Genomic DNA, 144,179 nt, shown 5'->3' with positions numbered 1-144,179 from the left:
CGGCTTGAACTTATTCGTTCTGAAGATATCCATTCCTTTCACCCTCTCCTTGGAGAAACTGTGCTTCCTCACATAGTGGCTCATGAGGGCGCTGCTGGTCACGCTTTTAAACCCGCAGCCTTTGACCTCACAAGCATAAGGCTTGGTGGAGGGTTGAACCAAGAAGCTGGATATCTGGTGATCCATCTGGAGAGGCATGTCCAGAGGCAGAGATGGGGTTTGCAATGACTCAGCTGTTGACATTGTTTTTTCACTGCTGCCAACACTGGGCTGGGATTTTGATGCAGCCTTCTTCCGCATTGTTTTTGGAGTAGAGTTGGCACTCATGGTGGGGGGGCAAGACACCTGTGAAATGGAAGACCCTGAGATAGGATAGCAAGGATCACAAAATGAGTTTCTGGGGCTGGAGGGCTTTAAGCTCAACTGGCTCAGGCCCATCAAGATGTCCCTTAGGGGGTCTTCAATCCCTGGGCTTACAGGGGGTGACACATAAGGGTCAAGGGAATCTACTGCAGGAGAACAGGACCTCTCCTGGTTCGATCCTTGGGTAGGCAAACAACTGGAATGCCCCTGTGTGCTCTTGTCTGCACCACTCTGCTCTACTTTAATATCCTTAGTCTTTGTGCTCTTCTCCTTGTTGAGCTTTCTCTGTCCCTTTTTCTCTGACTTAAACTGTCCTGGGTGGACACACTTGAGATGTCTCTGGATCTCTCTAGCTTGGGTGAAAGTCCTGCCACAGCTCTCAAAGCCACAAGTGAACTTTTTGCCATCAAAGCACACGGCGACACAAGTCAGTGTGCCCTTAGGCTCCTTGCTGCCTGACTGTTGGAAGGAAGATGAAGTCCCAGCTGGGGAAAACCCAGCTGCATCATTTTTCACATCATTTAAAAGCTCTTCCATGATGGGCTTTTTAGCACTGCTAGAATCTTCCATGAAAGGATCTGCAGGCTTCCGCTTCCTGTTCCTCTGGGCAATAAAGTCCTCCTCAGAGAATGAGATGCCATGAGTGGCCAAGTGTTTGAGGAAGTCTTTTTTGGAGTAGTAAAACTTCTTGCACCCAGGGTTTGTGCAGCTGTAGGCTGCATCCCGGAAGTGTTGGGCCTCGTGATGGTACAGTTGCCCGAGGTCGCAGAAGGAGAGGCTACATCCTTTGAGCTCACAGCGATAGCTGAGCCGGAAACCGTGGCTTTGCTTGTGAGCAATCAGCTCATTGGTTGTGTTGAAGCGAGCACCACAGCCACTGACCACACACATGTAAGGCTGGTCTCCATAGTGCACCCGTCGGTGCTTGCGGTGGTGGTAGGCTGTCATGAAGTGTCGGCGGCAGAAGGTGCACTTCTCCCGACGGTCCTTCATCTCCAGGTAGTGCTTAACATTGTCATCCCCATTGTCATGCTCTGCCTTCAGGTGCACACTCAGGTACTTGAAATGTTTGAAGTTTTTGGTGCAGTTTGTGGCAGGGCAAGGGTACACCTCCCGATCCTGTAGCTGGAAGTGGGTGTCGATGTATTCAAAAGTGATGTAATCATCCTCTGCAGGCTTCTGAGGCATGGTGGCAGCCTGCTCCAGCAAGTGCTCTAGGACATCTGGGTCCTGGGTGGTCTGGTAGTACATTAGCAGGGAAGGGTCCAAGGTGATCTCACCAGGCTCCAGGTCATCCAGGTCATCGTCTTCCATCTCCTTCCGCAGGTCTATCTTCTTTTTCACTTTCTTCTTCTTTTGAGGCAGAGGCCTCCGTGCAGGCATCTGGATATGCTCGCTGGTGTGTGGGACAAACTCCTGCCGGCCGTGGAACTTCTGCAGGCAGACAGGGCAGGTGTAAACACCATTCTCCACATGCTTCCTCGAGTGGTGGAGAATCCGCGCCTCAATCACTTCCCTCTGACAAATCAAGCAGAAGAATTTGTATTTCTGCCACCTCAGGTACCTCTCAGAGGTGCCTGGTGCTTTCTTCTTGGAGGGTGCTGCTTTTTGTGTGGCTGGTGCCTCTTTGTCCTGCCCTTCCAAGTGCTTTACCTCAGGTTCATTGCCACTGCCCCCTGACCCACCTGGCTCCTCCATCCCCATCCCAATGCCTCCGTGTGAGCTTTCCTGCTTGTCATTCTCTACCTCCCGCTCATGGCTAATTTCTTCCTCTTCTTCCTCCTCCTCAGCCTCAGGTTCGAGCCCTAAGAGCTGGATGCAGTGGCGCTTGAGAGTCTTCCAGTCCCAGAATTCAGGGTCAAAGGGCCAGTAGGCTTTAAGGGCCAGGAGCAGCTCACAGCGCAGGGAGTTTGGGATTATAGCATTCTCCTCATCATATTTTTGATCAGGACGCAGATATAGCTCCTCTAGGGAGTCGTACGCTCCCTTCGAAAGGCTCAGGAGGAACTCAGTCAATTGGCAGGCCCGCTGCACCTCCAAATCATCCAGAAGGAGGCAGGCCACTGTCTTGCAGACAGAGGTCTTTGTCTCTGTGTCCTCTTCCCTCGGAAGCTGGAGCGCTCTGACGCACAGTTCCACTGATGCTGCCAGGCCCAGCTGCTCTGCCTGCAGAGAAGAATAAATGGTGGTGAGAACCAGACATTTCAAACAATACTTAATATTCAGTAAATAAATTGAGTATGCATATTTAATAAAGACTGTCAATTTTTGTTGCCGTCATTTATATTTATTGTTAGCTGGAGTGCATCAATACATTAGTCAGACATCGATCAATGTGAGACTGTATAGTGTGGGGTAATGGTAAAGCAGGGCTTATGACCCTAACGTTGCTGGTTTTATTCCCAGGCCAGTCATTGCTGTGGTCCTCTGGGCAGTATTTAACTCGAATTACATCAGAAAATATCTGGCTGTATAAAGGAGTAAAACGGAAAAATTGTGCTCTTAGTGTAAGTCACCCTGCATAAGAGCATCTGCAAAATAAAAATAAAACTAATGCTATGTTACTAACTGAACCAGGTAAAACTGCAAGAGACTTATCTTAGGTGACTTTGTTGCTCTGTAGAGAGCATGAAGCAAATGTTTGCCACGAGGGAATGTAAACTTTCCAAACATACAAAAAAAATATCAGTGGTATCAAAAAGTGACATAAAAAACCAGTACCCTATCACAATCAGAAAATAACACCAGGGGAATATGGTAAACTTGCTTAGGATCAGTGCACCCCTTACTATGGATTATTTTCATTTGGTGGGTGAAATTTGTGTGTATTTTCTTCAGTAAATACTGCAATCACTCAAACAGAGGAATATAACTGCACTTTGTCTTGCATATAGCCATGAAGAGAGAGATAGAGATGTATTAAAATGAAGACAAACTAAAATGAACAGAATCCCTGTACATGCCCCTTTTCCCTACAGTGTACACTTAAACTAGAAGTACAAAATCAATTAAAAACCCACATTACTGCAGGTGTTAACCGCCACACAGATTAATTTCCTGAAAAGACACCAGTCAAAAGGCATAACTAAATTATGCAATGAGCTCGGCACATGCAAAAAGGAGAAGCAGAGCAAAAACTGTAGGAGCATTAAACAGACATTTCCCCAGTCTAGTCCAGGGGCACTTCCCATTTCCTCTTCACCTGTTATTTTTGCACAAAAGTATTTTTATCCACATGGAGTTATTAATGCATGGTATAGCTAACCAGGACTTCTAGCAGAAGCAGAGACCAACCATTGAGCTGCCCAAGTCCGGACTTGTCACAGTGCTAGATACATGGACAACAGGTAAAATTTTGAGCTGAGAAGGATGGAACAGCTCACTCTCGTCATAAAACATTCATACATTTTAATTTTTCAACAGTATAGAGGTGCTAGCTTCCTTATTTGCCAATTTCATCAGGAAAACATATTTCATTATTTAAGCAGGTTGAAGATTATAGGTAGCTTTGTCTTTGCTCTAAGTGCCATGTAATTAAGAGCAGTATTAAATAAAAATAAAAACTCAAACAAACGGGAATTAGCTCCTGGGGTCAAGAACAAAAAGTAAAGGCAGGACTTTCCCCACCTCTGTCTGGATAACTCGAACCAGGAAGAGCAGATGGTAGACAGTCTTGGCAATGGCACCTAGCTGCAGGCAGTGCTCCAAGAAAGACTCCAGAGATGGGTCGATCCTCCGCTGCAGCTTACTCCAGAACAGAGTCAGCTCCCTAACAGAGACACGTGAGAATGAGAAAGAGAGTGAGTGTAAGAGCAGGGAGGGCGGGAGAGAGAGCCAGAGTGTGAGAAAATGAGAAAGAGAGAGTGTAAGAAAGAGCAGGAGAGAGGGGGAGAAAGACAAAATGTGTGAGAGAGTAAGAGAGTGAGTGTGAGAAAGAGAGAGGGAAAAGGGAGAGAGAGGGAACATGTGAGAGAAAGTGAAAACAAGTCAAATTGTTAGAAAAAGACAGTTATAAAGACAAAAAAAAGAGTGGGACAGCATATGTGTGAAAGAAACAGAGAAGGGAGGAGTGTAATAAAGAGAGACTCAGAATGAGTGTTCCTACGCCACACCTCCATTCACAGCTAAACTATACAGCAATGGCCTGAAGGTCTTCCAGGTCCAGTTCCCAGGAGGGCTACTGCTGTTGTTCCATGAGCATGCTGATTAACCCAAACTGTCTTAGTAAACATCCAGCCATACAAATGGATAACCCTCCTGTACAAGCTGGGCCTCACCAGGAGCAGTATAATCTCTCATGCTGTAGCTGCTGGGTCAGGTAGGTCGTGCAGAGGATGAAAGCCATATTCTCCTGGCCCTCCGTCTCCAGGTTACAGATGATTTCCAGCACCTCCTTTCCGTCCACTCGGGCGATCTAAGGTGAAAACACACCGCAGAAAAGATCAGCACAGGTAACAAGGGAGAGCCAGGTCTGACAGAGAAATGCTCAAAACCACCCACGTCAAGTTCCTTATTTGTGCTACAACTAGGGTGGCCTCCTTGAACAAAGCCATTGGGAAAACTCAAATCAAGATACAGACCCAAGTAAGCATGTGTTACATAGAACAAATGAGGCACAGCACTGATGGATGCAGATGTTCTGCCTAGACTCCCACACAGTAAAATCTGCCTGCAAGTTTATTACTCCTACATCAAGTGCTGCCCCTGCTGATGGACCCTGTATCGTGAGCCCCAGCTGAGCTACAGAACTGGCGCGACTGATGATGTCACATCACTTACCTCCATGATGGCCTCGTCGCTGGGCAGCATGTCGCAGAGGTGGGAGACGTAGGTCTGGCGGAATGCCATGCAGTTGGAGATGCTGCTGCAGTCAGCGCAGGCCTTGGCCAGGATCATGGCCTTGGCCACGTCCCCGACCTTCACTAAGTGCTTGATGCGCATCTCCATGAAGCCGTCCCCCTCCAGGGCGATGTAGCTGTCCACTGCGGGGCAGAAAGGGCAAGCAGAACAGTGATGTGACCCAGGTGAACTGCTTGATCAGTGGGCGTGGAGTTCAAGGGTCAAATGTAAAATTCCCCATTAAGATACCCTTTCAAAACCCTCGTCATCCGCCCTGCTTTATCACATGCTTCTTTTTGAATAATGTCGATGTGCAGATCCACAGGACACAGGCACTGCACTCCCTCCTGGCACTTTATGTTGATGTTATCTAACAGTAACATATCTAACAAGTACTATTTCATTTCTCCCCACTCAAGTTTTCATCTACAGCTAAAGTGTAGCTTCATAATGAATTCTGAGAGAGTGAAGTGGCTGTCCATTGACCCCATTAAAAAGGTTTCAATATTTGAGAAAGTTAAAATAATTTAAAAAGCTCAAAATGCAAAGTGTAATGTACGGTGGCTTGTTAAGGTCCCCATAAAATAATATCTGGAGGTTCAACATCTTGTGATGAGTACCTCAGTGCCAAAGTATCAGGTTTTTTTTATTCTAAATATATTATTTTACAATGACCTCAACATGCTCCCATGATCATTTTAAAGCTTCCTTGGGTTTATCTTTCTGGTTATACTAACCCTCCTCTTGGTTTGTGGGTTGGCCGGTAAGCAGCGCGATAAGGACAGGGTTGCTCCATGCACCCCCTTCTCCTGTTATCTGAACCAAGGCCTGCAGGTCTGTGCTCCCGTACTCCAGCAAGGCATTATGGGCCGCCTGCAATACAGAAACACACCACATGGGGGCGTTCAGAGGGACATGGTCACTGAAGCATCATCATCATGCTTTGGTTCACTCCCATTTACAGCAGCAGCAAATTCTTTGACTATATTCGAGAGTCAAGACACCATGAGACTGCCAAGCCTGACAACACAGAGAGGATGGACATATTTAGAGGCAATCATAGGAACACATTTTTATGAGATCTACAATTATGTCAATTATTATGCACCAATCTACCCCATTCAAAACTCACTGACCTCACATAGTAACATAGTAAACTCTGCCAACAACAAGCAAACAAGAATTTTAGTTATTTTAAGAAAATGTTTATATTGTTGCAAAGGGCAAAATCTCACCTGTTTAATCTTACTGACTTGCAAGTGTACATGTGTGTGTGTCTGTGTTAAAAAATATAGGGTCTGGCACTGCCATTGTTTGCCAATAGTAAAAAAAACTCATGAAAATAACTGTTCACTGGGTGAACTTGCTCTTTTAAGCCAACACCTTGTTTCTACATGTTTGTTCATGCCTTATATAGACATAATTACACATCAGGTTCCTCTCCCACACTTTCAATTTTTAAGTGTGTAAAACCACCAACAGCTCTTCAGAACATGTCAGCAGTGCATCTGGAGTTATGGCTGTTTTAAGGCCCAGCCCAAACTCCCTTCTGTAGCTCCAGACACACCCACATCAGCGGTGACAGAACACAGGAAGCAGGGTGCACAAAAAACTACAGCTGTAACTGCATTTGTACTTCAAATTTGTTTTTCCTTACTGTTCCTTACTATCATTAATACACACACTGAAAAGCTCTCTTTCTTTCCTTCTTTCTTGTTTTATTAACTGAGAACATGAGTGCATCTGAAATCCTTTCATGCTTCCTAAACTCCTCCAAACCATATAACCCTTAAAATTCCAAAATCCTCTGAGGACTGTACCAAATTACATTAGTGAATTGTTTCATTGTTCTTTTAAATGTTTTCGATCACTTAAACATGTATAGATTTAAAACTGTATCAAGTCTAATCTTTGTACATCAGCTGCTTTGAATCTTACTGTGTAGTATTTGCACATATATCATGTCTACTTTATGAAAACCTGAATCAACAATGTTTACAAAAATGCCACCATTTTATGGCAAGACAAGGTTACCACCCCCAAGAAGAAAAGTTATTTACAGTTACTCATCAACTGCCCAGTCATTGATCATGCAACAGAGAGGGACATCAAATGACATCAGAGCATGTCATAACTGTGAAAGAATATGAATGTTTCACTGCTGTGAAAAAAGGTCTTTGCTTTTCAATACAAATACCCAATAAACTGCCAGGCAATGAAGGAGGTATTAAATTTTTGATTTTCAATAAAGTGACCCTATTAAGAGTCTTATTCATATAATAAAAACTGTGCTGTTGAGAAATTCTGCACAGATATGCCTGTTTTTGGCTTTATGAGCACTAGCTTTTTGAGCTCATGTCATTTTGCATTACTTTAACAGCAGCCCAGCATTCAATCCATCATCAGAAAAAGAACTACTACCCCATGCTTACTCTTTCTCTCTTTTCTTTCTCTCACACCTGTAAACCAGCCCTTTCCTACCTGAACAGACCGGTGGAACTGCATCCAGGCTTCATAAGGGATTTCATTCTCAGGCACAGAAAGAAGCAGCTCAAAACAGCTCCTGGAGATGTGCAGATACACAGATACGTGCATGAACAAACACACAAACATACACACAGACACATGCGCACAAGGAGAGATCAGAAAGCTCCATCAGTCTATGGTCTATTGCAAGTAGGTCGTACTGTATGCCTTAATGTTACCAGGCTCACACAGTTATGAATGTTCTATGGAAATGTGGTAAGCTCTAAGACCACACTACGTGTGGGCACAGGAAAAGGGGCTTGTTGCCATGTTAACCAGACCTCTTCACCCTACAAAACGGAAGGGCGGGTGTCCTGTTAACATGCCATTTTCTGTTGAACCACAATGTGCGAGAGGCTGCAGACGTGATCACGATGTAGAGATTATCTGTTGTTTGTGTGGCACTCTGGATAACGTAAATGTTAATTATAACAGTGATGGCAGTAAATGCCTAGTAATAACATGAAGACGACCATGACGACGACCATGACGAACACCACCACCATCACTACTACTAGTACAGTTACCACTATTATCACTATCACTACTTTTACTTCTGTTATCACTTCTATTAGTGCTCATACTGCTACAGCTCATAGCACTAGTACCACAATCACTAGACCCACCACTACTCCTACATCCTTCAGAAACAAAAGTGCCTAAGCAGTGGGACTCACAGCGACAGCCTCTTCAGCACCAGGGCCACCTTGTCAGAGTCGGCAGTCAGGTGGGGTCTGGCCGCGGCGAAGCAGGTGATGGAAAGGCAGTAGACCTCCAGCAGGGGCAGGCCGTGCTCCATGGAGTTCCTGCTGCCGGCATAGTGCATCAGGGCCTGGAGAGACCAGGAGAGCAGGTTATGGGTTACACTCTTTCACTGCGGTACCGGACGATCCCAGTTACCAAGGAGGTAATTTGCGAGCTAGAGACCGCAATTAGTTTTGACTGGGATCCTCAGGGGCTGAAAAGTCAACTTAACCTTAAGATATACTGTGCTGATATAAAGTTTATCAGCAGTCTCACACAGTCTTATCACGTCAGCATACCTCTATACGAGCAGTCTCATACAATGGGGCAATTATTCCTCCATACCATATACATTATTTTGCATTGTTAGGTATACAGTGCTATTCATATTTATTCATACCGCTTTTTACCGCTAAGTTTCAATTTTATTAGTATCATTTCAATCTTAATAGTACTTCACAGAGCAAAGTCATTCTATTCCCAAATAATGAGGAGGGTCATGAATTCACACCCTTGTAGTCAGTGTTTTGTAAATCCTCCTCTGGCAAGGATTACACCGATAGGATTCCTGTAGTGTTTTATGAGGCTCTGGCACTTCTAACAGGGGATTTCTGACCATTCCTGCAGGCAGAATTGTTCTAGGTCCCCCTAGTTTTACGCATTTTTTCTGAAGTTACAGCACATATTTGCAAGAGAACTGTCACAAATCACAAAAACATGATGCACTTCTCTGAGGTTAATCAAAAAACCTGAAATCCCAGGGTCAACTAGGGACACTCTGCAGAAGTACTCCCTGAGGGTGGAAAAGTGGAAAGAGGCAGCCAAGAGACCAATGGAAAACAGTGGCACAGAATCCCAAAAAGGCTGGTAAATGAAAGCATCAGGTTCAGTGCTTAGTCCAGTGACTCTTACGTGCGTAGAGGGATGGCTTTTGGTAGGACCTGGCAGGCTATGGATGGTGGTCTCCAAGCGCACACAACAAACACCCAGGATCACTGAGCGCCATATGTACTCAACTGACTGCAGAGCTGTCTTGCTCAGTGCCGAAACACGCGTACACATAATCACTCATCTCTTGTCCACATGAACAGTGGTAGGTTTGGACAGCCAGCCAAACCCACGTTAGCATGAAACCCCTGTTGAGTGGAGCACTCTGCTCTGACCAGCTGTGTGACTTGTGTGTAGTGGCACGAAAAGTGGCAATTAATCTCAGAAAAATGGCTCTCAGGAATAACACACCTCTCCCTCTTGTAGTTCAGTTCATCCTCAATGGAACAGAAGACTGTTTCACTAGGATGAAATGTGCCATACATTCCGGTCTGATGCAATCTAGAGCAGGGATTCTCAAACCTTACAGACCGAGGACCAAATTAACGAAGGAATATATTACTAAGTACATTATACCATATACAAACAATTCTGGGGGGGGACTGCACAGTGAACACATGGAGAAGAGAGAAAAAACCCCAATACAACACCCAGGTGGTTCTGTTAATGTCTCTTGTTGACTTGTGACCGGAGGAAATAGTCTTTCTGATATTTTAACTCACTGGCTCCTTTAAACAGTACAATGTACAGTACATCCTTAACACCAAAAAGTCTTTCAGCTGAGTGTGTTCAGTCATTAATCTTCAGAGTTCAATAATTTCCAAGACTAATAATGTCATATTTCTACTTTTAAATCTGAGACAAATTTTAAATAAAAAATGAACACTAATAATAAATGTACAGTGAGTAATGAAGAATGAATCCTACTGCCAAGATGCCATGGCACTATCCACTGAGTGACATCACTCATGTCTCTTACAAGTCATGACCATGCTGACTCCTCAGGTCAAACAACCCTTTTGAAATGTTCTTTGACATAAGGTGTAAGCATGCTTAATGCATTTCCATTCATGCAGCAATGTGTTAGTGTAGGGGGATGTTTAAGCTTTGGTTAAGCTTGGACAAAATATCACCCATGCACAGGGAAAGAACCAATCCAAGTTTATTTATGTAAAAAGTATGCCTTCTAAGATGGTTTATTGTTTAACAAGTATAATATTTAATTATTTGTAACATTTATTAATGTGTAGTTAATGCTTCTTCTCAGGCAAGAACACATACACACAAAGTTCTGTAGAAGAAAATGGTTCAGTTTGTCCATCATAGTAACCCTCTCCTGGAAAACAACCCTTGCATATAGGAAGGGCTCCCTGTATTCATTTTAAAACCTTCACCTAGGCTACCCAGGCCTTCAATACAATACAGGAGGAACTGGTTACATAAAGGTAGGCTGGAGTCCTATGACATATGTGCTTGGGTAGGGTAAAGGAGGTAAAGCCTCATGGGGATGCTGAATAACAAGGGAGCAAAGGGAGAGAACTGAAGACTGAGGGTGTGCCCAGTCAGCTCAGTCAAGCACCTTTCTTTGTGTCTCGCTCACCTGTGGAGTCTCAGACAGGTGGCATCCCCAGGAGTCTAATCTCCGTCCCCAATGTGTGTGTTGGGGGGGCGATATATTTAACCCCATGTCTAAATTTGAGAGTCCTTCCCCACGGGGCCATGTGCAGCTCTGGAAACCAGACAGGGGTATTTTTAACTCCACACAAATTGCTTCCTGTTAATGTTCCAAAGTGCCTATCATTCTTTGGTGCCCATCTTAGCAGAAGGACATCCTTTTTTTTTTTCTCAAATTGACACATTTACGGAAATTTTTACACCTCATATGTAACAAAGACAATGGTTAAAGGCATGACAACCAAAACAGACTGTACATTTTTAGAGTTTTTTGTGGAATGAAGAACCAGGACAGGAAATGACATGCAGCAAGTCAATTATGAGTAGCCTAAACATAGCTTGCTTTTCCGGTTTCAATACTTTGACATGAGTTTCTCTCTGCTTACCCCCCTGCTTATTTGACAGCATTGTGACTGTGCAAGACAGTGTGGAGCAGATTCAACGTACTGCACTTCAGACTATAAAACCCTGTACAATGATTCGGCTATCAGGTGGAAAGCCCTTTAAAATAACTCCCTAGTTCAAAAGAACGTCCAGCACAGACACAGCATTCATGATGCACAGCAATCTGAGCCATTCCAGGTCAGAGTACTAGAAAACCATGTGATGGGAGCTTTTTGTAAAAAAAGTAAAAAAAATGGGCAAAACTTGCTGTACATAAAGAGTGTCATTTTCCTCTGTATACCATCTAGATAATGTGTTAGATATGACTGTGTAAATGCTGCAAAATGCAGACGCCTGTTTTTAGATAAGAATAGTCAGGCAGTTCATTCAGTTACAGCCCTGCAAATCTTACCAGTGCAGGGACAAAATTCAAATCCAACATGAAAATAGCATGCACATGTGCTGCAGTTTGAGCCTTGCCTGGTTTTGCTTGATTCACGTTAATGTAGTAGAGATGCAATCGCCTTTTTGATGGTTTCATTCTGAACACTTGCCTGCTTCTGGTAAGCCCTGAAATGTGTCAGACTGTACCAGTTATCACTGGACTATGTAAGTGGCTGATGCATGTCTGAACATGGTTAGCTGTGTCCTGTAAATGCAATCTTTCATGTCACTTTACCAGATGTGCTTTGGGTTTGTAAGTTAGTCTGGATAAGGGTCAAATGCCAAATGCCAAAATGCATACGTAGTTTTCCCAGTATCAGTCACTGCCAACATAAAAATGTGGGGTGATTCAGGGGTAATTTTAAAGTTTGGGATCCAAGTTTTAGGGTACTTTGCAGGAGGCTATGAAAGCTATGTTGCACCTAATATCAGAGCACTGTGCCACACCTCGCCCCCAGGGTGCACACTCTATCACATGCATCCTGTGCCACCCCAGGGCAGCCCTATTTGGGTGTGGCAGGCTGTCACACCAGGGGGGCTGCACACCGGCACAGAGGCCCTGCGCTGGAACCGTCAGGACCAACCCGGGCCATGCAGGATTCTGCCAGAGCTGTTGCCGTGGCAACTCCTTCGCCTGCCTTCAGGGGAGTCGCTGTGCATGCAGAGTTCTTTTTTTTTTTAAAAAGAAAAAAAAAGGAAAGGGGCCAGAGGGAATGGAGGAAAGGGGAGGAAGACAAGGGGGTGGTGGTGTTGGGGAGTCAAGAGGAGATGCGGGGACAGCACAGGTGCAAAGACGCATGGTCCCGACACCTTTCAAAATTTTTCACATGAAGTTCATATTGGAATCGTTGGTATGACATCACAAACCGTAAAATTCTACATGAATAGTAACTGGTCGTGCTGTGCATTTCGTTTTTCCCCCTCCCAAAGTCCTCTGACATAAATAACTATGAAGTTTCTACGTAAAACCCAAAAAGCACAGGAAAATGCTATTGTTCTTCTTTTACCTCAAGCATCAAAGATGCACTTTAGGGGTCCTGTTAGGATAGGAGGGGTTTCTCATTTGCATGGAAGCACAGGCAGTGGTTTGTATTTAATATCTGGATATATACTAAAAGTATGTGGACATCCCTCCTAATTATTGAGTTCAGATGTTTCAGCCACGCCGATTGTTAACAGGTGCATAAAATCAAGCACATAGCCATGCAATCTCCATAGACAAAGCTTGGAAGTAGAATGGGTTGTACGAGTGAGCTCAGTGACTTTAAACGTGGCACTGTCATAGGATGCCATCTTTGACCACAAGTCAGTTCGCGAAATTTCTGCCCTGCTAGATCTGCCCCAGTCAACTGTAAGTGCTATTATTGTCAAGTGGAAGTGTCTAGGAGCAACAACAGCTCAGCCACAAAGCGGTAGACCACGCAAACTTACAGATCTTCTGTTGAATCACTCCTTACAGAGTTCCAAACTGTCTCTGGCTGCAACATCAGCACAAGAACTGTGTGTCAGGAGATTCATGAAATGGGTTTCCATGGCCGAGCAGCTACACACAAGCCCAACATCACTATGCCCAATGCCAAGCAACGGCTGGAGTGGTGTAAAGCACGTCGCCACTGGACTCTGGAGCAGTGGAAACTCGTTTTCTGGAGTGAGGAATCACACTTCACTATCTGGCAGTCTGATGGACGAATCTGGGTTTGACGGATGCCAGGAGAGTGCTATCTACCGGAATGCACAGTGCCTACTGTAAAGTTTGGAGGAGGAGGGATAATGGTCTGGGGCCGTTTTTCAGAGTTTCGGCTAGGCCCCTTAGTTCCAGTGAAGGGTAACATTAATGCTACAGAATACAAAGACAATTTAGACAATTGTATGCTTGGAACTTTGTGGCAACAGTTTGGGAAAGGCCCTTTCCTGTTTCAGCATGACTGTACCCCTGTGCACAAAGCAACATCCATAAAGACATGGTTTGATGTGTTTGGTGTGGAGGAACTCCAGTGGCCTGTACAGAGCCCTGACCTCAACCACAGTGAACACCTTCGGGATGAATTAGAACACCGATTGCGAGCCAGGCCCTCTCATCCAACATCAGTGCCTGACCTCACAAATGCTCTTCTGGGTGAATGGGTACAAATTCCCGCAGACACACTCCAAAATCTTGTGGAAAGCCTTCCAAGAAGAGTGGAGGCTGTTATAGCTACAAGGTGGAGGGGGGCAACTCCATATTAATGCCGATGGTTTTGGAATGGGATGTCCAAAGAGCTCATATAGGTGTGATGGTCGGGTGTCCACATACTTTAGGTCATACAGTGTATGAGACTATTATCTATTCATATCTCAAGCCCTACTGCGGCCAAGGAGAATAACCTCACCTCCCTGAACAAACAGACTCTAACTCAAGGTCAATAGCTGGGCACAGACAACACAGCACTGTATGACATATGATCAAACATACATCACTTTTTAGGAGGCAGTCAAAAACTGACACATGACTCTATAAATAACAACCACTGAAAAACCTACACCCTAAGTCAAAGACTGTCAGAAAAGCTCAAGTGATGTAATAGGAACTGAACTTAATGATGGCATAGCTAACAGACCATATATCAGACACCAGATTGGGGCAACCTCTTATTGACCTGTACGCTGTCTGCTCAGAGACACAGGGCCTTGGAAAACTGCCACCTGATCACTGTAATTTCTCTAAATGCATTAATGCACCCCCCCCCCTTCATGATCGTTTCACACTGACCTCCCCCTGAGTCGTCTGCAAACAGGGAATCGAGCCAGGCCGTTCTGGGAAGACTGAACAATCACAAACAGGTACAAAAAAAAAAAACAGGTCTCAGTGGGGCCGTCTTTGGCCCAGGGTGTGCAAGCCGCCCCTCCACCAGCATCTCCCCTTTCCACACAGGGCGCACCCTGCCACAGACAGAGCTCAAAACACTCTACTGAAGTAACACAGAAATGATGATATCAAGTTAAACAGTTGCTCATCCTAATATCCTATGTGTGCGCCAGTTCATTATGATTATGAAAGAAGACTATGGTTAAGCATGATTTTGCATGATTACAGAAAGACAAGTCTAAATTTCACATAAACTGAGTGTTTCCACCCACAGTACTCATCTTTCTACACATAATACACCAGAATTCCTGTGAGGGTAAAGAATTAAACATGTGGCTAAGTGTGTCAGGCGTGAAGGCCACAGCCCTTCTGGCTTCTCTGCATCTGCATAATCTTCTACCATAATTCAACACCAAACAGACACAATGGCTCTCTCCCACCTAAGCTAGCCTGTCAAGCAGACAGATACATAGCGTAGCAAACTTATCTCACTCTGCAAGTCGTCACTATTTGGATTTGACATTGACACTGTAGATTAAAATATTCATTTTTCCAGCCACGGAGAGTTGCTGACCCATGACAGGATGACCTTTTGGAGCCACTGTCTAATCACAGCAGCTAAATTTCTTTTTTCTGCATTTCCCATACCCATCCCATATGGAGAGCATGACACTTTCCAGAGATGTCTTCATACATGACAGGCTAGAGCTGAGCAAAACAAAGCCCAAATCCAGCCAGTCACCTAGTACAACCTGATCAGTGTGCAACTTTCCAGTCATCTTAGCCAGACCAAATCAGTATGCAACTGCCCAAGCATTTTGGTATGTTCAAAGTGCAACTCTCCAGGCACTGTATCCAGGCTAATCATTGCATAAGATTCTGGCCATATGATCCAACCTATTTGGCATGTAACTATGGTCATTTTAGCCAGTATAAAGCTTCGTCTTGGAGTCAGTCTATTCTCCCAGCCATCCAAGCCACTACAGCTAAACGCCGTATTAATTTTAATGGTGAATTTACTGGAGTGCAGTCTTTTATATAGTAGAAGCCAGTAAATGCAGTCTCAGTAAAAATTCTGCATGCATAAGCCAACCTACGAGCCACAACCCTCCCGCACAATGATGCTTCGATTTCCCCCCATGTCAATCGGAACCTATCAGAGAGCAGTGCAAGGCCTCAACTTGGGGCCATCTGGATAAGGGCACTTGCTAAGCAAATTTAATGTAATGGATTTCAACAAGAATCATACAAACCCATAAGGACTACTGAAAAACAGGGGCTAAAATCTATGTTTGGAGCAGGCTTAGGCTTATTTAAAAACCAACACTTTCCAGTATGAAAGTCGTAATAACTAACATAACATTCTGCCATGTTAGCCATGTTTCATAATGCTCCACTAATGTTAATATTAGCTAGCTAACCAAGTTTGTTGGCTCCCAAGTTATCTAGTTAGTGCCTAGTACTGTAGCCTCCTCACTGAGTGTGATTTGGATGCTGGAAAGTCAGCTGTTCTGTGAAAAGGACAGACATTTCTTCAGAAAAAAAAAAAAAAAAAAAAAAAAAACATTTACACTAACCTAGGCAGCTCAGCAAAATTAATTTTTCATTTTAGCCAACAGAGCTAGCCTTTTAGCTAGCTAAACATGATGGTTAGTGATACTTACTGGCTACAACATTAACAGTCTTACATTACTGCTGCTAACTCATGTGCGGAAAAAAACTTTGTACAACTAACTCAACTAGTGATACTTACTGGCTACAACATTAACAGTCTTACATTACTGCTGCTAACTCATGTGCGGAAAAAACCTTTGTACAACTAACTCTGTTTAATTAGCCCTTGTTGCTTAATGATGTAATTTATATTAATGCTACCAGCTAAATGCTTTTAACTTCTTTAGCATCACTACTTGACAAGCTAAAGTCTAACTAAAATAATTTTGCCTATTTACATATGATGGACCACACTGCAATGTAGATGTACTGACCAGTTTAGACTGACTTTAAAGGCACATTATGCTAAGCACCACTGTGGTATCGACGCAATTACATGAATAAGCCTCTCATTATAAGACAGAACTGAATCATTGAATCACTGAATCGTTGAATTCAAGTTATTTGGTCAAAACCCTCACTTCTCTGCAATCACAGGTGGCTGCATGTAAAACAAGTTGTTCTAGAAAATACTCCTGCACACGCTAATCATCTCTTCAAAGGAAAACCATGGAATGGAAAAGAGAAAGCTCAATCTCTCCTAGAGTACCATCCGATAACCCACCACCCAGTAGCATTTCATGGTCCTTTTTATTCTGAGAAGTTTGGAGAAAAAAGTTTGTTGGTTTTACTGTCAACATGCACACTAGTGACTGAGCCAATTAATCAACAGATCGGTTACATCCTTATCGCAGCAGATGAGAAGACATCTCAATCTAGTCAATGTGGACTTTGAACGTAATGTGAACTATGCCGATACTCTTGAATGTTTCCATATCACCTAACACTGGGATTTTCCACCACCCCTTCTATCAAAATAACAATTTTAAAATAAAGTTCCAGTTTACATGTTATTCTCAATAATTAGAAAAACACATTTATCTATCGCTTGACTAGTTTTGGCAAATTGTTTACAGGGACATGCATGGTAAAACTGCCTAGGCACTGATGAACAGAAGCTGAAGACTCAAGAGGAAATAGTAGGCCTATCTCACTTGCACTTTAGTACTTATCTAAATTCTACAGGGTTTCCACACTTTAAGAAGGGAGTCTGCTATCACAAATAACCAAGAGAATCAAACAAGGCCACAATAGCGAGGCATTTCTCAAGTATCAAGCCAAAACACAAGGTCCTCCTATCACGTTTCAGAGACATAAATCCATGAGTGACACTCCATGCAAGATAAGACAGAGTGCAGCACACTTTTTTTCCTAGTTTGTCAGCAGAAGACTGAGAGAGAAGAAAGAACTTGTCCAGTTTCATCCAAGCTGTTGTAGTGAGTGAACCAAGTAATAACCGATCTGGGAAATGATAAAGACAAAAACATTATTCAGTAATTCAGTAATCACTCAACAACTGGGTTAGTCATGAAAGCTTACAATTTCTCCATTACATCCAATATCGCAAGCACTCTTTTGAGAGTATGCACTGCTTTTTTGAGAATCTTAGCTCTAAACCTTTCATTTCCACTGTAGTTAGACATAGCCTTGGGGGAAATTCAACCAACACTCAAACTGCCATCTTGAAGCTCTGATAGCTCTGAGCCAAAGGGGAGTACTTCACCTGCACCTGAATGTGGCCTGAGAAAACAACCCATCAGACATACCACCACCTGTGTCTATGCTCACCACAGCCATAATGTCCTTGAAGTTTTAACACAGCAATGAGTCTGGACACAAGATGCATTCAGCCAAGGAAAAGTTTTTGAAATTGATCAATGGGAAATAAGAACAGCTTGGACACATTTAAGAAAAACTGATTTCCCTGAAGCTGATATATTACACATTCTGTTATATATGGGAAACATAAAAGAGATAAAAACATTCAGCACTGCAAGCATGTAACACTCAACAGAGATGTAAACTCAGCTTTGATCAATGGTTCCAAACAGCATTTTCCTTCAACTGCTATAGCTGCCTTAAGATTCAGTTCCTCTTCTAAAGACTTGACGTAGTATACTTGTTGATGTCCCCACATTTGCCTCCACTGTATACCTGTGTTTGCAAGCAAATAATCTGTACTAAAGCCCTACACAGAAAATGTTTATACAAACAACAACATATTTAAACATGGTATTCAAGGTTGTCAAAAAATATCTTATCAAGGCGAGGCTACATCTTGTAAATGATAACAACCACGACATCTTTAGAACATGGCAAAAAACAAGCATCACCTGATAAGAAGCACTTGTGTCTCAGCAGCCTCTGGCAGGGCGAGAGTACCAACTGGGCCACATCCGTGCTGAAATTACCCATTAGGACCTTCTTCAGAGAAAGAGAGTGCCACGGGGCAGAGCACAACTTCAATCAGGCTGTGCACATCAGTTCAGATTACAAACTGATTCCATGTCATTTTGGCTGGAGTCTAACAGCACAGGGCATCTCAGCCGAGTAGCGGGAATCGCTCACTTGAGATCTACAAAATGCCTCAGGGTAGTTTCTCTCCCCACTTATGTAGTATTTTTTTTTTAACTAAATCTTAATCTATCAAGTGTAAATTATAAATTTAAATGGTGCATGACATTAATTTCAATGTCCTCTGTGACACTTCTATTTCCATTCTGTGGACTAATTTGATTAATTCTTTTGAAATAGCCAACCTCTTGCAGATGTACTGAAACACAAGCCTCTGGTAAGCTGCACAGGTTCACATGGAAAAGTAGTAAGCCATATTCCATTCTAAGGAAAAGCACACTGAGAAACCTAGGCTATGTTTTTTGGGGGCCCAGTAAAGGAAGGCACTTAGGTTCTCTGACTGTGGTGATGGCCACCTGGGAAATTCTGCACAGCTGACCACTGTTTTGGCCACTCATATCTTAAAGTAATTAAAACAGCCAATGAAAGAGAACGAAGACACAAAAAGTATCAAAGCTTAAAGAACAGCCTGTAGTTTTGACTATACTTCCAACACTTAAAAGCACACAAGTCTGTCCTTGAGCCATCTTGGCATGCACCCACAACTTACCACTTCAGACGCCAGAATCAAATGTACTTGAAGTGAACACTGCATAAGAGTGCTGAAAGAAAATTATCACGAATTCTACCTTCAAAAACAATTATGACAATTATTATGATTAACTACAAGGTACAAGTGCTGGATATTCAAATACTGTCAAATGTGTAAAATCATTCCTACATTTTTTATATATTAAAAAAATATACTTTAGGGTTTTTTTTTTTAGGCTTGATTAATCAGACATGCTTTTCTGATGAAATACTTGTGCCAGTCAAACATTTTGGATTCCTGATGTACATTTAATATATCCAGCTAATTAATTCATCTAATTAAGCAATGGGTTTTGAGGAAACCCAGCGCACACAAGTAGCCCTCTCTGACCTAATTTTGAGACCTCAGAGTCCTATTCCTTCACATAATTCCACCAGCTAAAATAGGAAAACATTATTATTTCACGTAAGAGCAGTTCTATTCATTGGTGTCTCTTCTGAAGTTAATGCTCCAAATTATGGCAAACACACAGCTAAAAACTATGCTTAAACTCACATGCTAGCTTCTATCTACCAGAGTCGAAGCCCACAACCATGACCAAACTACAGCTGATTCCAAAAGATAAAATGTTACATGTACTGCTAAACAAAGCCAACGATGATTTAAAAAAACTCCTTTCTTCAGACTGTCAACACCATTCAGAAGAATCTTCCTCCACTGAAATAAATAAATAGATAAATCAAACATACACAGGTCCGCATGGAACACGCCTGTTGGCCACACATGGCCAGCTTAGCCTTTGCGTTGGCGGGAACGGACTGAACACAAGAATGAATGATCTGTCAATCAACATCGGTGACAGGCACCGCAAACATGCGGGGTGCCAGTGGTTCTCGTGTATGATCAGTTAACCATGAACGCGAACATTCCAGCACAATGACAACAGGACACCAGACGCAGCACCTAGTTTTAGAGAGTTGTCTATCAAACTACTTAGGTTACACGTTACCATGCAAGTCTGATTGAGTTTATGGAGTAGTCCTGTCAGGTTAACTCGTTAACTGTGGCTTGTGTCAAGGTTTTCCCTAGAAGTTCAGCGCAAAAATGTGGTTTTAATGGGCCGTGAGACATGCATTAAAGCATTTCCCTCGTAGGGCGTATGTAGGTGGTTGGCGAGCTATTGACGTCCATTCTTTAATTAGAGAAAATATTACACGTTTAACCAGGTGTGATGGTTTTAGCTAATTAGCGGTTTCGATAGCTACGTCAGAAAAAGTAGCTATCTATTGATTCTTTGGTTGCTAGCTAAACAGTCTTGTTTCCTCTTATTCTATCACATTAGTGAAGGTTGAAAATCATCTCTCCTTGTTTCCGTCGTCAGTTCTAGCCTTAGCAACATTTTGTAATGTTTACTATTAGACAGCTAATAAGCATTGTTGCATGCTTGCAAGATCAACAAAAAGAGATCCCGCCCCGCCCCTACAATATAGCTAGCACAATAATATTTACAAATGTTAAGATGATTATTAGGTAGCTAGTTAACCATGCACTTCTTTATTGAGGTTGCAGCAAACTAGCTATACCGCAGAGAAAATGTGGTGATTTTCCATATTGCTCTGATTAGCGATCTAAGTGACCTAAACAGTTAGTCTAGTTAACTATGGTAAAGGCGTGCTAAGTACGAAAGGCTAGCTAACGTTAGCGAACTACTATCCAGCTATTACCATCTCAACAACATTGCAGGCTAAGAGCAAGTAGGCAGCAAGCTACATATTTTCACTGATTTTGCAAATGTTGCTTGGTATTTACCGAAACCTACAGTCAGCTAACGAAAACTAGCTATAGCCCGTTGCCTAATACTGCATGCTCCTCCTTACATACAAGACTGGACTGGTTGTCGCCAGACCCTATTGCCGTCGTCCACTGCAGCTCGCAGGTCGGCCCTGTCCTGGATGCAGTCCTTCACACGAGTGTAACTGCACGAAAACATTCTGCTAGCTACGAGCTCATAACGTTTGCAGAGCCAGCGATCTAAGTTAGCGATTTATTTAGCTAGCTAAGACAGCGTACAAACGTTGCTACCTGACAGAAACTGTTGCAGTACTCGCTGGACGAGGCTTCTGAAATTTCCTGCTGTCGCAGTTCGTCTTCCAGCCCTCGCAGAGTGGCCAGCAAGCTGTCCATGGCGACAGGCGAGTCCGCGGTTGTGTTTTGCGGCCGCTCTCCCCAGTCGAGCTTCGTTTCTCCCTCCCCGTCCGCCATCTTCACTCTCAGCCACGGCGCGTACGCACTTACGACGTCATGTGATTCGAAAAGGACTGCTTCAGGTAGTGAGGTGATGGAAGACTGAATTAAAGGGGACACGGGCCCGACGCCGCGAACATATCAGTTTGGGAAATACCATGAAACCTTCATTACAACTCTACAACTCAGTTGTCTTTTCCTCTGGCAATACGTTTCTGTTAAGCAGAAATGACTTTGTGACATCTGATGTAGCAAGCAAGAAAAGCATCTAGCTAGCTATCTTACTACGTGGTCGATTAAATGCCAGTCTAAATCAAGGGTGGCTATCCAGTTCGTAATAATAATAATAATAATGATAATAACATCTATGGAGCAGGTATTATTGATAAACATCGAAAAGGGTATTTTCTTTATGATAATGGTAGCTGCTCGCATGTGCCAAATGTTTCGTTGTCAAAGCGTGATTTAACATCTTCAGATCACCCAAAAGCTCCGCTAAGGGAGTGACAAAATGTAGCCGAACGCAGAAATTATTCTCATGTGCATCATCCTACCGAACCGGGACACAGCTTTCCCAAAGCATCTGTATGACATGATATCTAGCTGACTGATTTATTTATGAATCTCTAGCAATCGTGTAGGATTCTGCGCATGTTTTTAAGTATGTAATTTCCACGTTTTTCTAAGCTTGGCAAGTTATAATCGCGACACGTTTCGGTGGTGTGCATCAAGTTTTAATCACCCTGTATGCTTAACAGTTTATGTTTTGAAGTTGTTCTCTAGTACTCCTCCTACCGATGATTTTGTGTATAGCCATTTAAGTGTCACGGAGAGAACCAAAAATATTGACCCGGAAGTAATCACTGCACAGGTTGGTAGTAAACACGTGTTGGAGGTCTGAAGAAATTCTACTTTGAAATTTGGACTGAAATCCACAGGGTAGAAAGGTAAGACATGTCATGTTATGACATGAATCTGACTGAATTTGTGTGAATTCAATTCAACCAGATAACCAGAGGGCATAGGTATTCCCTAACGAGGACGCTGCCGAGGTAACGTTAAAGGTTAAAATAGCTAACTAGTTACCCAGCTAGCGACAATTTGAGTGACATTTTTCCGCAAGACTGTTGCTATCTAACTAGAGAGTCAGACAGTGGCTAAAAGGTTGTACTTACACGTTTTAAAATCTTGTCTACTCTTTGTGTAACGTATAAGGTGCTGCCAGTAGATTATGGATTTTTGGGCAGCGAGCTAGTTTGTCAGTATGACACGTTCTGTGCTGTTTAATGTATTCTCAGGAAACTTAGTAAAGTTAATTTGTATTTATACATAAACACACGTAAATAAGGTGTCATGTAAACAATAAGCTTAATTACGAAAATGATGAGTGTAAATTTCAATTTTCTACTTACCATAGGTCCCATATCACTAAATCAGTTTTAATTGACAAAGATTATTTCTAATCTGTATTAATAATGTGTTCAGGGGTGAAGGAACATAGAAGTAGAACGTTGTGGTTGAATCATTCTGTTAGCACAATATATGTTAAGTAATCCGTATTTTTCATGAGGGACTAACTCAGTTATCAGTTCAAGCAAAAGAAATAAAAGATATAAACTTTTTTTGCTTGTTTTTAATAGTCCTATGAAATTACAAAATATGTGATATGAATGAGAATGAGTATGCACATAGCAGGGCTGGTAAAGGAATTGGATATAAAGGTGTGTAACTCGCAAGCAGAATGCCACAAGGAGACACTAGCCATTTCACCAGAAAGTGTCAGGCCTTGCCTAAACAGACATGCAATGTTTGTGCAGTAGATTTTCCCAGGAAGTTTACAAATTGGTTCTTGGTATGTGAAGTTTTTTTCAGCTACTGGCACAGACGTAGTCTTGATACGTTAAAAGTCTCAAGTAAGAACAAAAACCACAATGCGCAACGGGTCCCCAAGACCTGGCTTTAGCAACACTGCAGCTAGTCTGTGTGGAGTCAGCTGCAGGCATGTGATCCTCTTACTTTAACAGGCAAAGCTGTTGTTTCAATTTCAAAGCTCTTGGCTTATAAAGTGATGCCACACATCTATTTTGACTTCAGACCTTACCTGAGGCCATGGGCAAGTCCAAGCAGACGGGCAACCACAAGAGTGATAAGAAGAAAAACATCGCAAAGACATGGAAAACGAAACGTCGGACCAAAGATCTTGATCAGATCCACAATGACATGAAACCAGGCAATGCAGCCAAGCTTCTAAGGCAGGAGGTGGATTATGATGTCACAGGCTGTGCACAACACTACTGTCTCCACTGCGCGTAAGTGCTTCCCTCACTAAACCAAACCTCAGTAGATTAGCACCAGAATATACAGGCTAGAGGAAAAAGTACAGGTGCTCAGAAGTCAAGGTTACTATAAATAAATACAGTAGCATACTCTGAATTGCAAAGAATGTACAATTATTGACTTTAAATATGCTGCAAAGGTCACAATTGCTTAAGGAGCTATGAAATAAAATCCTGACTATGCAGAACCTAGTGACTTGGCTTGTACCTGCTTGCTGGCTCATCTGGAAATGAGCGGAAAGCCTGAATGGTATTTTCTGTGTTTTTCACCACAGGCGATACTTTGTCGATCTGAAAACAATGAAGGAGCACTTCAAAACTAAAGTCCACAAGAAACGGTAATGTTTTCACCGCAGTTCATTCACACATGAAACCCTCTGAAAAACAACTGTTGTCATAAAACAACTCAATGATGGTCCTTTAAAAAATAATTCTGGGGCAAATTTCAAGTTGATTGTACTTAGTATTTCTTTAGCTTTCTCCTCTCCATCTAACTGAACACACTCATTACTGTCTTTCCAGAAGAATTTAAATAAATTTCAAACAGCATTTGGACATGTATATGAAATGATGAGGAAATTCTTCTTAGAAAAAACTGAGCTTGTGTGCTCTTACTTATACTTAAAAAATCTTGACTTGTGTCAAACGGAAATTGGATGTGATGAGCAGGGGTAGTGACTCACAGGGCTCTGGAACTCTGGTCCCTTCCATTGGAAGGCCAGTGGAAGCACGCAAATGCACCTCCTGCTCTTCTGACTATTGGATGCTCTGTGTTCTACCTACTGCAGGCTGAAGCAATTGAGAGAGGAACCCTATACCCAGGCTGAAGCTGAGAGAGCAGCAGGGATGGGCTCCTATATTCCCCCAAAGACCATAGAGGTTCAGACCCAGCCTGTGGAGGAAGACATGAGCTGATCATGAACTGCCTTGCCACAGATATTTTAACATTGCACATTCTGATCAGATATTCAGCTCCTTTGGTCCTGTGGGTTCTGGGTGGTTACAGGAGTTTCCAGTTTTGCTGAACTGTGGATATGCTGTCAACCATGCCTCAGAAGCTAGAAAACCAGAACATTTACAGCTTTAAGAATGGTAGAGACAGAGCTTTCTGTATGAAGCAGAGTGAGCTGACTGTCTGATTAATATATAGGAATGTGTGACATCCCCCCACACACCCCCAAGGCCTTACTTGTATGTGCTGGAAATACAGTTCTGTAAGGGTCTGAAGTGTTTTTTTCTTTTTGCCGAAAGGATACTTTGGGTGACATAATAATGCTGCTCTTACTTGTCTATACACATGTAAATATGTATTCTGGGTGTATGTTTGTATAAAATATTGTGTGGAGTGGTATAGACAATAAAGCATAAGCATGCTTTGAGTGTCTGAGTTTTTTGTGCAGGGCTTATTACCTGAGTTTTAAAAGCTAGAATTGACTGGCAGAGGCTAGTCAAAATCACAGGGACCCATTGACAGGTGACACACAGCTGACAGGAACTGTTTTTAAAAGCATTATACTTTTTTCTTTTGAAACCAACAGATGCCATGCATAGTTTCAGTGCAGCCTGTGTTTCAGTTCAATTTCAGAGATTTAGTTACAGTGTACAGGCCTGCTCTTGAAGGACAGGGCCATGTTGTTGCACACTTCTAAGATCACATTACCATTTTGTGCAGCTGTTGCTGCTTTATGGAAAAATCGCCAATGATATTTAATGGCAAAGGATTTACAAGGTTGGTGGGACAGTAGTAAAAAACAACAGTGGAAAAAAGAAGAGGTTGGTCTGATTAATACCTGTGTTTGTGTTAAAGTTGCTCCCCTAGTCCAAATGTTACTTTGCAGGATTTTTCTATATATTTTTTAGGTGTAGTTTGAGCTACATTTGCAAGTGGCCTGGGCACATGTAAGCAATGCTTCAACTTTTAAAAAATAAAAATGTTCACTTCTTCAATGAGAAGCAGGCATATTTATCCTGTAAAATATTAGTAATTTTAACAATGTTTACTCTTTGCTTGCAAGTATGGCCCTGCTAACATATCAACAGTAGTTCATGCAGGAACCTAAGCATTTTAATCCTGTTTGATGATAACTGCATCTGCATACATTCATACATCATCGTTCCATGTGACCTTTCCTTGCAACTGTCTCTAAAACAGGAATAACAAAAGCTGAAGCATCACAGCTTTCACCATAAACTATCAAGCAACTCAGAGCAGCAGCACTCATTTATTTATGAATAAAATACAAGTGTATGCAAGTAGTATCACAAAGTTAAACTCCAAGTCCGCATCATTTGAACATTGAGACTTGATGTGTTACAATGGTAGTCAATGGTGGTCACATCATGCCATTGCATACCATGCAGATTCTCCGCAGGTACCTCAGCCAAAGAATATTAACCTTGAATAAATGTCACAGTTACTCAGTTACTCACTCTGAATAAGTAAATACACTAAACACATTTTTCATAAGATTGCTTACTCTTTCTTTGTGATGCTTTTTTCCTACTTAATGCGCTGCCCTTTCTGACTTTTTTCATTGTCTATTGCCATTTTGAGAGGCCACCACAAAAAGACTGCATCAAGACTTCCTCAGTTAAAATGCAAACCACCACTCAGGACTGCCGTTGAATGGCCCATATTTAGATAATGAGAGTCTGTGAAAATTTGCCTGTCTATGCCCAAGATTCCAAAATACAGGACATCAAAGACCTAGTCACATCAAAGGCACAGACCCCAGTGAAAGAACATGGAACACTCCTCCTCAGAACTGGGACAGTGGTGGATGTTGAGAGAGATTCACTTCAACAACGCATGACATAACAATTTCAAATCCAAACCAAACAAACGATTTTGAATCTGGTCTGAGATGGGCTTCCTGTACCAGCTGAGCTTGTCAACAGAGCTACATTTCCGAGCTCTGAGTTCCAAGAGCAAACAGTGTCCAAAAGAGAAGAGTATGGAGGCCCATACAGTTACCTAGTAGGTGAAGACGGCAGGAAACAGTCTTCTAGACATATCGATTGGCAAACATATTTTCATCTGAGAGCTTAGAAGTATTTCACGTTTGTGTAAAATTTGAAACTAACAATGCCATCACTAATGAACGTGTAGTTGTATTGTGATACTGCTTATCATATAAGATTATGTTTCATCTTAATTGACTGCTTGGTAATCAATTTGCTGCGCATGATTAATTTGTCCTGTGATTCCACTGGGTACCATTACAATTTATCCTTTCCATTTACAATTCTGCTGCATATCCTGTGAACGGTGTGTTTAAAATGTCTCCTGTGTTTATTTATTGTGTGGTCTTACTATTCTAATACTTTTGATTGTAATAATAAATTATTTCAATACGAGCGAATACGAGCACAGAGTTATGCATCGTACACGAAAAGCACCAAAACAGACGAGTAGCAGAATTTAAAAAAAAAAACTGAATAAAAGAATGCAAGATTGGTACTGCAAACACGTAATAGTGGTTTACTGGTATGCAATGGTGGTAATTGAGAGGGGGGAGGAATGCCTGCGCTGGCCCTTTAAGACTTTTAAGGCTGACGAACCCCTCAGAGATCAAGTTGGATATGAGGAAAACGGGAGGGTTGCCGCCGCCACAGCGTTGCTGCGACTAGAAAGCGAGACGCGACGGCTTATTGGGCGGGCGTAAGTTGCTGGATATCATACAGTAACTCCACTGTACAGATCTGAATGAAGAGTACCTTTTGGAATTGTTAAGTACACGCGGACTGCTGAGAATTGCGTCAGAGAAGCATGTCCGTTTCTCCGCGGATGCACAGGAGAGTGTAGCCGAGGATGGCCGCGGACGTGAGGAAAAGAGGGAGTTCGGAGAACAGAGCTCCTGCCTCGGACGATGAACATGTGGAGAATACGTCCCAAGACAGTGGAGCCCAGTCTCCAAGGTCCATCCTTGCGCGGTTTTACGGAGCACTCCCTAAATTACTCATTATTGCAGCTGTTCCCATTGCTGCCTTTGGTTTCAGATATTACCAGCAGACGCAGCTTCTCAAACGGCATGTAAGTGACACTACAATGCATTGTTTCTGTTCCTAACAGTCTAGTACATCGTGATAATGTACAACAGGCAGGTAAATGTATGTTTATCAGCACTCAGTAATAACGGACCCATTTGAGCTTTTGTTCATGCGTGTTATTGTATTTCTTGTAACAGACATGAGTCATGTTAATTAAATTACTGTCAAGAGTGACCCTTTCTTGCCATGTTTTGACGGATGTGCAGTTTGCTTGTGCACGCATTCTATGAGAATATCGCTACTCGAGAATGTTTATTTAATTATGTGGATGATCAGTTGTTTGCGTGATCTTATCTTTAAGTTGTAAACGGCTGTGGATGTTCTTTAAAAGATTTCAGCACTTTTCTGAAGCGCCAGTGTTCGTGTGCCACGTAACGGCATCTTGTTGTTGAAAAAGAGCAAACAGTTATTAGCCCCTAACCCTGCCCGCCGTTCTCCCCTCAAGCTGTTTTATTAGGGGGCTGGAACTCCGCCACAGCTGGTAGCAAACTTACAACCCCCACTTAACTGTAATTGGTTCGCTACTCGAGCCTGCTTTGTGCAGCCCATCTTCCATTAGACCCAAGCCCCTACGCACGCACACAATTCTTCAATTGAGGACAATAAGTCTTCTTAAACTCTAAAGTAACAAAGACAGCGCTGACTGCTTTTGACTTAGAATATCTTTTCTATATAAATGTATGTATTTTCTCCTAGTGAGTTACTGCGATTTTATAATTCAGCCTAATTACCATGTTGTAGGTTAAACAAGTAGGCTATTTTAGAAACGGCGAGACTGAAATAAACGGGTGCCAATAATATGTAAGTAAAAGTTATTAGTAAATATGAAAAAATGAAACAACAATTTCTTCTTTGCTGCTCTTCACCTCTTGTTGTAGTCATTACAGAATAGTGGGACACGCACTGCTGCGTGTCACGCCCGGCTGTTCATGTCCTAACCCAGATTGAAAAGGACGCGCGCCATTGAATGTAGCTGGAGCATGAGGAATTTGCGGCAATTAGTAAAGGGCTTCCGGTATGCGTCTGTCTCTCCCTGCAGGAGTCGGGTCTGCGAACACTGGGCACGGAGGGGCTCTTCCTCTTCTCCTCCCTAGACACGGATCATGACCTGTACCTCAGCCCGGAGGAGTTCAAACCCATTGCAGAGAAACTCACAGGTCTCAGCCTGGCCCTGTCATTCAACCCTTGAAATGCCCCCCCCCCTTCCCCACCTCTAATAAGCTTGACCCCTGTCAGGTCTTCTGGTATAGTGTATGACCTTTCATCTGATTCTCCACAGGTATCTCCCCTCCGGCAGACTTTGAGGAGGAAGTGGCCCAGGACCCCAATGGCGAGACCCTGACAGTGGAGGCCAAACTGCAGCCTCTGCTCATGGAAACCATGACCAAGAGCAAGGATGGATTCCTGGGGGTGCGGAAGAGATGCTACATCAATGACATCATGCTTTGCTTGGCCCATGAGCCAGCACATAGTGATTAATGACAGTACATGTGAAAATCAGAATGTCTGATGCCACAAATTTATTTTAGCTTATTTTTGTAATGTTTCCATGTTGACACATGGGTCAAGCCGATATTTTTTTCCAAGTTTCTGAAAAAAAAATCTAAAAAAAAAAACAGATGAAAGAAAATAAAAAGTCCAGACAAGGAAGAGCACAAGAAAATAACTGTTTAAGTTGGATAGAAAGCAGAATTTAGAGTGGACCTGCGGGAGACTAAATAGAAAACAAACGTCTCATCGGCAGAGTCCTCATGAAGTGAAAACTAACCAAAGTGACCATTAATCAAGACAAACAAGACAACCACACTGTAATGCATTCTGACAGTGCACCGAAACAGGAAGTGCTCTGTATAAGCATTGGGTCAGTTAGGATGTCTGTTGAGTGTTGTAAACACAGGGGGTTATAGGTCCCAATCCCAGATGTGACAGAGCTGTTGGACTCTTAGTTTGAACCTCTTTGGTAAATAATGTGCTGTGTAAAAGGGCAGAGAGTGCTTGATTGTAAAGTAAATGGTGAGTGATGCCATTTACCTCACAAGTCATCCTGGGTCAGGGATCAGCTGAGCAGAAAAACTGCCATAAATCTGTTAATGGTGGATCTTTGTGTAAAGGTTACCCACAGTTCCCTGAGCGGGCTGCGCTCCTGGAAGAAGCCTGCTGTGCCCTCCTTGGTCTTCTCCGCCAGCCAGTTCAGGGCCTTTCTTCCTCCTAAGAACAAGCTGGAAGTGGGGGATCCATGGTGGATTGTGCCCAGCGAGCTCAACATCTTCACTGGGTACCTGCCCAACAACCGCTACCACCCTCCCACACCACGTGGCAAAGAGGTACTCTCTCAGAAAAATACAGGTCATGTAATTTAGAAGCTGTCATCATGAAATATATCTATCAAAGAGACCATTTTTTAAGCAAAAGCTACCATATCATTTGTTCAGCATTGCCATTTCCAGCTTTTCCAATTTGAGAATGCCGCAGAATGGCATGTTCAAATTGATCTGTGAGAGTAAGGTCAAAGAGTTAGAGGTGGGAATTGCAATCGACTGAATCTGTACAGGTGAGGTCAAGCCCACCATTGCTGGTATAGTGTCTGCTTTTCTCTTTTGATTGGTTGTTGTCCTTCCTCCTCCCTAGGTGATCATCCACTCCCTGCTGAGCATGTTTCACCCTCGCCCCTTCATCAAAACCCGCTTCGCCCCACAGGGGGCGGTGGCCTGCATCCGCGCTGTCAGCGACTACTACTATGACATCGTCTTCAGGTTAGTTTAACCATGGTGACTGCTTTAGGGCCAGTAAACACACACATTCAAAACACACATTCAGACAGGTTCACCTTGGCCTTGTTGATTTATGCTTTCTACACATTTTGCAGAACAAACATAGCCACATATAATCAGAATAAATATAAATAAAATCGAAAAATACTCAAAGTAATAAAAATATAGACCTGCCGCATCTTGTGGAAACCACCCAGAGTTTTGAAGACAGAGAAGATAATGCTTTGGTCAGGTCTTGATAAAGACTGAATATAGACTGAAACTGTAGCCTTTCTCACCAAATGAAATCTGTTTATCCCGTTATTGAAAATATCAGGTCATAAAAACACAAAATGGCAGATGTTAACTGGGATACACCCTAGGGACACATCTTTCCCTGTTGTCGTGTGTGCGTTTATGCCTTTGTTCTGTGGCCATGGCCTAGAGGGGCAGTCTGCTCTCTATCAGAGTTGTTCCCCTGCCTCTGCCTGATTGGCTGTTCTCGTCACCAGGATCCATGCAGAGTTCCAGCTCAATGACGTCCCTGACTTCCCCTTTTGGTTCACCCCTGGCCAGTTCACTGGCAACATTGTCCTGTCCCGGGACTCTTCCCATGTCCGCGAGTTCCGCCTCTACGTTCCCACTGATAGGTAGGGCAGAACTTGGGGCTGGAGCTAGCTTGCATCACTGTTGCTGAGCACCTGTGTTTCCCCACCAGAATACATGAATGCTTGTAGGAAACATACATACACACACACACACACACACACACACATATATATATATATATATATATATATAATATACATAATATGTGTGTGTGTATATATGTGTATATGTATATATGTGTATAGTATAGATCACTGTCCCTCTACTGGTTCCTCAGGTCCCTGAATGTGGACATGGAGTGGCTGTATGGGGCTAGCGAGAGTAGTAACATGGAGGTGGACATTGGCTTCCTGCCACAGGTAATGCCTTTCTCCATGCACAAACATTTCCCTTTAAAGTGCAGTTTTACTCTTTAAAGTTGAGTATGTGTTTATCTGTATGCTGCTAAAGCTGAGGATGTGTGCATTAGTAGCCAAATAAAGCTGAGCATGTGTGTATTAGTAGCTCAGTAAGGCTGAGGATGTGTGTATTAGTAGCTCAGTAAGACTGAGGATGTGTGTATTAGTAGCCTAGTTAAACTGAGAATGTATGTATTAGTAGATAAGCAAAGCTGAGGATGTGTGAATCTGTACTGTACTAAAGTTGAGGATGTTTGTGTTTGCACCCTAAGATGGAGCTGCAGGCCGCGGGACCCTCCATCCCTTCCTTCATTCAGGATGAGGAGGGGAACATCATAGACAGCCGGGGGGCTGGTGGGGACCCCGTGCAGTTTGTTTTTGAGGAGATCCACTGGAGGTCTGAGATTAGCCGCGAGGAAGCCGCCCGCCGCCTGGAGGTCATGCTGTACCCCTTTAAGAAGGTGTGTCTCCTCATACCTGATCACTTATCACTTTTGTCCAAGCATTGGCCCTGTCACCCTGCTCCCATTTCCCTGTAATTTAATTCTGTTCAGATTACAACCAAGGTAATGACAAAATCTCTGTCAGAGGGGAAAAAAACGTGAGTCATTTGAAAAATTAATTTTAAAAGGAATAGCAGAACACTGCTCTAGGGGAGTGTGCTGGTAGGTGTTATAGATGGATGCTACTCATTGTTGGTGGTTGGAGGGTCACCTCCCCTTTGCTGTGAAGTACTTTTAGATCCTTGAAATGTGTTTTATAAATGCAATCGACTGTTATGATTATTAGTATTATTATTATTGTCATTATTATTATTACAATAGATTATTGTCATTTATCAGACGCTCTTATTCAGAGCAATTTACATAGGTTACAGTTTTTGACATCCAGCTTTATAAATGGATAATATTTACTGAGGCAGTTGTTGTGGGTTAAGTACTTTGTCCAAGGGTACAACAGCAGTCCCCCAGCAAAGAATCAACCCAGCAACCTTTCGGTTACGACTTCTGCTGCTTACCCGCTATGCTACACTTGTTGTTATTATTTTTAGTATTATTATTGTTATTGTTGGTGTCCCACAGGTGGCATACTTGCCCTTCTCAGAGGCCTTCAATCGGGCCCAAGCAGAAAAGAAGCTGGTGCACTCCATCTTACTGTGGGGTGCACTGGACGACCAGTCCTGCTGAGGTGAGAGAGTTGGGGAGGGGTCATACCTCAAGAGATGATGACCCAGTCATATAGCAACACAAAATCCTGTCACAGGCACTTAAAGAAAAGAATGAGCACAGATCAGTATGAATCATGGATGACGGAAACTCTCTAACTGTAAGTGTGCAGAGTATGTAAGTGCTTCTTCTCCCCTTCCTCTTTGCCACAGGTTCGGGGCGGACTCTCCGGGAGACAGTCCTGGAAAGTTCGCCCGTCCTGGCTCTGCTCAACCAGAGCTTCATCAGCAGCTGGTCCTTAGTCAAGGAGCTTGAGGACTTGCAGGTGAGCGGGGCGGGGCATGGGCTTAGGGAAGGCAGAGGGACAACACCTGTCTTTAACTGTAGAGAGAATTCACTCCCACCCCATTTCCATCCCACACTGAAGAAGCAGGCTGTTTTTTGCAGTTACATTTTGTGTTTGGTTGTGTCTGGCAGGAAACGCTTAGTAATTGGTATTTTGTAATACAAAGTATGTCTTACTTAACATTGACTATGACAAAATATAAAACATTGCTCCCCACAAATGTTGGAAGGGTCTTTGTTAAGCAGATTCATCATGTTTGTGGAAGTGTCAGATCAGTACTGACACCCCCCCCCCCCTTGCCCCCCTGTGTCTGTTTCTTTCCCCAGGCTGATGTTAAAAATTCCACCTTGAGCCACATAGCTGGCCTCCACCTGGAGAAATACAATTTTCCAGTGGAAATGATGGTGGCACTGCCCAATGGCACTGTGGTAAGTCCTCCACCATCCCACAATGCAACCCTTTCACTGGCTGGGCTTCTGATAGCTGTTCTGAATGTCTCAGCCTCCACTAAAGTGAAGTATAGCTTTTTTGAAGGGGGTTCTGATGATGATGTGTCTAGGTTGCACCGTAAGGTGTATGTGTGTGTGTGTCTGTGTGTGTGTGTGTGTGTGTGTTAAACATGAACATCAGAAAGAGGCTGTAGGATTCTTTTTCATTAAAAAGCAACTGAAATATCCCTCCTCAATGTGTTGCCTTTTGTTTTCATTTCCTGCCCCTGGCAGATCCACCACATCAATGCCAACTATTTCCTGGACCAGACGGCCATGAGGCCAGAGGAGGAGGAGGGCACCATGTTCAACTTCTCGGGGGGGTTTGAAGACCCCTCCACTGCTACTTACATCCGTTTCCTTCAGGAAGGGCTGGAGAAAGCCAAAGAATACCTGGAGTAAAGACAAGAAGGGGGCAGAGAATGCTCGTGTGCGGGGGATTTGTGCAGTGACAGCTCATCATGTCACAAATACACCAGACAGAAGCACGAAATGTTTCCCTGCGACTCGGAAGGGTTCTGGGAGATTTTTGGTTTCCCATTATAGGCAGCTTATTTTTCACTCCTTATTAGTTTCACCTCTGCTCACTTTTAATTGGCCTCATGTGATTTTCCACAATGAATTTATACACACAGTTTTTGTTAGTGTTTTTCTGGCCAGAGTTTTTACACCAGCTGCTTTCTGTTCATGGCCTGTAGTGTGTTGTCTATACAAAAGAGTGAGGTTGATTCCCTTGCTGCAACATACAGCTCAGAAAGGTCTGGTTTTACTTCATTATATAGCATCTGTAAAGAGTGAAGCAGACTTGACCTGTTGTGTCGACAAAATGTTATAAGTAGCATTGCTGCAAGGTGTGTGTAATACATTTTAACCTTGTAAAAACTGGTAAATTAGCAAGGGTTTATAACTGTACCTATCTCCAGCTCAATAGTTCAGACCTTGTGCCATAGCAGTGTTGGTCTCAGTTGTTAACTAGACCAGTTGAAGTGATGGCTTTCCCAGATATATTTTTTTTTATTTTATTTTTTTTTTACAAACATCATAAGATTTATGCCAAAAAGCAAAGACTGCACTGCAAAATATTAATCTTTATATATTTTTTGTATTGTTGTATCGTGCAATACGTAAGAAAAGCTGCAATAATGCATTTTTTACATGCTGTTTTACATGTAAAATGCTGTTTTTTGTGAATAATTGTAGTTCTACAGCTTGTCCACTAGGGTCGGTTTTGAACGTTGCTTTCTGGGCCTCAGCAATTTGTGAAGGCCTGGTCTGAAAGCTCTCTGAGAGTGGGGCAAGGCCTGATGTCATTGCTGAATTTTCCAGAAAGAGGTTTTCTACTCTATTCCTAGTGGGAGGGGAGGAAGGGGGGCAGCAGCCCAAACAAATAAACAGTAGATGACAGCAGGGCTGGTTTTAAAGCACATAGTCTGGTGGTTTTTGTTGAATCCAAAAGCTGCAGAAAGATGTAATGTCTGTTTTCAACTTTCAGCTGTACCTTTTCTACAGCCTACTTCTACACAGGGTAACTGAAGTTCTCTAGGCCTTTTCATACACCAACTAGGAAGCTAATTGTACTGTCTGCCACTACATGCAAATTATGGAGATAAGCAATCACCTATCCATTGTGCTAGCAGCTGGCTCAATGTGGGTTCCATCCCATAAAGGCAGATTCTGAAGTGGTAGCTGGCATCCTCTCTTTTGCCTCTGAGTGGTCAGTAAGGAATATCAGAAATGTAGAAATGGTTCCATTTGGTGCCTCAAGACAGTTGTCTCCAAAACTACCTGTGTAGTACAGACATCCCAGTTCACTGCTGAGGATTTCTGGAATTCTTTGCATCACTTGCTCACCTTTGGAATAGATGCTGAGTAGAAGTGGGTTGCAACACAACAGCAAAGTGTCTGCCTAACCACAGGCCACAGGATAAAAGTGCCCTAAGTTCTGCCAAAAATAAAGCATTTCTTTTAAATGGTTTCTTCTGTTGCCCAGCCTTTTTCTTTTTCCTGATATTGGTGTTAATGATGTTCTCAATTACACTTAAGGCATTGAGTGCAATACACAATATGCTGAATAACCATATTTTAATATTGTATGAATGTAACTTTTATTAATATTATACAGTGTGAACATGAATGGTAGGTTTTGCTTGTGTTTTGAGTACAGGTAGACGGTTGTGTCATGGATACCATAGCAGTAATGAGCATAGTAGGTGTGGGGCACTGGGTGATTTAAAATACTAGTGATCTTTTTAAAAGGACAACATTAATAATTGTTAGGTTGCAGTCAGTGGTAATGGGAAAGTCTTTGTATTTTCGCTTTACTGACAACTCAATATTTTTTTTGCTATTAAAGCTGTGCACCAATCCACTTGCAATGAACGACACACGGATAATCTTCATCCATAAGGAGTTCTTTCTGTCTCTTTCTCTTCAAGTTGGCCGGGTCTAGCCATTACACGAGGAGGGGGCCAAGTGGCAGTCCAAGCAAAGCAGAAAACCAGGAATGACAGCACAAGCCTCATTTTATGAGGTTCAAGACCATGACCACTGCCATGAAAGTGAGGTCCGTTGAGGGGAAAAAGAACAACATTCAAGTGAAAATATCTACAGTACATTTCTCTCCTGTGCGAAACGCATCATCTCAGCTCCCGATTGCTCTCTCTCCCCTCACACCTCATTTAAGAGTGAATTTAATAATGTCCTAGTTTCCATTGAGGTCAGAGTTCACAGACTGCAGCGGTGGGCCCCTCATCTAGGAGAGCTAATCCCCTACATCAGGAGAGCGATTCCTCCTACCATTCACTCCATCCGCAGGAAAAAACACAAGGGTTCTCTTGGTGGGCTCAGTTTTGCCAAGGAAGGGGGGGGGGGTCTTCAGCAGAAGGTCCACACCTCCATTTCCATGACCCGGAAGTCGTCCGTCTCAGAGAGGCAGCAGTTGCTGAAGGTGTGGCAAGGGCTGGAACGGCCGAGGTACAGGGCTTCATCCAGCCACAGGCCGAAGTGACCACTGCAAAGGCAGAGAGTGAAGGGGAAGTGAGGCTTACATGGGGGTGTCAGATGTGTGAATGCGATGCTGGGCTAGACCTTCAAGATGAGGTCAGACAGGAAAGGTGGAAAACACAAAACAGTAAAACAGAGAAAGGCACAGCACTTAAAAATGCATAAAACACTACATCACACAAAACAGTACTGTGGTCAGAAATTTTAAAAGTATCTCATTTTATTATGTATTTTTGAAATTGTTCATTGCAGTGTGTGAAACCACCTTTTGTTAAACTGTTTCTGATATTTATGATTAACTCACCTAGGCTACAATCAGTTTGTACTAATGTTTAAAATAACTTGAAGTTTGTGGACATTTCATGTTCTGTGGTCCATATAAAATAACTATTTCATTCGGTTCTAAGATTTATGCATGCTATTAACATTATTATATTCAGTTAGTCATGTGTTGAACAGATGCCTCTGTCCAGATTAACATGGTGTGCTGTTATCATACATGGCTACATACATTCACTCTGTCACAGTGCACCTTAAGCAAAGTCAGAGCCTCGTCTATTGCATCTAATAATGTGTAAGAAACACAAGCCAAATTGAACAAGGGACTGGATAACTTTATAAAGATGCCAAAGGGAAAAATCTGTGGGAGTGTGTGGGCTGTGGTGGAATGTGTGGAATGTCTGTACCTTCCTCCACCAATGGCGAACGAGTCCAGGTCTCCCTTTATAAAGAAGGAGTTTTCACCAGTCCAGCGAAAACACTGGGGAAGGACAAAGTGGGAACACAGAAGATGTGAGCACAGGAATGTGATCAATGCTGCAACACCACTCGCACAAGACTTACCTTAGCCAGGTCCTAACCGAGTTACATCTTTCATTAACTAGGTATATCCTGAGTTGCACCTTATCTTCACCAGGCACAGCCTAAGATACTTAATTACATCTTACTCAGAGCCACCTCCAAAGCTATGCATAGAGTGCCCTCGATAAACTGTAGCTTAATGATGAGTTAAAAGAAAATAACAGTGCTAATCAGGATCGTCTGCATGAAAATATGTCGTATCCGATCAGTCATTTCTTAAACATGCACTCACCTGTAAAACCTATGCTGTTAATTGTGCAAAAAAATACTGAATGCATTTTTATTTCTTCTTTCAAACAGCTTCTGATGTGCATGAATAAATCAGTATTTGCACCTGCCCTGCATAACCAGCCAAAATATGATCAGTCTATCCTTTCGTGAACTTTGATACAGTTTAGCAGAGATCTTTCACTGTTGGTCACTTTACGGAAGGCAGAGTGATGCAGGCTAATGTTACTCTAGTGAATGATTGCTACCAGTGACAGTCTGGCACCATTACTAACCTTTCCACCAAAACTGGTTGTTAAATTGTCACTCATTGAATGTCTAAGGCCGTGTTTCCCAACCCTGCTCCTGGAGGCACACTGTCCTGCATATCTTCTATGTATCCTTCCTGCTTGACTAAATCAGGTGTGCTCAGCTAATCAAAAGTGCCACTGATGAGTTCAGTCAGGTAGGTAGAGCAGGGATAGATAGAAGATATGCAGGACGGTGTGCCTTCAGGAGCAGGGTTGGGAAACGCTGGTCTAAGGATTGCTGTCTTTCCATTTCCAGTCTTACAAACAACTGAGCTCACTGATAAATTCCATTTCATACAGGTTAATTGTTTAATTGTCAAGTGATAATCGTCTTCGTCCATGTGAACTGGCCTGTTGGTTAATGAGCCACACCTGCCTAATTAAAGGCCCATTAAATACAGATGTGTGGCTGGTGTCCCTTGTTGGTTTTTAAAATAAATTATTGTTTTTTTTTTAATGTCTGGTCTTTCTGTTCTTTTGTGAGAAGAGTCAGCCAGCTTCTCTAAACTTCCATACATCATACAGTTTACAGATGCTTTATGTTCAATCATGTATGATGGGAATTGCTGGGAGCTTTGTTTTTATCGTTATTTTTTGACACTTTTTCATTTTAATGGCATTTTACTGTAATGCTGGCCACCCTGCACCTATTTTATTGTGATATACGTTAAAAATACCATGCATTATTATCCTTGTTAGTCCTTCTGTATGACAGTGTCTGCTAAATGAATAAGTAATTCTTTGCAAGGGAGCTCTGGCTACATTGGAACAATCAGAGGACAAAGCTACAGTGAAGAGAGGGCCCACCAGCAGGGGTGTAGCAGCATTCATGGGGTCCCAATTCTAGCTCTCCGCATGCTGTCTTCCACTGCTGGCCATGTTTAACCACTACTCACCTTGAAGCGTGGGTGAAGCATGAACAGGAAGGTCTCACCAGTGCCGTAAAACGTCTCACTGGGTCTCAGTGGGTGCGAAAGGAAGCTTCCAAACACCTACAACAGTCAAATTCTTGAGGTCACTCATTCAGGGGTCAGAAAACATATGAAACATATGAGCGTGCTGATTCAGGGAGCACCAAACCCATGAGGTCTCTGATTCAGGGGGAACCAAAACCATGAGTTCACTGATTCTGGGGAATGTCAAATACACAAAGTGACTGATTCTAGGTGCTCCAAAATCACAAGGCTGGTGATTCATGGAGCACCAAAATCACAAGGTCACTGACTCTGGGACTGTATCACAAATTGCATCACTCACTGAGGGCTTGAAGTGGCTTCTGAATAGATGAGTACATTCTTGCCCTTAAGCCTTAAGAACCCAGTTTGCTTATTGTCAATTGCCAATTGTACATTAGGCTTGTCACACCACAGCAACCTCTGCAGTCATGCAGGACCACTGAGGCAAGACGTATGCCATCCTCTGATACACTCTTACTCAGGTCAATGACTCTTTTCTGCACTACAAGCCCCACAGTGCACTATAGTGAAGTGTGTGCCAATTGGAACATAGACGCTACTACACTGAGCAACTCACAGGTGTCTAAGAGCCAAGGAGACACTGGCCAAATTATCTACTCCTGTTCTCAACAGAACAAAGCCAATTGGCTCTGCCCATGTGTTCCAATTTTTTTCTTGCTGAATCAGCCGCCTGGGAGCCTACTCTTTTATTTTTTTACTCTCAAATGTTGTAAATATAACCACACATACATACAAGGTTTCACGTTTCTGAAGTAGGCTTAACCCTACCTGATGTCATTTGAAATCACCAAAGTAAAAGGTTCGCATCTTCACCATTTCTACATTCAGCTGATATCTCATACCTAAATGGCAAAATGGTAAATGGACTGCATTTATATAGCGCTTTTCTACTCATTTGAGTACTCAAAGCACTTTACAGTTATATGCCTCACATCTACCTACCAGTGGCAGAGGCTGCTATATAGGCTTACCAACTGGCCACTGGAAGCTGTTGGGGGTTCAGTGTCTTGCTCAAGGACACTTCGACACTCTGCCGGGATGAGCCAGATTCAAACCAGGGACCTTCCAATCCCCAGTCGACTGCTCTACCTCCTGAGCCACTGTCGCCCCCAGTATCTATCTATCTATCTATAAATAAAGAAAGCAAGTGAAGAAGCATTTGTGAAGGTGGAGAATCACCTGGCCTTGGGAGTCTTTGATGACAATCAGTACTGGAGACTCAGTGCCGGCCAGCTTCCTATAGAGGGACTTGAGGCTGGAGCCGTGCCGAGACGTGCTATAGGACAGGTGCCAGGCGTGACCCACAGTGCGGGGTGGCAGCTCACTGGAGATCTGCAGGCACAGAGAAAGGATGCAGTTTAACATTAAAACACACACACACACACACACACACACACACACACACATACACATATACATATACATACACACACACACACACACATACACATATACACACACACACACCCATTTGTAATGTATTGATTCAGGTAAAGCAACATTATGGTTACAACAATGCTATTCAAGGTAAACCAACAACCCACTGGGCCAGGGTAGGATCCACACTGGTCTGCATGAATGGGGGCTATTGTGCTAAAACTAAACTCAGTTTCAGTCCCACAGAAGAAATCCCGGGGTCTCGACATCTGGTCAGTAAGAGTAAGAGTAAGATCAGGGGGCTGAGATGCTGCATGCTCTCCTCGCCTCACTGCACGGGAGGTGTGTGCGTGGGTGTGGGCAGGGGCAGCGCTCGCGTGAAAGTGAGGGGCCCCTCCGAGGTCAACAGAGCAGAACAGACATAAAAGTTTGTTTCCTGTTCCAGCTTTAACAGTTTGTACCCAACCTGAGAAAATGTAGTTAGCAAACTTAAAACCACCACATTGTATCTCTGGATTTGCTTAAGAGGCTTACACTTGCACAATATGAGTGTGTGTATGTGCGAGTACATTTACTTTATTTTTTACAGTACATATAGGCATGCTTACCTCCCTGACGTGCTCTGCCTCCAGGATACGGCTCTGCTCCAGGATGTCACTCAGTCCTTCGGGATCTTTGTCCACGACCAAAGTCTTTCCTCCCTCATCCTCTACCGAGACCATCTGCCAGGAGAACAATCCTCAGTGCAGCGTCACTCTCAGTACGATCTTCACGCGCAGCATCGTAACATTAAATACAAATCTGTTTAGACAGTTTTCTGTTCAACACAATGGAACATGGAGGATGGGTGCTGAGAACTCTGCCATATATTATCACCACGCAGGTAATACTTGAAGTCCTGACTGGGACACAACTCGGGTAAGGTGTGCAAAGACACAGCGTCTCACCTCCCAGTCTTCTCCAGTTCGGCTGTCACTGTGTGGCACCCCCTCCCCCTCCTCCTGTTCTCGGTCATCCACCAGCACAAACTCTTCCTCCTCCCCCTCTCCCTCCTCTTCCTCGCCCCCCTCCAGGATGCAGAGGTCAGACCTCCAGTGGGTCAGGTAAGCGTACAGCTCGTCTGAACTGCAGACAAAAGGCAGGCAGGAAAGAGTTAATCGAAGTGCAGCTTGGATTGGTATTATTATCTTTGATCTTCCATTTGGCTAGAGCTCAATGATACTGCAGACAGGCGGGCAGGAGAGACTTAATGCAATTCAATGCAGCCTCGATTATGACTGCTATCGTTCATCTTCTGCTTGGCTAACAGGTAAAGTACAGAGAAAGCGATGTCAGCTCAAACCAGCCCCATTATTAAACCGCTTTGCTCCAAACCATTCTCAGCCCCTGAAAACATGAACAGATATCTTTCATCCTCTCTCACCACTTCATGTGCTAGACTGCCACTGAAAGGCACCACACACAATGACTTATAAATAACATCTTTTCCCTTTTCTTCAGGAAGTTTATCTTATTTTTAGTTGTTTTCACTCCTTCAGTAAATAGTGTAAAGTACCTTGTGACAATCTGATTGTATAGAATACTATATCAAATTGAAAATGTGACAAAGTGATTGACTTTAATAAATAGTTTCATATATTTAATGGGTCTTCAAGGGTGAAATTCTGGTACTTTTGCTCAATAGTGCAATGTAAGAGATTTGAAACCCACAGTTCTCTAATGAGACGTCCAGAAATCTATGGTGCACTAGCCCTGAGAAACAGTTTAAGATACAGAAATTTATGGTATACTAGCCCCGAGAAACAGCTGAAGATACTGACTGTGAAAACTATGAATGGGGTGCCCCCCTTAACAATGTACCTCTGTTGGGCGAGGGCAAACCAGGCATCCTTAGTGGGAGCAGTTTTGGACACACCAGGCTCAGGGAGAAATACACCCCTCTTCTTACTGGGTGGCAGCCGGAGGCGCAGCCGAACAAACATCAGAGATCCAGAGCTACCTGAGGACTGATGAGACAAGCCTAACGAGAGAGTGAAGGAGCAGGAGAAAGTTGGGGTTGGGTGTTGAAAGAAAGAATGGGGAGGTGAGAGAGGAACAGAAATGTTTGTCAAGATCTTGATTATGTCTGTTGTTTCGCTCCCAATTCCTTCTACCTGAAATTTGAAAAAATACATCAAGTATGTACAACTCTAGCCCTCCAGGCCATGTTATTTTTGTTCCAATTCAACGCTGAATTATATCTCTATTAAATGCAATCTGCTGTTTATCTGGAAGAGGACTCATCTCCTCCACACTGCATATGAGAAACTGGTGATATGAAAATCATGAATCTGGTAGCTTTGCGTTACCAGCCTAACTCTTTAGCTAAAATGCCACACAACAGATTCAATATGCTTTGCAGTTTGCAAATCCCTCCAAATAATTAAAGACCCCAATGGGTCGCCGTGCCCACCTGCTGGCCCTTTCCCAGGACCTTGCTGCTGTTCCATGCCATCCAGGTGCACCAGCTCCATGTTCACTTTGTCTCCTACATCTACGCCTCCACAGCAGAAGGTGGCAGCACTGCTCAGAACAGCCACCCCCAGCATTCCGGCTGACTGTGCAGCCAGCTCATCCACAGAGGCTCCCGTGGTCTCTTGCTGCTTCTCGGCCTCTGTCGTGTCCTGGCTCTCAGTGCTGTGCTCTTCGCTGGTCAGGCCACCCAGTGACGGATTGAGGTTTAAGGATGAGGCTGATCTCAGGTCAGCTGTAGCGGAAGACACAAGCGCAAGGACAGCCTTCCCTTTGTGGTCAGCAGCATGGCCATGCTTTGCTCCGTGGAACCGCCGCGCCAGATTCTTCATGGCTTTGGGGTTCGGGGCCCTCTTCCTGCCTTTCCACCTGCGAGTTCGAACACAGCGCTGTCAGTTATTTCCACGTCATTCATAAGATCAGACAAAGGGATTATGTGACGACTCGCGTACTGACCGCTGTGTGGAGGTGTTGAAGTGGACGTGGGAGATGTCAGAGTAGAAGGAAACAGAAATGATGCTGTCCACGCAGCAGGAGAGCAGGTACTCCTCACAGCCATTTTCCATCACAAGGGGATGAGACTTGTAGGGGTCAAAGAAGATCTTATTGGGCGTCACCAGCAACACTCCCGAGACCACACCCTGGTTTAAGGGAAGCTGGACATCAGGCCATCGAATGCCACTGCACGAAACTGCTAGTCATTTTCTAAAATGACAAAAATGCTCTCACCTTGCGGTCGGTGATGTAGCGACAGCCGAGTTTTAGGTAAGGCATGGAAGTAGGCCCCGCCCCCTCTGAACACTCAGCGGGTAGGGCCAACAAACACAGCTGTCCATCAAGCATTGGCACTGCCTCCACATCCTGACAAAGTAAAGAGCAGCGGATGCATCATTCAAACATTCCTATGCATTTTCAGTAACAGTAACAAGCTTCGATTTCTGTATTAATGAAGTGTAAAAGTGGACGCTGACATTTCTGCGGTTCACAAATAGTGCTGACACTGCACCTTCTGACAAGACAGCAGGGCCACTTCCTGTAAGCCCATCAATACAATTAGTCAGCCTTTAAGTGTAGTTTATCTAAACCGAAGCAATCAGCACTTTTGTTCTATTGAACTGGTCTGACTGGGCTGAAGTGGATGTAGAGGAAAGAGGTCAGACAGCAGCATTAAGAAGTCAGACAATGTGCAAGCACAGCAGCAAAAGGACCAAAGATACTTCCTTCTCCTATGAACGACACGCACCAGGAGCTTGTCATATTCGGCGTCGGGGGATGGGGAGAGGGGGCTGCAGGAGGGAGCGGGCGCTGGTGTGCTCGGCGGGTCCAGGTCTGGATCTGGGTCGGAGGACGCTGTCTGCAGCGGAGGGGTCGAGGCCATGCTCTCTGGAACAATCAGGCGCTGCACAGACACCGAAAAAGCTCTAAACGCCCACAAAAAGGACACACTCCTGTACTCAACCACTATGTCACTCCTCCTACTTCCCCTTTTCTCCTAGAACATCTGTCACAAGGAGGCTGCTGTGATCATCAGTGTCTGCTTGTGGGTCTTATTTTTAGCATGTAAATACAAGTTAAATGATAGAGTCATAGCATGTTAGTTTACCTTTTGCTTCATGAAGCGTGATGAGGCTGGTGAAATATGGCTGCATGAGGCTGAGGCAAAATAAACTGTTACACTGAGTGTACTGTACACTTGAAGTCATATCTCTCTAAAAACAGACAACAACCAAAGTTGGCACTTGAAAGTACAACTTTCCTGATTTTGGGTATTCTTTGCAGCCAGCATGGCATTGCTGTATATATAGTTTTCATACTTTTTATTGAATTTACATTCTTTTTATTGAAGCAAAATGTTTGCCTTTTGTTTCATTGAAACCCCCTTGACCACTGATCAGTACTGTCAGATTCAGCTCCATACACTTTGCAACCTCTCACTGGCCCCGACCGCCCAAGACAAGCAAAAGCTTCCCTCAGACAGCTTCCAGGAGACAGCCCCTGGCTGAATAGCCATAGGAACTGCAAACACTGCAATATCCTGTCAGACCTTTACCTTGATATAAAATCCCTCCACTGTAAAGAAAAATTGAAGCCAAATCCCCACCCAGCTCTTCCCAAAGTAGTTAAACATTGTATCATTGACCGCCACACATCCACGTATTAACATCGGGATCATCAGTAACAGGAGCGTTAGCAGTAGCACGATAACCAATGCTGTCATTCACGCCGTGGACTCTAGCTGAACCCTGTCGCTTGTTGGAAAAAGGAACCTATTCTCACAGGCCACTAGGTTACTATTTCATCTCAATTGAATTTCCCACTCTTTAAACTCTTCAAAACGACTTAAATTCAATGGAGGCAGTTACTACAGATTCAGATGTGGTCTGCTGTTGTCCCTTCTGTGGTGAGAGTTGCTCTAGATAAGTTCATGTAAATGTAACCAACTGAATGTAAATTTGAATGTATGGTGTCGGGCCAATACGTTCCTTAGTTTCCCATGCTGGCAGTGGTGGGGTACAGGGATCTGGGAACTGGGCAAAAGGTCAAAGTCTGAAATACAACAGTGCTATCATACCCCTGAGAAAAGTACTTAATTGTAACTGCTTCAGGAAGTATACTGCTTTATACATTTTTAATGTGCATTTTGTTGCAAATGGCCCATTACCTACATGTGTGTAGATTCAATCCACAGGAGACACACTGCCAGAGCTTCAGTGTTCAATTTGAATCAGACTTAGGGTAGCAGTCTTACCTGTCCTGGAATGAGGGTGTTGTTGGGAAGTTTGTTCAGGTGTACTAGCTGGGTGGGAGTGGTATGGAACTGGGATGCCACACTAAAAACCGTGTCATCAGGACGCACCTGCAAAAACAGTGTCGATAATTAACACCTCAGATGCATAGATCCAACAGCGATCACACACATACACACACTCATGAATACATACATACACACAAGCATTCATACATAGATGCACACATACATATATGCATACACGGACACACACACACACACATACAGTACATACATACACACATACCCATATGCACACACACCTACACACACACACCATGGGGTGGTCTGCACCAGTTGACTGTTGATTAGGTATAATTTGTTCTAATCCTAGCTAGCGGAGAACACAGATCATGCACTGTACTGCTGTCGCAGTTCTAGCTGCGTTAAGCTGAAACATTTAAAGCAGGCTACATGCCTGCACCCAGCACATTTCTCTTAACCCACACCCAGTTTATATCATGCATCTGTTGCGTCATTACAAACAGATTTTATGACCCTAAAACAATTTTCCCCTAGCTGTATCTATTCATAAAACAGGGATTTTAAAAGTAAAAAAGTCTCTCTCTCTCTCTCTCTCTCTCTCTCTCTCTCTCTCTAACTGACCTTGAAAAACAGGGATTTTAAAAGTAAAAAAGTCTCTGTCTCTCTCTCTCTAACTGACCTTGAGCCAGACTCAACACTGTTAAGTCGATGTCAGTTCATAATCTTCCCTCATTCCCTCCTATGCTGCTCTGGCAACCGAATCCCAACCCTCTACACTGACCCCCACTACCCCTCTCAAAGAGCATCTCTGACAGCCAAGAGCACTCTTACCAGCCCACACACACCCTCACGCATATATACACACACACGCTCACTCACATTCAGGCCCAGGTATTGACAGATGGGCCCAATGACCTAGATTAGGTCCCCGTAAACTGAGAGACTCCCCAATGTCCAATGTGTTTCACTGCACTGTGTTTAGCTACAGGCAGTCTGCCATCTTCTGCTCTCTCCCTCTGTGCATGTATGTGTGCTCATATGCGAATGCCTGGATCAATGGAACTGTTTAGTTCATTTACTACTGGCTTCGTTCTACAGAAAACATACATCTGTAATGTAACCTACATAACTATAATCATTCATCTGAGTTTAAATATCAAAACATTTTTCCTTCAGTAAATTCAACACTGTGTATGTTTTAATGTCTTTATATAAATGCCAGAAAGTGAAATTGGCACTTCATATGCAATGTGTCACCACAGACAGCCACAATTAACAGAACTGAAACTCTCAATTAACCATAAAAAGAAATGCTACACAGTTCGCTAAATGCAGCTGTTTAAAAAACCCCAATGTGGGTACAGTTGCAGTAAAAACACTAGCTCTTACAGCAATCCTATTCACAAGTCAGTTTAAAATTTTAAATGCCAAACAGAATGCACCACTCCTTGTCTCTGTTCTTTGACTCAGATTCAATCGAACATCAACTTAAAAGAGTATTCCTTGGACTCAGAAGGAGCCATTTAAGCAGTAATGTTTAACAGGTACCTTTGAATATGACTTCTTCCTGCGAGAATCATTGAAGAAATTCTGAATCAGGCACCGTAAATCCATTGAAGTATACAGCAAAAATTCACCAGACCATAATGGGCTTGCACAGGTACAGCATATCCATGACCTTTGATCATTGCTATCAGATCTATTCGATTCCATATGTTATGTAACAAACACTGGCAACCAAACCGTAGCAGCTGCACTTCTTTATCTCAGTATGTGTGTGCATGTGTGTGTGCGTGTGTGTGTGTGTGTGTGTGTGTGTGTGTGTGTGTGTGTCTGCATTTGTACTCACTGTGTACTCAACTCTTCCATTGGACGTTTCAACCTCCTCCGGTTTTGTCTTGGGGGCCTCTGGAAGCCATGTGGCCTCTAAAAAAGATAGATGCAGAAACATGGTTTTGGAAATAACATTCTCCTGCTCTCCACTTTCTCGCCTGTGTGTGCAGCTTTCAATCTCTCCGATTCCTCAGTGATTCTTCTGCTTGCTTCAGCAGCTCAGCACTGCCTTCCAACCAAATTGGCCCTGTTTTTGTTTATTAAAAAAAGCCATAAAAAAACAGACACGGACCTTCTTCTCAGGCACATGAAAGAGATTAGAGACGTTGGGAGGTTATTAAGGATCTGAGGGCTCTCTCTGAGCCTTGGTCCAGGAGCCACAGAAAAAGGCAGCAGTGTGGTGTGGGCTCAAACAAACACTGTGGGATTTGGATCCATGTCAAACATGCAATGTAGACAAATTTACAGCAAATTTACGTTATCAAGGTATAATGCATAAACTAGACAATTTTCCCTTTGATGCCACTATTGCTAAACAAGAGACAACCTTTTTGGTGAAAAAATCCAGACGTTTGTTTCATGTATCTCTGTAAGTAAACGCGATCTGTAAAGTGACAGCAGCTCCTTGTTTCAGGGAGGTTCCGGCTATGCGATGCCATGATGACAAGATCTGTATTTTACACACATGGACAGATTTTTCTTTGATCCAAAAAATATATGCCTCATGCCTAAAGAACTAACAACACTGCCTGAGACCTGCCTGGATCACGCCCTGGTTTCTGCAAACCAGTTTTTGTAAAGAAATTGAGATACATGTGTAGAACATATCTTCTTAAACGTGATCTGCTTAACACTGTCTTCTGTGAAGAGAATCCAGCTCCCTACTTCTGCAAGGACTCTTGTTCTAAGAGGCTTTGTTTTCAGATGGCCACAGCCTCTGTTTTACCTGCTTTCCTCTTTAAAGTGGATTTTATATCATGATAATAAATCTTCGCATACCACAAAAGATGGCAAATGAGGGTGACTGCATTTACTGGCATCTAGACATTTTACTGCACAGAAAAAATTGCAATTAAAAAATGTTACAAACTGCAAAATGATTTTTGTACAGGAGAGAGAAGAAACTGGAGGGGATGAACAGGATGTAGGCCACATCTAATCAAGATAATGACACGCTAACACAATTATCATGGGCTGAAATGCAGACTATTCATAATCACATACAAACCCACAAATTTCTACCACAAGGTTTTCATTAAAACATTGTTTTTTTTTTCTTAACATGGTTTAGACATGTTTACATGTGACTGCAGATAAAATGATGAAAAATTGCGTAACAGTGAATCTGGTGTGCATGTATTAAATATTCTTTCACAGGGTGATACAAGTGCATAAACACAGATTTGATCAAAAGATCGCATTAATAATTTGCCAGCCAAATAAAACAGCTATATAATGATGTGTTTGAGTACATTCTGTTTATTTATTTCATTATATGATTAATAATGTGTGGGAGTGTGTGTTTTTCTCCTATTTTCTTATGTGTCTTCTGTTGTTTTGAGCTTGCTTGGACTTTTTGTATTTTGCATCTGTTGTTATTGGGATTAAGATTTCTTGTTTTGAACACTTTTTGCTTTTCTGGATATCTGCCACCATTTCTGGGTCTGTTATGAATTTTATTGCTGTGTTTGAGAACGATAAGTACCGTGTTTTCGTGTTTGCTTCTAATAAACATTTAAAAGCAAATCCCTATGGTTTTCCCTAATTGCTGGTGTCTGTCTAGAACAGTGTTTTGCCAAACAATGCAAAGTTATACATTCACCTACTTTATAACTGCATTGCTGTCATTTCTCCTCAAGTGTTTGTGCTCAGGGCATTCTCCATACTGTCTAGTGCTGTCTCTCAGTGGAGTCAGCTATCTATGACACAGACATAGAGACATCTTATTCTGGAGAGGTTCCAGGTGTTTTACAGGTAAAGCTCAGCTGAGCTCTGGAAGATGTATATCTCTCTTCAGAAGCGAGTTTCTTCTTTCGATTCTTCAGTTTGCTCTCATGAATTAGAACCTCATTAACAGATTTAAAAGAAACACACTGACTGGCAATTCATCTCCAATTTACTTCTAATCCTGTGGTGATGTAATCCTTGTTTTACATAACACTAGCCTAAAACCAGTTTCAGAAGGGTCTTAATTGGTTTTCTGCACTCCCAACCCCATCTCTCTTTGACTTCCGTACAACAAAGTTTGGTGTCTCTCCGTACCTGCCCAGCAACACACAGGGAGGTCTAATTGTGATGAGTGTCACCTGACCTCTGAGATAGTACTCTCGCAGCTGCGGGTTCCGTATGTGGGGTACGTGGTGATGGGGGCGGGTCTCTTGGGGGTGTCCTGTGGTGCGGGTGCCTGGGGTGTCCCCGCCCTCCCTCTTGGTCCCGGGCCGGGCATCGCAGCATGGCGTTTCCCAGGCAATGAAACCCGGTGGCTGGCTGCTGGGAGGTAGCTTCGACCCCAGCCTGAGGATGTAACAGAACAGCTTTTCAGCACTGGGAGCAGGCTGGTAGGACATCAATAAAGAATACACACACACAAACACACACCATACATGACCCCAAAAGTGACAGTCCTCCATTGGCTATACCATGCTATAATTATCACCACAACCAAGATGGACTATCTGATGTGACCAATGAAGTGAAAGAGCAGTATTGACCATGATAAGCCACAGTCACAGTACTACATAAGTAGATTTTATAATGCCTTTGTTGACAGACTATAAATCACTGCTGAGGCTTATTAAAAAGAACTGTTACATTACATGTCTGGGGAGGGAAAGGTTACATTGGATGTTCCTGGCAAACACCTGCAGTCCACTTTCCCACACTCCATCCTGAACTGTCTGTGACCTCTCTGCCATTCTTTTCAAGAGGAAGAAACATGACACCCCAAAGAGCCTCTTCATGAAACGAGAAGCAACAAAAGAAGAGAGACACAAACACAAGGGCACTTCCCCAAAGTGTACTCAGGACTGACACAGAAGAAAGGGTTGTTCTTCCTTCTGACATAGTCCCCTGCTTGCTCTGTGCAGCTGGGTTCCCTATAAACAGAACCGACCCCTCCCCTTGAGAAGACAAATGCTACCTCAGAAAAGGTCAGGAAAGAAAGGAAAACACCTAAGTTATACGTAATCAGTCCGCTACAGCGCGCATAGGCCGATTTGCCAGAGGAATTCTAAGTACGGCACAGCAAACTTTTTTTTTCCACATTTCCTGCACAACAAGTCCTGCTGAGCCAGAAAATGTCTGACAGATTCCTTTAAAGGGCCTGACGCGGCCGTGCAGAGAGTAATGAGGGTGAACAAAGCAGGTCTGTCCTTAAAGGGAACTCATGCCAGGGCACCCTGTAGTGACCAGGAGCGGAGGAGGTGTGACACTTGGCCCCCCCCCACACGCTGATCAGTCACTGCCCACTGACACCCTCCAGGGCAGTGGGTTGTCTGAAAAAGGTATATTTAATTTTTTTTTTTTTCGGGGGGGGGGGGGGGGGGGGGGACAGGGCAGTTACCTGGTCTTTACGTTGCTGAAGTAGCTAGTCCTGGTTTTCTCCCCCCGTGGTTTCTGCTCCATGGCCCCTGGAGGAGGGGGAGTGGGGTGGCGCGGGGAATGGGGGTCTGTTCAGGGAGCAATGGGGCTCTGCTTCTGACGTCGGCAACAGCTACGACGATGAGGACGACGATGACGAAGGCTCGATCTCCTCAGCTGACATCCCTCTTCGTGTCTCTCCCCATCACGCATTTCACACACCTGTGGTTACAGGAAGCGACGTCTGTCAAAACGCTGCTACAGCAGACACAGCCCGTCCCCTTTAACCCGCATAAGAACTCAGTTCACTTTGCAAAGTGAATAGCATTATCTGGTTATAGGACATGATAAAATCAAACAAGCACTACCCTCTCTTAATATCTTCCTTCAGTCGCTACTCCTCTTAGTCTATGAAAGCTAATGCCATGTTGGGAAATTTCCAACAACAAGACAGTCATTTGTGTCAATGACGTGCCAGAATGGGAATATAAAAAAAAATAATACTAAAAAAAAACACAGTAATATAGCTTGATGTCAGGGAAGGCTTTTTAATCTCTTGCTAAATTAAAACCTACTGTTATCTGCTGTGTTCAAACCGCACGTGTTGATGCAGCACCGAGACATCGTTTCAGACAATTCACAATGCACGCTATTTCGGCACAAGTACTGTACTGTGAATGGCTTCTCTGTTCAAGAGCAAACTCCATTCTGCCAGTGAGTGAACAAAGAGGACATCAGCTGTCTAGTTCCATTTGGATTCGATAGTAAATTCACACCAGTGGCAACACTGGCCGTAATCACCAGGGTTCCACAGCAGAGTCCGGCACTGTCCTGGACTCAGTGCTCTTGCCCTGCGTACACTGGCCGTTTGTCTCAGTGGAGGTGCAGGCTGCAGGAGGCGAGGCTGAGGCCTACCGAGTCCTCCTCTTCAGTAGCGCAGCTGTGAAGGAGTGGAGAGCATGCCACATTAAGGACTGATCCCTGTCATACACAGGGGAGCCCTCGAAGCTGTAACGCCCATGAGGAGGGTGCTGAGCCAATGCCCCACCCCCCCAGCCGTGCTAAACTCAGGCAATCTTCAGGAGAAGGACACTCTGCTCATTGTCCATCCCCACACACAGCTGTGCCAAGCCCCCTGCCACACAGCCACTCTCCTCTCCATCAACAAAAAAGTGCCACCCAAGCAGAGACCGCAATGCCACCTCTGCAAAATAGGTCCACCGGCCCCAAGCCAGCCTGCTACCTCCTGACATTACTCCATGTAATCCCTGCACTGCTGTGATGATGGAACCTGGCATTCACTAGCAACGTTTTTATTAAGTATAGCTACCATGACAAATGGAAAACTATTTACTGAAATCCACTGAATACGTCCACAATATGTCCAGACATTGCTTCGTGTTTAGGATTCGTGTGAATACGCTCCATTGTATCATTCTGTAAATAGAACCATTTACAGAGGTTACTGTAACTTAGGTTTCAAAAGTTGCCAAACGCAGCCCGTATTGAAACAGCACAATACGTCAGACTGAATTCCTAACCAGATGCTTGCTGAGAAGATACGATTTTAGAACCTCAGAACATGAAAGGCATGAATGACAAATGCAAAAAACCGAATGTCTTCTTTAGCTGCACAGTGCATTGTATCTGTATGGCTCAGACAAAATATTGGTTATATGCGTTTTCCGTCCTAGATTTACCGTTAACGCACCATCCTGGATTTCGTTTTGAAAGCACACCAATTGTGTAAAAACGCGTTAGGCCCACGGGGAGAAGAAATAAAAACACTTTCCAGTTTTCTGTGTCGCATTTGTAATTTCTGTGGTGCAATTCATTCTATTTTTGTCTGCCGAAGATGCTGGAAAATATTTATAGCACAATATTTCTAAACCACGCCATTACTGAAACAAATATCAACTCTCTTCTCTGTAGCATAGTTTCTAAATGATTAAGTTCAGGGGGTTAATCTGAAAGTACACCTTTTAGTGGAGGAATGGCACTAATGTAGGCTATACTGCATTTTACACCCATTCCAAGTATGGTTGGTGTTCCCCGATCCACCCTTTAAAATTTCGGAGTTGAGGCTCATACTCGAAAATCTGAAGGTAGAAAACCACCTCTTTTATCCTCGTGTGACAGCGATACGACTGTGCAAACTGACCTGGCTCACAGAAATGATCCAAAACAGCGGCGGCGTTGCGGAAGCGATCGGCGCACTTCATGTTGCGGTGCTATGTTTTTGATATCACTGCAGACAACAGTAACAAGTTCGGCCTACGGTTCCGCCTCTTTCTCGCTCTTCTTAAAGGTACATACGCTCTGAATCTAGTCCTGAGGTCCCAATTGCAAATGTACAGAATAATTTCTTCTGGACCTGTTAGTTTGCTACGTACAGAATAGTCCCGTGTGTGTTGTAGATAACAAAATAACCATACTTTTTGGTCTGTGTTTTATTCGAAAATGTTTACATTTGAAGAGGTTGTTGGCTAGGTATTTACAAATCACATTTCTATTCTATGCTACATGTGTATCATTGTCAAACGCAAAATAATATTAGTAATACTAATACCAATACTAATTATATACACAGAGGTGCAGAATAAAGTAGAAAATAAAACACTAGTGACAAAGTGTCAAGCTGAATATAACTAGAACTATACATTTTAAAGTGTATGCTGTGCAGAATCCTCAAAGGGTACAGACAAGAAAGCATTAATTTCTCATTGATGAGGTGCCCAGCAATGAAACACAAGAAGAAAACATCCTTGCATTAAACTAACCCTACACAAAGTGCTTACCTACACAGAATCTAACTTCACTTTGGGTATACGTGGTTCTGTTAGGAGCCAAGCATAGCTTCCATCCTGTTTGTGTAGTCCAACATACAGTTTGAACCAGTGAGTTTCAAGTTGGCATTGGAACGAATGATTCTTCATTTATGATGATTATAGGTAGTTTAGTTCAGGGTTTATAACACCACAGGCCCCCACAGGTCATGTGAGTGATATAAAGAATGCACATAGGAACAGCCAGAGTTCAGGGCAGAGGTGGGTGCAAACAGGTGATGAAGGGTAGGGATTGCTGTGTCCAGAGGAGTGGCACCAGGGTTTTGAATCTGGTGGAAGTTGCCATTGCAGGAGGGCTAAAGGAGGTCGGACAGGCATATATTGGGGGCTGAACACAAGCTGATCTAAGGCAGTCTGTTGGCACAGTCAGGGAGGCCTGGTAGCAGGGAGTTACAGTCGTCACTGCCATTAAATTAAGTTAAGTCCATTAAGTTATATCTGAGTTATATCAAAGCATTGTAGCTATTTCTCCTATTTGTTTATTGTCTGGCCTATTAAAATTGACTCTGAAGTGCTAGTAAGAACTAAGCTATGTATGTGTACCAGCTATGTGCTTCCAAATAGTATTTCTTAAAATAGGCATTATGCCACTGTTGATATTTTACCTGCAAGATCAATAAAAATATATGTTTGGGTAGGGAAGGATAGGGTGCAACAATACTCTGAATTAGTTCGAAGAACAAATTACCAAATGTCAGCCTTTTAGGTTGAGTTAGGATTCTACAAATGTTGAGATTAGCGTTTACTAATACTGCGGTACTGTTTGTGTGACAAAGGGGGGCAGTGTTTCTGACGAATGCAACCTTTCCTCGGTGTGAAGGTCTTTCCCTACCCGCTTTAGCGGTACTGCGGCGTCCCCTGCTTTTTCTGCAATCCCATTGGCTCGTATCGTGTAGCGTGCAAGTGGATAGCCAATCAGAGGAACGAATATACAAAATGGTCTTTCCGGGCCTAGTGAAGCGACAATGCAAGTACTAATGTGAAAGGGGTTTGGCAAGACTGCTAGAGGAACGAATAATCTAAATTATAAATCTGTTACGTTAACATTTGTACTGCATCAAGACTGTGAGTTGCATGCCATTTTCTCCTGATAGACTGATAGCTAATTACGTTTTATTTTCAAGGTCTGTTGTAGTTAGACCGATGATAAACACCGCATGTGTGAAACTGAGGGTCAGCCAAAGTATTCCATAAATGGCTAGCTAGTCTAGCTAACGACAACTACTGCCGTGGAGCGGGCTGTGGCTACCTGTTTAGCTAGCTAAGGTTAATTAGCTGAACTAGTTAAGGGGAAAGGTTCTGAGCTACCTTGGTCGCCCTTTAGTAGGTCCGCAAAGCTTGGTAGCCAGTGCAGTTTGTTTGCTAGCTGCGTAGCTAGTTAGCCAGCTAGCAATTTTTGTGTATGCACTAGCTACCAAGCAACACTGTGTATGTAGCGTACTAGCTATGTAACTAGTCCTATATTCCGAGTGTGTTACCCCAGTAGCCAGTCTCGTCTGATGGGATAGCATGCTAGGTAGCTGGTTAAGAAGGTCAGTAACAATCCTTTTGGTAATCCTACGGTAGCTGACTGCAGCTAATGGCAAGATGGCTAGTCAGTGTGTTGAAACAAAGTGACTGTTTACTACTGAGATGATTTATTTGTATGAATGTAAATGACAACCTAGCTGCCTAGCTACATTACGAAAGCAGTGGGTTACATGATAGCCCCCAGCAAGCTGTAAGCTTTAAGTTAATGCTTATATTTGCAGTCATCAACCTAATGGATGAGTTAGCAGTTAATGCTAGAATAGTAGCCACACGAATCAAGTAAAATGCTAGCTGTGGCATCAGGTATACGGTCGCGCAAAAAGAGTTCATTTCTTGCTGCAACTTTTGAATAATTTCAGCAGCGCCGAAAGTGTTATTAAGGATCGTTAGTCTTCATTTTAAGGAAAGCCATCTTGTGCACTATATTCAATTAAATCTTTATCTGCTCAGTCAAGAATATACCAACTGTAACTAATCTAGCGGGGTCCTCAAGGCAGATGTTGTTTGTTGTTTGTTTTTTTCCCCTTTTTAGATGTTCTATGACCCCTCAGTAATCGACTGAAAGAACACCGACCGGTGCATCATGTCCTGTTCTCGCTGATCAAGCACCCCTATAATAAACCTAGAGTAAACACAGATTTGGAGTCTGTGTACAAACCCTGCTCTTCATCATGGAAACTGACACGGTAAAGGACTATGAGTCTCATTTTGCTGTGAGGGCAATAAATACTGACTAAATGACAGTCTCTTGAAGAAGCTAATGCTGTGATTTACAAACTGCATTGTACATACCAGATGGAGATATTATTTATTCATACGGCAGTGAGTTCAATCACAGTTTCTTGCCTTGCTTTCCATCAGGTAATCCCGATTTGGCAGAACAAGCCGCATGGATCGACACGTAGTGTGGTGAGAAGAATTGGCTCCACCCTGCCCCTCAAACCCTGCCAACGGGCATGTTTTCAAGTAAGACCCTGCCAGCCATACCCCACCCCACTTCCCCCTCGCAACATTACCTTTGAAATGCGAGAGGCATTGTGGCACCTGATTGCTTGGTTGAATGTATCCCAGTACAGACTTCTTTCTTTGCTTGAAATTTTTTTTTACAGGGTTATCATCTGAATGCTCTCAGGTTTAGACAAGTTGTAATATCAAGTGAGGAAACTTTTTGGGCTTATTCAGAATAAGGGTCTCTGGCTGTCAGCAGGCTGAGATTCTGCACCCTGTGATCTAGTGACTGTGATGTATGGTAGTGTGTGTAGTTGGCTTTCCTTAGTTTCTAGGCTATCTAGTATATGCTTAGCACAAGCTAAATTGTAGTAGGACTTGAATAGTGTTACACTAACACTTACTGCTCTGGTAGTGTTGTTATCCTGCTCTGCCATTGTTGCTAGTTCAACTAGAATGGATACACTTCTTTTCTTCTGTGCTAGAAGTTGCTCTGGGTAAGGGTGTTTAATAAATGTAATGTAATGGCGTGTGGCTATGTGAACACCCCTCAGATCTATTATGTCTGACCCTCAGTGCATCTGTCTGTTTTTCAGGCACTCCCAGGGCTGCCCCCACTGCGGCCCATGGATGGCCCCATGGTCCCCACGCTGGCAGACATCGCCTGGATAGCCGAGGACGAGGAGGAGACCTACGCCAGAGTGCGGTGAGCGGCTGCACCTTTCCACACCTGCTCATTCAGCAGTCCCTCAGCCTCCATCTTGTCCACCCTCTCCTTCACTCTCTCTCTCTCTCTCTCTCTCTCACTCTTCTTCTCCTCCTCCCCCCTCACTCTCTCTCTCTGCCTCCTCCCCCTATCAGGAGTGACACTCGTCCCCTGCGACACGAGTGGCGCCCCACGCCCTTGCTGGTGCTCCACAGGAACTCCTCCGTGCCGAACTTCCGGCGCGAGGGCAAGAAGGTGGAGGGGCTGAAGAAGCCGGGAGTGACAGCACTGAATCGCACAACTGCTCTGCAGGATGAGCTGAGTCGGCTGAGAGCACAGATCGCCAAGATCGTGGCTGCAGAGTCAGGTAGCACGCCGGGGGGGGGGGGGGGGGGGATCACCACCCGCTGTCTACCCCGCTGAGTCTGGTACACAGGTGTTCTCTTACTGATGCTCCTTACCCCTGGTGCAAGATCTGCTTTGTAAATAAGGAGCCGACTACAGATTTAACTGCTTTAGGGACTACAGGCTTTGGTTTGGTCCTTTGTAGCAGTTTCTACCTTGAATTGAGTGATGCCTTTGGAGTGCTTTGGCCTCATATTTGTGTTTTGGCTCATTAATTGGCCCTTCTTTAGTAACTCTTTCATGTGAAGATTTCTTATGTGGACACTAATGAAACAGATTGATATTGTGTGTATATATCACTGTGCAGTTATTATTGGTGAAAAGAGCTAATTCTTCAAATGTGGTGCAATGTTGTCTTGTGGTTCTGTTCAGTGGTGCCTGATTCTCCTGTTCCTTTGGGTCACAGGCTCCAACCCACTGACCCCTGACCTCCTCTCCCCGGATGACACCAGCATAAGCTTCTCAATGGCCCCATTCGAGGCTGCGCCCTACCAGCCCAGCGCCGCCTCTTTCGTCATCAGCGATGTGACAGAGGAGGAGGAGGTGGAAGAGGAGGAAGAGGAGGAGGACGAAGAGGGGGAGGTCTCTGAGCTGGTGCCCGACCCCCTCCCTCCTGTCTCCATGACAGCCTCAGCGACCTTCGACCTTGACCGACCTACTATGGAGTTTCGAGAGGCAGAAGAGGACACTGTGTCGCTGTCCAAGTCCACTAGCTTCGCTGATGTCATGGACATCCTGAAGGACATGAACCGCATGAAGATGAGCAAGGACAGGTATGGACTTGCAGGCCACTTCATTTTCACAAGATTTTTAATTCTCTCTTTAGAACTTTATTTTAAGATAAACCTTGACGTTGCTGTACAATAGATGTAGATGTACAATACTGTGCATTTTTGGATACCATGAGAAATGGACTCTGGACTAAAGTTCTGCAATAAAACGAAAAAAATAAGCATAAGTACAGTTTCAAAAATAAAAATAAATATAGAGAAGAAAGTGCCAAATATGAGACTGCATAGAGGAGTGAGGGTTCACGTGGTCATTTTCATTTTAAGTTATGGAGAAGTCGAGGAAGGTGATTGAATATCTCGCTGTCTTTGCAAAGTTGCAGTCATTTGTTCAAATCTAAAAACCTTTTCGTCATTGTGACCATCTGCCTTTCTAACTGTAACTAAAATATATTTTGCTATGTCCATGTGTTGATATTTTTAACAAATTGGCAAGGTCACTGGCTTGCTCAGTATGCCCTCTACTGAAAGTCATTGCTGACAGTGTCCACACAGATACAAAAATATTTCCAAAAGTGTGTCATAAAATTTTTGAGCTAAAATTGCTTAGGGAATTTGGCTTTTGTAGAATAATGTACTGCAGCAACTAATCCACGATCGTCTTGGCTAACTCACATTCTAAACCCAGCCATTTCTGGGCCAAAGACATACACTGATCCTGTGTCAGTATTTGGTGCATATTCTAGCTTTTCAAACATGTACAAGTAATACTAAGGGTGCAGAGGAGCATTATTTTAGGCTCTGACTAAGCAGCCCTAGAAACAGTTGTCTGAAACATGCTGTGATTGTCGCTACAGCTCACAGGTACAGGGACCTTGATCCCAGAGTCAGCTAGGTTGGACTTTTATGCCTGGTGATATGCGAGGAATGTTCAGTCACGTCTGTACCCTGGGCTTATTTGTTAAGGTACAATCGCGGCTGTACCTCCCTGAGGGATGAAGACTCTGCCTCCCTGATCTCCGAAGCACTGAGGAAGAAGTTCACTCTTAAGGACGAGGATGTTTCCCTGAAGGAGAAGTAACCTCCAGCCCCGCTCTTCATGTCCCCTCAGCTCCACCCCTCAAAGTAAGCTTAAACACTTGCTGAGCCTCTCCTTCCCAATTTTAGGATAATCTGAAACAACATTATTAATTTGTTTACTTGTTTGTTGCTTCATTTTTTGCTAAGTGGTAAGTGCCCTTATTTGATGCTGGAGTCTTGTTTGCTAGACTTGCCTTTGGTGAGAAAGAGGGATTTTTTTTTTTTTTGCTGTGCACGTGTTGATGTACAGTAACAAGTGACTTGACAGCTTGTTCCTACAGCTGTTCCCACTTTGACACTCTTCTGCCAAGTGCCATCACTTTAGCTGCCGTGGAGACGCACACACTCTCACTCTCATGCACGTGTTTGTTGGCTGCGCTCTCACCCGCCTCCTCTGTTGCTAGGCTTGTGCCTGTGGACCACGTTCCCATGGAGACTCCATCAGGACCCGACAGCACCGCATCCACAAAGCACGGCCATGCCCTGGCTTACAGGGCGCATGAACACAGTGTGCGCCCCTCGACTCTCCGGTCCGCCATGGCCACCCTTCCAGCTCCCACCTCCCGCTCCCACCTCCCGTCTGTCACGGGTCGCCTACGAAGAGGACTGCTCCACTTCCTGTTCTCATCCTCTGCCATGCTCACACTCGTTCTCATCAAACATGCTTCTGAAAGTAAAGAACAAATTGCGGCAGAGGATCCCATTCCACTCTCTCCTTAGTTCTCCTCGTCTCTTCCAAGATCCTCCATGGACTTCTGACACCCCCCCCCCCCCCCACCCCACCCCTCCAGCCTGTTGTGATTGACAGCTGTGATTGACAGGGTCAAACCAATCCCGGTGCTTCAGTGTTTCATGGTGGTGGTGGGAGGTTCCTTGACTGAGTAGATGATAATCTGTGTGTTTTTTGTCTGTAAAGCTTGAATGACAAGCTAGGGTGTATTGAGTGTGTTGGACTATCTATTATTTAAAGTTTTTTTTGGTTTTCCCCAGTCCTTGAATCTGCTGAACCCTGATGTACACTAATTTCTTTGTACAGAACTAAGGCCACACAGATACTTCAGTTAAAAATGGCTGTACAGTCTCACAACACACTCAAAACACCCTGCCTTTCAGATGTAGCTGTTTTACTCTTGTTGTGTGCTAGTATATTTTTGCATAACACGGATGACTGTCTCAGTATTGTAACTTGTTCTGGAGAAAATGGCATTGATGTTCCTTACCCCCACCTCCTGAGATATACAGAACAAAGAAATTTTTGTTGTCTTTTTATTTTTTATAAGCCCCGATTCTTCTATTAAAGGGTCACCCATTCTGGGTCTGTGAGTGTCACGCCATCAGATAATGCAAAAGAGATCATACAAAGCAGGCTTTAAATAATTGCAAGGCCTCCGCTGAGTGTTAATGATATTGCCAGCTGCATTATATACTGTGGAACATGCATGTTGTGTTTGCAGGTAATGAGATGTTCTGGGAAAGCATGCAGGGCCATTCATGAGGTGGTTGTCATATTTGCTGTAAATTTGACTGAAATCTTTTTTTCTTGTGAATGATGCTGCTGTGCTGTGGCTGCCTGATTAAATCGTGTCACCAAGGATAATACAGAGATCAGATTCCCCAGTGTTTCACATGCTGCTTGGAAAGTAGCACCTTTCACTTCCTGTGCAGAGAGGAAGGAATGTAGCACTGTGGGATTTCTATAATACGACTGCATATTCGGTACCTGTGTTCCTTTGGTCCTCTGTACGTCCTTGTCTAGGGGCTATACCTTTTCTGTGTTGCAGTACTAGCTGTGAATGCTCTGTTTGTGACCGTGCCCATTCAAGAAGGTTCATAACGAGCCAGCAAATCGGAACACTTATCTTCAACTAAGACAGAACTTTTGAGTATGAAGTGCACAGAGCTAACTTTATGGAGAATAAATGGAATATCTGTGGTAGTGCAGTGAGAGAGTGTGCATATGGCTTCCACGTGAGCCCTCCCCTGTTGATGCCTTAGTCTACACCTATTGCCTGCTATTACTTGCTCACTTTTTTGTACTTTTTTTGAGCAGACATTTTTTTCCGGCCTCACCCTCACACCACGTTGTCAGCTTTTACCCCAATGTGGTAATGTAAATACTGCCACCACCAATTCATATCTACCACCACAGACATTCAGAAATTTAGAATGGAGCCACGGCAGTGGACGGCCTCGTCAGCCAATCACGAGTCACTCTCTCACTCTGCAAGCCTAGTCTCCTCACATAGGTCAATTTGCTGCTCACCATCAGGGCCCATTTATTTTGAGCTCTGTTAATGTATCAGGATAGCGTGTTTGATATCGCTTTTATTCTTATTGCGTGTGAATAGCGTCTTAGCTAGCATATAGGATTATCTCATATGGTGATGTGTTTTCTTTGCTGTGAGAAAGAGTTGCATATGTTTTACTAACACTGGCATTATTAGCATTGCTGTGCCTGCCTGCAAACTCACTCGATCTGTTCTTGTGTGTTTGGCATCCTGCTGGGTTCAAGTTCATCCTCATGCACCTTCAGCTAGCACCATGCTCTCTCAGTGCTGTGGGTCCTCTGGGGCAATGCCTGTTTCTCACACTCCACATTCTTCTCAGCATAAGGTTAGAAAAAGCAAAAGCCAAACTAAAGATAAAGGGGATTAAGCTTGCCTAAAAACTTTTTTTTTTTCATTTGCATTGTCAGCTCAGCTTTGCCTGCTTGGGTTTTTTGAATATATACCCCCCGGAGAGACAAGATGTTAGATCAACCTCTTGGTTGGCTTTACCAGTACAGAGTCTTGTATTCCTTAAAAAGCAGAATAGATCCCCTTTAAGTTTAGAACTGCACCATTTGCTTTTCTGTGCTCCGCCTCTCTGCTGTCATTCCTGTCTGGGGTCTACAGGTCTAAATGACCACCAAAAGACCGCAGTCTCCATCCTAACCACAGGAAACTCAGTAGTTTGTACATTTGCTTGGTTTTGTTGAATGGAGAATGATCCCTTTGTAAAGTCTTGCATTTAAATGAAAATAAAAGTGGACTGGTGTTTTAAACTGGGTGCTCTGTCTGCCCTTTGTCCCAGGGTTTTAAAAGATGCTGATGAAGAAGGGTGTATGTCAGTACATTTGATTTAATATTCATAGATTCATGAGTACGTGATCAGTTATGGAATATTTAAGCAAACCTACACAAACAAAAATGAAAAGTCACCACAGCTAAAATGCATGAAATGTCTGCATAATTTTCTGATACTGCTTTGAAAACAAAAATGAAATCTGGAAAATGATAAAAGGATTAGTCTTACATGACATAATACAAATATGATACACCTCCTCACCGTTATAAGGTTTCCTGGCATACTGTATGTTGTTTTGCACATACATCTATAATCTATTAAGGAGCAACTGGAGCTATGTGGATTAAGTTTTCTGATGGATGGTGTTATGGTGGACAGGTGATGAGTCCCTGTTATTGACATGAATGTAACTGCACACCTGCCTGATTGACTGGGGTCAGTCTACTCTGTCGAGCACAGTGGTGTGTGGACTCCTGTTCAACTTAGGATGGAAAAATTACAGACATTTCATGCACAGAGGTAACTGAATTATTTTCACGTGACCCTCGTGGTTATTGCATGTAATGCCATTACTGTTGAGGTAACATGAATTAACTTGAATTATCAAGATATTAGTACTCTGGAATAATAATTTGAGGGTCATGGGTTTATATCCATTGAGCTACAGACCTTTCTAAGTGGCTACAGGTAAAAAATGGAAAGATAACAGCTGTACGAAGAGGCTTTATAAAGACATAAAAATGTAGTATAAATGCTATTAAATTATTTGTTTGCTTAGCAGATGCCCTTATCCAGAGGACAGCAGGTGTGCCTCATTTGGGAATCAAACCTGCAACTCCTGGAGCAGTTTCTTGCCACTACAAAACACCACTCCCCGTATGTGGCTAAGGATATTGCTAGATGAGCCATGTGCTGCAGTCACACACAGAGTGAGTGAACCCATGGGAATATCATTTACTCTGACAACACTAATGTCTGTGTCCTCTCATTGGACGTGCCATGAAGTTCCCCAGGTAACAGTGTCTCATTGGGAGGGGTGTGGCTACATTCACCTTAGCCTTGTGGGCATGGGTGAAATATTTAGAGGTTCATGGTGTTTGCCCTAAGGGGCTCCCATGGCAGTTGACATGCTGTGTCTTGAAAGACTTTGTAAAAACAGTGGAATGTTAAGACCTGTTTATGTATTTGTCTATCTTATTTTCGTTATTTTTTTATTTGAGTTTTGCTGAAAAACGTCAGTGCAAAATCCATTCAGCTTTTATAGCCTTGAGATGTTCTGCACTCAAAGTCTTTTTTTTTTTTTTTTTTGTAAAGAGCTGATTGTTGTAATGCATGTTAAATTGCATGTTTTGTATGAAACAATAAAAATATGCAAGATCATTCTGAAGGCACCATTTAGTTTTTTCCAGTGGACAATTACGTGTGTGTGATGAAGCATCATGACCACTGGATGGCAGTATAAACATGAATTTCTTCAAAAAAGTTGCTGCGATGATCATTGCTCACAAAATGCAAATATTGAATGTTGATTGTATGTTTGAATAATGTGTATAACTGTGTTTATCTGTGATGCAGTAACATGTTCAACTCCTTTGCTGGGGTTGCTGTGGGCTGTTTTGTTACTGTGATCAACTAGACTTCTTTTTGTATCAAGTAGCACAAATGATGGGATATTATAGAGACAGCTATGCTCTGTGACTGTAACAGTTAATGTGGAAATGTATTTGAAAACCCTGGTTTGTTTTGTCTGGAACAGGATACCATAATGTCAAGATGAATCCAAAGTTTAGTTTAGTTTAATCTCTCACTCCTTATGTTTATTTCTATAACCAGGACAGAGCCTAGATTCAGGTGACATGCATTCCTGCTGTCCTGGAAGGTAATTCAGAAGAGACATTGCTATTTGCACATACTTGTGGAGCAGTGTTTAAGGACATATATCCAGAGGGCTGTGTGTTGAAGTCCTTGCAAGGACACTGCTGTTGTATCCTTGAACAAGGTACTACTGACATGAATATCCAACTGAATAAAAAATGCTATCTGATATTCATATGCAAATCACCTGTCATGAGGTTGTCTGTTAAACAGTAACATGTATTGTAAAATATTGATTGTATTCAATGAGTTTTTTCGACAAACAACATGGTGTATCCTGCTGGAATCTTGTGCTGGATAATAGTCCCATTCCATTTTGGGACTATTTGTGACTTTATTTGTGACATTTTTTCATTTCACGTGTTACATGAGTAATTGGATATAGGGTAGGAATCATATGCAGAAATAACCAAAGAAAAGCTGGGGGGGGCTGTTAACCAGGCTGTTACTGATTTTCAATTACATTTAGGGCAAAGTCAGAAGGCAAGTGTGGATGATGCCTTAACAGGAGTGCTCACTGACCCACATTTCAAATAAAGCATAGACTGGGACATTATTGCATATGGATCACTTCACTCTTGGTTGCCCTCATGTTTTGCCATTACCTAAACCCACAACACAACACCCACAGCAAGTACTCGCAACTATCACACTAAAGTGAAGCCATATCTGACTCCCGCTGGCTGTGTTTGTAAGTTACAAGAAGTTAATTAAAAGGTAGTTCTGTAGCTGCGGAAGAGATCTGTTGGTGAAGCAACACAGGCTTTCTGTGTGACAGACACATTCCTTCTGTAGCCTCTCTGTTGCTTCCTGTGAAATGCCACCCTCGTGGAAACAGAGCTAACTTTCGAAGTTTCTGGTTAACCTCGTTCCTCTCCCGAAGGCCCAGTTTGATCCAGGCCATCCGTTTCTCTGTAGCTATTTTACATGCAAGTCCTTGGCCTACTTTGTTCCCGTTCACCTCAGCAAAGCCAGTTCTTCCTATTTTAGATGCTAGAAGACGCCTATGGAGAGTTCATCTGACAGAGTTCTGTGTCACAATGTCATATTGTGAAAGCTATAAATGTACACGTGAAGGTGACATTGAGGTTTTGTCATTGTAATCCAAGACATCTCAAAGCGTCTCCAAGCAAATTTACATAGAAGGAGTTTTGATGAATCAAATCAAGTGAGTGGAGCAAATGAACAATATGACCAGATGCAATGTAGAGCAGTATCATTTCTAGATCCTTGACTACTGTAAAGTACACCATGTTTAATTAGACCCAGATATGTGAATTTAAGAGTAAATGCTGAGCTATCACCCAGCACACGATGTAGCTGTCCTACTTCAGCACGTTGCCATTTTAAGGTGACATTCAGAAAGCTAATTCCCAACAACGTAATTTCGAAGGCTCAAAAGAGTATGAACCTAAAGTTCAGTTTCGCAAATCACTCTGAATTCCCTTTTCTCCCTAACTGGTGGAAATGGCAAACTGAGGACTAAAGGATGCAATGCCCTTTTGTGGTGATGAAGTTTTCCTCCACGCAGGGGGCAGTACTGAGCAAGTAGCTTATTGGTTCATATAAACTGTCTTCAGTCAAAGACAAGCTTCAGCTGTTTTATATTGATCAGCTTTGTCTCCCGACAGATGTCATATGTTGATAGTTGTGCGTGTGTAAACAAATCTAGCAGTTTGAGTAATGCGTATGTAAAATGTATATTTTTCTGCTTCCACTCAGAAACAGTTTCTTATCTCTGAGTATTATTGTGCAAATGTAGAAAGTGGTGATCGTAGTATAACATGCTAAGTGAGTTCACAGTGGTTCCAGTTCATAGCATGATCTTTTTGGCATGTCACCTTTTCAGAAGTTGCTGACACAAAGGAAGCAAGAATTTGGTATTTACAATGTATGGGAAAAGTGGCTTGACCATAGCAATAGCAACCATTTACCTTTAGGAAGTGCCATACTAAGGGCCTAACTATTTCTTCCTGGGAGTACTTTGAGAACTCAGAGACAGAACAATGCACAGTGCTATGTTATCTATCTGTGAAGGAGAACCTTCACCTTTCCCCCCAAACTGTTTGTTTAGTGGTCATTTTTTTAAATGTATAGGGATTGCTGTCTTTCCATTTCCAACCTTGTCAATAACTGAACTCATCGATCAATTTCATTCCATACAGGCTACTTGTTTTATTGTCAATTGGTAGCTGTCTTTGTCTGTGTGAGCCAAACCATTGGTTAATGAGCCACACCTGCCTAATTAAAAGCATATTAAATACAGGTATGTGACTGGAGAAAGTTCACTTTTTTCATTTGGCTGTGAGCTTAGACCAGTTTTTTTTTTGTTTACTGCCCCCCCCCCCCCTTTTAATGTTTGCTCTTCCTGTTCATTACTGGGAGAAATGTTGGCCAGCTTCCCCACACTATCTGAAGACAATAATTGATGAGAAGAGGTTATAATGGGCCTTATTCTTTGAATAATACTGCTTAAACTGTGGTTCAGATTGTCCACTTGCCAAATCTTGTTCTGAATTGCTTTTCTGTCTCTGCATGATAATGAAAACTGTAGATTGGCAAGACAAGATGAAACAAGTCGTGATAGCACAATTATGGTTGCCTTGCGTTTGGACTGCATCAAGGCTTCCTAGCCTGTTTGCCTGTGAACAGGATGTCAGTAAAACATATGGATTTATCTGAGTGAAACTTGGTGAAATGGTAAAATGATTGTCTTTAATAAAGCATCTGACTTTTTGGTCTTACATGACAAATTTCAAAGACGGCAGGGATACTTGCTGTACCGACTTTGTGGTCAGTTTTGGGGCTGGCTCTAGCAGAGTACCAGAGACGTTTCAAAAATGTGACGGGGTTTGAGAGACACTTATCCCAGGGCCTTCTGCAGCAGTTTCAGGCTCAGTGAATCTTTGCTATAAATGCCTTGAAGTCTGAGTGATGGTGCTGCAGTGGAGAGGTTGTTCTGAACACAGATTGAAATAAAAGACATTAAACAGCATCCTTTGGCTCCAGCAGACAGGACAGGACAGGTGAGTTACGCTGAACTGAGATCATTTTTTTTTAAATCATGAGATGAGCAATCTGATCAGCTGCTTCCTTCATGGGAAATGCATGAAGTGGGGTGGGTGTGGCAATCACATGGGCTGGATTTGTCTCCATTCCAAGTCTGAGTGAAAAGCTTGAATTTTTCCGAATTTTACAGTATGTAAACATTAGTGTGTTCTACATTTTAGTGTGTACATTAAAGTGCAAATCCACTGCAGACTTTCAAAGCTCTCGCTGTGGATCACTTTAGGGTTGTGGAGCTCCATTCCACAGTTGCAAAACCTTCAGACTTTTAAACCTCAAGAATTTTTTTTTTTTGAAAGAAATTGCACTGAATCAATCTTAGCGCTCAGGAAAGCCTGTGCAGTCCCAGATGAAATCCATTAATGTGCTACCTGAGAGTAAAAAAAGAAAAAAGAGAGAAATAAATGACTGTGTGATGTTGTTCAGTCTGGTTCCAGAACTTTTCCAGATTCCAGCAATGGCATCCCAAATGACCTCAAGCAGTCTTCAGGCTATTTAAGCACATCTCTGTGGAAATACTGTCAACATGGACACAGAACCTAATGAGGATCTACAGAGAAACAGTACCATGTATCACACTAGCATACACATAATGCCTAAACAAACCACAAGAGCAACATTACACTGTATCATATTTTAAACCAGGGTTTGACAGAACAGATCTTGGGTGTATAGCAGTACAATTTATCAAAGTTCTAGGGTCCAAAGTAAGATCTGAACTGGTGTGTTTCTGGTATGCATTGAGGATTGTGAGTGATCAGAGTGGCTCTGATGGTAGCAGATTGCTTTTTCACCACTAGGGGGCGAATGAGATAAAAAGGTTAGTTTGGTGGAGGTGGTAGTGGAATTGCCAGGGTACTAGGGATTGCTGAGCCGAGGGCTTGTGATTGGGTAAAATTCAATTTACAACAAACCTATATAAGATTAAATAAAATAAAAAGCAAAAAGTGATCTGAGATTTCTCCGATTGCCAAGAAATAGAAATTCACTTGTCATTTTGACCATCACCTCAAATTATTTTGTGAAGTTGTCTTCAGTAATCCCTCACACTGAGAGGACTGGATTGATTCTGTGTTTAGCTCGACCCAGCAATCACAGGACAAAGCCTGTTGCCAAAGTAACCTATGTTGTCAGTGGTAATGATGTGATGGGTTTGAGTGACAGGTCAATTTGAAAGGAGCACCAGGCAGGTCTGTGTTGCACTGGTGATAAAGGATACACGGCCTGAATTCTGTTGAAATCAGACAAATGCCTTTCAATCTCAGAGCAGGAGTGTTCAGACAGAGAGCAAAGGGAAAAAAATGCTTCTATTTTTGATCGGCGAATGTCACTAGCTCTTCACTTACACTTCTGTATTCCTCTCACCTTTAATAATTTATTCCCAAGATGTGTTATGCAGCACGCACTCAGAGAATGATTGGAAATTGGTCTTAGGCATTTGTTTTATGACAAAGCCATTATTCTACACTGGTGCAATATTTTAGCAGTGAGAACCACGTTTTGAAGGAATCATACATCACTGAGTTTTTTGGGGTTTTTTTGTAATATATTGAGGTAACTGCTTTCTATTGCAAGTACCTGTATGCCCTGAGAGATATGCCTTTACACTCCTCATGATGCACAACCTGTTTGTTCTGGATTTAATAAGTGAGGTTTAGTTTATGTTGCAGACAGAGAAAACAACAGGTTATCATCTCAAGACTAATGTGTCCAGACCAGGCCACTGGGGGAATTTCCCTCTCAGAAATTGTATACACAAGTTCATTATATTCAAAGGGGTACAGTGTATTATTTATTGTCATAATATGTAATATAATTAGATCAATACAAGCAAGATGTCAGAATATGCTAAGCTAACATGTGTTTGTGTATGCTCTAGTTTTCTGCATTTGCTAATAATTACATACCTAGATGCATTGAACCATGTTTTGTTCTCCAGCCATAATAATAAGCAAGTGACTGACTGTATTATTTATACTGGTCATCATAACCATCATCGTTGTTTTATACTTTTTTTTATTTCATACAGATGCTTCTCATTCAGCAGTCAGTGTTGGGAGTGGTAAAAGTGAAATAATTGTGTTGGTTAGCTATCATAAATGGTAACATTTAACACCCTCAAACACCAGCATTATGTAATGTAGGTAGTAAGGATGATTGCATAAGTACACGCAAAAATAGTCCCTGTTGGGAATCCGACCCACAGCCACTTTGGGGGAGGATATAAAGGCTGGAACATTCAGAACCCTTGGGTCCATGGCAATGTGACACAAGTTAATGCTCTTATGAATCATTGTTTGGCAACATGTAGGCACTACAACCTAGCCAAGATATTTTGCATCTATAGAGAATAAGGCAAAAGCCTTAACATTCAGCCTTTAACAGTTATGCTGCACTTCAGGATATTTGGTTATTTGTTTTTCACTCTAATGCATATTTACTGTTATTGTAGCCACTCTGTACCTGTTCTACTGCCATTCTTGTTTCTGCTGTAACATACTTAAGGCATCATGCCATATCAACGTAAGTAACGTAATGTAAGTCTGAATAGGAGCGTCAACCCCAAAATTAAAATGAAATGAAATGGATAATAAAGAAAATATATAATAATAGCAATAATGCTAGTAGTCTTTTCACGTGATACAATGTATTTATTTCTGTAGCCTCTGGGCCAGATTAAATCAGAATGTTGAGCCTCTGATTGATAGGATTTTGATTTCAAATCCTAGTTGCCAGATAGACTCAGTTTTTTTTCCTTTTTCTGTTTGTAATGACGTCATAATGAAAGGAATCAGAACCAGGTAACCTGGCAACAGCCAATAGGGGGCCACTCAGTGAAGACTCCCTTTAAGTGGTGGAAGGCTATACCAGGGGAACCCCCCACCCCTACTCATGTGAGGCGTGACACTCAAGAGCAGGCATAAGGGTAAAAAAAGCCCCCCCAACCCAAAGAGCCCTTAACAGAAATGCTACTTGACATAATGAATATTACACACATGGCAAGTGCAGCTAAGGCACCACTGACACTGTGTATGTTTATTGGCATAAATAAATAAATGATATTTTTTTATATGTTATGTTTTCTTTTTTGTGTTAAAGATGTTAACTTGTCATCAAGAATATCCAGTACAGACAGCCTAAGACTGTGATAATGTACAAGGAGAAACAGCTTTTGGATGCAAAGCAAAGTTCTTTGAAAGCAAATAAAGTCTTGTCTGTTTAAACGCAGTCATATTGCAGAACAATGCAGGAATAATACAATAATACTTTAGCAGGCAGAAGTGAGGATGATATTACATTCAGAGGACTCTACAAAGAGGTTTTATGAGCTTTTCTACTAGGGTGCTTTTATGAAGTGAGCAAATATTTTCAAATTTATTTTTGTATTTATAAGTTGAATTTGCTTGATATTAGCCAAACACAAACTCCAGCAGCATTGGTGCTGCTGACCTGCACAACTGGGGGAGGAAAACTTAGGAGCAATGATGTCAATGGACCAGATGTTAACCCTGTTCAGTGTTCCCCCTGCCTCTTTTCAACCTGGGCCTAGGTTACTCTGAAAACCCATCTCGTGGATAACATTTGTGATTAACACAAAACGACCCTGTATCAGTGTCTCATAAGGAGCTGGGAGGTGCATGTTTGGGGGGAGGGGGGGGGGGTTGTAAAAGGGACTGGGGCTATGATTTCCACTTAAACATGCTGACAATATGGAACAGACTGACTGAAACAGATTCCAACTGGCTCATATAGCATTTCTCACACTGAACACAACACACAGAGAAGAGCCAAATTCCCTGATTGTGGTGTTAAAAATGCATAAAAAAGGGTTCTTCTCAGTTGTTCTTGTTGTTTCCCACACTCGGGGTGCAATTCCTCTCATCTCTATTGAGGTGGCGTTTGGCTTTGCTTCATCTTTGAAAAGCATTGTTAAAAATCCATGCTTATTCTATTTATTTTGTCATGCTGGTCTGTTGATCCATTCCTTCCCCATTGTCCAGTGTGAAAGGCCTTTTACTGTAGGATTATGGGACCAGGTAGGGCTAGCTGAATCCATATTTATGCTGTGCTGCAGCTTTTAAGGAAAGGCTCAAGGGTCAAGACTGGGGTCTTGATAAGTCTGACAATCTGTGAGACCATTTGAGACCTGCTTGCATGATAATAGGTAACAAGCAGGCCTGTGTTTGTAGACAATTTGTACGCAATTAATTAGAGTGCGCTGCAGTCTGTTTTTTTTTTCTTTTTTGTAACAGACATCTTCTCTTGAGAGCTGACAGGATTAACGTCTGCGTCTTTGTAGTAAAAAGGCTTGATTTGCGCCTGGGTCTTTTGTTAGGGTCTGGCACGCTCCCAGCTTTTGCTTCTGCCAGCTGCATCCCGGTGTGGACGACAGGGGAAAGAAGATTAGAAAGAAATGCCCTTTGCTTTTCCTTCCTGTCCTTAAAAGTGAGCGTTCTCCTGTGTCAACAATGGAGTGAAAGCAGTTACTTTGCACACAGAGCGTACCTTTATCACAGGTAAGGCAGGTAAGAGAACCCCCACAGGAAGGTGGATTGTCTTAAGAATGAATATGCCAGTTTTGGTGGAGGTGGTGGAATATCAAAATCGCTTTTGGAAGAATGTAAGGAGATGAGGAAAGGGGGTTTATACCTGATCTCATTAAGATGTCATTTTGATAAGCTGATAGTACAGTTATTAAACAATGCAATGTTATTTTTATATAGGATCCACGTAATTTATGATTGTATCACAGAGGTTCACTTGGGAAAGCGATTATTTGATTTATTTGGTTCCTTTTCATTTCCTCCTTGGGTGACAATTCAGAACAGAGACAGAAAATAAATGTCTTTTATTCACCTGGCAGCCCGTTACCCCAAACATTTACATTTCCACATTTAGATTTTTGCTGGATCTCATTTTGTGGCACACTTCAGAGGTGCTGAAATTTATGATGGGCCTGTGTTTTGGTGAGCTTAGGGAAGAGCATGGAGGGAATATTAGAGAAAAGAATATACTTGCTGTCTCAGCTTCCACCTCCTGTCTCTCAGAGTAATGTGAGTTTAGCATGAACAGTTAGAGTCTTGTCACCAAAAAGAACAGGATGAGTTCCACTTTTGTAGACTGACATAACTTAGTGACAACTAGAGGCCCCGAGCCTCTCAAAGCTCAACAAAAGCTGACGACCGAAACTGGCAGCTGCTTTTTCTGCTGCTTCTCATGGAGAGAATGTGTGGAGGACAGCAGCTAGCCAATGTTTCATACATGTGTCACAGCACCATAATAAAATTCAGCACACAAAGTGACTGCCTGCATTCAGCATAATCCCACTCAGACCAATGCCAGTCAGAGGCAACATGACAGACTCTTACATCTGAGCTCCAAACAAACCATTTTAAGCAAGAGGTGATTCATGTTTTTTGACGTCTGAAAAGAATCTTCTTTAATTTTCTGTATGTGTGTTCTGTGAGAGGAAAAGGAGATGTTAAAAGTTAAAAGTGCTCATTTTGGCTCATCTTCCTTCACATTTGAGCATCTTTACCTTTTTCAGTAATTTTCAGTCATGCCACTTTCAAAGTTGAAAGCAGAAAGAGCTATCCATGTGGCCCTTTGTTGCTTATTCAAAGTGTATGGTAATAGGAAGCTGTTTATTAGACATCTTATGCCTGTTTCGGCCTAGAACAGCTTATGAAACCTTTCCGTCTGTCTTTGAGGACATTCCGATTCAGATAAAACATTTCAGTTTTGTTTTTAAATAAATTCAAAACAAACCATCCTTACATGGCCTGAAGATAAATATGCTGTAAACATTTTGGAATAGATTTTATTGTGGTTAATGGGTATGAGAGAAGATTTCTAAACTGAACAGACAAGAGAGGCTAAAAGAGCTGTACATCTTATCTAACCTGGCATTGAAGTTCACAAACTTTTGAATACAAATTACAAAAAACAATTTGGGATGAAATAATGCAGTATACTTTGTTCTAAACACATTCTTGTATCTAATCTAAGTTGTCCCTATTTTTTTTTATATTACTGATTACACTGAAAGTACACATTTGAAAAAACTAAAACTGTTTGCAGAGTTGCAGCTAACAATTACCAGGGAAAAGAGAACAGACGAGGCTCATGTTAGCTCAACCCAGTTAATATACTTCAGTTTTGCCTCTTTGTGTATATTATTGTAAGGTGTATTGTACTTTCACGCTAGTTGTTGAATTTTTTAAATTTTTCTAGCAGTCTGCATTTAGTATGCTGCTGGTTATTACTGTTCTGTGTGACAAATGGCCATGTTTTGTAATTTTCTGGTAATTTTCTGTACTGGTGTTCATGTGGCCTTATATGCCTTTACTTTGTACGTTGTTCTGAATAACAGCATTAGCCAATTGTCTAAATGTAAATGTAAGGTAAATGTTAACTCCCCTCACATGGCACAGTGCAAGGCATCTCTCCGCTGAGGAGCTGGACTTTTTCCTGTGGGAGAATCTGAATACGCACACTGGAGACCTCTCATGTACCTCTATCGAAGAAATCACGTCTCTTCTTCGCATCAAGATGTTTTTTTCTATTTTCAGCAGGATTTTTTAGTGGTTGACCCAGAGCAGACAGCTAATTAAAAGCTGTAGAAGCTGTAAAAGAAGGAATTATGAGAGCACGTCCCTCGTTGATCTGTTTAAGGCTCCGGGGCCCCTGAGGGCCTGTTGGCTGCCCAGGAGCCCCAGAGTGAGAACTATTTAGACAAAACCATCGAATAGGATGAGGTCACTCAGTGTCATATCTATGCTGGTGGTGGTACTAACTGGGCCAGAACATTCCAGAAACCTTTTGTGTTTTGTTATACGGTGACACTGTTCACAGTTCAGCAGTCATCTTAACACCAGGCAGTTGCATACTGGAAGGGGGCCTGAGAGAGCAGGATTCAGAGATCTGCTCTTGGAGATTTCACCCTGGGATATAAAATGAGGACACAATTACCAGTGGTGCAAGTAAGCCAGTACTTAGTCAGTCTGCTATTTAGTACCAGAGAGACATTCTTTACTTTGCTACATTGCAAAGAAAATATGTGGCAGTAAGAAAGGTCAAGAGTTAATCATTTGTCGTGAGGTTTAGGTAACTGTAATACAAGAATATTAAAGACCAGTCAGCATGATAAAGAGAACCATAGCTGGGAGCCAGAAAGAGAGGAGGAGAGAAAGAGCAAGCAGCAGACAGACGCACACAGAAAGACAAAATTAGTGAAGTTTGAATGTGCTGCTTCCTGTTATTTCCTCTTTAGTGCAAGTATATTGGGTTATTGTCTGTGTGGAGAACATGAGAGGGTAAACCACAAGATTTTAGGGCTTCTGAGGTGAAACAGGTCAAGGCACACAGTGGGAGGTTCTAGGATTTATATTCATGTGTATTATGTCATATGCTTAAACTGATATGTGGTTTCTGGGTAAATATTTATGAAGGTGGCTTAATAGTAGGCTCCTGTGGTGAAATGGAGGCGAAACGGAGGATGAGGTTTTAGGGTTAGGGTTAGGTTTAGGTTTAAGACTAGGGTCAGGGTTAGGGTTAGGGCTGAGATTAGGTTTTTCCTAAGGGCAGTGTTAGGATTAGGGTTACCATTAAGGTCAAGTTCATGTAGACGGTTGTGTTTTGATCAAGTGTCAGAGTTACGGTTAGGAGCTGGCATTGGCAGGGCTAAGAGACCAGCTGGCTTTGCATACTTTTAATTGTGTTCTAGGTGAATACTCATGGCTGGTGTGTTGGTCACAATCAGATGTATCACAATCAGGTCAGCTTTAGGATTAGAGTTAAGGGTAGATCTTGGGTTAGTAGCTAGGGGGGAGGCAGAGTGATACACATCCTCTAAAGCCAGCACTCTTCCACACACCATGGTAAATGTCTCTTCTGGTCATAGGCTTATTAAAGCTGGCTGATGGGGAGTTGGGGGGGTCAGTTCAGGGAGGACAAAAACCACCTAAAGCATGGCTCTCACATGGAAGACACATGTGGGGAAGAATTATTATATCCATAATCAGCCTTTATATTTTATACAAAAAACTACTCTCCAGATGCTCAGGAAGATCATACATTTTAATAGGACAAGATAAAAGCCACTGTTGTGTGAGACTTTATTTATTTATTTTTTTTACTCAGAGAGACTCTTTTCAGTAAGATATTTTTGTGTTCCTGAGTTAAAGCTAATTTCTCCTTGGTCTCAACAGTCTGATTTTCAAAGGATCAAAGCAACATACTGTTAGCACTGAAAGGCTTGATTTAAAATGAAGTATCTGGGAAAAAAAAAAAATAATAAACAGTGAACTCAAATGGTTACATCTGCATATCAGAAACTATCTGAAAGTTCTGGCGTCACAACTGAAAAGTGAGGTGGGGGCAGTTTCAGAAGCATGAGCGGACTTGGGGTGCAGATTGAGTCAGGGACTATAGCTGAGCACTCCCTATAGGCTTGTTATTTATTTGTAAGCCTGCAGTAGAGACCTGAGATATCAGCAGTCCAAGCTTACCCATTCATTGGATGCATGTACAGTATGCAACCCAAAGAGGGGAAAGTGAGGAGGATGATGATGATCTGTAGCATCATGGCAGCAGTGCTGCCCGTGCCACACCATCACCATGTCTCTCAAACAGCCCACAGCCCACTGTACCAGCACCAGTCTTCCATCCATTACTTCATCCAACCATCCGCCCTTCATTCAGGCAGCTGTGGAGTCAACGGCATGATGCATGATGACATGATGGACGTGTCAGTTAACATGATGGACGTGTCATCAGAAGGTCACAGGAACTCCATGTGCAGTGATCATGACTGCACCCTGAGACCATTATAAAAGTTGAATAGCTCTGTAAAACCAACCACTTGTTCTCACATTTCCACTCTGCTGCAGAGATGTTTGATTTGAATATTCAATTAATTTTGGATTTAATGACCTCTAAATCGCAGCAGGAGTCCTAGGGAACACCCATTAAAGCGTTTCCTTCCCTGCTGTCTTCGCTGGAACACGGCCTGATGAAGTGGACATGCAGGTCACACTTTTTGACTCCCGTCAAAACAGACAAAGAAGTGTTTTTTTTAGTTTTTGTCACTTGTTTTTGGATTCTGATTGGCTCATATCAGCATAGTGTAGTTGAGGTCCATTACTAAAAGAATGAAATACATGGTCACCACATAAGTTTTCTTAAAAAAAAGAAATGGTTGTAATTAGCTGGATGTCAATACCTGTCTAAAATGCTGAACTGATGACCTGAGGACTTGAATGTTTTAGTTGGTAATTATGAAGTTTGGCAGTCACGATGAACTGTATTCTATTGATTTTTGAATTATAGTTCCACAGCATTTTTCATTTCATGCTGATGTTGTTTCTTTATGGGCTTGTGGCATAACTGTTTTCAACAAAGGGCAATGTCTTTGATATAAAATTTTGACTGATTGCTTTTTAATATAGCTTATTACTGGCAGAGGATACCCTGCTGAAAACAAGTTGCATTGTTGACTGTGAAGAATTTGGTTGATTTTCCCTGAACTGCTTGCCTGAGCTGCACACTCAAATCATTGTCATTTTTAAGCAGATCTATTTTAAACAGAACTTCCTCTGTTCTCCACACTCTAAAGTGGTTAGCATTCTGGGAGGGTGGAAGGGAACATTCCACGCACAGCTGGGTGTTATGTTCAGTCTTTCAGAGTTTTTGGTAATATTACCACAAAGTGGTAATATTAAGCTTTTGTCAAAGATGTGCATCTGATAGGCTTGCTACTCTACAGTTTTTTTTCACAATGATGTTGTTGGCTGAGTGTAATGTTTTCTCTGTATGATGAAAGATCCCAAGGAAGCGCTGAATGCAATGAGTCGAACAGCAGGATCCTGAACCATCTATGGCACAGAGTGACATGAAAGAACCAATGGGAAATGTTATGCATCAGAAATCCTACTTTCATTCTCATGCAAACCTGTTGGGACATGTCTAACCTCGTTTCTGTGATTTGTTGTTGTTTTTTTGCCTCTCAGGAGGATGGTAATGACCCGGCCCTTGTGTTTCACCCGCTTTAGTTTTGAACAGATGGATGAACAGATTTACTCATTTTTACTTTTAGACCCTGGATACTGGATGACTGGGTTTAAATACATGTAAGATGTCTTTTTTTGTCTTATTAGTTTTTTTTTGTCTTTTTTGCCCCTGAATGCAACAGTTACCAGATTAAAAAACATATAAGACTACTTTTCCTGGCCTTGTTTGCTTTTTAGTAGCCCATGAATACAAGGGTTTCCAGATTTTAGCACAGGAATTTACCCTTCATAAGCTGCTAGCAGGGTGCTTGCGTATGGCTCAACCAGTTATCGCAGTAGCTGACTATGACCAGGATTCCACACCGTCAGGACAGAACTGGTTTCACCTCATGATGGTAAGGTGGAATAACATCAGAAGTGATACCTCATGTTACTGCTGGATCAACAGTGGAATTTCATGGTATGATATTGACTTATCTGTCTACATGGGGACATTTCAAATAGCTCTAAAAACAGATGCTGCCACTGTGTTATTGTCCTGGCCTTTTGGCAATTTACTGACAGGTGTATTCAGACCCATTTGCAAATAGAGTTTTTGTCCTTTAATAAAATATAGTTCAGAATGTGCTCTTAGGACAAGCTTCATAACACAACAAAATATGCGCTTTGGCTGACAAATAGAAATAACAACCATAAAAGGAAAAGAAGCTTATATATAAAATACGTATTTATTTGTAAGAGAGGTGATGAAAATATTGCCTGAAACATTCCTCTCTTTTTTCACATAATGAATAGTGTGGACTTATTATTTCTTTATGTCAATCCTTTAACAGTATAATTCTGTTTGTCACAGATACACACTTTTTCAGTCTACACTTTTATTGACACTAAGATTGCATCAAAAAGGTGATAAAAATGTAAGTTTTCAGGACTGTTGAATGCATCCATCTAGTAATCCAGTGGTGGCCTGCCCAGCACATCACCTTCCCTGCCAAGGCCTGGCCATTCTGGAAAAATATCCCACAGGCCAGGCAATCTATTGGCTTTGTACTTCCAATCAGGCAGAAGGGAAATCCTCATTCAAATGTCTGCAGATATTCACAGAGGTGAGAGGCAACCTTAAGCCGAGCAGTGGAATTGGATGCGCAGCACTCTCTGCTATCAATCTGCCCAGGCACAAATCGCATCTGGTTGGGGGCGGAGGTGAAATGCGAATGAATTTGGAAACTAATTGTAAATCCGTGCGGACAGGCAGGAGAGACACCTTCTGTTGACTTATTTACACCTTGTTTTTGTTCAGGAACGCTGAATATTCAGCGGTGAGCCGAAAGGGTGCACACACAGCTCTTACTCTGTGATGCCAGCCTGCAAACGGGCAGCACAAACAGCACCGGCGCGTCATTCACACATGCTTAACTTAGCAAGTCCAAAAATATACCAGTGGGAGAGAGAAAAAGTGTCTTTGATTTAAAAAAAAAAAATCGAGAGCAGCGTCAATGTGAGGATGTTACATTTTCAGATGGGTAAAAAAAACGCCCACGAGGAAGAGACCGCGGAGGGAAATTGCTTCTGGAGGAAGTCCTTGATATGATGTGTCCTGTGCAATATTGTACACATACTGTAGATAGGGGAAGAGGGGTTACATTACAAGCATTTAGCAGACGCTCTTATCTAGAGTGACTTACATCAGTTACAGTTTTTACAATGTTGTACATTTATGCAGCTGGATATTTACTGAGGCAATTGTGGGTTAAGTACCTTGCCCAAGGGCACAGTAGCCCATCCCAAAGTGACTGATGTGAGCCAGGCATGTCAGGTCAACAGAGCCCAAGGTCCAGCAGAAAGGAGTCATCCTGCATGTTCTAGAACAACATGAATCTGGAGCGCCACAGGATCCACACGCCCTGTGTCCATGAAGGAGTACGAATGAAAAGCACATCTCCCTCTGAGGACCCTGTCCAGGACGGCCACATCAGATAATCTGGGTTATTTCCCTTCCTCCAGCCAATCCCTTCAGGAGCAGGGCAGCCTTTGATCACAGAGAGAGGGACCTGACAGGTATAACCAAGGGAATCCTCCTGATGAAATCCTGGCCCCTGTCTGTGATGTCAATGCCTGCTCTATGAGCAGGAGACAAGTGGCACTGAAGCGTCCAATTTGCTAGCACTGCTGATCAAAGTGAGGACACTCTACTAGCATTACCACAACAGCCTCTAAAACTCTCTAAAGCCTTTCAGACAGCTCACAAGGTCATGGAGTACATTTTATGACTGTTTCATTAATCCTGAAACAGTTGACTTTTTAGATCTACATGTTTAAATAGTTGCATTCACTCTAGTCTTTTCTCTGTCACGCATGAGTTCTTGTATGCCACTCATTCTGTTAATTACCTGTGCAGGAAGGAATGGCATTTAAGTAACAGACACAAAATGCTGTCAACAGGAACAATATCAAAATTGTCAGTAAAGAGGTCATTGAGGTTATATTTGTGACATGCCCCACACAATAATTAAATTATGTATCCCAGCATGCATTTCAGATCAACAGCCTCTGAAGAATTTTGCAGGATTTTGTTTGGCTCACAGGGGAACACAAGGAACACAAGGGCTGGCTTCCAGATGGCAAATGCTCTGCATTTCAGCATGGAGCTTTCACGGAAAATCAATGACTAGTGGTGCAGATCGAGCTTCAGAACGCCAAGCATGGATGTACCTTGAACATCTATTTAGAACGCCAACTTCATTTCCATCACATAAGGAAAATTAATCATACCATTTTTGCACCCTTGGTATGGAGCTGCAAAGTATGTTCTACCAGAAGCAACTTGCCAAACTGTGGTCCCCAACATACAACTGTAGCATTGGTAAAGAGATGCTATTGAAGCCAATCTGTTTCTGTTAGCACTCAAAAGTCTTCTTTTGATGTTGTTTATGTGGTCTGCAGTGATATCAGGTAATTAATTTTATGTTTCCACATACTTGCCTTGGGAACTCCCTTGCAAGTTTTTGTATGTGTGTTATAGTTTATGTCATCAGCCTTGTTTTATGTTGGAGGCTATGCTCATTTCGGAAATATTACTTTGTGTGGATTCAGTCCTCATTAAATGAGAAGTTACTTTTGCCAGCAATAGGTTGGGCAGAGATTATATGACTGTAGCTGTGTATTTTGATTGGCTTGTGTATTTGTCTGTGTGTCTATGAACAGTATAATGGAAACATTTAAACACCTGGTTAATTGATCAGAAGCCGAAAGGACTAGATGATTATATTTTGTTTCCAGATCTGGGAAGTTTTGTAGGGTGGGAATAAAATTACCAATTTATTTCCAGACACCGTTCATCTGTGATTAGCCAATCAGACACCATCATACCTATGCAAACAAGTGCAAAAGTAGAATATGTTTGTTAGAAGTGCAGGCTGAGAAGGCTTCTCAGGATATGGGCAGCTGCTAAGCAAATAGTAGGAATGTTGTGTCCATGTATTGTGGGAAAAGCCAAAATTTGGATGAATTCAAAACCACAAAGAACCACAACAATGTCAAGTTTGCACTAGTTCATTTATAATTTTGTTAAATAATCATGGCTGTGATAGGCTGAGGGGTATGGAGCTCACACACTAGGGGAAGTCACCCCTGTTGTCTATGTGGCAGGATCCCTGTGGGGGGACATCTGGTGCTGGATGGACCCTGAGGAGAGGGGTCCCAGCACCAACCTTCAACTATGACAGAAACTGCAGGAGATGTACTATATCATTCAAGGTCACAACAATACTGAGAGTACATCCACATGACACACACTACATACACACACATAGTACACGCATACATTACATATTACTTAGCAGACTCTCTTTATCCATACCAACATTCATCTCTTACATCCATACATGTTATGCATTTACACAGCTGAATATTTACTGAAGCAGTTCAGGTGAAGCACCTTGTTCCTGGGTACAATGGAAATGATCTGTCATGAAATTAAATGGGCAACCATTGGGTTAAAAACCCGGCTCATATACTGTACATCTCTATTCCACCATACACACACACACACACACAACGAACATATGCATAACACATACACGTCAAATATACTACCCATTTACAGCATGTATACAAAAAATCTGCTGTGCATTCACAGCCATAAAGAACATGTCTACAATATGCACCCACATGTCACCCATTTGCTAATCTGTCTTTTCAACGCCAGAAAATTGCATTGGTTTCTGCTATGGAATGCCTGCCAAGCGATACAGCAACTGCCTGACAACCAGCATTTCGAATTGCTTTGTGAAAGTGAAGACTTAAATAACCATCTGTATTGATTTTGAGGGAGGTGGCTTTGGACAGAGGTCATTGCCATCTTACCTATGACTGTCTAATGGCCGGGATTGCTGAGAATGTCAAGGAAACGGGGCAATGAATCTTTTTCATTGCTGCTATTTCCAGAGAAATAAATCCTTTATGTAGTGGCCCAGTGTGGACCTGACCTCACTCGGAATAGTTCACTATTTAAAGGACTCTGTGTGCTGGCCTACAAAAGCATTCCAGCCTTTGACCTCCTTCATCTCCTTGCAAATCTCCTAATTACTGTGCAGGAGAAGGAGTGAAATACAAACTTTGTATGGAGTTCTGATCTTTGACCTCAGCTTTGACTTTTTGTTTTCGTACAGAGAAAAAAGCGAATCCTGACTGTAAACCTGCAGTAATGTTGTTAGATTGCAATATGGTGAAAGTTGTTTTTTTATTATTATTCTAAGGAATATGATTACATTTGTACAGAAATTTCTCTACTTTTCAGCAGCTTTGTTTGCTAGTAATATAAAGATTATACGATGTAATCCAATGGAATCAAATGGTGCCCTGTGAGGAATGGCACTTAGGTGTGTTAAGGCATATTTCCATCTTCAGATCCTCGTAGACAAAAGCAATTCTTTTCAAACGAAAAAATAATTAAAAGAAAAAAATTCCACCACCAAACTAGAACAGCTAGTATGTGAGTACATGTGTTTTGAGCTTCAGATTGCTAGTTCATATTTTTGACTGCAACTCATATCCAACACATCCTGTTATGACAGCGATGCAAACTCCCTGTGGTATTAAAATTCAAAGTAGACCAACCTCACAGTGAAACAAAACAGCCCCTCAGCATATAGCACACAGTCAAACACTGTGTTTACATATGCCAATTACTTTAGTCTTGAATGGCAGTTACTTTAGTATTGAATTCTGTGACATATGGAAACAGAGAAAGCTGCTTAACTTCAGAGTGTGGCTATCCAATCAAATGTCACTCCTCTGCTTTCTCATCCAATCAGTTAGAGTGACACTGTGATGCTAATGCGTAAGCAAACTGCAGAGGTGGCCCTTCATTTCTTTTCAGTAGTGCAGTGGCTGTATATTGTGACAGCTACAGTTTGATGAATTGTGCTTATGAATGCGAGGCTTTTCAAACACAAACGAAAAACAGCAAAACGATCCTGTATATACATAGAATTCTGGCTCAAAGCAAGGCATCATATATAAGCAAACTGCAAAACACCTCATACTGACTGTAGTCAAATGCAATAGCTGTTGTGTTTGTACTCATTAATGATACAAAGTAAAAAAATCACCTTAGCAAAACCTTCAGAATCTAATGACAGCTGCAAAACTTATTTGTGAAAGTACCCCTACTCACTCAATCACCCAATAACTCATTTACTTATTCTCTCTTTCACTAACTGAAAATCTCTCAATCACACATTCACCCACTTGCTCATGCTCTCTCTCACTCACTTACCCACACTTTCACTCACACTCTTTCTCTCTCACTTACTCTTCCACCCACCCACTCATTTGCTCACTCTCTCTTATAAGTTTGCCCTCCGTTCTCAGGGTTGAAAAAGTAACCTATTTTTGTGAACTAATGGACTTGGTTCCATTGACAAAGAACCAAACTGAACCAAAGACAGGCATTCTGATGCAGCCCTCCTAGTGAATTCTTGTTTTATACACCCTCTCCCACCCATTTACCTGCTGGCATTGTGTCACTGATGGCAGTGGTTTGGCACTCTGCGCCCTTTGCCGCAGAAGGTGCACAATTCCACATTTTGCACATGTCTTTACTATAAGGATGGGGTCCTTTGTGCAACCAAAAGACTGATATCAATCTTTATTCACATTTGCTGATTTGATAGGATCCCATATTTCGAAAGACACCTTGGAAGGGTACAATAAGAAAGATGAAATGCAAAGATAGTATCTGGTTGGATGTCCTAAGCCTATATGGGGCAATTAATTCAGTTTGCACTTTATTTCTCCAGCTGCACACTTTTCCTGGTGGTTATTGTCAAAATACAAACTTATTTTCTCCAGGACAGTCCATTGTCCAATCAGATATTAATGCTAAATGGCAAACTGCTGATAGTATCTTTACATGCTAACCAAGGTATATTTCAACAAAATGTACTGTTGTTAACAGTCCAACCTAGTCTTTGTTATCCTTATTTTTCTATACCTAATGTAAAACATTAAAAAGGAATTAAAGTCATTTTTAAAAAAAATCACATTTAATGCAAGGCACTGGTGATTGTGATGCAATACAGGAAATTATAATCCTCTCAATCTTATGAACAGCCTCCAAGGTTAGAATAAATGATGCAGCCAGGACTCATTCTTTCTGGATATTAGCATGCCCGGCTGACTACAGAAAACAGTAACAGAATATTGGAGCCATAATGGAAATCCGAGCCTGATCTATTTTCCTTCCTCGCACCGAATTATCACACCTATCTTTTTGCTAATTGAAAAATGACTGCAACTCTGTAAACCCTATTATTAGATCTGTAACCTGATGGAAAAGTCCATGTGTTTTGATGCATGCAGTGAGGCAGGGAATAAAAATCCAATACGGAGGTGAATCAACACTTTTGAGAAAATGCTCTTGTGCTTGAACTCAGAGATAAGCAGGTTAGACAGGTTCCTGAGATGAACTCAAAAATCCTGCTTCAGAGGCATCATGAAAACATCAAAAATTGTATGCCAAAAAACCCCCCAAAAAACCAAAAATATAGAGACATGTTGATTTGTATATGCACTGAGATTTCCTCTCCAGACAGACAGTTCAGGTTCTTTGAACTAAGCCAAGTGAAGTGCATTCTCAGGATTACAGACTCACGGCTATGTCAAGGAAAGATTCAACCTCATACACAGTCAGCGCTAAACAGCTGTGGTGATTGGCCTGTCGGGTGTAAGCAGTAAGACAGTTGCAGTCGTTCAGATGTGAGGTGTAAGAGGATCACGACTCATAGGAAGGCCAGTCAGGTCTTATTCACAGCACTTCAGCAAAGGCCTTCATCTCATATAATTAACCCCCATCTACGCACCATATTGGGTCCTGTTAGAAATGGCAGCTGAGAGAGGAAATTACAATGTATATCTCTCTGTCTCAATGTCCCCTCTCTCTTTCCCTCTATCTCTCTCTCTTTCTCTCTGTCTCTCCCCCACCCCCTCTCTGTGCCCACCCTTCTCTCTGCCCTCTCTTTTGTTGCTTCATAATTCTGATGCAATACTAATATATTGGTTTGAAGCAATATAGCTTCTCGGTTGAGTTTTCCATTTCGCCCATTTCCATTGGCCCACCGTGGATGAGATTTTGGGAGTAGCCCTATATGCCTCACAGATGATGGAGATGTGCTCAGTCCAGAAAACCAAGAGCATTCTGCAATAACAAAGCCAGACAAAAAAAAGAAAAAAACCTTAGACTTGCTGCCTGCATTTTAAAGGTCTGAAAAATAACAAGAATACATGTCTTCTTGCAGCACATCTAATAAGAATTCCATTAACAAACAGCATGTACACAATGTTGATATTGTTCTTCACTTTAATAATGCAAAGGTAGGAAAATTATTTTGCTTACATAGTGAGCTGGGCATAAGAAGCAAAATTAAGAATCCTGCAATGTCTCTCAAGAGCCTAGGTTGCTTCCTGGAGTTGCCCGCACTTTTACTTGATTAAGTGCAGCAGTGTTAGAGTGCTAACAAATCCATCCAAGGAAACACCTCATCAAATGACACAATAAAGTCATAAGCTAATAAGTTTGCAGCAATTACCCTCTTTCCCAGTTGGCTTCATAATGGTACATTACATTCGTCTGAGCGTAATGCAAGCTAACATGAGGTCTGAAATTTATCCTTATATGGTTTAGGCAAAACCCAACTCGTGCCTGGTACTAAATAAACAACCATATTAAAATAGTATAGATCATCAAGTTTCTAAAAAAGATTTATTTCCCAGCATCTCCTATATTTGACAGTCTCTGACTGGAGCCGTGATAAATTCCATTTCACTGCTATGTGGGCAAAACCCTTTATTTTTCCCAAGGAAAGTGTTTATTACATGTCACTTAGTGCCATGTCTTTCATATTTTTATTGTTCTCTCGATAGACTGCAAATGAAACACAGAAAAGTAAACTCAGGCGTTCTATGTAAACAGTCTCAGATATGACAGTTTGAACAGGAGGGAGATGTCATGAGGGGCAGTCCTTACGCCACACTGTGAAATCCCCCCAGCAACAAATGACATGCAGCCAATCTGATGCATGCAACCACTGCCTGGTCCTTGTTTCCTTGGTATGCAAATCATTATTGCGCCTTGTCTGTGTTATAGATGGCACTGGCCTGTCTTTGGCTTGTGTTCTCATATGTTCAACATGCTTATATTGCTATATAAATACAGCTGTTTGCCCCAGCAACTGATGACAGAAACAAAAATCTAACACAATATTACATGATATAAATTATTAAGATATCCAGTAAAGAAATAGAGGTTCTGTTCCTTGCTTCTTCTTGCGTCTTCATTATTTAACACTGACACTAGTCCACAGATATGACACTAAAAAGACAAGCACAGGATGGAAGCCATATTTGCCAGAAAGGGTAACAGCAGTGTTTGAGACTGTCCAGTTGTCTCTGTTTGAAGCACTTACGCGTACAATTAAGACTGTTCCCTCTGAAGAGGACACAGGTTCATCACTCCAGTCCATTTCATTTATACCAAATGCCAAGACGTGATGGTGCCATTCCTTAAGTCTGACTTTGAAATTGGACCCACAATTGTCTACTGTCAATGCAGACAGTTTAACAACAAGCTCAATGAGCCACTGAGCCAGACAAGGGATTCTTTCACACCAAATGACACTAAACATGATAGTTATCTACCCCTTGGCCACATGTCACACCAGGGACTGATGGTCCCTAATGCTGGCAAATTGTTGGTAAGGCACCATTCACTTTGCACTCGGCAAAGCCACCATTTGCCCTCTTAACAAGATTTAAGGATTGTTACATTATCTGTCCAGCCCACATGTGTCCCAGTGCCAATGGGACTGCCATATTGATAAATTACACATACTTCAAATTGAGACAGAAGGAACTGAGGTCAAGAAAACAAGTGTAATTTGACAAATTCCCACATGCTTAATCAATTATTGTAGGTCACGTGTGCATGGATAATGATGAGGTTGATGATGATGAAGATGGCCACTATCAAATGCAATTTCCTTATGATGATGATGATGATGATGACAGTAATAGTGATGACAAAGTTGATTCAGTGCAATTCAAGCATGAAGGTTGCGCTTGGTGTGGTCATAGCAGTACTTTCACTCAGCTTGGAGTCCACCAAGGGGATTGCACCTGGCCGCTGGCCAAGGTTGTTGACCCTCCCTTTGGACATCATAAACAAGGGAAAGAGAGGGGGAGCTGGGGTGGAGGAGGGATAGTGACATGGAGAGGAAGTGGCGGGTGGGATTTTTGTAGTCATGGACGGGACCAGTTTATCAAGCTTTGGTTAATCGGTCTGAAAATTCTCCTTTCAAACCCTTATTTGGAACTTTAATAACAACGATGATGACAATGAGGACTTCAATGGTGGTGACACAAAGGACCAATGTCACCGAATGCACCTTTACAGCTGAATGAAAATTTTATCCTCTGGGACCTTCACATAAAATAACAGCCAGAGGCAAGAAAAACGAAGATCTGGATGGGAACTGTATTTAAAATATACCTGGGTGAGAAATGAGAGTAATAAAGGGCTGCTGCAGTTGATGTGCTTCTCTCCCCAGCTGTACGCTGTATAAATTCTAGTCACAGCAGGACTGCAGTCTCCTGGCATTGTTTACAAGGTCACAATGCTGACAGAGAACTTTGAAAGAAAGACCTGCTGCACACCTGTCAGCATCTCCTTCTCTAGCTGTTACTCCCATGCTACGCACCGCAGAGCTCCTCAAATACAATGTGTTATGTTAAATGGCTGTTCTATATTAATCCTTTTTTACAATGTAATCTAATAGAATCTAACAGAATATCCCTTCAGGGGATGAATCAAAGGTAATTATTTATTAGCTGGGTTGTCAGTCCATGTGCATTGCGCAAGGTTGTCTCATATTACATTTCCCAGTACAGCTGTTCAAATGTTCTGACAAAAGACACCCATATTCCATAAATCACATTTAAAAACCAAGAGCTGTCAAATGCAATTTGTTTATTTCAACTACGATGCAATAAGCTCAAATCAATTTGTCTAACTTTAAATTGTCTTTTTTTTCTACAGGTGTCTTTCTTTGATTATTAACTCCCTCTCTGATATGTTAACTGTGAAGCACTGTGCTTAACGTGAAATTTGAACTGAAGGTAATTCATATCACAGCTCCACAGAAGGCATGTGGTCCAGAGCAAAGCCTTTACCCACCAGAAGCACTAAAGCAACCCCAGTTACTTGGCCTTTGCCACAGCTAACTAACAAGCCTAGCTGTACAACAACAATTACCCTTTGCCAATGACACCCTTTAGAGCATAGTGCAGTATCACAGCATGTTGTACAATATCAGATCTTGCTATCATGCTAAATCATAACTCAGTTTAAAATGACTCCATGTGCTATTGAAATAATTTAATGAGTCCTAATGTTAAATTAAACTGAAAGAAAGTTTAGTTGTTATGACTAAGTAACCATGTGAAACTTACTTGATGGGTTCTGCATGTAAGAAGGCCTGAAGATGCAGTACATTACATTGTTTTTTTTTATTTCTTGTGATAATGAGTTATAAAAAAAATAACTAAAATATGACAGAATTTCCTATTGGAATTGCTCTTTCTGTTCCATTTTAGTCTTATAATGGTCGTTCAGATCTCTGGTGTGACTGCAGCAGCCTGCTTTGTCTTTTAAAGAACACTTTATAAGTGTGATTTAAAAAAAAAAAAATCAATGATAAAAAAATGTTTTAAATCAATGACGATTGATTCCTCTCTCTTGCTCACACACACGTGTGTGCTCCACATTATGGGGATATGGAGGGAAGTAGTTTTCGACAATATTTTAATTGAACATTGCGTATTATGCACTTGCCCCTGCCGTGTGTGACGTAGGTTCCGTCGAGCTCAGGCTGTAGGAAAGTTGTATGTAGCTGTGCCGTCAACAGCCGTTGTGTCTGTTGATACCGTATCATGATAACGTTAATCGGCTATAAAAACAAAGCTTTTCACAAAATTAGACGTCTATTAAATAACGGTTATCAAGTTCAGCAAAAATGTGATCTCAGATGAAGAACCACTAACGGGTGAAGAAGCTCACTGGCAAATAACTCTGAAATTAGTTCTCTCATATATTTCGAAGACATGACGGCGTGGATCAAATAAGTAGTTACGTAAAACAACCGCGATGCTGATAAAACAGCCACGAAATATGTGATACGCTTTTCGCTCCGTCGGTTTTGTCAGCGGTTTAACTCCGCCCAAAGCCCTCGGGCGCGCACACACCCACACGCCCATTAACAAAGTGACAGTTTCTCCCATCTGACAGCGCAAATAGTTGTCCGCTCCTTGCCGTGACCTGAACACCCGCATCTCACCTCGTAAGCAAACCGGCGGGCTCTCACGATTCCGGAAAAGTCGCTAAAAGTAAAATACTTCGAAGGAAGACTCTCGCTATAGCTATTAATTACAAGGTTTTGCGTGCCTTTGCCGTTTTTTTTATTTTGGTGGTGATGAAATATTCTTCGTTCTTACGAAACGTGGGCAAGTTTCTTTCTTCGTCCATTTACTTTAGGGGATTTATCCGTTCTCTTTTACATCGAAAGCAAATTTGAATCCTCGGAGCGGACGTTATCTACCACCACCACAAAAAGACAACAGGGGACCCGTCAACAAAGCGGGATGCACTCCGCTTCTGGACTAAGTAATTAGACTACTGAAGTACTGTTGAAGAGACAGCATGTAAAAATCGGAGACACCTCAAGGGGACGGGAGTCGCCGAAAAGAAGACGAGAGCCGTCCTGCGCCGTCGCCTTAAAGAAAGGAAAAACTCGGATCAGATGAAAAAATGATTCCACCAGCTAGCATGATCACGGACGACAGCGTCGGTAAAGAGAACGACCGAGAACAACATGAGCTGCCACAGTCACCGGCGTCTAGTATCAGCCAGCAAGAATCCAAGGTAGCCCGGTATAACCTCTCTCCAGTCTGTCTTGTCTTTGAATTAAAAAAAAAACAACATGGGCTATGCCCTCTGTCCTGCACTGGTGATTTCCGCCGCTTTCCAAAATGACAAATCGTATAATTTGCATGCATCAAGTGTATGAGCTAAACGTTTAAAAAAGAGGCTGGTATCACCAGACAGCGTTTCCCCATACAAAGTAGTGGTTTGGAAATTCCGTCTAAATGTTTTTTGTTTGTTTGTTTTGCTTTGCTTTTGTTTTTGCTTTTTTGGTCCTGATTTTATTGAATGATGTAATGCAAGATTTTCATTTATTTTAATTTAGTGCTCAGTAGCACTGATGGTAGCCACTTGCAAGAAACATTTTGACACTGTAATCCACTTTGATATATACCTGCAGATTAATTTTCCATAGTCATTTGATGTTTAAAAATTTGAAATGTTGTCCTTTTCCGTATAATAGTGACGGTAATGATGTCAGGTTAGGATATGTTTACATTTATAGCTAAACACAGATGCTGCAGTCTACTTTTGATGTGTTTTATGTCATTTCAAAGCATGAAGAGGTATAAAAAAGTGACAAGAACAGCCAAAGTATTAGAACTGGGGTGTATTCATAAATAGTACACTATGAAGGTAGTGGTCATGGTGGCGGGACATTGTCTGCACAAGTATTGGCAGTTTGTGTACTTGTCTACTCCAGAACCAATCTGGGTCACTCCTGGCCTTGAGTACTACGGACAACTGTGAAGTATTGCGCAGGTTGTTGTGGATTAGACTTCTCACAGCTTTGTTATGCTGCTTTAACACCGGTCAGGAAACATGATGGCTTTAGGGCTGCTTTAATCTTGCAAATGACATCTTGTATTGAGAGAAACCACTGGCGTTTTTCCATTCCCTCACTTCAGCAGTCAAGTGACAGCAGTGACAAAAACCCTCACATTAGTCATCACGCTGTGTGTGTGTGTGTGTGTGTGTGTGTGTTGTTTATGCATGCATGTGTATTTTTGGTGGGTGTGTTGGTTTGCATTTGTGTGCAGTGCACTGTACAAGAAGAAGGCCCTAAGAGCAGCTCTCGGCCCAAGGGCCACTGGGAACATTCCAGATGGTGATGGGAATTAATCTTGTTAACAGTTAAGCATCCTCGGGACCCTGGGGACCTGCACAACTCTTCTCCCAGTCTAGACACCTGCAGATAAAATCTGAGTGCACTGCCCATCCAGTGATCTGTCCTTTCAGTATGTAGAGCACTCTGAGAGTAGCACTCACAAGCAAATTAAGTAGTGCTAGGACTTCCCTGAGAGAGCCGTTTCCATGCCCAGGGCTTCCAGACCCTGGAGGCTGTATAAAGTGTCCTCTTCCCTCAGATGCATTTACGAGGAGGCGTTTAAGTTTTTAGGATTGTCCTGACCTCCATGTCCCCTGCATCATTTTAAATGCTGGGTAGTTTTTAATGAATTTTGAGTGATACAAGAGCTGATTTTTCATCATGTACTGTAGCCTGGCAACAGATCAGGGTTTGCCTACTTGAGCACTGAATGAATGAGGGGTTACTATATTGTGTGAAGGTCAGGAGTGTGCACCATATGAACTGCGTTGTCATAGTGCCAAGACAACAGACAGAAAAGCATTCATCGCTAACCCTACACAATATCTAAGCTCAAATTTTATTTATTAATTTTTTCTTCATAAGACAGGGATGGCCCGTACAACTTGTTCAGCCTTGGAGTAAGGAATAGGAAGACTTGCTTAAGAGGCACAGCGCAAAGGGATGCAGGTTCGAGGAGCCATACCCACTGACAGGCTGAGCGCTGACCGTGAAGAGTGTCTGAATGAATGATATACACATGCTCTTTCTCCTCCTGCTTTAAGTCCCTTGCCCACCAAGTCCATTTTTTTGGGGGGGACACGACGTGACATGATGTGATGTCATTCTCATGTTGGGATGACATTCACGGGTTAAAATTTGTTGATGAATTAACAAACAACAAAAACACAGCAGGCTTGGTGTGTTATGACCCTTAAATGCCACATGCCTAAGAGCACCACAGCGACGATACTCCTGCTGGTAACCAGGTCTGAAGATGCTGTTCCTTTAGAGCCAGTGTCTCATGCCACCGTAAGCACACGCAGGTGGGAGGTGATGAGTCTTGACTGACACGGTACATAAAAAGAAAAGATGGGGTGTGATGACATAATGAGACATTTAAGCTTTTTAGTTGCAGATCCATAATTTATAGAATCCCCCAGGAGGCATCGACTGAATTAGCCTTTTTAACATTAAAAGATGTCTCATTAGCTTCCCAGTGCCAGTGTGAGGGATTTCTGCTCAAGGATGGCCGTTTGGTTATCACTCTGCGGCAGTTCCTGTGTCTAAAACACCTTTTCTCTCAAGCGCTACCCGCATGCTCTGTCGCCCGCTCCCTATTTAATGCAAAGACCTTCGAATTGAGTAAACATAACATCAGCCTCAGTCTATTCAAGGCCCCGTTCTGGTTGTTTGTACAGATTCGAGATTCCCCTGCTGTTCCCTGGGACATTTCGGGTTGATCCATGTTATCTTGACACAACAGAGTAGAACGGCTTAGTATACATTCTTAAAATGACATCACAGAGCTCTCCATCTTGTAGAGATAATGCATATAACTACCATGGATTTTACCTGCATTGGCCTTTTCTCTCACAGAAAAACTTGGAATGGAAATTCAGTGCATCAGTAGTACCAAAACATGTAAAAGCCTAGCAAAGCAAAAGGTAAAAACATTAAAACAAGGAACATAACCAATAGAATGGCATGATAAAACCAGAAAAACGGTATAAATAGTATGCATATATAGTATGTATAAAAAACGTAAAATGGAAAATCAAGAATGCAGGGTGAGGGCCATGTATAAAGACACCATTTACAAAGGTACATTTAAACATCTTTGAAACCAGCCACAGCGTCTCGTTCTCAGCATTTTCTCCCTCCGCATTGTGTACTGGGAGGGAGTTCTGTAGTCTAGGAAAATGTAGTTTGTGAACTTCATGAAAAACAAAAAATTCAATAAATTAGGAGGAAACAGACAAAAAGCTCATATTTATCAGTTATTACACACCCTCCCCCACACGTGCTTACTCATTTTTCCTTATAAATCATATCACTGCTCTGGGTAGAAGAGATGATGGAAGAGAGTTAGAGATGTTCCTGACATTTGTCTTCAGTCTGACGGCGTGTTCTTTCAGCTTGATAACTGCATCCAAAACCATTATTCTTCAAAAATCATTTCTTATTCAATTATGGAGAGGATCATCAGGAGCGCTTCAATAAAAATAACACAGTCTTTCGTATACATACAATACTACACAATACAATAGTCCTTTATTAACCCGACAAGTGGCAATTTAGATTCACTCTTAAAAAGTGCATTTACATAAAATACAATACTGCAGATATGGCCAGAGAGAACAAAAATGCAGAAATTATTTTTTTTGCTAAGCTATCAGCCTGCTTCAGCTTTATTTCCAACACTTTTTTTTTAATCTTTATGTTTTCATTTTTACAATTGGATATTCACTGAGGCGGTTCAGGTAGTTGGTTGATGGGTAAAACAGCAATTCCCCCTCAGGATCTGAACCTGCACAACTTCCAATTACAGCTCCAGTTGCCTAAGCTGGCACACCACACAAGCATTTCACATGGGAAGGATATATGTATTGCCAGCCAATCTTTCACCCTCTGAAGCATCGCCACCTCCATGCATACAGCATGTGCTAATAGAGTTCATGTGCCTCACACAAACCACGTACTTACTAAGCTCATACACTTAATGCTCTGACCTCTTGACAGCTCTTCCATGCTGGGAAAGGTAGGCTTGTCCCATCGGCTTGAGAGTCCCACATCCTGGGTTTGATCAAGCTTGAAAATGACACCATTCACTGACACCATTCACCGTTTGCGCTTCATGAAATGGAATCGTCTTCATCCGGTGAAAATGATGAAACAAAACAAAACAGGTGTGCTAATGCGTCTCAGAAATCAAAGGTCTCATAATAGGCCCGTGAAACACTGACATTCTCTCATGCATTATAACTGAGAATATGAAGACAGTTTTACTGCTTTCACTCCTCAGGACCCCTGAGTTTTCAGCATTTCATCAAATAGGCGTGTCTAATGGCATAATGAAACTTACCGACTAAGGGAAATGACTTTTCAGAACGCTCTCAGATATACATTTCAATTAGCAGTCTTTCACATCCAACTCACTGCGCACAGCTGCGCATACCAACTTTCATTAGAGGACAGCTCCGAATGAACTCTCAGAATCCAATAGGGGGCTTATCGATTGAATGTTTCCAAATCGGCTGAGGGGATCAATAGGTCGCATCATCATCACCCGAGCACGCATTGAAGTCTGAACATGTGACCAGCTTCAGAAGCTGGGATTAGTGGTTTCAGTCTGCACATCGGGTGTGACGATCAGTGCAACAAACTGTCAGTTACAGTTTGTGTAAAGCCTATCAAGTCTGGTCATTATCAAATTCAAATATGGCAGTACTCAAGAGAGCAAAGGATTTGAAATACATGGAGGAGCTTTACAGGATATACTGATGTGGTCAGTCTGTAGCTTTGCAGTGCTGTTGCAAGGGACTTTTGAATGACAAGCACTATGTGGGGAAACATAGGCTAATCAGTGTTTCAGGTAGTGGCTACCAGTGCATTATCCTGATATACAGTTTTTTGACTGCAATCAAAGCCTCTACAGCTTCATTTTGTCAGTTGCAGCCAAGAACGTGTAATATTGTTTCATAATATTTCATATTATATTATTACATATTACATAATGTTACATAGTAATTTGTTGCTATGCATTCTCTGGTATGTTCGCTTTACAATTGGAGAAGTTAACTTGGCTGGATGAAATCCAGTTTACAAAGCCTAATACAGGAAGACTGTGTATGCTTTTAGGTTACTACACCATGCCACTAATTCTGTTGTGCAGTCACTAATTTTAGTTAATGAGATATTATAATTGTTAACGTATGAGCTACCTTTTTATGCAGATCTGCATCTCAGTGGGACTTCCTAGTGAGATAAAGGGAAAATTAAAAAATAGATATGTTCATCGCACTTGTGGGGAAATTTCAAAATGCCCATCTCTAACCCTTCCCTTCTACCCCCCTACACTCCATGAGGGTCATTTTTTAAACATTCACATATTGGGTAGGATGACCATGTGACCCCATCCCACACCACTGTCCTGGCTGGGAGTTGCTAAACCTGCAGTGGATTAGGACGCAATTGCAGAATTCTTACTGTGGTCCTTGTGATTCTGGGCAAAACTCACAATCCTTGAAAAATACAGAAGGGATGTTCACCAAGGCCCCCAGGGGACCTCCTTGCAAACCCATGGCAAAAACTCTCACGCTTTTGCTTTGCGGGGGTGGATCTCGTTGATATAATACAGAAATCTTTCTCTCATTCTAGCGTTAAAGTGACCCATGGCCAAACTCTGTGGTAATGTCTGCCCTGGAGCTATTCCTCTCATATCTAAGTTTGAGGTTAACCAAGATTAACCTTTTATGGTTAGTTGTCAAAAAACATAGACTTCAGAAAACCCCAGTGCTATTTGAGAAGCAATATTACTGTCATCAGAAATCCAAATACAGCTATGCACTGACCATTACAAGATTTTGGATAAAAACTGTTGATGTTCCACTGGTATTTGTTTTTAGAATTACCAAAGGATTATCCACTGAAGTAATATCAGTCCACTTTTTTGCTTTGCTATACATAAGGTCATACATGAGATATGCTGTGTTGGGGAATACTGAAACAGTGATTCCAATCACTGTCTATCATGTCCTCCTTGAGGATGTCTTCTGTTCTGTATGTAGTGTGACACTGTTTGTGTCTTACATGCTGTATGGGCCATGCTGTGGGGGGGGGGGGGGGGGGGGTGGATAGAGGTAAATATTTAATTTGGGGGAGGGAAAGCAGAGCTATTTGACGAAAGATTAATTTGTCCCTCCCTCCCAATACACAAACACACACACACACAATTAAAATTAATATTGTCTGTCACAGAATTGCCAAAATGTACATGACAGTAATTGTACTTTATTTTTTCTGGTTTGAGTACCCTGTTCATTTAAAAGCTAGGGCAAGTGCCCACAGCAAATGCAGAAGCCAACGTCTTAGTTTTGGGAGTGCTCTGACATGTCAATATTTTTGACTGTTGTACAACTCCTTGCAATGCCTTAAGTCAGTGTTTCTCAATCCTACTCCTGGAGCCCCCCTGTCCTGCATATCTAGCCTTGCTCCAAACACACCTGATTGAAATTAGTGTGATGCTCTTGATTAAATCAGGTGTGCTCAGCTAATCAAAAGTGCCACTGATGAGTTCAGTCAGGTAGGTAGAGCAGGGAAAGATGGAAAACGTGCAGAGCAGGGGGGCCCCAGGAGCAGGATTGAGAATCAGTGCCTTAAGTCATCACTTCAAGCAAGGACTCAATTCCTCTTCACTATTTTCAGTTCAGAAAAAACAACAACAATCAAAATCAACAAATTCAGTCACTAAATTATAAGGTATAATGCTAGTAGATTTAATTACATTCAAATATATTTCTGCAGCTACATTGTTTGGTTTATTTGACACCTTAGGTACTGTCTGCTGTAATAAGTGTTACACTGAAAAAATCTCTCAGCTGTAAACCATTGGTATTTACTACCATCAGTAATTGAGAAAACATTTATGAGGGAGGGATATTAAATATTTCACAGAATCACATGAATTCAAAAGCTCACTAGCTAGCTATACCCTGGTTGTCCATATACGGGTGAACTACTGCTGGCTTAGATGGGCTCTAAGACTCTTCATTGTGCTGAACATCATCTGTTGTAGCAGGCTGCTTGTCAGACTCACTCCCAGTAACCCCAGGAAGTACTTCTGCCTCATAAGAAAGGATGAATTTCATCATCCTCATGACTGCTATCAGCTGGAGGGGAGCTGTCAATATCATTGCTTGCTTTTGAAATGCATGCCCTCTTCATTCATTCATGTTATTTTTATGACTTGGACAATTCAGTGTGTCTCTGCTTCAATAAGGATATTACCATTGGTTGTGATGCCTCTCAGATTTCCAGCTGCAACCTACAGTGCTTGTTTTACTGTGCTGTTAGTCCTGCTGTCGTTCAAATGATTGCTATTCTTTCGGCCTGGTTGTTTGATGGCAATCCCGATAAAAATTGAAAACGCATGATGAAAATTAAATGTCCATTTTTCGACTGCTGAAACTGAAAAATAGTACAAATTAAAATGCGGTGGGAGTCACGAGGCTCCCCCAGGCTGGAAATATTCAGTAGGCAGTCACTTCAAAAAGACAGTAAAGAAGTGAAGTAGGACTGTAAAACGTTTAAAAATAAATAGCCAGTTACTGTAACACGTAGAAATAGTATGTATATGTGGTAAGAATATAAAGTATGGTACATATACGTTTAGTAGTGAGGTGGTAGATGTGGAGGCATATGTGATCACCACTTTTTTAACAGACATTTTCTACAAGGATGCATAAAGGACAGACACAAATACTAGCTGAAGGAGAATTTTAGATGCAGAAGCAGTAAGAAACTTGTAATTGAAAAAGTTAGCAGGAGTGTCTTTGATCTTCTAACTTGAGTTTTTCTAAGGCTTGGGGGAACAGTGAAGGGAACTTTTGTGTAAGGTTTGTTTAAAGTCCTTGCCCAAGTGGCAAGTTTGTTCCTGGAAATCAAATGATATCGCTGAAGCACTTTTTTTTACCTTGACCTTTGGTCTTGTGACTTGGAAATTGATAAGGGTTTTGGATGACAGAGAATAACATTGGGCCAAATGTCCTTGAAATCTATGCATATGTTATAGACCAACTAGATTCATCGTTTGTGATGGGTACAGATGAATGAAAGTTTTGTTTCAGGTTTAGACATAGTTAGACATTCAAAACACCAAACAGTGCGCTGAAATAATCAAAGTGTTGTGTACGAAAATGGTGACCTTCTATGATAATTTGTATTCAAATGAGAAAATAAAGACTAAAAAAAAACACAAAGTGTTATTAGATGTGTCAGATGTATTCAAAATCTTTCTAGTTAAAATACCCCCTATCCTTGTAGCAGATTTGGTCTTGTAGCAATAAGAAAAGCAGTATATTGCCATAGGAATGCATTTTAACTGTGGAAGTAGTGATTGTTAGACAAGTTGTTAGACAAAATTCTGTTTATGTACCTGTTAACTAAATCAGTGTGAGCTCAGATGAAAAGATTCACAATAGACAAAATACTCTATGTGGATATCTGCTTCATACTCTGTGTGTGTGTGTGCGTGTGTGTGTGTTTCCTTTTCACATTTTCCCTTTGGTTCTTTGAAGATATGACAGAATAAATCTGGTTAAACTGTCCAGGCTAAACCCATGCAGATTGATTGACAGCAGTGGATTATGGCCGTTTAGTTTGGTCCAAAGTTTGACTCATTTGACTCAGATCTCCTGCTAAGTGGAACTTCGGGCTTTTTATCATTTGATTTTACAGCCATCGTTGGCAATAACTCTTGAGGAACCGTTCCTCACTCTACCACCTGAGGCTGTGAAAAAAAAGAATTCAGCAATAAAATGAGATAATTAAGAATGGTCGTCACAGGGGGAGAGATTGCAAAGAAGAGAATATAAATTTCTGGAAGAGGGAAAAGCCATATCACACCCCTTCCACCCCAACCCCCCCCCAAATAGAAGCCATAATGAGGGTAGACTCAGGGGAACTCAGGTTCAGGGGAAATGTGGTGACGGTCCCACAGCATGACAGAAACACTGCACTGCTGATGAGTTCACACACCATCATATTGGCTCCTCAGGTAGGGAGCAGACGGGGAGCTTGTAGCTTGTAGCATACCATGGTGATGTCTGCAGTAATGATGATTATAAGGGTGATGGAAGCAGGCTCTGCTGAAGGCGCTTCGGCTCAGAGCTTCTGACCGTCGAGCAGTACTGCAAAGGATCTTACTGGAGCCCTAGGCATTGCATGACTCCACATGGTATTCTTAGGTGAAGAAACTAATGCATACTAACAAAAACTTCAAATGGTTATAGTGTGTTCTTTATTTCCTGTATTATGGCCTTTGCACACATGAGGCAAATTGTTTTACCTTTATAACGATGCTTGTGTGGGTACAAGACACTAACCTGAAGAAATGCAATTACGCTTGTTAGCGATCCATATAAACACATACTGGGAGGTTTCTAACTGCTGTGGCATTTTGTCATCAAAGATGACAACACTCATAAAAATTCTTCTCTCCAGGGTTTGATTAAAGATTTTGATTAAAGTCATGTATAATTGGATATTGAAGCCTTTGTAGTCTTCGCGTCATTGAAGTCTAACCTGGTCATATCTGGCCTTAAACAAGTGGAAAACGATTGATTATCTGGCACGTGTGAGTATGACTTGTGAATTATTGATAGTGGGTTTTGAAGCTAATTGGTCATTTGCAGCAACACTGCATGAAAAGGACAGTTAATAAAGTAAACCGCGATGATCTTGCTGTGCACTCATGAGATAGCAATGCACAGAAATCCTGGGACCATGTCCCTACTTCATACACTTTTGCCGTGCACAGGGGAATTAGTCAGAAGAATACAGTTTTTGACCCCGGGGAGGGTGTTTTATTGGCGTAAAGCTGAACTTCCTTCTTGTCTCTCCTGGTCCCACAGCTGCAGAGGCTGAAGCGCTCTCTCTCCTTCAAGACCAAGAGCCTGCGCAGCAAGAGTGCCGACAACTTCTTCCAGCGCACCAACAGCGACATGAAGCTGCAGGTGGACCTGCTGCCGGAGGTGCGCTCCAGCATGGGCCACCTGGGCAGCTGCGACCTGTCCATCCCCCTGCCCATCCCCTCCTCCATCTGCTCCCCGGGCCAGAACCCCCGCCAGCCCGACCCCAGCGCGCACAGCTTCCTGGAGCACATCTTCAAGAAGCCCACCTTCTGTGACGTTTGCAATCACATGATCGTTGGTGAGTTGCCCTTCCCCCGTACACCTAGGCCAAGGAAAGTGAGCGTCTGTGACCATTTTCATGTATATTATATACACATAGTGTTTTTTCCACACGTTTATAAATTTGCTTAGGTGTCTCAGATGCGCTGTCGTCGGTCATACCCCAATTATTGCTGCACCATTGTTGTAGCCTCCATCCACTGCAGTCATACAAAATCCAACTGGAATAAAATTACTTTACTGTTATTTATGCAGGAAGAAAAAAGCAATATAATAATGGAGATAAAAAATGGAGAAGGAGAACGGTGGGGGAAGCGGGGGTTTCAGCACTTTATTATCCTGTCCCCTTTGTTGCGATGGCGCACTATACAGTGCAGCTTGCGGCATGAGTGGTACATCCTGTCGATGGGGAACGCGATCCATTTCTTTGGGGCTTTTAAGGTGATGGCACCCGTAGGTGCGCGCGTCTCTGTCTCCGGAGGTCATTAGGTCGCGGCTGCTTTCCCTCTCCGTCTGCTGCATTAGTACAGTAAGTCCCCAAGCAGATGCTGGGCTTTCGTGTACCCTCATTAGTGCGGATCCCGAGGCGACCGCAGGGGAGGTTGCGTAAGGCAGCCCCACGAAGGGTCCTCACGGCCATCTGTTCCGCGAGCCGTCGCGAGGTTGTATGGGCTGGCGAAACGAAACTCACCCTGCCATCACCATGTGCTTCTAAAACTGCGCTTGGGGAGGTGAGTTTGAAAAGAATTGTGTGGTAAGGTGGTCATTTCTCCTCAGTTCAGCAGCAAGGAATTGGTGTAAGTTGGTGCAGTTGGGGTGGCTGTTGTGGTGTAATGCTTAAGGAGCTGGGCCTGTAATCCAAAGCTTGCCCCTTGAGGAGGATACTTTAATCAAACTGTGACGGAACTTAAACCAAAAAGTAGCAGTAATAAATCATATAAAATAAAAAAATCAATAATATGTAAAAAAATCCAATAAGCCTAAGCAGCGAAGTAATGTAATGCTACTAGCATGTGCCTACATCTCTGGCTATTGTGAAATGGCTTTGCCACAAGAAGATGCCCTTTTCAGCCACATGCTTCACTGCTGCCACACCACAATGACGTTGCGCTCTCTATCCATTGCTCTCCTCCTCCAATAGGAGGCCGCTCATCACTGGAGGAGTGGCCTGGCCCAGAAAGCCTCCGTGATGGTCAGTGCAAAGTCATCTTTGGAGTGGGGAGGGTGCTGCCGGACGGTCAGTGCGACAAGCGGCCGTGGCTCAGATAATTAATTCTGAAGGAGAGCTGGCAGTGCCGCACACCAGATGTCTCCCAATTGGAGAATCGGCTGGGTTATGAAGCCCTCGTGCAGTTTGGACTGACCGTGAAGCACATTAATACATTAATACAATACGCAATTTACAATGCATATATTTCAGACCCCCCATTATCACTATAATCTGATTGGGACAAGACATCAATGCTAATGCAGAGCAAAAAATACAGACATTTAGAAACAAAACAAATGAGGAAAAGAGAGAGGGAAAGAAAGGTAGACCCATGGAAAGGGATTCATTTAAATATGATTTAATGTCAATGTTTAAATTGTACCCTTAACCACTGTGTCTTCAAATGGCGTTCTGCGGTTTCCGGTTTATTGTGGTACTCTTTTTTGCAGCAGTCATTAACACCAGATTTCTACACTTTCTTTAGAACAATTGTCTGGCTCATAATTTCCTAACAGAAGTCTTGCCTAATAAAGACATGAACACAGTGGGGTACGGATGTTAGTGAGAAACAATGTGGTCTTGATTGTGTTCATCCAGCGTCAGAGGTAGGCAGCTCCTTACCATGTGGAAGTGGATTTCCTTTTATCTTTTGCCACAATACACATTTTGAACAAACTGTGGGGTGAAACTACAAGAAAAAACATGCATAAAATATTTTTGGGGTTAAACATGGCAAGTTTTGATAAATTGCAGTGGATGTTTGTTTATTGAGCATGTAGCGGTAGGTCCTCTGATTCATAAAGAACTTCCTGAGCACTTGGGCTTACAATAAATGCATTAAGACAATCCATAAAAATGGACGCTTGTAGTGCGGCAGTAAAAATCATTTCCCACATTTCTCAGAATAACTTCTCCAGCAGATGTTCCTCATCAGCAAGCACTGATCAAGCCTGAAATAGATCCAAGTGTGTTTATATGGGAGACAGAGGGAACAGCCCTTAGAGCAGTGTATCTGAGGATAGGAAGGATATTTCTCCATAATCATGCCATTGTGAGGTGAGACTGTCCAAATCCCAGCAGACCAATGACCATATGCCTCTGATATGCCCCATTAGCTTCACTCTAACGTGAATGCCAGTTTTAAAATTATTAGCTACAGCATTCACCGAGCCATGACTAAGAGATAGTAATTATGAAGGAATCTGTTTTCCAGTAACATTCAGGAGTTTCATTCTGTCTCGAAATCAGGGATTTTTTTCATGTAAAAATGTCTTTGTGGAATTCGCATGCCATTTATAATGGAAAAAAGTACATTTGATTTATTATTCTTATTGGATTTGTGGCCTTGATGAAGCGATGCTAAATCATAATTTGTTGAAATTAAATTGTGAGTCAGGCGAGACACTGGATCTTGCCATTAGGGGATGTTAATTCATCCCTTTGAAAGAATGTAATTATACTACCAGGTATATGAAATGCCTTCCAGAGAATAATTTGATTGTGCAAATGAAACCAAATCATGTTCACAAGACATCAAACTTTTACTATGTCTTCTTTCTGGTTCCATATTTTAATAGTGTTTTAATAGAATGAATGCAAGGCAAAATATAAATAAAATGCTCTGTTCAGGGAATGTCAGTGGTTTGCCAGCCTATTTTCCACCCAGCAGTGAAAGGGAGTTCTTTCTTTATTTGGGGTGGAGATGATCAGTCAATCAGTGAGTGAGTGGGTGAGTGAGTGAATGAGTGACACTTACTTTAGAAGCTGCTATAGAAAGGAGGAAAAAGGAAAGTGTTGCAGAGGCTGGGGGATCATTGGTCTTCCCCGTCACTAAGGTGGGCCTGTTGTGAGGTTGAACACAGCATCAGGTACACCATGTACACAAGTGATTTCTGCCTTGATTTCTGCAAGTGATGTTTGGTAAAAGAGACCTTTTTCAAATGGCCTGCCATCAACAAATACAGTACAAATTGCATTAGGTAAATGCTTTTTTCAAGATAATTAGTTGGCTCCCAGTCTCTGGCTGTGGGCATCTTTGTAAAAGCCGAAGTCTCTCCGAGTCAAAGCCACATGAATTACATTTCAGATTAGCAGCAACGCCCAAAGCACCTTGACGGAGGCCGCTGCTTTACTCTTCTCACTTAGGTATCGATTGTGGCCCCTGGCTGATTAAGTGAATGTCTGCCTTTTACATCGGAGGAAAGAGAAGGACTTTTTTTTTTCAAGCAGCTGCGGGCAGCAAATAATTTAGAGTTCAGAATGGGGTAATAAATCTGAGTCAACCTTAACTGAATAACTGAGCTCATGTGCAGTATTCCTGGTATAACTGTGTGTGTGTATCTGTCTGTCTGTCTGTCTGTGTGTTCATGTAGCTGTTAAACAGCCAGCTGACCTTTGTCAAATTTAAAATTGACATTAACGAACCCAACTTGGCAGTTACCTAACTGAAATGTAGTAAAAATTGGAATGAAGCCGTGTCATGACTGGAAACACGCAGAAAAGCATGGATGCTGAAACACAAAAACTGCATATAGTGATGGAGTGTTCTTTATTTCCTGTATTATGATTGTTACACACAGAAATCTCCCCAAAACATTGCATGTATACTCCAATCAATATGGTGCATAACAGACAATTTACTTCATTAAATGATCCATTCAATTGTATTGAATGACAGGAACACAAATCTGTTCAGGTATGTGCATCTGCGCAATATTAGTGTGCTTTTATGTTACCAGTATAAAATTATTGCATTTCCTTTGCAAGTATCCAAACATGTGTCCAGGTTCAAGAAAATACAGATTATTACTGTATATTTCTGAGATGGATGAGCAAAAAGGTCAGTAGCTGCAGGAATGCCTGTACAGAAATACTGTGTCCAAAAGCACTGATCTAAATTGAGGTTATATTTTGTATGCAGTGTTGTTGGGGTTAGGTAATCTGATCATGGCCTGGTGCAGGGGGTCGTTTCTGCTGATATCACAGCAATTCAGTGTTTGGAGATTTTCTTTGTTATTCCGTTCATTTCCAATGTAGGATGACGCCTAAAGTCCATTAATTGTCTGGCTTTGTAACAAGCTGAGGAACTTGCAATGACCTGCAGGTCCTAGTGCATCCATCACTCTTACATCCTTAATCTGAAATAATGTGTCATGGAGACCAGTTTGATACTGTATGCGCTGGTTTTAGTTTTAGCCTTTTGGTAAACAAATGAACTTTTTTTTAATTACCCCGTTTCATTTAAAACTATGTACATAGCATTAAATCTGTCTTATTATGGTCTGGATTACCAGTCTCCCTAATAGTGTCATCTCTAGGATATGAATGTGGTCATTAGATAAGAAAATCCAGGTAAAATGGGTCCCTTGCAGGATCGCTGTGAAAATGAACTGTGCCAGGAGGGAGGGAGGGAGGGAGGCTGTTTTCCGCTTGGCTCTCGTCCAGGCTATTACTGCAGTGGTAATGAAAAAAGGGCAGGTGAGGGATCTTAGCCAAGCGAGCAGGCGGATGAGGGAGTAACTCACCATTTGCGGTGGGTCTGCTCTGTGCCGGCCTGCACCGGGAGAGGAGCTGCATCTGCTCCCACACTGCGTGATCTTACCAAGCTCCGTTATGCATGGAGCAGGACAAGGGCCAGATTTGATGGGATCTAAATTGTTTCAGGCAGATGCTATCTGGCCATTAACCCTGCAAGCTGCCAGCCAGGTCTTGAATGGTAACAGAGGCCGGTTACTGTCCTGAGTCGTGGAGCTCAAAGTCAGCTGGTATAGCCTCCCTAAGTGAAATGGAAACAGAAAACACAGTCCATGCTATGGGTCCTTGACTTCACTCAGGTAATCCCTCTTTGAGCAAAACTACTGTGACCTTATTGAACTTGAGACTTTCGTTAATGAGGATTATGTCTGGCTTGACCGTCTCTGTTGTTGCACCAGCCAGTAAAGCGTGTGGCTGCCATCTGTGCTTTGATGGGGAAGTGCCACTGCAGGTGCAGAAGATGTTTGTATCTTGAAAACAGAGGTGTAGGGTGCTTTCTGCAGAGACAGCTTTTCCAGACGCTGCTTACCAAAATACATTAAGTTTTATGTTTTACTGGAAAAACACAGGAGGTTTGTAAAATTGAACCAGTGGAGATGTGTTTATACTGTAGTATATATTGTACATATTATACACACAGACACACAGTACCAAGGACACAGTAGCTCAATGGCCCTTACAAGTGAGCTGTACACATCCATTGCATGCTCAAACAAACACTTATGCTGGGTTTTATTGTCCTGCTGAACAGAGCAATCATAGTAGCCACAGCACCATTTAGCCCACTCCTTCCAAAGAGCTAAAGCTGAGCACCACTGGGCTTGATTAGTATGTGAATGGAAAATGTCTTTGGGAAGCAAGGTTGCTGTTGTTGGCCCAGTAGTGCGCCATCTTCTCTCTTGGTCATGAAGATGACCACTGTGCAGTGATTGGGACATTATGCTGTAGGAGACGGCATCTTCTGGTTAAGACCTTTATCCAAGGCTCACTGTGGTTAATTAGCAATAACATGGCTCTTATTGAATGAGTAGAGGTAGGTTTTCTGGTTCCAAAATCCAAAACTGGTTTTCTGATAATTCCCAAATCAGCTCCTTCAACTTAACCATCCATCCTACAGTTGATTAACTAATCAGTCCCTTGTGTTCCCCACCCATCCTGTGTCCCCTGGCCATCACTATAAATACGAATCGAGTCTCTGCATGCATCTTTCCAGGTCAGATAAAGTTTAATGAATAAGTAGGAATAAAGCAACTTATAATGCGTGTTTTTAAAAGATGCCACATCGGAAGAATATTCGGGCCCCGGAGAAGTCCGCGAGGTAACGTTTCCCCCATCCCCAGGTGCGTTTCTTGTGTTTACCACTACTTCCTCTCGTGACAGAGAGGAAGGCGTTATTTGCAGCTGGTCCTCACCTTACCCAGGTATCAACAGTCATACAGATCCATTTCCTGCTAGAACCCTTGTGGTTGTAGTTGCGGTCAGCTCCTATTGTTTCAGCCGCAGTCAAAGATACCACTGCTAGGATTTCCATCTCAATATGCTTAATCGGCGGCAAGGTAGAAGACTAATGAGCTGTAGTTTAGCACCATGTGGCCAGATAGGAGACTGCTCTCCTCCCTGGTGTTAGTTTCCTTTTCTGGGTTTGTGATGGAGTAATGGAGCTGTCCTGCCTCTGGGCAATGACACTTGCGGAACCCGACACATCATGCTTCATCATGACAGGGGAAATGATACAGAACGCTAGCTAAGCTATTAGAAAAAAATAATAGATTATGGGAAATGCTTATGGCAGGGGTGTTCTATGAACATGAATCATATTTGGTAGAAGGAGCGAGAGTGTGTCTGTTTGTGTTTGTGTGTCTGTACAACCACGTGTGTGCGTGCGTGAACATGTGTGCTGCTGTGTATTTTTGTGTATCTGTATGTATGTATGTGCATGTACATGTGTGTGTATGTGTATGCATGTGCCTGGGTGCGTGTTGTTCTGTGTGTGTGTGTGTGTGTGTGTAGGTATGTTTTTGTGTATGTGTGTATGTGTGTCCAGGGCAGCTCTCTAAGCGTCTTCAATGTGGTTAACATCCGTTTTGTGTTGTGGACATTTTCCTGTTCCTGTCAGAATTGCATGTGACCCTACACACCTGTTTAAGCAGATATGTCTGTGGTGTTAGCCTTTCAGTGATAGACCAATATGCAAATATGTCTGCTTTAAAAAAACATGACCCACAGAAGTCTGGGCTGGGCTGGGCATGTGTCGATTGACAAATCAATGAAGAGCTGGATGCAGAATGCATTTTTTACCCAAAGTAATGAGCCTGTATGCAGTACCATGACGATGTCATCATGAGAACCAATCCTGCTGGAACTGTGGAGAAACGGTTGTGATTTTTAAGTGGGGTCGCATGAGGACACATGTTTTATCAGGAACAGCAGGGACTTGGTCCCTCCTGGAAGGTCAGGGCAGTGGATGGGTCAGAGGCCTCTGGGAGCATCTAATCAAACTTGCTATGGAGCTTTGTCCTTAACTCTCTGGGAAGAAATTAAAGCAAGTATTGCAAATTTGGGACTGGCTGGAAAGAATCAGCTTAGTGCAGGGTCAGGATCAGGATCATGCATATTAATATGAAGTTGTCTCTGCTGTTTTTTAACTCCTGTGGCAGGTCCCCGCATCTGCAAGAGGGGCGTCAGTGACGCTCTCTTAAAGGACAGCCTGGATTAGCACAGATGCAGTGACATTCATTCAGATGTACGGTTAATACCCCTCAATAACTCCACCAGCCACATCCCTCAATACCGTTTGGCACACTGTCAGGGAGATGGTGGAAAGTATACTGTAATTACCATTTATTATGCCTCAGTACCCCCCCCAACCACCACCACCAACATTACCCACTCTGATTGTCTCTTAACTCAGAGTTACATAACTTCTGAATGCAATTAAGCCTAATATGATTAATCTTCATTTACCCAAACTTCTCTGACTCATACAGCGGTCCAATTATAGCAATTGGAGCAAAATGACTATAGGGCCAATCGAGCAGGGAATCACTTCACGTTGGAGGTTTTTTTTTGGGGGGGTGGGGGGCTACTGGATTTGCAACACATACAGAAAGCGACTGACCATGCGGGACTTGGTGGGGGAAGCATATTGAATTCACTGTGGAGCGTTTTAATGGAATCAAGCGGGGACGTGGCGTACGGGGAGGGGAAGGTCAGGCTTATCCTTTTTCTTTGTGTCTGATGTAATTTACCGCTGGCTGACTGAGGAACAGACAGGTTTGGTCCCCAGTCATCTCAAGTAGAAAGCTCTGCTGAGCCTGTATTTACTTTTTTGTGTTTTTCAAGATATATGGGTATAGATATAGATATAGATATAGATATGGATATAAATGTAGATATAGATATATGTATTGATATAGATATAGATGTAGATGTATAGATATAGGTACATATATAGATATGGCATATTGCATTGATTCCAATGCAGTGGCTTTTCTGACCTGCTCTTTAAAAACTTCTGCTTTCATTTCTGACAAGTTGTATTTCTGCTCTGTACAATGTTGATTTTCTGTTGGACCCACCCAAACACACCCAGATTTTCCCTCTAAAACAGTTCAATTTAGCCTGATATGTCACCTCTGGATGACTGGACTTGCTTTATTGGATTAGATGGCGGCTACTTATTGTATATTTTTAATCATGCATCTGCATGTGAAATCCATCCCGGTGATAAAAAAGGCCAACTGATCTCAGAACAGTGCCTACTCTGAAATGATGCTGAGAAAAAACCTGACCTTGAACAGTCAGACACATTTTACAGTGCTCTCACTGTTTTGCTTTTGACGGTTACACCTTTACACAAATGACATAGAAGTAGGATTGACTTGAATGCTATGTTGTATACAAACACGCACACAGGTTAAGGTGATTTGACCGTTGTATTTACACAAATAGACACAGTTAAAGATGATTAGATTGTTTTACCTTCTAACAGACACATGGGCACATGTGGGTAATGGGACTGTCTTGGATATTGTTGACAGGCACCACAGCCAAGCACGGGCTCCGCTGCAAAGCCTGCAAGATGGGCATCCACCACAAGTGTGCTGACGGAGTGGGCCAACAGAGGTGCATGGGGAAGCTGGTAAGAGCTTCATAATCCTCATTTCCATCATCACTATTTTTATCATCCTGCTCTTCATCATCATCATCATCATCATCACCACCACCATTATCATTGTCATCATTGTCATTATATCAGTTTCATCACCATGACAATCATCACCATCTTCATTTCCATCGTCATTATCTTTATCGTCCTGTTCATCATCATCACCACCACCATTATCATCATCATCATTGTCATTATATCAGTTTCATCACCATGACAATCATCACCATCGTCATCATCATCATTATCATCATTATCATCACCATTTATCTTCATCAAAGAGGACCATTTCATCATAAAAAGCACAGCTCTTTCTTCCGTTTGACTGATTTGAAAGCGCTTGCTGCTTTTTTCAAAGACGTAATGTGAAGCCTTTATCACTACCAAACAAACTGGTTACTCCTGAGATAGGTAAATGAAGACAGTGTACTGAAGCTGTTTATCCATGTTGTGAGATGTAGATTGCAGACGGGCTCATTTGTCAACTCTCTGATTTCCAATCTGTTCTGACAGAGAGTCAAACGGAGGCTTTATGCTGGACACTGTGATCAGTGAGGCAGGGATACACAGATGATTGTGTAATATCATGAAGGCATCGATATTATTGCCAAATTACCAATGTGGTAATCCTGCTGTTATGTCACTAGCGGCACAAAGAACACACAACCGTGAGGTGAAATACACAAGAGCAATGCAGCAACATTGCAGATATGTTGTGAGAACATTATCTGTCAGCTGGGGCACCCTGGATCCTTCTCCCACCTTTGACTAACAAAAGCCTTCACAATCGATCGCCTTAATGCGACTTGGAAATGGGCAGAAATTCCATTTCACGTGATGCCCGTTTCCTTGTCTCCAATCTTCCCTCCCTGTTATTCTGGGCTATTAGCTGTACATGAGGAGTTCCGCGGCGCGATTCATCACGCTGTTTTTTTTTTTTTTCCTCCATCTGTGAGCGGGTGTGTGAGCGCGCATTTTAATGAGGCAGTGATGGCCGTGCATGCCAGGACGCGTCCCTCACTCCGCCGTCTTCCACCGCTCTCTGGGGGAAAGACAGTCACGACCGCGCTCGGTTTTAGTCACTCGCATGTCAAAAGAAAAAGAAAGGAACTCAATCATGTGTGACTGGATCAAACAGGACCCCCCTCCCTCCCCACGCACCCACACAAGTCCCTCACCACCCCTGCCCATGGGTCACGTACGGAACACTAGATGAACCGTGGAATGATCTGGATTCTGTGGGACCTATGGGGTGTACATCAGCGTGTTGCCATCCACTGCAGAGACACATCTTGTGCAAAACAGAAAGAAAGCCCCCCCCCATGATTTTCCAGGAGACACAGGGTGACAAACTGCACCGGGATGTGGTCATCTCCCAGGAAAGGAAAAATGAGCATGAGGGGTCAGGCATGAAAGAGGAATATTCCCATTAGAGTGAGCTGTATTTTTAGTCTTCTCTTAGCATGGAAAATAAAAACTTCATTATTTATTTTTCTTGGCTGTTTTTACTGAATCATTGGAGTAATAGAAGAAAATTTGCTTGAGACGCACAGTATAACTTGTGAATTTAAATTCCTTAAAATCAGTTTCAAAAATTTAATTTTCCCACACTTGTTGATATTTAAGCAATTCAGAAGCACAAATTTAACATAAATTAGTATTGTTTAATAATCTACTGCTGTTTAGTCATAATTGCCTTAAAAATAAGCAGATGGAAAACCTCATACATCAGACATAAATATATTCATGCAACATTTCCTTTTATATTTCCATCAGTGAGGCCTTCAGAAAATGGCTAACCAGTTGAATGATTTCAAATTAACCAAGCCAGAATGGCTGTTGATGGAGAGGTCACATCTGTTAAATTAGAGCTTTTCATGAAAAACAATCAGACAGCAGTGATGATTCTTATTTCAAAGTATGCTCTGCATGAAAGAAATTGTTTTTATGTGTGCACCACACATATAAATACTGAATGTTCAATGCAGATCTTTGGGAAATGCCACAGTTTGTTTTATAGTGGACTTGCAACAGATTTGAACTGGTTAATAAAGAGGTTGATCCACTTTTTTTGTATACATGAGGATTTCATTAATTTCAGTAATGGGATATGTGAACACGTTTTAATTTAGATTTGTTCTTTTTGATGAGCTTGTATCTGAAGCGTAATGTTGCAGCACACAGGGTCCCTGCTGCTGCCATAGAGTGACCTTCTGTTAGCTTTTCAATTTAAGTACACAATTAGTTGATAATCAGAATCCATTATGGATGCATATTGCATAATCTATTTGGTGAAGACAAGCACAGCACTGCTGACATGCCCCTTAAACACAAAACTGGGCCTAAAGGCTGCAAAACGGCTACATCCACATGACATCACTTTATCCTGTGTGTTCTAAGGGGCACTGAAGTAAGCTCTGCAACTTTGTATTAGAGGAAGAAAGGAAGAAGTTTCCAGTCAATAATTAGCCACCTTCCCCAACATAAAAGAGTGAAAACCCAGGCTGTTCAGCCCTTTCCTGGATCAGAGAAGAATTAATCCGATGGGAGACGAGAAATATTGATTTTATCAGGGTTGGGAGGGCAAATAGAGAAGTAAATGATTCACATCAAGGGGACATCCCTTGTTTGAACTCTGTGGGACGTGCCATGTGGAGAAATGGCGGGAGGAGGACCGGCGTGTGGCCTCTTAGTGGCTCATAGGTGACATTTGACTCTGTCCACTGCACTAATTACAGTGGATTTATTAGTCTGTTCCTTCAGGGCCAGACAGGGTTACAGACCCATTATCGAGTGCAGCTTTGAAACCCAGAATGTGCCACTGTGAGCCAAGTGCACACCACACAAAGCTGCATTAATAATCTTCTACATTTGCATTATTTCATATGTATGTGTTACTGTGGAACAACTGCTCAGGATGTGTTTTTTGTTTAGGTTTTTTTTTTTTTTGTTTCAGGGTGCAGGGCAACACATGTCAGTGAAAGAGAGACAGAGAGAGAGGGAAATAGACAGACAGGGAAAGACAGAAAGGAGGTCACAGGGTGGATATTTGAGCGTGTGTTGCTGACAGGGTGCGGCCCATGTTGCCATATCGATTGGCTCTGCTGATGTGTTTATGCTCTCTCTCTCTCTGTCTGTCTTTGTTTCTCTCTCTCCCCCCTCCTCTCTCTCTCTGTCTGTCTGTCTCTGTGTCTCTCTCTCCATATTTCTCCCTCTCCTTCCAGCCCAAAGGGTTTCGTCGGTACTACAGCTCCCCCCTCCTCATCCAGGAGCAGTTCGGCTGCATTAAAGAAGTCATGCCTATTGGTGGGTATCTGCTCATCATCCCTAATTCTCTGTGTCTGTCCTCCCCTCTATGCAAACTGCTTGGCACAGGCTGAGGGGCTCAGGACCTTAGTGGACGGGGAGGGAGGGAGGGATGACAGCTTTTTAATTTAGGGGTCTTTTTCTCTCCGCCCCTCTCGATTCCAGCCTGTGGGAGCAAAGTGGACCCCGTGTATGAGGCCCTGCGTTTTGGGACGTCGCTGGCACAGAAGACCAAGAGGACCAGTACCGGCAGTGGCTCTGACTCGCCCCATCGAAACTCTGTACGTTTTTTTGACCGTTCTACCACACAACACAAATCTGTGTTCCTGTTGAGTAGGCGTGTCTCTAAAGAACATTAGTCCAGTTGCTCTTCCGTGGCACACTCAGACATGGGTCTGCTGAGATGCAATGTGGAGCCAGTGAAGGGTGAGCTGAGCTGACGGAGGATGGAGTTGGCCGTGTCCGCATCTCTACGGCTCGGGCTAAAATCACGCTTCACAGTACCCTCGTGAAATCACTCACTATGTGGTTTGGTACTCAGCCGCACTGCAGCTTATTAACATAGCTCCCATATTAACCCTGTGGCTTCAGGTTTAGCGGCTGGGTTGCCAGGTTCCCACCAGAGCTCAGTGGTCCGTTTCCTTGTCTCCCCTCATAATGAAGGATGGGGAACAGAGGCCAGCGCACCTTGGCTGTCCCACTTTAAAAACTTGGGAAAGAATCCAGATCCCCGAGACAAAGCACTACCTCCACGTCCACAGCTGTGTGGGGTGATGGATGTCATAAATGCTCATTCATTGATTCAACAGCGGGCGTCCTAGCTTAATTAATCGGGGGCTCAGTAACTCATGTTGATGTATGGCTACGATTTAGCAGGCAGAATTTATGGCAGGCTCTGGAGCTATGTGTGGAGACGCACTTAAGAGTGAGTTCACCTTGACCGAAGAGACAACACTAGCAACAGTGGATCTTCTTCACACATATTCTAAAGCTTGTACAGTCTCATCTGTGGTTCTCATTCATGTTTGATTGTGTGTAATTCCCAAGTGAAATATTTAGTTACACCAAATTATATTCTGCGTGAAATCTTCCTTAAACTGCTATGAAAGATGAAATGAATGCAGTAAAATACATTATGCTTTTATACTTAACTATGTTAAGCATTAAAGGAAGTTGGTTGAATGTACACAGTTAGCTCTGAATTCAGTTCACAGCTGTCATTAAAAGCAGGACTTTTTCAATGCAAACAATTATTTTGTTAAAACTGGGGATCACTGCACTTGGCAGATTACTATTGTGCAGCACACGCACTGCCTACTGTGTGAGGAGACATTATAAGTTATTTTCATGGCATGTTCTTAGTAGATCCGAACTAATGTGGCAATTAAAAAAGATATCTCAGTTTGAATCAGGAATAGTGGGAAAAGTAGAATTGGTAGTGGAACATGAAAAGCCCACCTTGAATACACAGAGTAATGTATCTGGAGCTTTACACAAAATAACATGTGCAGAAACATCATGCTTTAGCCAGAGAACAAAATGAAATAAACTAGTGTAGAATCTGAGCTGTAAGGCAGGCTACATCCACCTCTCTGAGATGGTCAGCACTAGATATCCCCGCAGCAAAGTAAATATTACCAATAAAGGCAGCGTCTTTCAGGAAGGTGCAGAGGTTTGTGAATATATATTCCTGCTGAGAGATCTCTGGTTATAAAAAATGCTACGATTCCAAACCTTTTGTAGGGGTGCACACTCCTTACAAAGACTTTGTATAAACATGCGGCAGCCATGCACTGTGGCTTTAATCGCTGGCACAAAATAAAAGCAAAAGGGAGCTTTGCTGTGTATCTATTTAATCTCATGCATTTCTACTGCTTAAACGAGCCTCGTTGTCAGAGAAAAAAAACAACCTTCCATGGCAGTCTGGAATCCCTGCAGTCTGCTCGCAAACAGCTGACGTGGGCCAGCCACTGAAGGCAGGCTTAAAACCTCAGGAAGATTGTGATCGCTGCAAGAGTCATAAAAATAAGACTGAAGTTTATCATTTAGACAGTGTGCTGGCTGAGAACACCGTTTTTTTTTTAGGGAGAAATTGATGCTTTAGAAATAAATGACCTTGTGTGTTGGCTTTCACCAGGGATACAATGAAAAAGAGCTCTAATAGAAAGCAGAGTTCTAAACAAGCTTCTATCATGCTGCCTTGAAATTCTGCTGCAAGTGACCCCCGACCCCAGCACAGTGATCCAGAGTCATGGACATATAATGCAAATCTTTAGGCAACTGCAAGGTTTGGAGCTGAAATACACATAACACATATTAGGAAACAGTTTACACAGCGAGACAATCAAACCTTTGGTTTAACCATTGCAAATTTTTGTGTCACATTATGACCTTACTGTATGTGTAAGCTTTAAAGATATTGCAAGTGTTTAAGCAGAATGTAATTTAGGTCTTTTGAGTGACACATTAAAGTAAATGTCTCCCAGCATTGTAAACATTAGGCCACATATTCAGTGTATATGCCAATGTGGGTGACCCAATCAGATTTAACTGATGTTCTACATGTAAAGCTTAGTCCAACCAAGCTGCAATACTTTAGGATTCTGCCAATCACAGATCAGGACAAATGGCATTGGAGCATACAAACGTAAGCTACAATATGGCTGCAGTCACAAAAGATATTATCAATTTAGATTAACATGGGAAAGTGATTAGTATCTAACATAAATATCTTTACATTACATTATTGTCATTTGGAAGATGCTCGTTTCCAGGGCAACTTAGGCCTAGGCTATAGTTTTTACATGTTATCCATTTATACAGCTGGGTATTTGTTGAGGCAATTCTGGGTTAAGTACTTTACTCAAGGGTACAGCTGCAGTGCTCCAGTGGGGAATCAAAACAGCAACTTTTCGGTTGTGAACCCTGCTCCTTGCCACTATGTTACATTGCTGCCCTGTAATGGCATCAAATGTATCACATGGCAACAAAAGGAATTTACGCACACCTGATGTGAAATTTTCTCTTTGGTGTGGGTGGTATGTGCAAAACTGCTTTGGGTCAGTTACAAGGTCTATAATGTCAGGTTTTCTTCCTGCGGGTTCATGGGAACAGGAAATGCATACTCACTGAAATCCTGTGGCCCGCGTCTGATTGTTCCGTTTCTGTCCCAACAGACCAGTGACCTGGCGGAAGTGCCTGAAGAAGCCGTGGCCCACAGCAGCAAGGCGGAGCTCACTAGGAAACACAGCGACAACGGTGGGTAAGATGGAGAAGGTGTTGATGCAAGACTTTGATGTAGGACTAATCTACTAATGTACAGCCCTGGCCAAAATATAAGTGCACATCAGTTACAAATTGAAGTCAGCAGTAACTTTTTTTTAGAAAAAGTTACTTCTAAAGTAATTCTGTCTTCAGTTTTTTGTGGGTTTAAAAATTAAGCCTGCATCTGTCAGTGTCCTGAGCTTCAAACATTTTCTAACATGTAAAAAGCAACATAAAAACTGTTGAAATTAATGTTGTATATTTCTAAGGATTTTATGATATATGATTTATGATTGATATGATATGATTTTTTCCTCCTACAGTAGAGAGCATGGGTAATATATTATAACTTTAGTACAGAGTATGAGTACCATTATACAGGTTTTTCTTCATTCCTGTTCACCAGAAGCAGATTTTGAACGCATATTTTGAACCAGTAAGGACAAAAACAAGAACTAAGTTGGTTGTAATTCCTGCCTCCCAGAGCAAGTTGAGAGAGAGAGAGGGAAATCACACTCCCATTTTGGATGAACTGTGGACATACGTTTAGGTTCCCTCAGTGGATAAAGGCATCTTTCGCACTGATAAAACACACACAATGGCTTCAGCCACAGTGCCACGTGCTACGTGCAGTATACTCATCACTGTAATGCCTTCTGCTGTTCCCTCTCCATCTGAGGGGCAGTTTGGGAATTCCCCTGTGGTTGCTAGGCCCCTACTCCTTACATGCCTTCTACACTAAGAGGGCATGATAAAAGGTGCTGGGCTTTAAAAAAAGTCACATTTTATTACAGTCAGTGGTGTCCCACACTTCCCCTGCAGTTGTCACACGCCTTTTTCTACTATGAGTCATCACCCAGGTCGGTGCACTGTCCACTCCATTGCTTACAGATTTCTACCTCACCGAGGAAGAATTTCATTAGCAACCGTACAGACCAACGCCTAGTGATGCTGGTGTGGAAACACATTGTAACAGTTGCAGCCGTCTTAAATAAAGCATCGCAGGCAGACTTTTGATTAGGAGCTGTGCTCTCCTCTGATGCAGTTGGCATTGGACCACAGAGGCCCTTTAGAATAAGGGCTGTGCTGAGGTGACACAGGAGAGGGCATACGAAAGTGAATTTAATCTCTGGCTAGTGCTTTAAGGCACCTGCTTCTCCCACTAGGTGATGCTTGACTGTACATTTAGATATCCTGTCAGCCTGCAGATTTCTCTTCCCTTAAAGGTATTGCAATCCTTTGTGACAAGTTGAAGATAAAATTTCAAACAATGTCAGAGATGGAAGCAAAGACCGCTGATTGTCAAAATAATGCAGCACTTCAAAAACAGTTTAATGTGATGTACTCCATGAACAGTAATTTATGCACAAACATCCAATTGCCAGATCGTTCTGTGTCAGTGTGTGTTTCTTCCAAGATGTTCTGAAGACTAAAAAAAAAATAAAATGACATTACATAAATGTTATTTTTGGAGTGATTCCTGTTAAACTATTTTTGATTTTTATGGTTCAATTTAAACATAACAGGTTTGTTTAACTGACATCCTTATCCATGGTGGCTTTCTGTATGAGACTGTATTACCTCACATACACCACAGACGAACACCTGTCTACATCTTGCCCAGAATTTTTTAGATATATTCTGAACAGGTAATGATAGTGCAGGTAACAGGTAACACTGTCCTTTGTCCTTATCTTCCGTGCTTTATCCATTATACTTCATGACCAGCCAGGTCTCTTCAGGTCTCTCTCCTGTCATACTTACACTGTATGTGGGTCAGCCCTGCAAAGCCAAACCCCAGTATTTTAAGATGATGTTTAAAGAGAATGGTGTCATTTTTAAAAGCCCCAAAAAATCATCAGTCTCTTAGTTTGCCCATTTGGCTCTGCAGTTTATTTAATGGGTGAAAAATGTTGGAACATCCTCATCATTGTTTCAGCATTTCATATACTGTTCCTCCTCATAAACTCCATAGCTCTGAAAAGCCAAATGTGCCAACTGAACAGTGCACAGATCCAGCTAGTTTTCATGCGGGCAAAGTGCACTTTTAAAAGAGAATATCCTCCGATTAAAATGCAGGCTTTTGTGAGGACGTTAAATAAAAAAGGTCATGCCGTGTCCTTCCCGTGCCTCCGGGGGAACATTAGAAAAGATTTATTCTGTATTTTGTTTTTGGTTTTGGAACACAAAATAAACTGAAAATAAATCTGCACTCATGAAGCACATGTTCCATTTCCACCTGAAGACGTCTGACAATCTCTGTCAGCCTGGATTTTTCAAAGGTGGTTTGTATTCCTGGAAATGAAATTCCAGGAATACAAAACCTCTGGGGTGGAGTGATATTGGCAATTGTGAGTCATTTTGGGTCAGTTTCACAAAGAACTACTGTCCCTTTTTAATTGATTAATGTATTTTGTCTTTTCCAGTTTTTACGCCTCTAGAAAATGGAACTGAACATTTTCACCCAGGGGACCGGAAAATTGAAGACTCACCGGTAAGCAGACCCACTGAATATATATTGCTGGCATCCTTGAAATGTCAGTCATTGTAAATTTTTCTACTTAACCCCTGGTGTATTGTAATATATACCATAGAATCTGTCCTTCAAAATGGCTAGATATAGAACTGTTCTTATTCAAGAGGTAGTATGCCATACGAGGGGAACTGATTATCCAGATTCCCAACCCATCAAAAGAGAAGTGAATGTAATTTAATGCCAGGACTTACAGAGATGTCTGAGTTGCCCAATGAAAAAGAATGGAACACATAGAAAATAAAGATCCCTGAGGGTTAGGATTGTGATGTCACACATAATGTTCCTCAGATGGTGCATCTAAGAAGGCCCTTTGTCTTTGCTATTCACTTTAACGACTCCCTACAAATTTTATGGCACATACCACTGACTCGCATTGCAGTAAAAGTATAAATACAACCTGTCAGTGGAGCTATCAATGAGAAGCCATTGTAACTCAAGGTGAGAAAAACCACAAATATTAAATCCTGGTTCAATGAAGCCTTGTGTGACGCTAACGCTACAGTATTTGTTTTTTTCATCCTTTTTTAATCATACCGCAGATGAGGAAGCTGACAGCTCGCGCCACAGAAATGATGGGCGCTGCCTTGAGCCCGCATTGATTATTGGCCGAATCTTGCCAGTCTGTGTCATTTATTATTTCAGTTTTTTTACGAAAAAGTGTAATGCTACTGTCTGGGGGAATTAGGAGGGGCTCTGATTGGAGCGGCAGCACCACACATTTTCATCCTGAGAGGACAGGGACTCCAGAGCCCACCGTGTTAGCCAGCGCATGCCGCTTGGCCAGACTCCAATGCTGCTGCATTTCCCAGGAGTCAAGAAAGACCTCAGCCTGCAATAACAATCTCTACCCCCAGCTCTGCCAAATGCTATGACAAAAATGGATAGGCTCTGACCTGTAATATTTATTTTCTGACAGTTTATTTTGTACAGTATTTATTTTCTCCTCACGTCCCGTACCCGATTCAGAATTTTTGGCCGAGCCTTTGCCAGTGAGGGAAGGGGAAGCAATCACACATCCCTTCGTTTACACTGGTGCATGTAAAATGCAGCAAACCCAGAATTAGCCTTTCAGAGCACCTATGGTCTTTTTCTTTCCCTCAGTGGGTGACAGCTTTTCCATCAGCACTTTTCAAAGTTGGACTAACTAAATAAAACTGTACATTTACATCTCAAAAAGTTGTGTGCTGTGCATTGCCCTTTGTAAAGCACATGATTTCTCACGGGCTCATAATACTACAGGCTTCCTGCATGATGTCATCATTTCTAGAGAGCAGCAATACTGCAAAGACTGTTTTAACAGGATACTATTATCATTATTCATAATTAGAGCATAAAGAGACAAAAAGTAATAAATACTACTAGAAGAGTTATAATATAATGAATTTACTGTGCTTTTCCGTTATCATTGGAAATGGTAACAGAAGGACCCTATAGTATCAGAGTAGCTAAACGGCAATGCTGTATGACAAATAGGATTGTATCTTTTCTTTCTCACAGCAAAAGAGGAGATGGCTGATGAGGTGTTTATCAGCTCCCTCCCACACACTCACACACTCACACACACACACACACACACACACACACATGCACACCCCCGCAGCCTCATTGCAACAGCCAGGTGAGAGATGGCATGTGTCTTTTTGCATTTATCTGAACCAGCTTGCTGGAACAGCTGGGAGGAGGTCAATCGCCCCGTCTGATGTTTGCTCCATGATACAGGCCTGGCAGACGCTTTCTAGACAGGGCGATATGCTGAGGATAAAAACGGCCCTCTGCAGGGTAGTACTGCATCTGCTGTGAATGAACTGCACTCTTTATAAAATGAAAGATGGAAACAGGGGCCTATTGATTTTTTTTTTAAAAAGCACACCTAGTGTTTCCCTATCGTTTCTTTTCAAAAGGTCATTTTATGTCCTTTACAACCCATGACTACTCAAACTAATTTCACTGGATCTCTCTGTTTAACATTGGTGCTGCTCAGTCTGGCATTTGTCATTTATTTCACCTTCCTGAAGGCATAATTACAGACTTTCTGTATATTGACAGTACGTTCTGTATGTTGACAGGTAGCCCGCTCTGCGCACTCCACAGTGACATTTCTGTCTTCTATCTCTGAAACTAAAAGCGATCTGATTTGCTGGCAGGTTATGAGGATTCCTGACGGGAAGTGGTTTACCACAGAACATCCATTGTCAGTGTAAGACCACAGACAGCACCAGAACCTCTTGTTACCAAACCAGACACCTCTCAGATGGAGGATAGAAGAAACACTGCAGCTGGTCATTGTAGAATATCTGTTGCATCATTTAACGCTTATTTCAACCACGCTCACTGGAGACGCAAGAGCCAATCAGCAGCTGGGTGTTCTCTTCCGTACTGTGAGCAGTACGCATACTGAGAAGTGCTAATTCTGCCCATTTCATTGTCCCAGTGGTATTTTCATTCAATAAAGCACTTTGATTAGTCTTTACTCACACCAGGACATTTTCCCATGTAGGCTTTTGCCTGTAATAATTGCAAGGAACCTGATGAAAATGTCTCCATTAATAACAAAACAAAAAAAAAAAACTTTTCTGTATCTGTAACAGACCTGCTGTTCCTTTTGTATGTGTGAGCATTGCTTGCACTGGGGAGGCACCAAGGACCTCCCCCACCTTATAATCTGAGGGTTTTTTTTTTTTTACTATTGCCATGGTAACAGCGCTTTAGCTGCTCATTAGCTGCCCATAGGAAGAAAAGCGTCAGCAGACACAGCGGGAGTCACAGAGAGTCTGAACCAGGGGCCTGAGGGTCCTGCAGTCGGGAGTCAGCACCAACCAACAGTTTGGAGGGCCAGAATCAGAGCAGCCTCTAGTAAGGAGAGAATGTCACTTCTCATTGCATCCACGACGCATCACGATTTATAACTGTCTGCAGCTCCTTGGTACAAATGCGGTGAGAGTACACTCAAAAGTGTCACACAGGGTGCTGTAATCACTAAATTTCTCATTTGGTAATAGAAATCACTTCTGAAAGATGAAGACATTTAATGCAAAACTGGGTAACAAAAAGAACGTGGTGTACGGCCCAGTGGTTCGCTGTCAGAGTCATTATTGTCTGTCTCTTTAGAAATGAGTGATTCATAAAAATATCCCCCGATTCTTGCCACCACATATGGTCAGCAACAGTGTTGTGCAAGTTCACACTTCACAGGAGCGAGCTCAAAGTTCAGTTCACACAGATTAAAATGAACAAGTTCACGTTCATAGTTCACAATTTTGAATTTTGAACAAGTTCACAGTCCCAGTTCATTACTTCCATTTTTTTTTTTAAATGAGCTGCTCTGAGCTTATCTTTTTCAGTAGAACCTCCTCCTGCCCGTCTATCCCCAGCCCCCAATCATTGCCACTTCCCGCTGGTTGTGTACTTGTACATTCATAAGTTGTGTATTTTACTAGTGGAAGTGCAAAAGCAAATAATGTAATATAAAGTTCAAATCACAAAGTAAATTCCTTTGTTACTCGACACCATTTGCACTAGCCATTTTGCAAAAATTGTTTAAACTAGCCAGTGTTTACAGTGCACCATATACCCTATCATATAAGGGTATTGTCCAGGGACTATTTTATGTGTACGTCTACATGCGCAGTGATTATTACGCACGATATGGGCAGTTGGTTGCGAGCTGTCAAACTGTCTAGCTGATGAGTTGCGCTAATAAAAACGTCTCAAGTGTGGAATAATGCCGCTCATGTTTACACAATGTCGAGCAAGTACGTTACCCCCATAACACTTGGGGAAAGGGCCCGTGAAGTTGACAGCCTGCTTCCTGTACTTCTGTGGACTGTAAAAACCCTGCAGGTCTTGCAAATGCCAAAGCAGCTAAGACACTTCCAGGCTGCACATTCTTATGCACTGCCAAACAGCAGAATGCATTTCCATTGGGTATGGAGTAAACTTACACACATATGGCCCAATGACTCTAGGCTCTGCATGAAAGTTATTTGGCTTTGTGCAGCATGTGTGTGAAAATGAAAGTGTGGCGCTATTGTACACAACACCCTGGAGCGACCTGTCTTCCAGTCAGGGTGGAATATGGTTTGTTGGCACGCTTGTGAAGTTCTGTCTGGTGTATGTATTAAATTTGTAATGCTGTGTTAGTCTGTTTAAAAGGAAGGTGTAGTTTCTATGTAGTCCAGACCCCATGTATGCCTGATGGTCTTTCTGTGATAACTGTGGGAAGGCACCAGCATCGCCATAACAGCCTCACACTGCTGTGCCTCTATTAAGCCTGTATTGTCAGAAACATGCTTCTTCTGATAATCGAGGAAAGAGCCAACGGTTTGCTCCCTGACATGTGACTAATGAGGATTTCTCCTCTTGGGAAAACACAGGTCTTTGTCTGTGACAGGCCCCGCGACCAATCATGTTAGTCCTGTCACGGTGTCACAGAGGACGGCAGGTGGCCGCTGCCGTTTCTTGCACCGAGCTGACAGTTTCCTGTGCCACCTTTTCACAGGTGCGGAGACAGGTGAGGAAGGACGTGCTGCAGCTGAACACCTACGTGGCCTTGTACCGATTCGTGCCACAGGAGAGTCACGACTTGGATTTGAAGTGAGTGGGAAGCGCTCTCGTCTGTCTCCTGTGGCCCCTGGGGGCAAAAGATAGGCGACACACACACGCACGCTCCGTATATCTGTCAGCTCACTCACGGGATTGACAAAAGAACAGCACAAATCTCCTAACACAGAGAATCAGAGTGCAATCCTGCCATCCAAACCCTGCTTATCTGCTGCATGTCAGGCCAAGCCTCCCATGCAATGGCTTCTCTCTGACAGAGCAGGCTGTTTGATTTCTTCTGTTTGCTCGCACGGTGGCCTGGAGGACGCAGTTGACTGCACCTTTTGAACGCTGTCAGTGACTACAAATTGCTTCCGCTCTCCTTTCCCGAACACACAAATCACACGGTAGTCGGCCATTGTGTGTCACTTTACTGATATGCTGATGAGCTTCAAAGAGTTGGATTTTTCACATTAATTGCTACCAGATAGGGATCAGGTCTTTGTGTGTGTGATTGTGTGATGCAGAAGAGCATGACATTTCATCATTATTTCTGTGCTTTTGTGTTCTTATCTTTTTGTCCTTGTGTTTTGTGTGTCTCGGGTGCCCACACGCACGTGTGGTTAACCTGTTAAACAGGCGACAGACAATATTTCTGTAACATTTCTGTGGGACAAAATTTTTAAAAAGTATTTTCTGATTATGAGATTGTTATTAGTAAGTAGGAATGTAGAGGCTTTCTTAGTACTGATGATTCATTTAGACAACTGTTTTCCTTTTATCAATTTGTATATAGGTAAATACAGTATGTATTCTCAATTTCAGAAGAATATTAAGAAAAGTCATTTGTTTTCTGTGCAGAGTTATGCATGAAATGAATAAATGGCTCCTCCATGCTACTGGCTGATATATTATGAGTAAAAAAAACTATGTTATAAAACTGTTTATGTCAAATTAAAAAAAGCATTTGTGATCAATTTGTGATGCAAATTTGAAATCAAACATCTCAAAGTAGTTTCTTATAATTTGTGATATGCTTCATTTTGTGGGCCAGCATGTAGCTTTTAATAAACAAAAGCGGAGTTTTCAAAAACATGCAACAGAAGTCAATTCACCTGGTAATTCCTCTGCGTTGGATACATTTTCATTTACACTTCATGTTAACTAATCAAGACTAAACAGGGGAAAAAATGTGTCAGACCCTTTCCAAAAATGGAGATAAACACATATATATATATATATATATATATATATATATATAACTGACAACTGATGCTTATATTTGCTAATATTTGTGGTGAAAGATGGAATTGAATAATTGAATAATTTTATATTAAAACTTGATTAAGCCTTTTTGAAGAGGGTCTCATTTAATACACCACATCATTTCAAAATGAATGCACTTATCTAATATTATCCCCAATGGAAAGATACATTCAAATACAACAACAACATTTATTTAATGAAGAGTATTTTACAACCGAGGTTGGCACAAAGTTCTGTTCAGAGATTTTCAAAACAGAGTCAAAACAAACAAAAACCCAAGGCCAATCTGAAAAAAAAAACAGAATTATTCCCTGAACAAATACAATAAATACTACACACATTGTGAGATGTGTAGAAATCATCAGAAATGAGCTAGCAGTTTGTAAATGGTTTGGGAGATGGTCAGTAGTGGGCTACAGGGACATCTCTTGTTTAATGATGGGGCTGTTTTCAGGATGGCCCCATGGGTTATGGACCTTGAATGTCTCAGTTCTAGCACTACAGGTTACATCCAGGTTTTCAAGACAATTGCATGATGAACAAGACAATTCCTATAAATAAACCCTGCAGTAGTTCATGATGCTTCACATGGCCATCGAAAAACCCTTGTATCCACTTGTACTCAGACTGGCTCTCTCTCATCAATCTCATGATACAATGATGTAAATCTCATCATCTTCTACCTGACTTCACAGCAAAGTGTGTGAAAAAACAGGCCTCTCTCTTCAAGCTGGAGTGTGTTTTTAGATTTGTTACCACGACTCCTCCACAGAGTCCTTGTGTTGTGCTCTATCAAACTCCATTTGCATTTCAGGACTGAGTGGGGAATGGTCTGCTACTCATAGACATGAAAGCTGAAGTAATTAGCGTACAGCTAGCCTACATCTCCTATGTCTGGTTTCAGGGCAACCTTGAAGTGACCTTTTGAAAGGCATGATGGGACTTCATCTGTCACCAAAAAATGAATACTTCCCAACCTGGCCACATTAGCATTCCTCTGTTTCATCACAAAGAAAATATTCTTTGCCTTTATCACATTTGTGGGTCACTCAGTAACATCTAGAACACGCTGTCTGACAGTGGATACCCAAGCTGACTCCTCTGTTTTTCGAGTGTTACAGGACTTTTACATATGTGCGTTGCATGCAAGAGTGAGACAACAGTTGCTTCAGCTCCTTGCGTTAAAGCACAGGGTGGCCTCTCAGCTGCAATGACGTCGTCCTGAATGACAAACAAGAAAGTGGGTTCAGACACTTAAGTCATCAACCTCCATCTCTCACCGCATGGCTAAGTCATCTGCACTTCCTTTAGAATTCATTGGCACCTTGCTGGGAAGCTCAGTTCACAGACACCGTGTCTGCACTCGTTTTGCTGCTGTTGTTGTTCTTAAACCATACAACTGTGGCAGCTTCTCTGTGTTCCATAATCACTACAAAGTACAAGTCCCACTGAAACAGGCAACAAGTGACAAACATACCCTAAAACCATATCCAATGCGTCAGAGCCAGCACCCAAAAATTTCTGTCACTGGAATTTTCTCCCTCTCTCTTTTCCATTCTCTCTGTCTTTGCAACTTGTAGAACAGCTGTTGATGATGTCTGGTAGGACCTGCAAGGCTGGCGTACTGTTCTGATGTGTAAAGAAAGGGTCCTAGCTTGTAGCCTGCCTACATAAAGAAGGAAGCACACCACAGCATCAATAGGAGGTGATGGGACTACCACAAAGTCAGCTCTTCACTGGCAATTTCATCATCCCTCATGAGAACGGAATCCAGCAACAATTTTTGCAAGCTCCTTGACAACAGTATTACAGAGAAATTTGTGAGCAGATGGACATTTTTCCTCCATTAGTGTGTGTGGGATTGGAGAAGAAGGGGGGGGGTTGTTGGGGTGGGGGAGGGGCTTGTTTTTTTTTCCTGGGTCCAACCTTGTTTTTCGCATCCAATAAGACAAAACTATGCATATTTGGCATCTGGCATCGGTTTGGACGATTCACGCAAGACGCAGGGCATACGTCACTCCGTATGTATCATGCGAAAAGAATGTTCCATTAGCATTTGAATAGCGGGCCTCTGGAAAGACGGGAGCCTCTTCTTTGGAGGCTGAAAATAGAACTCCCTCACAGCGTCGGCGGAGCGTTGTGGATTGAGCTGGCAGTGACGCGCCGACCGTGACGTGTTGACGGAAGGCAGTGATGACAAGAGGAGACATCAGTTGCGTTTCAGCACCCAAAACGCCCTCTCCCCCCCAAACCCCCCTCCACCACCGCCACCTCCACGTCATGTACCCAGAGCAAAAACTAGACCATACCAAGAAATCCACACACATAAAACACATAAAACACAGTGTGGGTGTAATAAATCAGTAAATAAACCTGATACCTGTGGCATCTTTCACACTAAATAAGTGAAAAGGGTTGGTTGTCGGCACTGACAACACAGCCCAAACGGCATATAACATGCTTTCAACACTCTTGTGATAGCAAGACATCAAAATTACTGTTAAACTATGAAAAACCCTTGACTTTGTAGGCTATATCATGCACATATATGCGTAACCTTACTTAGCTCTTATTATTTCTTTTTTCCCCCACTTTTCCAGTTTTAAGTTCTAAGGCTACATTGTAAGATATTGCACTAAGATTGCAGCAGAATTTAAAATTGCACCCAGAACAACCCCCCCCCCCACCCCAACTTAAAACTCGCTCTCAGGTTGAGTTTTTGATGGAAAGGAAAAAATGAAGATATGTAACCTTCTGAAATATTAATTATATTTGCACTTCTTGGTTTCAGACCTGGAGACAGAATCGTGCTGGCAGATGATTCTAATGAAGACTGGTGGAAGGTACGTGCTAGTGCTACAGAGCATCAGAACACAACAACGAATGTTTCTCACTTTACTCCCACTTTAAAATTAATGATTACTTAAGTGACATTCACTAGAATTTTTACAGCCTCTTTTTAATTGTTTATTAATGTCAATGCACAACCAATTAGACAACTTGATCTGTCAATTGCCTGAATATCCTTACTGTAAAGACTGAAATTGCTATTGAAGCTGATAATGGACATTAACTGGCTTGAACAACTTCTTTTAAACATGAAAAAGCACTATAAAGCAGCTTGCGTTAATGAGCACATTAACCATCATTTGCCTGAATTGTGCATTGTTTAGCCTGCAATCTTATATAGCTTAGGCAGTATTTGCCCTGACCGATGTGTTGCACACACAGAAATGGTTGAGAACACAGAGAGACTCTGTCCCGTTTTGACATGCATCTATAAATTACATATATTTGCACAGTAATTATAGGAGCAAGACAAAAGCCTGCCCTTTTACATAACTGCATGACAGATAAATTAGAGTGAAGAGGGCCCTCTTGGTGACAAACAGGAGCCTCCTGCATGTAGCAGGGTTATCATTGTCACCATTAAGGGTCACGACTGCACATTAATCATTGTGAAATTTTCACCATGGAGCCGTGTACTATTTGCAGTGTAACTCAAGCCATGGTGGGTTCGAAGCCATTACTTTGAGCAAGGTGCTTTCGCTAGTTTGTTCCAATCAAATGCAGCCGAGTAACTGAGTCACATGTCAAATATAAACCTTGGAAGTGTTTCCACTCTCAAGGAAAAATAGATGGATAAACAATGTATTATGATGTCAAACCAATGGCTGTTAATGGCTGACTCGGTGACGCGTGTGCTCTGGTGGCTAACTGTTTCAGGGTGTGATCGAGGACCGCATCGGGTTCTTCCCTGCTGCCTTCGCCCACCAGGTGCGGCCTGGGGATCGAGTGTTCAGGTGTCACCGGACCTTCATCGGCTGCAAAGAGCAGGGACAGATCACACTGAAGGAGGGACAGGTTCGTGACTCATGGAGCATTGGGGTGGGGTGCAGAAGAACTTAATGACCAGTGTACAGAGACCCTTCAGAATCAGAATTCTCTTACTACTTCTTGCTACAACTACAGTAACATCAAAAAATGCAACAAAAATTCAACCTTCCTTTTGTTACCTGTTCATTAGCTGTCTAATTTCCTTGCTAATTAACTTGCAACTTGGAGTGAACTGCATGTGAAGATAACATGAGACCTCACGTGTCTCTGCATTTAAAGTCAAAGATTCGTATTTAATTTGGCTACAAGCAGCTGTCCCTCATTGTACTGCATTTCTTCCTAGCCAAATACTATGTAGTGGTGTGCATGCAATATCCATATTTCTAAAAGTCTTACTTGAAGGTATGAACACCCAGCCCTTCTCATCTAGAGCAAATTTGCACTGCTGACATCAGATAGATGCTCTAGGTACATTGCTTGCTGCGTCTGGTCCAGGAGGTCAGCGCTCCCCTCGGAATGCTTACTTGAAAGGAGTGAGCTGAGCCATCCCACCAGGAGCTCCCTCATCTGCTGTTGCCATGGTGTTATCTGGTGTGTCAGGAGGCTGCCCACATCAATTTCCTTCCCACAATGCTGTTTGGCATCGACCGGCTGAGAGGAAAGGCCGGGCCACCATGACCCCGACCGGGCTGCCTCTTCGAGACGCTCCTTTTGAGAGTCACTCAAGGACATCAGAGCTTCTTCCTGTTTAATGAGTATTACAGCTGCTCCCTTGTGAACATCCCAAAAACCTGCAGACTTCTGGGAGCACAAGAGGCAGCCCAGACTCCAACCCCCTGCTCCCAATTAAGTCACTGCTTACTTAATAAAACACAAATAAAATAAATGCATGGTTATCTTTTTCTTCGTTTCTCCCTTCAGATTTGCGTAAGTGGCGAGGATGAGCACAATGGCTTCATCGGGGTGGCGAGCGGGAAGAAGAGAGGGTATGTGCCCTGCGACGTTCTGGAGAACATCTGAGAGAGGAGAGGGAGAGAGAAGGCAGAACTGCAGTGTTGCTCTTCCATGCCCTTTTACACACAGCACCTCCGTGGTGAGCTCCACCCAACTCCTAGAGGGAACATGCTGATGGGACCAATAGGAAGTACCATCACAGACAATTCCAAATGGGGACTGCAGGTTTGGTTAAACTGTGCAGTGACTTCCTTGTTTCCTTCTCCATGATTGGAAGACTGAAGGTTTGACAGAAGGTGTGTCTGCGGCGGGTTAAAGTTAATAAGAAGACGTAAAGTGTTTTCAGCTGGATCCTCTTTTATATATTTTATTTTTGACATGAAAGGACTGCTGTATGCTCTTCTGTTCCTGCAAGATGTATGAGAACCAGGACCTTTATCAGCTCTCCAAGTGATGAGAAAAGAGTGCAGAAGGTGTCCTCTCACAAGTTCAGAGAAAGGAATGAAGGACAAAACTGAATGTTTGTTTACAGTATTTTTCAACAAGTTTCTAAATTTATACACAAGGTCAGGCTTTACTTTATGTAGTCTTGGTTCAGTGAGTATTCCATATGAGGTCATCACTAAACATCCAAAAGCACCATTTTTTTAATATCATATAGTAGCCTTGCTTTACTCAGACAGATAATGAGGTAATTTATGTAGGGTAATTCTTGACATAAACAATTAAGTCAAATAACACATACATGTACACAGATTATCAGTATTTTGTCATTACCCTTACTTATTCTAAAGCCACATTGAAGTAATATTTCAGAATATATTTTACCCTCACTGCCCATTCTCAGCTGAGCACATCCACTAAAAGACTAAATCTTAATTTTAAAAAGGATTCCAGATATCGTTTAGTCACTAGAGAAAAAGAACAAAAAAGGATCGGAGAAATGTGTCAGCTCTCAGGGTGGGCGTATTTTCAAAGACAAATGTAAAAATCAAAACATTGGAGGGGTTCTTTTCTTCTTTGCAAAAAAAGAAACTTTTGTGCAGAAAAAATAGAAATCTAGTGACGATTCAATTCCCTCTGTAACACTGAAAGGGAAACTCAACTCACAGCCGAATTATTTATTCTGTTCACTGTTTCAGATTTGAAAAACAAAAGTAAATGGAACAATGCACTATGTTGATAATAAGCATTCAAGATGTTCAAATTTTCACAGAATCCTTGTAGGATTCTGCAGCAATTCTCTGTGTGTATGACTTTAAAATGTCAATATCAGTCTGGACAATGACCAGTTACAGCCATCCGTCTAAATACTGTTGTGTGTTCTGTCATAGAATGTAGATAGAATATCATAGAATTTTAAGATATTCTTAACTTTAGGAATTGACCAAATGCTTTAATTTGTGTTTAGACCAAACCCATTGTTTTTGTCATTAGAATTTCGTTTAATCTCTCGATACTTTTGCACTGTTTTATGTGTTTATGTGTCTTTCGGTACTGTTTAAATGACTCAGTTCTTTCCCCTTCTCATTAGTCTCTTGTATGTTCCCGTTTTCATTACTAAGCTTTTTCAGTTAAGCTTGGATTTCTGGGAGGTCAAAGACTACCATATATCTGTGCAAAATAAAGGAAACTATTTATTATTCTCTGTACATTTAAATGTGTTCCAAACTTTCTCCTACACTTAAATCCTTAACTTTGACCTACACATAAGTACAAACACATTTTTCCATTCATTGTAATGACTGCTGAACTTTCAAAAGTGTGAAAAAGTAACACTTACATTCCTTTGAATGTGAGTTAAAATTGAGGTTAAATTTTGGTTCAGTCCAGGGGAGAACCTTGGTACAGATCAGTGGCTGTTGTGTCTCTCTAATAGCATAATAACACAGCAGAGAGGTTTATCTTAATCACTGTCGTTGTCCCCAGGTAACCTGTAGCATCCTGGTATCACAGAGCTCGCTCAGTGTGATGGAGACCCTGCCAGCTCACACTTCCAAACCGCAGCTCCTGCAACGTGAGGCCACACCCGCCACATGTGTGCCAGCCAACTCGTGCTTTAAAACGACAACAGCACAGAAAGGATCCCTCTCTCTGTTCTGAGAGAAATGTCAATATTCTATCTCGTCTCAGTGTTTGACAATACATACTGCAGTATGACAAATTAGCATTATACAGCTGCAGAAACAAATCAGTATTGGTTTCAGATACTAAGGATTTGTCAGAGAGCTCTAGAGTGTGTCGAGAACCCAGATAACCAGGCCAAAAGACTAATCCTGAGTTTTAATTCATATTGAATTTTTTTTTATCCATGATGGCTTTGAATAGATCAGTGTCAATCTGTACTTTGATTTGATGGTGACACGTCACAATGTGGAAGAGTACTTTTCGCACTGACCAAACAGCAAGGCAGAAAGAATTCTTAGGATCCAATTGGTTAAGATTTCTCTGAGAACTTTCTCACATAGACATCACACAGTTCCAGTGAACATCCCAGTGCTGAGTTCCACCTCAGCAGTGAAATATGTCTATGTCGTCCCATGAATCATGCATTGTGTTTCCCTGCTCGTTCATGGTTATGAACAGCAGAATGCTACATCCAGACAGCCTCAGATGCCCTCTGAGTCTGACCGAACCTCTGAATTATTTCAGTAATTGTCACTAATTTTTAATTAGCTAATTATTTGCTCCGACAGACTACCCTGAAGGCGGTCCGCACCTGCGTCCCTAGGGCTGCCAATGGCTTGCACGTTATTACATCATTACATCACACACTGTCCCACGTGGGAATTAGACTGGCAATGTTTATGAGCCCTGCTCCTAAACACAGCACACTGCTCCTCTTCTAAAATACCCAGATTTCACTTATTGCTGTATAATTACATATTTGTTCAAACACATAAAAAAAATTTCTTAGATATAATAATGAGAACAGTTTGTAGGTAGGTTTGGGACGAGATAGAATGCGTTAAGAAGAGAAAGGCATCCTGCATATAGCACCATCCATGAACAGTATCCACAACACAAAAGTACTGTGTGAAACTCAATGAGAAGAAGCTTCACAGCTAACAGTGTTGGATAGTCCCCTGTTAAATAAGCCCCTCCAAATAAATTAGGCCTGGAACTACTGTGTGCAAAGACTAGAAGGTAGAAGAGGGGTAGAAGAGAAGTAGCCAGCGATATTTCGGTTACAGACCCTGTTCCTTACCACACTGTAGCTATCAGCCCCATTAGAGATTTCAGGTAAGCCCACCTGGCTTAGTATTCCAAGGTGTCTGGGAGTCCAGGGTGGTGCTGAGTGTGTTAATGAGCAGGAATGGACTGCTTTCAACAGTCACTTAGAAACCAATTTGACAGGCATTCATAGATATTAAGGCCAAACTCAATTCTCAGCTCGGTGTCATGCCTCCGCAGTTGTGTAGAACCAGTTATGTCCACGGCATAATCTTCTATCAGATTCTTTTTCAGTCTGTCTCATTGTGTTTTTCTTCAGGGCTGCTGTTGTTAACTTCCAGCACATATGACAGTAGCTATCACACTTATACCTGCTGCAATGTGTTAGAAAAAAAAGAGAGAGAGATACTGAGCTGAAATGAAATCGTCCCGCTCCACAAACCACATAATGGATGACTGATGGGTAGGCTTTGTCAGCTGGGTCCTGTAGGGAGGGGAAAAAAACACAGAAAGGGAAAGGAAAGAAGCAATCGACTGAATAGCAAAGGAAAGAACAGGGTGAAAGTGAAAGCTGACGGATGGGGCTGCAAATCCCCCCATCCCAAGACCTATTTGTCAACAAGGTGGAGTGGGGGTGTGTATTGGGGCGGGGAGGGGGGGGCACCTCTCGCTGTTTTCAGATGGTCATTGAGAGTGTCTGGCCATAAAACAGAGCAACAGTGCGGCCAGCTGATGATTAATGGCCATTTTCAGTGGCGGCCCAGACGTTCCTCTTTAATGCAGCGCCTTGAAAGTGAAATTGTTATTAAACGAGTCGGAGGGAACGCCAGACAACCGTTTCCAGGGAAGGGCATGTCTCTGTTTTGTGTTCATAATTTTTCATCAGATGGCAACAATCACGTTGGGTGAGAAAATTGATTGTCCTCATAAGACATATAGAGAGGCATATCTGTGGTGCGTACAGCCCCTGGGGATTCAAATGGTACAGCGAGTCCCAAAATGTGAACTCTTTGCATTTAACCTTTTATCCAGTCTTAACTGTGTTTATATTAGATTGTGCTGTACGGAGGGGAATCCTGTCTGTCTTGCAATCTGCCAGAAACAAGCTTATCTCATTGCTGAAAGGATAATCTGAGCCCACGGTCTGTAACCACACGTGAAATCGTGATTATCTCCAAACATGAATTTAGCACGGTGCAGATATGGATGCCATAGTTGGCCATGGGGGGAGCATTTATTAAATTTAACAGCTGCCAAGTTGGCGTGGACTGGACAATCAGGCAGAATGTGGGTACTTTGTAAAGCCATTAGAAGCACTGTCTGTCTTCCAGACCCTGAGTTTTAAAGGCCATCTCTGTATTCTTTCCTATTCCTCATCATATACCCGGCAGTAGTATGGAAAGGAATCTTATTACAAAGATAATTAGCACGTCATATAAAATGACGTGTAGATCAAGGTCAACAGGTATCATTAAAGTAGCATCAGGACTAGGGAGTAACTGTCTCCCCAAATAAATGTCTCCAGTAATGGAAATAATTTATTTAGAATAGTTATTTGGTGTTACACAGGTGAACACAGTGAGCTGAAAAGGTCCTGTTCATGTGTATAATGGTAAGTCCTTTTTGGCTGCATTTCCTTGCACAGACCATCAGTATACTCTTTTGCGTATAGTGGTATGTTCCAGGAAAGTTCCATTGTGAGTGAATGTGGGAGAGAATGTCATGTAGAGTGCGGATTACCCCGACCCTGAGGTTGCTGGTTCTAACCCCAGGTTGGACCTTGCTGCTAGATTCCATGCCTGAATTGCATTGATAAAAACAGTCTCATTTGTTCAAAGAGTGTGGATGTAAAATTACCAGCTTTGTAAATGTAAGCAAATTAATGGCAGTAGGCCTAACAAGGGATGACAGTCTACACATCTTGTTTTTATGGTCCCTGCATTGCACTCTATAGAAAAAAGAGAAAATATGCTCCTCTTTTTAAAATACATATCAGAACATGTCATAATTTACCCATCAAAATATTGTGATTAACAGTGAAATCACTCAAATACTGTGCTGCAAAAAAAGATTAAAGAAAAAGTCTGATCAAATAATACACACTGCTGAAATCTCCAATTTATTTGACAGGTAAGATTCCCCAGAGGAGTTCTTGAAGGGTATTGAGCAGTAATTGGTGGCAGACATTAATGAATTTCAGTGGTACTTCTGGAAATTAGGCATGGGACAGTCACCATGGAGACAGCTGAGGTGTGTCTCTGGGTTGATTGAGATGTGTGTGTGTATGACAGAGTTCCAAACACAGAAGAGTCAACTCATTTTATCTACCTACCTTTACAATAGTCTGCTGTTGGTCAGATGAAACCATAATGGAAAATAATGGTGGACGATACTTACAGCCCACTGACCACAAGATGAACACTTTAACAATTGCTCAAAGAGTTAGTCGAAAGATGATTAATAAGGTCATTCATGTCATTTGAAAGAACAAGAGGTCAGGTGTGTGTGTGCATGTGTTAGCGCTCATATATATGTGTGTGCGTGTCATCTGTGCATCACGTGTGGGTGTGCACACATAGTTGTAGGTACATGTGTATGTGTGCAAGTACACATATTTGTGCCCGAGCATATAAGCATGTGTGTGCATGTGTATGTATATGGGCACCAGTGTGTCATATGCGCATCACGTCTGTGTGTTGTGCATGTACATATGCAAGTGTGTAGCTGTGTGTGTGTGTGTGTGTGTGTGTGTGTTTGTGTGTGTGTGTGTGTGCGCGCATGTGTAAGAACAATGGCTGAGACATGCCTTAAGGTGCTTTAGTCTGGTATGTGCCAGGGCTCATTATCAGAGCCTTCCACAGCCCTCAGAGATTCAGCATTCCTACAGGAGCTTGTTTGCTTAAATTCCACAGCCCCTTATTTCCTGAATTTCGCCGCTGCTGCTCTGTTGTATTTTTAGGCCAGTGGGGGAGCCCGCCACCTGAACCAAACTCTCACCACCCAGACAGGCTTTAATGAGACAGGATTAAAAAAAAAAACGCTCAGGGGAGAGCAGATGGAGGCTGTCTTTACAGCATGATCAGTGGGACGAGTCCTTTGTGTCCACGTGGAACTGTCAGATCCGACGGTGACCAAGCCGCATAGTCTGTCGTCTGGGTTCAAAGCTGTCATTCTCCAGACAAGAGAACACCTCATTACGGTTTCATCTTCTGAGAGGGAAACAAACTGTGGACACCAAGCAGTATGACCCCACACCCACCCCGCAGCCCCAGTCTTATCGAGGGCGAAATGCATTGGGCTCAGCTGTCTTCTTGCCCTACAAACATCAGAAATGCTGTGTCTGCTGGCCTTTATCTAGAAGCGGGTCAAGAGTCTGCTTTCTCTCTCAAGCGATTTCAAGATAAAGATATCCAATTCAGCTGGCTTAACCTGATGTGTATAATTGCTCAATTAAAAAAGGGATTAACCAAAGGATGATTGATTTGGAGGACATTTGGACATTTTGGCATGTAGTGATATGCATAGGGAACTTGCTGAGAAACTGAGTCACAGAAGGGGGCTACGGATTGTAGGACCTCTGCCATACGGTGACAGCACAGAAGACATGTTTTGCCTCATTACTGTATCAACAACAGACGGTTTCACAACCCTGAGATGGCTCAAGCCCTGGGCCAGGTCTCCAGGAGGGCCACATATGTCCACTTCCTGTCAGTTCTCCAGCCCCCCTAGCCAATGAGCCCCTGGAGTCAGACGGAGGACTCGCTGAGCATTTCAGCTTTGTGTGATGCGTTTTGATGTCTCCGTCATTGAGAGAAAAAAAAACCTTAGAAAATTCACCTATTCATTACGCCTCAATGCCTCTCACTCCTGTCTGCTTCACCAGGCCTTCCGTGTGGTGGCACCTTCGAAGCTAATTAAAAGCTTGCGTTGGTCCAAATTTCAGAGGCATCCCCGATTTGCATATTCATTAAACTCATTTAACATTAATTTGATACTCTTGCTGTTGGTGGCTTCCAGATTAGACTGACTCTGTGTTGGCTGCGATGGCCGACCTTCCGTCAGAGAGCATGGCGGCCTTAATCTGCAGTTTTAATCATTCCATGATTTTCTCATTAACCAGATGCTCGGGAAGAGGGGGTAGATCGCCTCTCCCATGACCTCACAGGACACTCAAATAACAGGGACTGGGGACTTATTTTGGCCAGCTTTCAGCACTCTGAGGAACAGCCTTTCTTCTTCCTGTGATGGCTGATCAGGGGGTTTCGAAATCATCAGAGACTCTGAGGCTTGACTCTCAGGTCTGATGAACCACTCGTGTGTGGTCAGCCTTGCAGTAGATGAGGCAGGGCGCAAGTGCACAGCTCTGTTGGCCTCTCTGAATACCCAACTCCCATAGCAAAAGGAGGAAGTGCCCGTGGTTCACAGCAGGGGGAGGAAGAGCCCATCTCCCATTGCAATGGAAGGAAGAGTCCATCTCTCCAGCTGGGGGGGGGGGTGGAAAAGCCAATCTCCCACTGCAGATGGGAGGAAGAGCCAATCTTTCACAGCAAGAGGAAGGAACAACAACTCTTCCACAACAGTGGGAAGGAAGAGCCCATCTCTCACAGCTGAGGGGGGAGGGGGGTGGAACAGCTCACTACAGAATGATGATATCACTGAGCTTGGCTGATCTGCTGCAGCTCCCAATGGAGTTACCGAAAACCTGGTGAGAAGATATACCCAACCATTCATCACATTACAGTGATATTTTCAAGTGTACCTGTAGCATTCTAGGTTTTTCTTCCTGTGACTACAGCATCAAAGATAATTTGTGAATACCTGCATTTCGTATCTCTTCAGAAGTCGCACCCCAAGGTAACTTTGGCTGCTTACATTTACACATTGCTCATGGGTGTTTTTCTTTCCCTGGCATATTCAGGTTAATTGCATTCTTGTGAAATTTCACACCATCCCAGCCAGCATTCGAATCCCAGAGCCCCATTTGCGAGTCAGCACTACTGACACGTCATTACCAGTCAATATTCACTCGTACTGTATGTCCCAAATGAGTGAAAATTGGAATCAGCAGTCCACGGTCACGTATTCACCAAATCGGCATTGACTCGTATCGCACGTGTTAGCCTTCTGGAGTGCAGTCTGACCTCTGGATAATGAGAGTATGGGGAGCTCCGGCTCACACAGCATTCCTCCCACTGAGCAACAGCATTCACAGATTTGTCGGCATGTGGCATGGGGGAAAAAAAAGCTATTTCTGGAATTAGTTTAATTGGGGGCCTTAATGAAGCCAGCAGACCTTTGGGTGTGTGTGTCTGTTCATGCATGTGTGTATTTGTAATGACGTGTGTAATGTAATGTAATGATACTGGGTGTATGCATCTGTATTTGTGTGTGTGTGTGTGTGTGTGTGTGTGTGTGTGTATGTGTGGGTGGAGAACAGTGTGTATGTGTTTGTGATGGTATGTGTATATGAATAGGTGTGTGTGTATTGATGTTCAAAAATTATGCAAATACATTCCATCAATGAACTAACATGCCCACAGGCCTCCTTCTCATGCTTTGTCATAAACAATGAAAAAGCTCAATCATTTAAGTAGTCTTTTCAAGAGTGTGTCATGCCAAGTATCCAAAATGTTTCATTGCTGTGAGCAGAGGTTTGCATGTCACCAAAAAAAGACCCTGCCTTCAGCCTGCGCACCTGCTATAGATAAAAACGCATTCCAGAAACCATTGACAACCTATAGCCCCTTTAGCAAGTAGCTCCTTTCTCGTGCTGTTTTGGCCAATGATGTGTGGCAGTGGAGCTCTCATACAGATGTATCAAAGACAACCTTATAAGCACTAACCTGGAGGATCCATTGGGTCACGCTGTCTTGGCCCACTTCCCCTTTCATTCCCATTCTCCCTCTTTCACCAATAAAAGAAAAAAGTTACAAAATTGAAGCAGAAGAAAAAATTCCTATGGGATTTTTGTTTCATAAAGAGTCATAGGCTGGCCTTGGGCTGTCATGTCTGATTCATGGGGAGCGTTCAGTAAACAGAGACTCTGCCGTTTCTCAAAGGAGTCCTTGGCTATAGAGGAGGTGCAGGACATTTGACCTCAGTTTATTTCACTGTCTACCTGGCATCAGCAGCCTGGAGCACTTTTTAAATATAATGACACAGTAGCATTCTGGCTGTAGTAGAGATGAGTGACCCTTGCCTGTGAGATGAGCCAAATGGAGCTAATTTCTCCTATACCACTACCATAAGGCATAGAGCTCTACCACGGTAGTCAGTGGGCTTTCACAGTGGCAGTGACTGGCCTGTTACTCCTTTGACCAGAAAGTTATGAAAACAAACACACACAACCAGGTTTTTGACGTGCATAATTCACTGTCATCATACATACAAATGCCCCCCTCCCCCACATCATAATCAGATCATTTTCTCCTCCCAGTGTCACTAAGCATCACAGGCCTACTCCAAGCAACCACTCTTTCTTCTTCACTCCACACTGTGCTCAGCTTCTGTACTCTGAACCCCCATCCACCCCAACCCCAGCACTATAATAATATATCTTGAATGGATCAGCATACCCCCCCCCACCCCCCCACCCCCCTAACACACACACACACACACAGACACACACACATACAATCTCTCTTTTCGCAGGGATCACAGAGAGATCATTTCACTGGGTAATACATTCAGCCTTGCAGCTGTATCTATTCAGTTCTTTATTTTCCTGAACCTGCTAACATATATACCATTAACTCTCCCGGTGATGCTGTTGGCAATATATCTTATTACTGCAAATCTACAAGGACATTACTGTTGCCTGTGCAGTGATCCCATGCTGAGTGCAGGCATGTATATTGAGTCCTCACATCTGAATTGCCATCCGGAGAAAATGCCATTATCAATTTTATGCAGAAGTAGGAGGGTTTTGGTTGAAATGCATTTGCACATTTTCTCTTGGCCATTTACCCTTGGCCCCTTCTCCCTCTGAGTGGTATTTGGGGTATCAAATGGAAAACCATCATGATTATGTAATATGCAGGTCACATAAAAACCTTTACCTTTTTTTGAAATTTAATTAGGATAGTGGACCCTATCCTAATTAAATTTCAAATGAGAGATATAGTGAGAAGTTATCCATAACACACAAACTGAATGGATGTACTGGTGGTTGGATTGCTAAAAAAAAAAAGACCCCGTCAATTATTGTGTACAGTGAATAAAGTGTGGACTCACAACAGCCCTAGGTCACCCCTGGGCTTGATATGTCACAACAGTGACCTTATAACAACCTGGCCCCAATGAGACTTCTGATTTTCAACAATTAGGGAAATCCCCTCTCAGAGGCATTTTTACCCATCACAGGGTGCAGGTTGTACCTTTCTGCTGGGCTGCACTCAGGTGGGCCCAAGGGCCTAAGTGACCAAACACTTCAACAAGGCAATCTATCTACCCACAATTCTTCCACTAAACAAAGCTTCTTTGAGAGCCTCCTGTTGTTCATCATATTTTCTACTGTATGATCTTTCCAGATCCAACCTGTTTTTAAGCTTTGCTCCCTATTATAGGAATGTAGGTGCAAACATATTGACATTTTAGATAATTGACAATAAAGTAATTTTTTTGCTGCTAAGATTTACAGAAATCAATCTGAATATATATAGGGCAAAATTGTGTGGTGTATTTGACCCAACGGAGTAAAAGACATAAAGGGGTAGACTGTTTTATATGTGTTTTGTTGCAAAGGTATGATTAAAAAAAAACGCCTATTCAAGCGATCACGCTGTCATGATATGTGAAAAGAGCACCATCTGCTGGTCGTGGTTACGGCTGATATTACGGGGGGATTAATTCTCAAACTTCATAGCTGCAGTCTCATTGAAACCATAACGACATGTTTAAACATCCACCATTCATAGATGTCCACCCTTCATGTAGCAATTATATTTAAAAAAATGACTTGCTTGATTACTCCAAAAATGACTCCACGTTTACCCATTACGAACGTTGAACAGATGTAGCCACTGGGTGGTGACCATGCACCGTTAAATAAAAGACAAGATTCTCACTCGCGATCCGCGGCTGCTTTGTGCTTTTGTGCTTTTGTGCTGAGTTCATTTCACCAATGTCTGCTTAGTCAGATTTCGATCACGAGGAGACGTGACAGATACACACACTCGGAGCGTGGACTCACTCAAACGTTGTCGAGTGCATACATTTATTTGTTTATTTTAAATAAATTCATTTATTTTGTGCGTAAAGGGGTTTACTACTACACAATCCTTGCAAAAGCGGTGGAACTACTTGTATTCAATAAGAGCACGAATGAGGGCTGAAGAGCGCAAATCTCAGTGCGCCTCAACAGTTATCTACTGTACATACAGCTAGGGCGCCAAACGTTTGCACTTTTGTCGTATATTTGTGAGAATTGAGTTTAACTCATCTTTTATGGATCTCTGACGGGGGACGCTGTCAGGTGGAGAGAGAATCTCTTTTAATGACTTCTACTGCTTTCATGCCTTCTCTGCGCAGAAGGGCTGTTAACGGGCTGAGCTTTCTATTCACGTTGTTGACTGTTCTGGCCGAAACTTTTAATGACAATGTAAAACTATGTAACGGCGCATTTCCCTTTATAAATGCACCTTCGAGGGGATTCGAAGAGCAGGGAGAACATAATGCCAGGTACACAGCTAAACTGTGCTTTTGCATGTTAGCAAGACAACTTTGCCTCTGAACTATGGACTTGTGTTGGAAGTTACGAGTATGGGGAGATTGAATATCTTTATAATTATCAATGAATAAATACGCACATTTATGGGTATGTTTTTGACCAGCTTGCTTAGTGAATTGTTCGTTTTAAAACCCCTTTGAATCTCTCCAAATTCTTTGCACTTTGGACTAGACGTCCTAGCGGTTCCAGAATGGTGACACCAAAGAGCGCGACGAGAGTGGAAGCTTTTCGATTGTGGGAAAACGCAACGCAAATGCGTTGGTAGGAGTGTGCGACGGCAACGGTGCCTGTTCAGCAGCGTAAACCGTCTGTCTCCCAATGTCGCACATGGTACAGGTACAGACAGTTCATTTTAAAGTGATCTAAAAACTCGGGGACAAGTGGCATCTCTGGATAACAAATAAACCATCTAGATTTCAGAGTTTCAGGATATTGAATCAGGATCTCAAATCTGAGATCTGTCACTCGTTAGGATTTTTACTTTCATTTTCTGATGTGGAAAGACAGCTGGAACAGACGTCACACAACATACACCGTTGTAATGTAAAGAATAATTAATCTGAGGTTTTATATGCGTGTTTCGCTAGATAAAATTAGACTGTAAACTACACTTGATCACGTTTTCGCAGGCAAAAACGCAGGGTGCCGCTGTTCATACCAGCGATTAAATGGGAACAAGATAATAACAGAAAAAATGTCTATTGTCCATATTGCTCACAGATAATTGATTTTAGAAATTTTAAGACACGATTATTCAAATGTTCAATTATGCAATTTTAAAAATAAAAATCATATTTTACTTAAAACCAACGTCTCATCCCCTGACTTTGTTTTGGCCACGTCTCCTTAGCCTTAAGCAAGTCTGTCATGCTTTTCGGCCATAGCCAGCACCGTAACGCAAACTCGTGAGGCCCCCCCGCAGCTAACACTGAGTGGGCCCCTTTCCTGAAGCAGACAGATGAACTGATAACGAGAGACACGCATGAATGACAGGCAGAAAGTGCATGAGACGGGATGATAACGTGATCGACTTGCATAGCGGAATCATAGTTCCCGTTCCCCCTCCTACGACCGGTCAGTGAGTGTAAGCCTATTGTGGCACACGCCGGCTGTAGGTGTTCCATAAACAGCCCTATGTATCTCCACATCCGCTGGCCTGATGATGGTGATTACATTAAACGCCGTTTTCCCTTTGCTTTGCCCTGATAATATAAAACCTTAGCAGTATATTCTTGTGCACGTTGTTGGAACACCCAGAACATTTACATTTGAATGTTACTTTTCTGGTAAAAGCTTGCACTGCACTAATTGTAGCGCATGGATAAGAGTGGTTTTTTTTTTGGGCCCTGTTTGAGTTGTGCTTTTTCTTCCTATTTAAACATGAGTATGAAGAAAAAGTAAAGGTAAAGTATATGCATAGATGATGTATATACTGATAAAAATGCATGTGCTCATGCATGTCATGTGGGCCCTGTCACATTTCACATAGATGCTATTTATAACAGAAACCATCACCTGGAAAATCTCACAGTGGTGATGCATCAGAGTGAGGTGCTTGGATGCTGAGATCAGCATGGTGGTCAAATGCTGCAAGGTGAGGTGTCATGTTTTTCCGACAACATTTGCACCCCTCTCCTCAAACTTTGTAGTGTCATTTCAAATGCATTCAGCAATGACAAGTCTTTCTGGAATGATCAAAGTGACAGTTTGCTCTTCCTTTCTGGTTATTCAATTTGATCTCATCTAGCTAAGAGGACGATCCTGTGACACTGAGGCATCCAGGAGATCCAACACAACACACCTTTTCAGAGATATGTTATATTACATTATATTATTTGCATTTAGCAAGTGCCTTTATTCAGAGTCACTTACTTACATAGGTTACAGTGTTTTTTTACATGTTACCTTTATATAAAGATAGATATTTAATAAGGCAGTTCTGGGTTAAGTACCTTGCTCAAGGGCACAACGGCAGTGCCCCAGCAGGGAATCGAACCAGCAGCCTTTCAGTTACTAGTCCTGCTCCTTACCACTAAGCTGCACTGCCACATATGTATTTCCATGGGCCCATTCCAAAATAATTTGACAGAAGAACAGTAAGGACAACCTTGGTATAAAAATTTCAGCCTTTGAAACAAGCCTTGAAAATCAATCATGTGGAGATAAGCTACTGAAAGGGGCTTTCAGTAATGGGGATAAGAGGTAACAGAAAGAGCGAAAGAGAGACAGACAGTAAGACCACAAAGATACAAAAACTGGTCAGAGAGAACATGAGAACTAGTTGTTTAGACCACAGCAGACAGAACTTGTGATAAACATACCACAGTCATGCTCTGTTTTTAATGCATAAGGTTTCATTATTTATAAAATGTTGCTGAGACAGCTCAGAGGTTTGATTGACAGAGGCCACCATCTACTTGATTTTACAGTAGAGTCTATCTTTTGATCTAATATCTCATTTCGAGAGATGAGAGTTCTGAGACCTACAGCTTTTCGGTCATACCCTGAAAGGACACAAAGCTGTAGTGTGCGAGTGTAAAAGCCATTGACTATCCCCTTCAGTGACTTCAAATGACTGAGTGATTCTGTGTAAGACCAAAATGCTTTCATAAGGGAGGGTGACCACCCTGGAAGAGGGAATGGAGCAGGTAAAGAATGATGGGAGCACAGAAGGTGAGAGTGTGTGTGTGTGTGTGTGTGTGTGTGTGTGTGTGTGTGTGTGTGTGTGTGTTGGGGGGGGCACGGGTATGAGAAGGTGCTGGGTGCTGTGAAAATGTATTAACTGCTGAAAGTTTATAAGAAGTTTCAGACTATTTCAGACAACTCCCAGGGGGACACTGTTCTTGTACCATTATGCAGGGTGCGTAACCTCAATTCCTTCAGTAAATATCCAGCTGTATAAATGAGCAGTATGCAACAATGTAAGCTATCTAAGTAGCCCTGGATAACAGTGTCTTCCCATGAACGATGTGCATGCATTTCAATACTGTTTTACCACAAGTTGTGGCTTTGTATGGATCTTCCAGTAAAACATGGCTCTAATGTGAACAGAAACAACACCATTATTTAGTACAGGACTTTGATTTTGTGTCTGGTTCCTACTGAATTCAAGTGTTAATTACCACAATATTTTGTGCAAACTGCTTCCCAAATGCACATCTCCCACATGGGAACTTACGTGTGTGAATTCACGTGGTGGTAACAGATGTGCACAACTCTTCCGTTAAGTGCTTAAGTGGGGTCTGAGCAGACATCTGAATCAGTCTGAATCAGCAGACTACTTTGTTTATTCCTTCGCAAAGTAGTCTGCTGTCCTTCCTCCCAAAAGAATAAAAAGAATATCTTTTCCGGTTATCAGCAGCAAGGGCTAAGCAGTTCGATCTTGCCCACTCTAAATTCGTCACTTATTGCACCTGCACCCACTCACTCCCCCAACCCCCCCCCCCCCCTCCTTTGACTCAGGGCAGTTTGTCATCCGTTTGACATCAGCTTTGTCTGGGTCTACCTGTAAAGCCTATGTGTAATGTGAACAGAAAACCCCTTTATCGTTCTACCATTATTTAGTACAGAATTTTGCATTGGGTTCCTACTGAATTGAGAAACTCTTATTTGGAAGATATCAATATCCTGGGCAACTTACAAAGTTTTAGAAGATATAAAAAGAGAGAACAGTGACACAAACAAAGCATACACATGTCATTTTCTTAGGTGCTGGAGAGAAGTAGTGTTATATCACAGAACAACCCTGCCCTAAAGAAGACAAAGCTTGGATTGAAGCATCCTGTGTGTACTGGCAACATAAA

The 144,179-nt window shown here is 42.4% G+C and overlaps 6 protein-coding genes across 8 annotated transcripts in view; 4 read left to right on the top strand and 2 right to left on the bottom strand.

Annotated features, from left to right (window-relative positions):
* The window catches only part of rlf (RLF zinc finger), a 24,098-nt gene extending 2,508 nt beyond the window's left edge, over positions 1 to 21,590 (bottom strand). The window contains exons 1-8 of the mRNA XM_036542617.1: positions 21,390 to 21,590; positions 8,406 to 8,560; positions 7,684 to 7,765; positions 5,940 to 6,075; positions 5,143 to 5,345; positions 4,641 to 4,777; positions 3,991 to 4,132; positions 1 to 2,529 (exon numbers count right to left, since the gene is read on the bottom strand). The exon at positions 1 to 2,529 is cut by the window's left edge and continues 2,508 nt beyond it. Of these exons, the coding sequence (XP_036398510.1) occupies positions 1 to 2,529; positions 3,991 to 4,132; positions 4,641 to 4,777; positions 5,143 to 5,345; positions 5,940 to 6,075; positions 7,684 to 7,765; positions 8,406 to 8,560; positions 21,390 to 21,569 (3,564 nt within the window). The 5' untranslated portion in view covers positions 21,570 to 21,590. The remainder of the gene's footprint in view (positions 2,530 to 3,990; positions 4,133 to 4,640; positions 4,778 to 5,142; positions 5,346 to 5,939; positions 6,076 to 7,683; positions 7,766 to 8,405; positions 8,561 to 21,389) is intronic.
* Positions 21,591 to 22,249: 659 nt separating this feature from the next.
* znf593 (zinc finger protein 593) lies at positions 22,250 to 25,224 on the top strand. 2 transcript variants are annotated; one of them, XM_036542885.1, is made up of 4 exons: positions 22,250 to 22,498; positions 23,646 to 23,860; positions 24,163 to 24,225; positions 24,676 to 25,224. In XM_036542885.1, exons 2-4 carry the CDS (start codon positions 23,661 to 23,663, stop codon positions 24,800 to 24,802), a joined length of 390 nt encoding a protein of 129 aa, XP_036398778.1. In that variant the 5' UTR covers positions 22,250 to 22,498; positions 23,646 to 23,660; the 3' UTR covers positions 24,803 to 25,224. The 2 variants fall into 2 exon arrangements, with proteins under 2 accessions (XP_036398778.1, XP_036398779.1); XM_036542886.1 differs by lacking the exon at positions 22,250 to 22,498 and adding an exon at positions 22,507 to 22,603.
* A 2,253-nt stretch (positions 25,225 to 27,477) lies between these two features.
* On the top strand, positions 27,478 to 35,635 carry selenon (selenoprotein N). The gene is made up of 12 exons (XM_036542355.1): positions 27,478 to 27,920; positions 28,977 to 29,094; positions 29,217 to 29,347; positions 30,049 to 30,261; positions 30,566 to 30,690; positions 31,200 to 31,337; positions 31,574 to 31,655; positions 31,967 to 32,155; positions 32,777 to 32,882; positions 33,073 to 33,185; positions 33,533 to 33,634; positions 33,929 to 35,635. The coding sequence occupies exons 1-12, from the start codon at positions 27,699 to 27,701 to the stop codon at positions 34,094 to 34,096; spliced, it is 1,707 nt and encodes a 568-aa protein (XP_036398248.1). The 5' UTR covers positions 27,478 to 27,698; the 3' UTR covers positions 34,097 to 35,635.
* Positions 35,636 to 35,763: 128 nt separating this feature from the next.
* On the bottom strand, positions 35,764 to 53,369 carry si:ch211-15d5.11 (oxidation resistance protein 1). 2 transcript variants are annotated; one of them, XM_036541486.1, is made up of 16 exons: positions 53,288 to 53,369; positions 51,110 to 51,348; positions 49,859 to 50,061; positions 47,576 to 47,640; positions 45,691 to 45,798; positions 44,185 to 44,340; positions 43,671 to 43,802; positions 43,398 to 43,582; positions 42,883 to 43,310; positions 42,291 to 42,450; positions 41,378 to 41,555; positions 41,039 to 41,152; positions 40,233 to 40,385; positions 38,973 to 39,068; positions 37,384 to 37,457; positions 35,764 to 36,704 (listed from the first exon to the last, which is right to left on the bottom strand). In XM_036541486.1, the coding sequence occupies exons 2-16, from the start codon at positions 51,169 to 51,171 to the stop codon at positions 36,569 to 36,571; spliced, it is 2,250 nt and encodes a 749-aa protein (XP_036397379.1). In that variant the 5' UTR covers positions 51,172 to 51,348; positions 53,288 to 53,369; the 3' UTR covers positions 35,764 to 36,568. The 2 variants fall into 2 exon arrangements, with proteins under 2 accessions (XP_036397379.1, XP_036397378.1); XM_036541485.1 differs by having other exon boundaries at positions 35,765 to 36,704; positions 47,564 to 47,640.
* Positions 53,370 to 54,922: 1,553 nt separating this feature from the next.
* On the top strand, positions 54,923 to 60,139 carry mtfr1l (mitochondrial fission regulator 1-like). Its single transcript, XM_036542674.1, has 8 exons — positions 54,923 to 55,037; positions 56,035 to 56,188; positions 56,364 to 56,468; positions 57,047 to 57,156; positions 57,312 to 57,523; positions 57,968 to 58,334; positions 59,256 to 59,414; positions 59,774 to 60,139. Exons 2-7 carry the CDS (start codon positions 56,174 to 56,176, stop codon positions 59,368 to 59,370), a joined length of 924 nt encoding a protein of 307 aa, XP_036398567.1. The 5' UTR covers positions 54,923 to 55,037; positions 56,035 to 56,173; the 3' UTR covers positions 59,371 to 59,414; positions 59,774 to 60,139.
* Positions 60,140 to 89,356: 29,217 nt separating this feature from the next.
* Positions 89,357 to 128,780, top strand: stac (SH3 and cysteine rich domain). The gene is made up of 11 exons (XM_036542547.1): positions 89,357 to 89,861; positions 99,582 to 99,879; positions 108,645 to 108,745; positions 111,997 to 112,078; positions 112,244 to 112,359; positions 115,255 to 115,336; positions 117,769 to 117,836; positions 122,377 to 122,471; positions 126,475 to 126,526; positions 127,410 to 127,547; positions 128,442 to 128,780. The coding sequence occupies exons 1-11, from the start codon at positions 89,748 to 89,750 to the stop codon at positions 128,538 to 128,540; spliced, it is 1,245 nt and encodes a 414-aa protein (XP_036398440.1). The 5' UTR covers positions 89,357 to 89,747; the 3' UTR covers positions 128,541 to 128,780.
* Positions 128,781 to 144,179: the final 15,399 nt, after the last annotated feature.

Source organism: Megalops cyprinoides, chromosome 12 (genome assembly GCF_013368585.1).
Source record: "Megalops cyprinoides isolate fMegCyp1 chromosome 12, fMegCyp1.pri, whole genome shotgun sequence".
Taxonomy (NCBI): Eukaryota; Metazoa; Chordata; class Actinopteri; order Elopiformes; family Megalopidae; genus Megalops; species Megalops cyprinoides.
Note: the sequence above shows the minus strand (reverse complement) of the source record. Positions and strands in the feature narration are given on the sequence as shown.

Coding starts and splice junctions, on each gene's coding strand:
- mtfr1l (XM_036542674.1), top strand. Junction 57,524..57,967: donor GATCGTGGCTGCAGAGTCAG/GTAGCACGCCGG, acceptor TTTGGGTCACAG/GCTCCAACCCACTGACCCCT. Junction 58,335..59,255: donor ATGAAGATGAGCAAGGACAG/GTATGGACTTGC, acceptor TTATTTGTTAAG/GTACAATCGCGGCTGTACCT.
- stac (XM_036542547.1), top strand. CDS start 89,748: ATGATTCCACCAGCTAGCATGATCACGGACGACAGCGTCGGTAAAGAG. Junction 89,862..99,581: donor TCAGCCAGCAAGAATCCAAG/GTAGCCCGGTAT, acceptor CTGGTCCCACAG/CTGCAGAGGCTGAAGCGCTC. Junction 112,079..112,243: donor TAAAGAAGTCATGCCTATTG/GTGGGTATCTGC, acceptor TCTCGATTCCAG/CCTGTGGGAGCAAAGTGGAC.
- si:ch211-15d5.11 (XM_036541485.1), bottom strand. CDS start 51,171: ATGGAGCAGAAACCACGGGGGGAGAAAACCAGGACTAGCTACTTCAGC. Junction 43,311..43,397: donor TTCAACACCTCCACACAGCG/GTCAGTACGCGA, acceptor TCGAACTCGCAG/GTGGAAAGGCAGGAAGAGGG. Junction 39,069..40,232: donor TCAAAGACTCCCAAGGCCAG/GTGATTCTCCAC, acceptor TGACTGTTGTAG/GTGTTTGGAAGCTTCCTTTC.
- znf593 (XM_036542885.1), top strand. CDS start 23,661: ATGGGCAAGTCCAAGCAGACGGGCAACCACAAGAGTGATAAGAAGAAA. Junction 23,861..24,162: donor CACTACTGTCTCCACTGCGC/GTAAGTGCTTCC, acceptor TTTTCACCACAG/GCGATACTTTGTCGATCTGA. Junction 24,226..24,675: donor ACTAAAGTCCACAAGAAACG/GTAATGTTTTCA, acceptor TACCTACTGCAG/GCTGAAGCAATTGAGAGAGG.